The sequence below is a fragment of the Salvelinus fontinalis genome, chromosome 1 (assembly GCF_029448725.1).
Source record: "Salvelinus fontinalis isolate EN_2023a chromosome 1, ASM2944872v1, whole genome shotgun sequence".
Classification (NCBI taxonomy): Eukaryota; Metazoa; Chordata; class Actinopteri; order Salmoniformes; family Salmonidae; genus Salvelinus; species Salvelinus fontinalis.
In genome coordinates this window covers 8,352,916-8,475,415 of record NC_074665.1, presented here as the reverse complement: position 1 = coordinate 8,475,415, position 122,500 = coordinate 8,352,916, and the positions used below count along the sequence as shown (strand labels likewise).

General features: G+C 44.1%; 5 protein-coding genes across 8 annotated transcripts in view; 3 read left to right on the top strand and 2 right to left on the bottom strand.

Annotated features, from left to right (window-relative positions):
• slc29a3 (solute carrier family 29 member 3) overlaps positions 1-14,213 on the top strand; it is a 32,770-nt gene extending 18,557 nt beyond the window's left edge. The window contains exons 7-11 of one of the 2 annotated variants that reach the window (XM_055865248.1): positions 572-734; positions 2,230-2,449; positions 7,504-7,562; positions 12,534-12,678; positions 13,379-14,213. In XM_055865248.1, coding sequence (XP_055721223.1) covers positions 572-734; positions 2,230-2,449; positions 7,504-7,562; positions 12,534-12,678; positions 13,379-13,609 — 818 coding nt within the window. In that variant the 3' untranslated portion in view covers positions 13,610-14,213. Of the gene's footprint in view, positions 1-571; positions 735-2,229; positions 2,450-2,690; positions 7,563-12,533; positions 12,679-13,378 lie in introns of those variants that run through there. The other variant, XR_008753122.1, reaches the window with a different exon arrangement.
• An 8,363-nt stretch (positions 14,214-22,576) lies between these two features.
• Positions 22,577-45,973, bottom strand: psap (prosaposin). Its single transcript, XM_055865125.1, has 14 exons — positions 45,824-45,973; positions 36,650-36,783; positions 36,431-36,505; positions 35,835-35,960; positions 33,260-33,484; positions 32,768-32,911; positions 32,177-32,233; positions 28,443-28,589; positions 28,101-28,193; positions 25,153-25,336; positions 23,599-23,762; positions 23,387-23,467; positions 23,076-23,183; positions 22,577-22,705 (listed from the first exon to the last, which is right to left on the bottom strand). The coding sequence occupies exons 1-14, from the start codon at positions 45,855-45,857 to the stop codon at positions 22,673-22,675; spliced, it is 1,605 nt and encodes a 534-aa protein (XP_055721100.1). The 5' UTR covers positions 45,858-45,973; the 3' UTR covers positions 22,577-22,672.
• A 2,235-nt stretch (positions 45,974-48,208) lies between these two features.
• Positions 48,209-62,322, top strand: LOC129865539 (equilibrative nucleoside transporter 1-like). Its single transcript, XM_055938408.1, has 12 exons — positions 48,209-48,234; positions 49,603-49,714; positions 50,197-50,351; positions 50,589-50,728; positions 51,956-52,090; positions 52,493-52,590; positions 53,271-53,340; positions 56,673-56,752; positions 59,624-59,732; positions 59,878-59,963; positions 61,580-61,779; positions 62,189-62,322. Exons 1-12 carry the CDS (start codon positions 48,209-48,211, stop codon positions 62,298-62,300), a joined length of 1,323 nt encoding a protein of 440 aa, XP_055794383.1. The 3' UTR covers positions 62,301-62,322.
• A 4,850-nt stretch (positions 62,323-67,172) lies between these two features.
• mrps6 (mitochondrial ribosomal protein S6) lies at positions 67,173-68,048 on the bottom strand. The gene has a single exon (XM_055864994.1). It carries the CDS (start codon positions 67,936-67,938, stop codon positions 67,582-67,584), a length of 357 nt encoding a protein of 118 aa, XP_055720969.1. The 5' UTR covers positions 67,939-68,048; the 3' UTR covers positions 67,173-67,581.
• Positions 68,049-68,168: 120 nt separating this feature from the next.
• Positions 68,169-91,745, top strand: LOC129812784 (nucleolar and coiled-body phosphoprotein 1-like). 3 transcript variants are annotated; one of them, XM_055864780.1, is made up of 14 exons: positions 68,169-68,484; positions 69,057-69,115; positions 69,319-69,473; positions 74,093-74,169; positions 75,023-75,131; positions 75,484-75,677; positions 76,321-76,438; positions 76,596-76,691; positions 78,306-78,965; positions 82,143-82,853; positions 83,005-83,406; positions 83,820-83,947; positions 89,020-89,100; positions 90,302-91,745. In XM_055864780.1, exons 1-14 carry the CDS (start codon positions 68,374-68,376, stop codon positions 90,458-90,460), a joined length of 3,060 nt encoding a protein of 1,019 aa, XP_055720755.1. In that variant the 5' UTR covers positions 68,169-68,373; the 3' UTR covers positions 90,461-91,745. The 3 variants fall into 3 exon arrangements, with proteins under 3 accessions (XP_055720755.1, XP_055720669.1, XP_055720840.1); XM_055864694.1 differs by having other exon boundaries at positions 74,090-74,169; XM_055864865.1 differs by having other exon boundaries at positions 74,090-74,169; positions 89,040-89,100; positions 90,302-90,391.
• Positions 91,746-122,500: the final 30,755 nt, after the last annotated feature.

Sequence of the window (122,500 nt, the reverse complement as noted above, 5' to 3'; positions counted from 1 at the left end):
CCCTCTTCCCCCATCCCTCTCTACCGCCATCCCCCTCTCTCTCTCTCTCTCCCTCCCTCTCTCTCCCCCTCCCTCTCTCCCCCTCCCTCTCTCCCCCTCCCTCTCTCCCCATCCCTCTCTCTCCCCCTCCCTCTCTCTCCCCATCCCTCTCTCTCCCTCTTCCCCCATCCCTCTCTACCGCCATCCCCCTCTCTCTCTCTCCCCATCCCTCTCTCTCCCCATCCCTCTCTCTCCCCATCCCTCTCTCTCCCCCTCCCTCTCTCTCCCCCTCCCTCTCTCTCCCCCTCCCTCTCTCTCCCCATCCCTCTCTCTCCCTCTCCCCCATCCCTCTCTACCTCCATTCCCCTCTCTCTCTCCCCATCCCTCCCTCCCTCTCCCCCATCCCTCTCTACCGCCATCCCCCTCTCTCTCTCTCCATCCCCCTCTCCCCATCCCTCTCTTCCCCATCCCTTTCTACCGCCATCCCCCTCTATCTCTCCCCATCCCTCTCTCTCCCCCCATCCCCCTCTCCCCATCCCGCTCTCCCCCTCCCGCTCTCCCCCCCCCCCTCCCCCATCTCTCCCTCTCCCAGGCCAGGCTATGGGTGGTACTATCAGTGCAGTAGCCTCCATAGTGGACTTGGCAGCAGCTAAAGATGTGACTGACAGTGCTCTAGCTTACTTCCTGACGGCTGACGTCTTCATCCTTCTCTGCATCATCATGTACCTGCTGCTGCCCAAACTGGCTTACTCACGGTACAAACACACACACACACAAGCACGCACGCACGCACAGCAATAACACTCTCACTCTCACCATATCAATCAAATGTATTTATAAAGCCCTTTCTACATCAGCCGATGTCACACAAAGCTATACAGAAACCCCAAACAGCAAGCAATGCAGATGTAGAAGCACGGTGGCTAGGAAAAACTCCCTAGAAAGGCCCAAACCTAGGAAGAAACCTAGAGAGGAACCAGGCTCTGATGGGTGGCCAATCCTCTTCTGGTTGGGCAGGGTGGAGATTATAACAGAACATGGCCAAGATGTTCAAATGTTCATAAATGACCAGCAGGGTCAAATAATAATAATCACAGTGGTTGTCGAGGGTGCAACAGGTCAGCACCTCAGGAGTAAATGTCAGTTGGCTTTTCATAGCCGATCATTCAGAGGTCGAGACAACAGGTGCGGTAGAGAGAGAGAATCCAAAACAAGGTTTCCATAGCCACAGGCAGAACAGTTGAAACTGGAGCAGCAGCAGGAGGACTGGGGTCGACTGGGGACAGCGGGTGGACTGGGGACAGCGGGAGGACTGGGGTGGACTGGGGACAGCAGGTGGACTGGGGACAGCGGGTGGACTGGGGACAGCAGGTGGACTAATATAGACTGTACAACAATGTGCATGCACATGTATCAAAGAGGCTGAGTGAGATGTGGGGAGAGATGAGGAACTGTAGCGAGACTGAGTTTTGTCCTGTTGTGGTCAGGCAAACCACAGTTAAATGAAACTAGTCTCCTCTCCCGAAACCAAGGAAACAAGCATTATTGATACTGAGAATAACATAAACGCTTCCCAGTGTCTGTTTCTTAAAAACCTTTTGATATGAGCCTTTGTCAAAAAACCTTCTCACAGACGGCTCCTTTGACTCAAAAGGCATCAATATCAACAACACGTTATCAGTAGAGACAAAGGAGAGGTGCTGTTTGTTCAGGTTATCGGTGTGATAAACCTGGAGGAGCTCTTAGATTACGAGGTGCAATATTACAGAGAACAAACAGCAGTTGATGCTGGACAGTAAACACGGCCAAAAAAGCATTTTTCTGGGGAAAACTATTCCAGAACTAAACCAGGAAGTGTTTTGAACAAAAGCTTGTTGGACATAGTTTACTATTCAGCATTGTAATACATTACAAGTGCTAAAGATCAATGACTTCTAACTAAATGACTTAATTACATAGAGAGACAACATATTATAGACCTTTATAATATTACATTATAAAGGCTTATATGTAGTTATAACAAGTTATAAAGCATATACCTACAGGTGTTACCAATGTTATTGCATAGATGATACATGATTTAAATGTTGCATACCGGGGATGTCGATTTAAGGCAGCCCCCTCCACACCTCTCTGATTCAGAGGGGTTTGGGTTTAAATGCGGAAGACACATTTCAGTTGAATGCATTCAGTTGTACAACTGACTAGGTATCCCCCCTTTCCCCTACTGAAACGGTTTCCCTTCCTCAGGCACTACATGCTGGCAGCAGAGTATAACAGGTCAGAGTCTCTACCAGAGCCCCGTGGTGAGCCGGACGGCCAGGAGGGGGCGCCAGCCAGCACAGTCTCCTCCGTGTCCATCCCTCCTCTAAAACCCATCCTTCAGAAGACATGGCTCCTGGGTCTCTGTGTCTTCTACGTCTTCTTCATCTCTATAATGGTGTTCCCTGCCGTCTCCTCTGGGATCCAGGTAGAAGGACTAAGATGTCTCCTTACTAACAATGACAGTTCTGAGGGGGGTAAACAGAGCTGCTAGTTTACAACGCAAACTGAATTCTAAGACAATAGTCAACTTGGGAACTTAAGTTATCTTATCTTTTATGTTATATTATCTTATTTTGTCTTCTCTTCTCAGTCTGTTAACCAGGACAGCATGTTGTCTTCTCTTCTCAGTCTGTTAACCAGGACGGAATGTTGTCTTCTCTTCTCAGTCTGTTAACCAGAACAGCATGTTGTCTTCTCAGTCTGTTAACCAGGACAACATGTTGTCTTCTCAGTCTGTTAACCAGGACAGCATGTTGTCTTTTCTTCTCAGTCTGTTAACCAGGACAGCATGTTGTCTTCTCTTCTCAGTCTGTTAACCAGGACAACATGTGGTCTTCTCAGTCTGTTAACCAGGACAGCATGTTGTCTTCTCTTCTCAGTCTGTTAACCAGGACAACATGTGGTCTTCTCAGTCTGTTAACCAGGACAACATGTGGTCTTCTCAGTCTGTTAACCAGGACAGCATGTTGTCTTCTCTTCTCAGTCTGTTAACCAGGACGGCATGTTGTCTTCTCAGTCTGTTAACCAGGACAGCATGTTGTCTTCTCAGTCTGTTAACCAGGACGGAATGTTGTCTTCTCTTCTCAGTCTGTTAACCAGGACGGCATGTTGTCTTCTCAGTCTGTTAACCAGGACAACATGTGGTCTTCTCAGTCTGTTAACCAGGACAACATGTGGTCTTCTCAGTCTGTTAACCAGGACAGCATGTTGTCTTCTCTTCTCAGTCTGTTAACCAGGACAGCATGTTGTCTTCTCTTCTCAGTCTGTTAACCAGGACAGCATGTTGTCTTCTCTTCTCAGTCTGTTAACCAGGACGGCATGTTGTCTTCTCAGTCTGTTAACCAGGACAACATGTGGTCTTCTCAGTCTGTTAACCAGGACGGCATGTTGTCTTCTCAGTCTGTTAACCAGGACGGCATGTTGTCTTCTCTTCTCAGTCTGTTAACCAGGACGGCATGTTGTCTTCTCAGTCTGTTAACCAGGACAACATGTGGTCTTCTCAGTCTGTTAACCAGGACAGCATGTTGTCTTCTCAGTCTGTTAACCAGGACAGCATGTTGTCTTGTCTGTCTGTTAACCAGGACAGCATGTTGTCTTCTCAGTCTGTTAACCAGGACAGCATGTTGTCTTCTCAGTCTGTTAACCAGGACAGCATGTTCTCTTCTCAGTCTGTTAACCAGGACAGCATGTTGTCTTCTCTTCAGTCTGTTAACCAGGACAGCATGTTGTCTTCTCTTCTGTCTCTTAACCAGGACAGCATGTTGTCTTCTCTTCAGTCTGTTACCCAGGACGGCATGTTGTCTTTTCTTCAGTCTGTTAACCAGGACGGCATGTTGTCTTCTCTTCTGTCTGTTAACCAGGACGGCATGTTGTCTTCTCTTCTGTCTGTTAACCAGGACGGCATGTTGTCTTCTCAGTCTGTTAACCAGGACGGCATGTTGTCTTCTCTGTCTGTTAACCAGGACAGCATGTTGTCTTCTCTGTCTGTTAACCAGGACAGCATGTTGTCTTCTCTGTCTGTTAACCAGGACGGCATGTTGTCTTCTCTTCTCAGTCTGTTAACCAGGACAGCATGTTGTCTTCTCTTCTCAGTCTGTTAACCAGGACAGCATGTTGTCTTCTCTTCAGTCTGTTAACCAGGACAACATGTTGTCTTCTCTTCAGTCTGTTAACCAGGACAGCATGTTGTCTTCTCAGTCTGTTAACCAGGACGGCATGTTGTCTTCTCAGTCTGTTAACCAGGACGGCATGTTGTCTTCTCAGTCTGTTAACCAGGACGGCATGTTGTCTTCTCAGTCTGTTAACCAGGACAACATGTTGTCTTCTCAGTCTGTTAACCAGGACGGCATGTTGTCTTCTCAGTCTGTTAACCAGGACGGCATGTTGTCTTCTCTTCTCAGTCTGTTAACCAGGACAGCATGTTGTCTTCTCTTCTCAGTCTGTTAACCAGGACAGCATGTTGTCTTCTCTTCTCAGTCTGTTAACCAGGACAGCATGTTGTCTTCTCAGTCTGTTAACCAGGACGGCATGTTGTCTTCTCTTCTCAGTCTGTTAACCAGGACAGCATGTTGTCTTCTCTTCTCAGTCTGTTAACCAGGACAGCATGTTGTCTTCTCAGTCTGTTAACCAGGACAGCATGTTGTCTTCTCAGTCTGTTAACCAGGACAGCATGTTGTCTTCTCTGTCTGTTAACCAGGACAGCATGTTGTCTTCTCAGTCTGTTAACCAGGACGGCATGTTGTCTTCTCTTCTCAGTCTGTTAACCAGGACAGCATGTTGTCTTCTCTTCTCAGTCTGTTAACCAGGACAGCATGTTGTCTTCTCAGTCTGTTAACCAGGACAACATGTTGTCTTCTCTTCTCAGTCTGTTAACCAGGACAACATGTTGTCTTCTCTTCTCAGTCTGTTAACCAGGACAGCATGTTGTCTTCTCCTCAGTCTGTTAACCAGGACAGCATGTTGTCTTCTCTTCAGTCTGTTAACCAGGACAGCATGTTGTCTTCTCCTCAGTCTGTTAACCAGGACAGCATGTTGTCTTCTCCTCAGTCTGTTAACCAGGACAGCATGTTGTCTTCTCAGTCTGTTAACCAGGACAGCATGTTGTCTTCTCTTCTCAGTCTGTTAACCAGGACGGCATGTTGTCTTCTCTTCTCAGTCTGTTAACCAGGACAGCATGTTGTCTTCTCTTCTCAGTCTGTTAACCAGGACAGCATGTTGTCTTCTCTTCTCAGTCTGTTAACCAGGACAGCATGTTGTCTTCTCCTCAGTCTGTTAACCAGGACAGCATGTTGTCTTCTCTTCTCAGTCTGTTAACCAGGACAGCATGTTGTCTTCTCTTCTCAGTCTGTTAACCAGGACAGCATGTTGTCTTCTCAGTCTGTTAACCAGGACAGCATGTTGTCTTCTCAGTCTGTTAACCAGGACAGCATGTTGTCTTCTCTGTCTGTTAACCAGGACAGCATGTTGTCTTCTCAGTCTGTTAACCAGGACGGCATGTTGTCTTCTCTTCTCTGTCTGTTAACCAGGACAGCATGTTGTCTTCTCAGTCTGTTAACCAGGACAGCATGTTGTCTTCTCTGTCTGTTAACCAGGACAGCATGTTGTCTTCTCTGTCTGTTAACCAGGACAACATGTTGTCTTCTCAGTCTGTTAACCAGGACAACATGTTGTCTTCTCTTCTCAGTCTGTTAACCAGGACAGCATGTTGTCTTCTCCTCAGTCTGTTAACCAGGACAGCATGTTGTCTTCTCTTCAGTCTGTTAACCAGGACAGCATGTTGTCTTCTCTTCAGTCTGTTAACCAGGACAGCATGTTGTCTTCTCTTCAGTCTGTTAACCAGGACAGCATGTTGTCTTCTCTTCAGTCTGTTAACCAGGACAGCATGTTGTCTTCTCTTCAGTCTGTTAACCAGGACAGCATGTTGTCTTCTCAGTCTGTTAACCAGGACAGCATGTTGTCTTCTCTTCAGTCTGTTAACCAGGACAGCATGTTGTCTTCTCAGTCTGTTAACCAGGACAGCATGTTGTCTTCTCTTCTCAGTCTGTTAACCAGGACGGCATGTTGTCTTCTCTTCTCAGTCTGTTAACCAGGACAGCATGTTGTCTTCTCTTCAGTCTGTTAACCAGGACAGCATGTTGTCTTCTCTTCTCAGTCTGTTAACCAGGACGGCATGTTTTCTTCTCTTCTCAGTCTGTTAACCAGGACAGCATGTTGTCTTCTCTTCTCAGTCTGTTAACCAGGACGGCATGTTGTCTTCTCTTCTCAGTCTGTTAACCAGGACAGCATGTTGTCTTCTCTTCAGTCTGTTAACCAGGACAGCATGTTGTCTTCTCTTCAGTCTGTTAACCAGGACAGCATGTTGTCTTCTCTTCAGTCTGTTAACCAGGACAGCATGTTGTCTTCTCTTCAGTCTGTTAACCAGGACAGCATGTTGTCTTCTCTTCTCAGTCTGTTAACCAGGACGGCATGTTTTCTTCTCTTCTCAGTCTGTTAACCAGGACAACATGTGGTCTTCTCAGTCTGTTAACCAGGACAGCATGTTGTCTTCTCTTCTCAGTCTGTTAACCAGGACGGCATGTTGTCTTCTCTTCTCAGTCTGTTAACCAGGACGGCATGTTGTCTTCTCTTCTCAGTCTGTTAACCAGGACGGCATGTTGTCTTCTCTTCTCAGTCTGTTAACCAGGACGGCATGTTGTCTTCTCTTTTCAGTCTGTTAACCAGGACAGCATGTTGTCTTCTCTTCTCAGTCTGTTAACCAGGACAGCATGTTGTCTTCTCTGTCTGTTAACCAGGACAGCATGTTGTCTTCTCTGTCTGTTAACCAGGACAGCATGTTGTCTTCTCAGTCTGTTAACCAGGACGGCATGTTGTCTTCTCTTCTCAGTCTGTTAACCAGGACAGCATGTTGTCTTCTCCTCAGTCTGTTAACCAGGACAGCATGTTGTCTTCTCTTCTCAGTCTGTTAACCAGGACAGCATGTTGTCTTCTCTTCTCAGTCTGTTAACCAGGACAGCATGTTGTCTTCTCTTCTCAGTCTGTTAACCAGGACAGCATGTTGTCTTCTCTTCTCAGTCTGTTAACCAGGACAGCATGTTGTCTTCTCTCCTCAGTCTGTTAACCAGGACAGCATGTTGTCTTCTCTTCTCAGTCTGTTAACCAGGACAGCATGTTGTCTTCTCTTCTCAGTCTGTTAACCAGGACGGCATGTTGTCTTCTCAGTCTGTTAACCAGGACGGCATGTTGTCTTCTCAGTCTGTTAACCAGGACAGCATGTTGTCTTCTCTTCTCAGTCTGTTAACCAGGACAGCATGTTGTCTTCTCTTCTCAGTCTGTTAACCAGGACAGCATGTTGTCTTCTCTTCTCAGTCTGTTAACCAGGACAGCATGTTGTCTTCTCTCCTCAGTCTGTTAACCAGGACAGCATGTTGTCTTCTCTTCTCAGTCTGTTAACCAGGACAGCATGTTGTCTTCTCTTCTCAGTCTGTTAACCAGAAGAGTGGCAGCCCCTGGACAACAACATACTTCACCCCCATCACTAGGTGAGAATCGGACTGATTCGGCTCTTTATCTTGTCAGTAGGTGTGTAAATCAAATTGTATTTTGTCACATGCGCTGAATTTTATTTTTTTATTTTATTTTTTTATTTAACCTTTATTTAACCAGGTAGGCAAATTGAGAACACGTTCTCATTTACAATTGCGACCTGGCCAAGATAAAGCAAAGCAGTTCGACACATACAACAACACATAGTTACACATGGAGTAAAAACAAACATATAGTCAATAATACAGTGAAAAAAATAAAAAAAATAAGTCTATATACAATGTGAGCAAGTGAGGTGAGATAAGGGAGGTGAAGGCAAACAGATATATGTATAAATAAATAAAAATATAAAAAGGCCATGGAGGCGAAGTGAGTACAACACAGCAAGTAAAATAAAAACTAAAAAAAACACTGGAATGGTTGGTTTGCATTGGAAGAAAGTGCAAAGTAGAGACAGAAATAATGGGGTGCAAAGGAGCAAAATAAATTAATAAATAAATACAGTAGGTAAAGAGGTAGTTGTTTGGGCTAAATTGTAGATGGGTTATGTACAGGTGCAGTAATCTATGAGCTGCTCTGACAGCTGGTGCTTAAAGCTAGTGAGGGAGATAGGTGTTTCCAGTTTCAGAGATTTTTGTAGTTCGTTCCAGTCATTGGCAGCAGAGAACTGGAAGGAGAGGCGTCCAAAGGAAGAATTGGTTTTGGGGGTGACTAGAGAGATATACCTGCTGGAGCGCGTGCTACGGGTAGGTGCTGCTATGGTGACCAGCGAGCTGAGATAAGGGGGGACTTTACCTAGCAGGGTCTTGTAGATGACCTGGAACCAGTGGGTTTGGCGACGAGTATGAAGCGAGGGCCAGCCAACGAGAGTGTACAGGTCGCAGTGGTGGGTAGTATATGGGGCTTTGGTGACAAAACGGATGGCTCTGTGATAGACTGCATCCAATTTATTGAGTAGGGTTTTGGAGGCTATTTTGTAAATGACATCACCGAAGTCGAGGATTGGTAGGATGGTCAGTTTTACAAGGGTATGTTTGGCAGCATGAGTAAAGGATGCTTTGTTGCGGAATAGGAAGCCAATTCTAGATTTGACTTTGGATTGGAGATGTTTGATGTGGGTCTGGAAGGAGAGTTTACAGTCTAACCAGACACCTAGGTATTTGTAGTTGTCCACATATTCTAAGTCAGAGCCGTCCAAAGTAGTGATGTTGGACAGGCGGGCAGGAGCAGGCAGCGATCGGTTGAAGAGCATGCATTTGGTTTTACTTGTATTTAAGAGCAGTTGGAGGCCACGGAAGGAGAGTTGTATGGCATTGAAGCTCGCCTGGAGGGTTGTTAACACAGTGTCAAAAGAAGGGCCAGAAGTATACAGAATAGTGTCGTCTGCGTAGAGGTGGATCAGAGAATCACCAGCAGCAAGAGCGACATCATTGATGTAAACAGAGAAGAGAGTCGGTCCAAGAATTGAACCCTGTGGCACCCCCATAGAGACTGCCAGAGGCCCGGACAACAGACCCTCCGATTTGACACACTGAACTCTATCAGAGAAGTAGTTGGTGAACCAGGCGAGGCAATCATTAGAGAAACCAAGGCTGTCGAGTCTGCCAATGAGGATGTGGTGATTGATAGAGTCAAAAGCCTTGACCAGGTCAATGAATACGGCTGCACAGTATTGTTTCCTATCGATGGCGGTTACGATATCGTTTATGACCTTGAGCGTGGCTGAGGTGCACCCATGACCAGCTCTGAAACCAGATTGCATAGCGGAGAAGGTGTGGTGTGATTCGAAATGGTCGGTAATCTGTTTGTTGACTTGGCTTTCGAAGACCTTAGAAAGGCAGGGTAGGATAGATATAGGTCTGTAGCAGTTAGGGTCAAGGGTGTCCCCCCCTTTGAAGAGGGGGATAACCGCAGCTGCTTTCCAATCTTTGGGGATCTCAGACGACACGAAAGAGAGGTTGAAGAGGCTAGTAATAGGGGTGGCAACAATTTCAGCAGATAGTTTTAGAAAGAAAGGGTCCAGATTATCTAGCCCGGCTGATTTGTAAGGGTCCAGATTTTGCAGCTCATTAAGAACATCAGCTGACTGTATTTGGGAGAAAGAGAAATGGGGAAGGCTTGGGCGAGTAGCAGAGGGGAGGGCAGTGCTGTTGTCCGGGGTAGGGGTAGCCAGGTGGAAAGCATGGCCAGCCGTAGAAAAATGCTTATTGAAATTCTCAATTATAGTGGATTTGTCGGTGGTGACAGTGTTTCCTATCTTCAGGGCGGTTGGAAGCTGGGAGGAGGTGTTCTTATTCTCCATGGACTTTACGGTGTCCCAGAACTTTTTTGAATTTGTGTTGCAGGAAGCAAATTTCTGCTTGAAAAAGCTAGCCTTGGCTGTTCTAACTGCCTGTGTATATTGGTTTCTGGCTTCCCTGAAAAGTTGCATATCACGGGGGCTGTTCGATGCTAATGCAGAACGCCATAGGATGTTTTTCTGTTGGTTAAGGGCAGTCAGGTCAGGAGAGAACCAAGGGCTATATCTGTTCCTGGTTCTAAATTTCTTGAATGGGGCATGCTTATTCAAGATGGTGAGGAAGGCATTTAAAAAAAATGACCAGGCATCCTCTACTGACGGGATGAGATCAATATCCTTCCAGGATACCCCGGCCAGGTCAATTAGGAAGGCCTGCTCGCTGAAGTGTTTCAGGGAGCGTATGACAGTGATGAGTGGAGGTCGTTTGACCGCTGACCCATTACGGATGCAGGCAATGAGGCAGTGATCGCTGAGATCTTGGTTAAAAACAGCAGAGGTGTATTTGGAGGGCAAGTTTGTTAGGATGATATCTATGAGGGTACCCGTGTTTACGGAATACAACAAGTGTAGACCTTACCGTGTAAAATGCTTACTTACAAGCCCTTAACCAACTATGCAGTTTTAAGCAAAATAAGAGGTTAAGAAAATATTTACTAAATAAACTAAAGTTTTAAAAAAAGAATCTAAAACTATCACAATAACGAGGCTATATACAGGGGGTACTGGTACTGAGTCAATGTGCGGGGGTACAGGTTAGTCAAAGTATTTGAGGTCATTTGTACATGTAGGTAGGGGTAAAGTGACTGCATAGATAATAAACAATGAATAGCAGACGCATTAAAAAAAGGGGGCAGTCAATGTGAATAGTCCGGGTGGCCATTTTATTATCTGTTCAGTAGTCTTATGGCTTGGGGGGTAGAAGCTGTTTAGAAGCCTTTTGGACCAAGACTTGGCGCTCCGGTACTGCTTGCCGTGCGGTAGCAGAGAGAACAGTCTATGACTGGAGCGGCAGGAGTCTTTGACAGTTTTTAGGACCTTCCTCTGACACTGCCTGTGACAGAGATCCTGGGTGGCAGGAAGCTTGGGCCCAGTCATGTACTGGGCCGTACACACTACCCTCTGTATCGCCTTGTGGTCGGATGCCGAGCAGTTGCCATACCAGGCGGTGATGCAACAGGTCAGGATGCTCTCGATGGTGCAGCTGTATAACTTTTTGAGGATCTGAGGACCCATGCCAAATCTTTTCAGTCTCCTGAGGGGGAATAGGTTTTGTCATGCCCTCTTCACAGCTGTCTTGGTGTGCTTGGACCATGATAGTTTGTTGATGATGTGGACACCAAGGAACTTGAAGCTCTCGACCTGCTCCACTACAGCCCCGTCGATGTCCACAATCATCTCCTTTGTCTTGATCACGTTCAGGGAGAGGTTGTTGTCCTTGCACCACCTCCTCCCTATAGGATGTCTCATCGTTGTTGGCGATCAGGCCTACCACTGTGTCTTTGGAAAATTAACGATAGTGTCAGAGTCGTGCTTGATCACGCAGTCGTGGGTGAACAGGGAGTAAAGGAAGGGACTAAGCACGCACCCCTGAGGGGCCCCGGTGTTGGGGATCACGTGGCGGATGTGTTGCTACCTACCCTTACGACCTGGGGGCGGCACGTCAGGAAGTCCAGGATACAGTTGCAGAGGGAGGTGTTTAGTCCCAGGGTCCTTAGCTTAGTGATGAGTTTTGAGGGCACTATGGTGTTGAACGCTGAGCTGTAGTCAATGAATAGTATTCTCACATAGGTGTTCCTTTTGTCCAGGTGGGAAAGGGCATAGAGATTGCATCATCTATGGATCTGTTGGGGCGGTATGCAAATTGGAGTGGGTCTAGGGTTTCTGGGATAATGGTGTTGATGTGAGCCATGACCAGCCTTTCAAAGCACTTCATGGCTACAGATGTGAGCGCTACGGGTCGGTAGTCATTTAGGCAGATTACCTTAGTGTTCTTGGACACAGGGACTATGGTGGTCTGCTTGAAACATGTTGGTATTACAGACTCGGGACAGGGAGAGGTTGAAAATGTCAGTGAAGACACTTGCCAGCTAGTCAGCGCATGCTCTGAGTACACGTCCTGGTAATCCGTCTGGCCCTGCGGCCTTGTGAATGTTGACCTGTTTAAAGGTCTTACTCACATCGGCTGCAGAGAGCGTTTTCACACAGTTGTCATGCATGCTTCAGTGTTGCTTGCCTTGAAGCGCACATAGAAGTAATTTAGCTCGTCTCGTAGGCTCGTATCACTGGGAAGCTCATGACTGGGCTTCCCTTTGTAGTCTGTAATAGTTACAGAGGAGGGCGGCTGATCTAGGATCAGTTTTGGCTTTTAGATCATAATGAAATTGATTACATGGACAGGGAAAACCTGATCCTAGATCAACTACTCTGAGACTCTTTATGACCTGATCCTAGATCAACTACTCTGAGACTCTTTATGACCTGATTCTAGATCACCTACTCTGAGACTCTTTATGACCTGATCCTAGATCAACTACTCTGAGACTCTTTATGACCTGATTCTAGATCACCTACTCTGAGACTCTTTATGACCTGATTCTAGATCACCTACTCTGAGACTCTTTATGAATATGGACCATGGGGATAATGAAGTCATTATCTTCTCTCCCAGCTTCTTCCTCTACAACGTGGCTGACTTCTGTGGTCGTCAGGCCACGGCCTGGCTGCAGGTTCCAGGCCCCACCAGTAGAGTCCTCTCTGCCCTGGTCCTCTCCCGGACAGTCCTGGTGCCTCTCCTCATGTTCTGCAACTACCAGGTAAAGAAAAGGAGAGGACGTCCTCAACTCTCATCCTCTAGTGGAAATAAGGAAACGGGTGCTTGGAGGAGCGTCCATTAGCCAGTCTGTCTGTGTTATCAAGCCAACTCATTGTCACTCGTTGTCACTTGGCTAGACAATGACCAGGCAGTCGATCACATCAAAGATTTTTTTACATTTTATTAAAAGACCAGCACTCAGTTGAATATAAGCTTTGTTAAAAAAAACAATTTAAAATGTGTTTAAAATAAATAAATAAAATGTTTTCTTATTGCAATACGTCTTAATAGTTTTTTCAGTAGCACCTTCTATGTAGTACATGTGTATAATGCTTTATAACATCCTTTATAATGCCTTATAATATACTTATGTGTTATGACATTGACTATTAGCTTATTTTTTCCCCCCTGTAACTACCCAAGAGGGCCAGCACTGTTGCAATTGAAGCTTTGGGTTGAGTCCCAAATGGCACCTTATTCCCTATAAATAGTGCACTACTTTTGACCATGGCCTATAGGGCACTAGTGCACTACTTTTGACCATGGCCTATAGGGCACTAGTGCACTACTTTTGACCATGGCCTATAGGGCACTAGTGCACTACTTTTGACCAGGACCCATAGGGACGCTGCCTTCGCTTTCATTTAGTTTGTCTTATAGCAACTTGTCTTTAATAATAATTTTCTGTGTGTAACCTCTAGCCCAGAGACCACCTTCACACGGTCCTCTTCAACCACGACTTCTTCCCTGTCTTCTTCATCTGTCTCCTGGGCATCACCAACGGGTACCTGGGCACCTTGCCCATGATCTACGGACCCAAGGTGGTGCCACGGGACCTGGCGGAGCCCGCAGGCGTGGTGATGAGCTTCTTCCTGACGTTGGGACTGGCTGTGGGATCGGCCTTCTCTGTGTTGATAGTACACTTCATCTGAGGAGGAGGAGACAGGAGGAGGAGACAGGAGGAGAAAGATGGCAAATCCAGGCGGACTTCTCCAACAAGCTTGGTCTCACTGCAGAATCCGACATTTGTTCATAAACGTCAAATTGCAAAGGTTAAGTTTAGGCATTAACTCTGAATGGTTAAAGTTTGGGATTAGGGTTAAAAAAAAAAATACTGGGATTGAACTCATGACCCTCGGTGCCGAAGCTCACGGCATCCGCCCATCCGCCATCCCAGTCCACAGCGGCCTACTTGTGATTGGTTGTTCCACAACGCCCTACACTCACCGTTGTTCCTACTGGCCCGTTTTGAAGTCATCTCCTGACGTCCTGCTTACCTTGGACGGACGTCGAATTTCACAGTGGATCTTGAGCGACCTGGCTGGACTTCTCTGTCCTCATTAGTCCACTGTATCTGAGGAAGAGTAAGGCCCAGATTCAATCAGATAAAGCGAAAGCTGACACCCACGTAAATCTATGGATTGTTTTTATGATTTGACTAAAGGCATTACACAGTTGGTTCAGTTCTCTACATGTTATATTACAAGTCATCTACATTTCCTGTTTTGATAGTTTCATAATAAATGGTTGCAGTCCTTTTGTCAGTTCTTCTCCCTTCCACCCATCACATTGGTTATCATCACAGAGGTTAAGAATGCACTGCCATGTCATGCTTCATGTGTACCCCAGGAGTTGCTGCTGCTTTAGCCGTGGCTAATGGGGATCCTAATAAATATTAGCCACTATCGGCATCCACCGTCAGTTACACTTACATATTTCCACAGAGTTGGGTATAGCTGCCTTTTCCTGTTACGCTCCTTGCCTATGGAATAGCCTGCAGACTAAACTTTAACTTCAGACTCTTGTCCTCCTGTTGCTTATTTTAAATATTTATTGGAGGATTTTTATTTTTGTATTGCTTGTAACTGTTTCGGGTAATGCAGGTTCTTGTGCTGTTAGGGGAATAACCTGTGTAAATGTAATCTGTTGCTGTATTTTATTATGTTATCTGTGATCGTTTTGTTCGTCTTGTGTAGTTTCTTAATCATTGTACCTGAACTGTGTGTGTAAACATGTATACGCAGGGCCCAGCTGTAAAAGAGACCTCGGTCTCAGTCTGTGTTCCTTGTTGAAATAAGGGTATAATAATACATTTATAACTGTCACTGACTTTGGTTTTGGTATTTAAAAGGATACACATTGTGAAAAAAATCTAAAAATAACACAAGTGCATAAAAGAGAATTACGTTCCAATTATACACTCGTTTAACTCGGTTCAGGAAGTCCCCCCATTATGCACAGTGCATGTATCGTTAACAAACCGGAAACAGACACTACCCGTGACCAGGCAAAATCGGTGAGAGGAGCAACCTTCATCAAACCTAAATAATAATCTGTGCTGACAGATTATATTGTCAACAAAACAACATCGGTCATTGTTCAGATGCACGTGTTTTTTAATAAAACATGTATGTTACATTTTCTAACTAATTTTCCTTGGGAAAGCAGATAAAGCACGTGCATTTTGATTTAGCCCTAACAAAACTTTTACATGTAAAATGTGAAAACTGAATCCCAAATCGTTACTCCACATGTTTGCCGTTAGATGTGTGCCTAGTACTCATACATAACAAGTATTGTAACAGATATGGAGACTTTTATGAATATGATTATGACTATTTTGAGTAATTATCGTGATTGGGAAAAAAATTATCTCTTTCCTGCACGCATCCCTCTCACTCAAATAGTGTCAACGGGTGTTCACACTAAATAACTCAATTGGCTAGTTCTGTTTGGATGTAACGTAAATTCTGCTGTCTGTAAAGGGCTCCCGAGTGGCGGAGCGGTCTAAGGCAAAAAGACCATCAAACATATATTAAATTCGCTTTGTGGATAAAAGTAATTGTATGACGTAGGGATGGTGATAAAATAATTTATATGTTTAAGGATAATGATTAAATAATTCCACTTTGAAACCATATAATTGTATGAAATTTTTTAGAATCATAAAACTCTAATCTGATGATGTGTGTAGTTTTAGTCAGAATTAGAACAAGGACATTTTGTTCCTTGTTAGTATGTAAGCAGGGTGCAAGTGTGAAACAAATTATAAAAGGAGCTATCGACAGACAAGCTGGACCACTGTGTTCCTTACAGGACATTCTGTCTCCACCCGTGGAGGGGAGAAACTGTTAGGTTTGCAGAAGAGTATGAAACATGTTGCAGATTAAACAATGTATCTGTGTAGTGGAAAAACCCCGACTGTCTGAGCAAGGCGTAGTTTAAGATTTTAACTTGTTTCTGTGATATAAAAGACTGGGTTTGTATAATGGACTTCAGAACATTCTCGTGACAATACTGTACTAACCTTTTGCATAAACTGAGTCTTTGCCTAATTATTATTAAACCCAGGGTCTTACAAACCTCGGGGATTGGTCAAAGCTATTGTTAGTTATTATCATTGTGATTGAAAATTCTCGTGACAGATGGGCGCGGTAATGTTGGCTGTTTGTAACTGTCTCAGTTACCGTGGTACCAGGCTATTTGTTGGATCGAATCCCCGAGCTGACAAGGAAAGAAATCTGTCATTCTGCCCCTGAGCAAGGCAGGGAGCCAAAGACGGGGATGTCGATCAAGGCAGCTCCCAGTTGTATCAGACAATCTGCAGTGTTTGAATTTCCAACTTTAATTACTGAAAAAGTAATTACATTATTGCCACCAGCCAGCAGTCATAAAATAGCTGCATCGTGACACCATGTTTACATATCTTGCATTACTCATCTCATATGTATATATTGTATTCTATACTATTCTACTGTATCTTAGTCTGTTCTGCTCTGACATCACTCATTCCTACTTAGTTTTGTGTGTATTGGGTATATGTTGTGTAATTTGTTAGATATTACTTGTTAGATATTACTGCACTGTTGGAGCTAGAAGCACAAGCATTTCGCTACACCCGCAATAACATCTGCTAAACACGTGATTGTGACCAAAAAAATGTGATATGATGTATAGCTTGATGAAACGTTAGGCTTTAACCAGAGAAAATAAAGACCAAATAGACCTACCAATAAACATGGATCCATTTTCTAAAGCACATCTAGGCCCTGGCTGGCAGAAAGCCTTTCATTGACTCGATAGGCAGATGCATAGACATGGTGCAATTTCAGCATCATAGACAGCAATCTGTAATTTTCTTTGTGGGTGGCTGTCTGGCTGACACATTCAATGATTATTATTTTTTTGTAAGGGGAGGGTGCAGAGAAACGGTGTTATGCCAGTGACATGTAGGCTGCAATTGTTTTCAAATATGTTGCCTACTTGACTGATAAACCGTGGTTTATACCCCAGTATATTTTAAACTACATCTTCGGTCTACTTTGCATAGGGAAGATCATAACCATTCCTCTAATTCATTTTCCACACAAGACCCAGGCAATTTATCCGCTCATTTTACCAGCATTGCTTCGCATAGACTTGAGAAAAAAATAGACTTTATTTCTCGTCCACAGTCGCCAGATCTGACTGCCTACCGAATCTGATTGACCTTTGTTCTGATCAGCGTCACAATTTAACGTTGTGGATGCTGATTGGCTGATTTTCTCCCACAACTCCGCCGCATAGTTACTGTTGCTACGACTAAACAGGCTGTTGGGAGCAGTTCCCCGGAAAGACAGATCGGGCGTAGCACGGCGCTGAAACGAAAACTAGCAATATGATGGCTAATATGTACCTAGCTATCTTAGATAGCTTATCTTAGATAGCTGGCTATGGTGAGAGGCAACAGTTTGTTCTGCTGACTGGCTAGCAAGCCGTTTTAAGGTATAATTTAGCTTGATGAAACCCACCAGCTTGCTCTGCCCCTCCAGTACTGTTACACGGTGTACACTTATATTTGCTTGACTCAATACTTTTAAAGTTACACCTTACTTCACACAGGAGAAAAATCCTACATTCAATGCGTATTGAGTTTTCCATTTGCCACCATCAATAGGAAAAGGTTGTGTGAGGTTTAAAGTAAATAAATGAGATCATTAGTTCATTGATTTGTCATGCCCATACCATACCAATTACTCTGAACATTTAACCGTCACAGGTGATACTGTAACCCGGGGACCCGTGAAAGAGACATTGTCTGAAGCTTACACCGTCATTCTTGTTCTAAAAAAAAGAAAATCACTGGTGTTCGAAGAAACTTGTTATTTTTTACACAAGTAACGTGCAACTTGCAAATTTACACAAGTAACGTGCAACTTGTAACGTTGGCATGACGGATCGGGAGAGACGCAGTAACACGTAATAGTTTTTTTTTTAAAGCCCAGATTACAGCGTGCCGTGTAAAGGTATCCGGACGAAGACCAAACAAACACGTAACAAAAACACAGGGTAGAAACCCAAAACAAAAGAGCGAGGAGTACCTTGAATAAAAAACACACGCGCACAATGATTAACACACGGGACGAGACCCGTAATCATCTGCACAATCCACAAGGGCACGACAGCCCAAAACACACAGCACAGGTACTCACACGCACCAACGGACATTGGAACAATAATGGACAGCCCAACGGAAACCAAAGGGCACACGGTGTGCGTAATGAACGTTCCGGAGGGATCCGTGACACAACTAGGTTTCTTTGAATATGGTTTCCAACATAAGATTGACAGAAGTTTACTGAAGCATTACTGTTACTGTAATTATTTTTTACAGAAGACATTATTCACCTATTGACAAGTAGCTGTAAACAAAGTAGCACTGGTAATTATGACTGAACCGTTTTAGCAGTTTAGCACCAAGTTCTGTATAGTTTTTTTTTGTTTCGTCGGTTCAGGGTAGTATTGCCACCATGGCGCATCGGTGAGAATGCAATGAAATCATAAGGAAAGAGTTCCATTATTGGATATTTATTACATAGGTCAAAACAGTAACACAGAGACACATGAGGGCTTTGAATGGAGGCTTAGTAGTTGGGAGTTTCGAGTGCTGTAGGATGATTGTGGTCGGTAGGAAGGGAGATAAAAGCACATATTAGGATAAGAAATATAAAATACACATGAACGATAAAGTAGTGGAAAATATAGTGACTAATATTTAGGGAGAGTGTCAGAACTGAGCAGAACTGTAAAAAAAAAAGAAAAAGTGTCCAAGGTGGGGAACGAAGAGGATCCTTACTAGGGAAGAAAAGCCCTGTCCGGACTATCATAACAACACTGAGCCCAATGTTCAATGAAACGAGCATTGCATTGTATTGTCAGAGTCTGAAGTATTTATTTTCCAGGTTTGATTGGCTGGACTTTAGTAGTGAGAAGGATGAGCTGCTGTGTAAACTCTTATCATTAGAGCACAAGAGGAACGTTGATTTGGTAATAGAGGAAGAACTGGTGCAACTGGTGCAATAAACCAATAAAGGTGCTTCGTACATTTGTTTGTATTTTTTATTTAACCTACATTTTAACAGGGAAGACACTGAGACTTACACCTTGCCCAAACCGCAGCAGAACGTTCTCCACGGCGTCTCCAGACTCTGTCACATGTGCTCAGTGTGAACCTGCTTTCATCTGTGAAGAGCACAGGGCGCCAGTGGCGAATTTGCCAATCTTGGTGTTCTCTGGCAAATGCCAAACGTCCTGCACGGTGTTGGGCTGTAAGCACAACCCCCACCTGTGGACGTCGGGCCCTCATACCACCCTCATGGAGTCTGTTTCTGACCGTTTGAGCAGACACATGCACATTTGTGGCCTGCTGGAGGTCATTTTGCAGGGCTCTGGCAGTGCTCCTCCTGCTCCTCCTTGCACAAAGGCGGAGGTACCGGTCCTGCTGCTGGGTTGTTGCCCTCCTACGGCCTCCTCCACGTCTCCTGATGTACTGGCCTGTCTCCTGGTAGCGCCTCCATGCTCTGGACACTACGCTGACAGACACAGCAAACCTTTTTGCCACATTTTGTTCCAGCAAAACGGTGCATTAAAACTAAAAGTAGATTTACCTCGCTCGGTGGAGACCCTAGGAACTTCAAGAGTTAACCAATCCTGTGAACTGGTTAGGAACTTCAAGAGTTAACCAATCCTGTGAACTGGTTAGGCAACTCAGGTGTCTCCACTTCAACAGCAAAGTCAGATAAGACAGAAGTTTGAAGTAGGGCCTTGTAATTGTACTCATCCGACGGACCAATCTGGGTTTGGTAGATGCCAAGTGAACGCTACCTGCACGAATGCATAGTGCCAACTGTAAAGTTTGGTGGAGAAGGAAGTGGTCTGGCGCTGTTTTTCACAGTTCAGGCTAGACCCCTTAGTTTCAGTGAAGGGAAATCTTAACGCTACAGCCTACAATGACATTCTAGATGATTCTGAGCTTCCAACTTTGTGGCAACAGTTTGGGGAAGGCCCTTTCCTGTTTCAGCATGACAATAAACCTGCGCACAAACATAAATGGTTTGTCGAGATCGGTGTGGAAGAACTTGACTGGCCTGCACAGAGCCCTGACCTCAACCCCATCGAACACTTTTGGGATGAATTGGAATGCAGAGTACGAGTCAGGCCTAATCGCCATGTAGCCATTTACTCTGGGAGCTCATTCCCTGTAAAATCAGAGATAGATCTCCATCGCAGCTGATGAAACATTTTTCTATCATATAATTAAATAGTCTCTGCCTTAATCTTTGGATCGAGTTTTCCACAACAGTATCAAAACTGTCACCTGTAACAACCTTGTTAAACATGATCTAGTCTAAATATGACATGATTCCAACAATTGTAACCTTTTGCATCACTTTAAAGAGGTAATTAGGACCAACCCTGCTTAGCTGTACATACATCGTTCGTGGCCAGTGTGTGCTTGTTTGCAGACTTTTTTGTACAGCTTTGACACTGCTACTGATAGTAGTGGTGGGGCATATATTGCAAGTGCAAATTCAGCACAACATTCTATAATATAATTGTGTTATTCGACGTGTCAAATAATGTTTACACACACAAAGACCCAAACGGCTTCCATACTATGCATACGCATGCGCCTATTAAAGACAATTGATGCTTGTTCTGAAAATGTGCTTTGATTATTCGAAAGGAGGGTGTGACGCAATCGCGGAGCCTCCATGGGCCAAATCCAGCTCTAACGCATCGCCATGTGCTTTTCAAATTGTGCAACAATGTAGAGGGCTCCGTATAGCGCCGAGTAGCAGTTAACGCTGTAAAGCCACTGCAGATATCAGATTGACAATTCAAAACCTTTAAATCGTAGCAACAGTAAAACTATGGGGCGGTGTTGTGGGAGAGGAGCGGCAAAAATCAGCATACAAAACGTTTATTTGTGACGCAGGTCGGCGCGACAGTCAGCCAGAATCGGTGGGCAGTCAGATCTGGCCTCAACACCGGTCCATGAATCCGAATCGGTGTAGGCGAACGTGAGTAGATTACCTTGGAAACATAAAGCCCTTATACCTCAGTGGCGCCGTCTATTGGCGTTCATCCCTAAACACTATGGGCTTTATAAGGCCATATGATTAACATAGATCTTCACACCCGAACTACTGCATCATTGCATTTTAGTGGCTGAAATTACATTGCATACCTAATACGACTTATTTGATTAATTAGTGTCTTGCATCATCAGGAAGTATGCCCAGCCCACAAAGGCTTATAATGTATACAAAGTGGATTTGAGATCGTTTTTATTTCAACTGTAAAAAAAAAAATATAAAAAAAAATCTGACAGAGCCAATAGATCACCTGACAGTAGACTGATTATTGATCACAAAAAGCTCTTAATCTTTAAAGCAACAAAATCAGCAGATTAAACAATTAAAAACTCCCCACCGCTTTCAGAAAAAGCTGGAGGGTTTGACTGACAATCCATGATATTAAAATTGAGTTAACAGTATATCGCCTCAACGTGGTTTTGTTTACATTCCCTTCAGAAAACATTACTTCACAAAAACAGGGTGACGAGAGCATTAGCTGAGAAGGAAACCGCAAGCAGAGGCTATAAAAAGGGGCACAAACATGCCATTAGAAATCTACATCCCAAATGGCACCATGTTCCCTATATAGTGCACTATTTTTCACCAGGGCCCGTGGGTGTTTAGGTCAAAAGTAGTGCACTACGTAGGGAATATGGTCCCATATGGGACGCAGACAAAGGACGCATTCGTTCTCGCTCACACAGGGCGTGGCTCAACATTTAGAGTAGACTATTCTATTGGTCCTACAGTGGAAACTACTTGACCCCCAATGGATCCCTGTTGAAAAGTAGTACACTATATTAGGGAATAGGGTACCATATCACACAGCCAATCTCTTGTCACATCAGCTCATTCATTTAAAAATAAAACTTACAACACAATTCAACTGTTTCCTAATGCAAGTTCATCTCTATTTTGTAGAGGGACTCAATTAAAACAGAAAATATCCCAGGAAGGTATGCTAGATCCACTGTCCAAGAAAGTTCTCCCAGTTGCAGTCACTGCAAGGGAGTACATTTGAAAGGACCCCCTGAGATTCAATAGGTCTCGTACCACTGTTCTTTCACAGACAGTAGTATCCATTTACCCACCTGTCTGCGTCACATACCTAAATGGGCCAGTTTCATGGACAGAGATTAAGCCTAGTCTTGGACTAAGAATCATTATATTTTAGTTCAGGACTAGGTTTAACCCATGTCCGGAAAACTAGGTGTGTCAAGTAAGCGACCGTGTGTGACATGTAAAATCATTCCTCTAAAAGAGATCTGTACACAAACCACACCCATGTACATTCAATAATCAGTACAACTAGGTCTGTTTGGAGCGTTGTCCCAGTAACTAAAAACAGTCTGGTAGATTGACTCTACAACCCCAACACTGCTTCTCCTACCCCCAAATAAAGAAACAAACTTCTGTCAGAAAAAAAAAAAAAGGTTTCCACTCCCAGTCCAAACTGCCTGGTAAATTTATATTGACAATTGCAAAAATCTATTCCACATGTTTAAGAAAACAGGACACATTTATTGATTAAAAAAAAACATCAGTGCAACAGTATTTCTCCTGAAAGGTTTAGATTGGTCTTTATCCGTTCTTCTGTTACCACACGTGACGCCTGCAGTGTGCCACGGCCTGAGAGAGAAGACACAAAACCCACAGTTTACACGACAATAGGCATCCTAGAGGCTACTCTGTCCTTTACAGAAGATATCCTGTCTGTGATATTCAGGAGTACTTTAGGTCGCAGGATTTCAAGAACAGACCCGGATGAGCCGTTCTTCTCGGCCAATCATAATGCATGGCCGGAAATAACAGTTGGATAAAAAAATAAAAACGTTAAAAAAAAATATATATATATATAAATAATCAGGAATTTGTATTGAATTTATTTATTTAAACCAGGGGAGCTGCATTTACAATCCATTTTTCAACCCTGGAATGAAACATGGCTCACTGCTGTAGTGCTACTATGATAGAAACAGTGCCTGTGTTGAGTACTCACGTTGCACAGTTTTGCAGAGTCCATGTTCTTGCACCAGAACGCAGGTCCCCAGCTACACTGGTCCATACCCAGAAGACTTTGCACTGCCTCGGGACACAATCCCACCCTCTGTAACCCAGGACAACCACAGAACCAACTGTCAGACACTGGCAGTCATTGAAACCAGGGAAGTCGGTTAAGTGAAATCCTCTTCATTGATCTGAACACTAGATGTTTTTCCCCCCTTCTATCATCATCATCATCATCATCATCATCCTCATGACACCTTTTCTCTATAGTGAAGTATATTCTCTATGCATTCCAGTGCTCACCATGCAGACAAAGTCAGGGTCCAACATCTGCAGCAGGAGCTGAACCAGCATGGGCTCATACTGCTCAACCAGCTGGTTACACTGGAGGAGAGAGAGAGGGAGTGATTAAGGGTCACACCAACAACGTCTAGTTGACCAGTTACTAGCCAATATTCATTCTTCTTCTGTTGTATTAACACTGTTTTAGGAAACACAGGAACCTCCATCCTCACCTCGCCCCTGACGGCCTCCGGGACAAGGCTGCAGACTTTCCTGACTGCGTCTTCAATCTGAGCCTGTGTGGCGTTCTGTTCCAGGATCCCGTCGATGTAACGCACAGCCATCTTGCAGATGTCACAGGAGCCTCCCGCCGCGACCTGGGACTGGTCCAACACCGCTGAGGGGAAAGGAGAACACAGGGGTAACTTCATCTGGATTGGAGCACCATCAATAAAATGTCCTTTTCTAGTTTAATGATATTGAATAAATAAGCCATCGGCCTCCTAGACCCCCCCCCCCCCCCCCAAAAGAATACACATCAGCCTCCTAGACGACCCCCCCCCCCCCCCAAAAGAATACGTATCGGCCTCCTAGACCCCCCCAAAAGAATACGTATCGGCCTCCTAGACCCCCCCAAAAGAATACGTATCGGCCTCCTAGACCCCCCCCCCCCCCCAAAAGAATACGTATCGGCCTCCTAGACCCCCCCCCCCCCCCAAAAGAATACGTATCGGCCTCCTAGACCCCCCCCCCCCCCCCCCAAAAGAATACGTATCGGCCTCCTAGACCCCCCCCCCCCCCCCCAAAAGAATACGTATCGGCCTCCTAGACCCCCCCCCCCCCCCCCCCCCCAAAAAAGAATACGTATCGGCCTCCTAGACCCCCCCCCCCCAAAAAGAATACGTATCGGCCTCCTAGACCCCCCCCCCCCCAAAAGAATACGTATCGGCCTCCTAGACCCCCCCCCCCCCCCCAAAAGAATACGTATCGGCCTCCTAGACCCCCCCCCCCCCCCAAAAGAATACGTATCGGCCTCCTAGACCCCCCACCCCCCCCCCCAAAAGAATACGTATCGGCCTCCTAGACCCCCCACCCCCCCCCCCAAAAGAATACGTATCGGCCTCCTAGACCCCCCACCCCCCCCCCAAAAGAATACGTATCGGCCTCCTAGACCCCCCACCCCCCCCCCAAAAGAATACGTATCGGCCTCCTAGACCCCCCACCCCCCCCCCAAAAGAATACGTATCGGCCTCCTAGACCCCCCACCCCCCCCCCAAAAGAATACGTATCGGCCTCCTAGACCCCCCCACCCCCCCCCCAAAAGAATACGTATCGGCCTCCTAGACCCCCCACCCCCCCCCCCAAAAGAATACGTATCGGCCTCCTAGACCCCCCACCCCCCCCCCCAAAAGAATACGTATCGGCCTCGTAGACCCTCCCCCCCCCCAAAAGAATACGTATCGGCCTCCTAGACCCCCCCCCCCCCCCAAAAGAATACGTATCGGCCTCCTAGACCCCCCCCCCCCCCCCAAAAGAATACGTATCGGCCTCCTAGACCCCCCCCCCCCCAAAAGAATACGTATCGGCCTCCTAGACCCCCCCCCCCAAAAGAATACGTATCGGCCTCCTAGACCCCCCCAAAAGAATACGTATCGGCCCTGTCGTTCTCTAATCAGTATGCATTAAAACCACCAACAGGGCCTGTCTCAAACACACAGGATAGATCACCCCCCCCCCCCCCCCCCCCCCCTCAAGACTTTCCAAGGACACACACTCCCTCTACTCACGGATGAAGTCACGGCTGGCGTCCTGGCAGAGCCCCACCGCGGTGCAGATAGTCTTGGGGTCGGCCTCCTGTAACAGCAGCTCAATGATGACCTTGCCGTAGGACTCAATCAGATCCTTACACTGGGCTGACAGGGAGGCCGGCAGCACAGAGCACACCTTCTCCAACACACGCACCACATCTTGCTGAGAGAGGGAGGAAGGAGCAGGAGAGCACAGGGGTCAGTTAGGCATGACTTACTCTCCTTCCCAGACACTTCTGCCCAAATGCCAACGTGGCCTTCGTTAGCAAACAAAAGAATCTCCCGGTGCATTGGCTTAATCTACCAACCAATAATCTCCCACAACACCTTCCCACTAACCCTTCTTGTACGCGTCTTCCATACGGGGTCTTGCCTCCGTTGAGCCACGCCTCGCAGTCATGTGATTTGCTCAAATTAAATGATCACCTATACTTTACTTAGTAAGGTCACGCCCATAGAATTAAGAACTCCTCTGGATTGGTTGATGTCCCAGAGTTATATGCACAAAATCCTGGAGACGAGGTCAGGCGTGACAAACACCATTTCACATTCCTTGTATCTCCTAGTCTAGCCATTGCCTATACACCATTTACCTTACTAGGTTTTTGATAGAAAATTCTCATAAGACAACAGCTTGGCTTTAAAAAAAAAAGGTAGCTAGCTATAGCTCCTTCAGCAGTGCGCCGCCGGGCTAAGAGCGCCTTCAGCAGTGAGGATATAAAGATAGCTCCTCGGTCGGCGCGGCAGTTCAACTCTGCAGAAGTCTTATTGTCAGCGTGTTTAGTTTGTAAAGTGTTTGAAGATGATCGCCGTTGTTACCCCTCTAGGGCTGTATATTTTGGGACTGCTCCAGTCATTGACATTTGCGAAGCTTTGACAAACCAACCCGCCCAGCTGTAACCGACAGACAGTCAAGCCTGAAGTCAACAGCTAAGAAGCCTTTCTCCATCTTCCCTCTATTGTTTACACTGTAGCAGACTTCTTTTTCAATGCTCTTCCCTCTATTGTTTACACTGTAGCAGACTTCTTTTTCAATGCTCTTCCCTCTATCGTTTACACTGTAGCAGACTTCTTTTCAATGCTCTTCCCTCTATTGTTTACACTGTAGCAGACTTCTTTTCAATGCTCTTCCCTCTATTGTTTACACTGTAGCAGACTTCTTTTCAATGCTCTTCCCTCTATTGTTTACACTGTAGCAGACTTCTTTTCAATGCTCTTCCCTCTATTGTTTACACTGTAGCAGACTTCTTTTCAATGCTCTTCCCTCTATTGTTTACACTGTAGCAGACTTCTTTTTCAATGCTCTTCCCGTTCATGTTCAGTGTCACTGGACTATTATTGCCCTGCCAGACGCATTTTGGTTGACCTTTTAGTTAAAGGGGAGGTTGCTGCTGGTTTGAAATGTATTGATTTGGTGTGGTACTATTGACATATGGCCGAGAAGATTTTACATTAAAGCCTTTGTTTTGTCAATCAATACACCCCCCCCCCCCCCCCCCCCATTGGGAGGTAATACAGATTGTTGTAAATCCTCTAATGTTGATGACTGGGTTCTTTCTTGTCAATTGTTTCTATGAAGTTGCTGTTAAAATTGCTCTGCCATTATTGGTTGGGTTACCCCTGTGCTGTGACGTGTGCTTTATAGGGTGTGTCTTATCCTCTCTACTGGCCAACCCGGCTACCCTCTAGTCAGTCTGTTCTGCTGTTGTGTGTCCAGTAGTGGTACTCCATCTATCCCACTCTTGTCCTTTCAGCAGAGTTAATACCTGACTGGTGACCCAACCAAATCTTTATCTTCACCCCTCTGACAACACCGCTACAAAGTGAACCTGGGTAAAACAATATCCACTGCTGCTTGCACAGTAATAACCATCACACAGGGTCAGAGTAACGGGTGGCCTGAGGACGCAGAGAGGAAACACATTGTACTAAATTCTTGTTCATCCTTGACACACAGGACAAACAAGCCCACTTGGCCTCCGGGGGGGGGGGGGGGGGGGGGGGGGGGGGGGGGGTGAAGAGATTCTGTTTTTAACAACCCTGAAGACACAGCCAACATGTTACTTTAATAACAATTTCAGTTGAACTCTTTAAAATGAACATTAAATGTTACGTGAAAGCCGCAAATAGCTTCTTTTGTCTGGATTAACTGTGGCTTTTTAGCAGAAATATTCCAACTGAAAATGTGTTGTCCATCCAACATATTCCAGAGGTGGAGAGCAATCACATATAGTGCATTTGTATTTTAGAATAAAAATCACGATTAGTAAAGGGCTGTTTTATAGTTTTTCATGGCGTTAAGAATGTGTCAAAACTGCTCCCCCCCCCCATGATAAAAACATAATTTACTAACTCCCTTACAAACAGCGTTACGTTTCGATCATACCCCATCAGAGAGACAGCGAATCATACCTAGGATAGGATAAAGCAATCCTTCTGACCCCCCCCACCCCTTAAAAGATTTAGATGCACTATTGTAAAGTGGCTGTTCCACTGGATGTCATAAGGTGAATGCACCAATTTGTAAGTCGCTCTGGATAAGAGCATCTGCTAAATGACTTAAATCATACCCCATCAGACAGAGCGCGAATCATACCCCATCAGACAGAGAGCGAATCATACCCCATCAGACAGACAGCGAATCATACCCCATCAGACAGACAGCGAATCATACCCCATCAGACAGAGAGCGAATCATACCCCATCAGACAGACAGCGAATCATACCCCATCAGACAGACAGCGAATCATACCCCATCAGACAGACAGCGAATCATACCCCATCAGACAGACAGCGAATCATACCCCATCAGACAGACAGCGAATCATACCCCATCAGACAGAGAGAACCACCTCCACTCCTGTTTGATCGTGAAACCCTTTACCACATCGTCACAGTGTTTTATAGCAACCCGTCAGGTGACCTACCTCCGTCTTCTCATCCCCCAGCATGCTCTCCACCTCCTTCATAATGAACTCGCATGCGATACATTGAGGGGAGGCGAGGGCGTGCACCATGTTCTGGAGGATAGACAAAGAGTCGGCGTAACTACAAAAGTCTTGGAACAAAATAAGTTGTGGTCCCAAAACGCATCAGTATAACTGGAATAGTAACCATGCCAACGTCATAACTACATTACAAAACACGTCAGTGTGATTATATAACTTTATGTTTATGGAAAAGTCCATGTATTTCATATGGAAGAATGAAAAAGGGAAGGTACAGAAGTACACGGCCACTTGCCAGCGCCTCTGGTACCAGTAGGTTACCTTGGCGGGCTTCGCAGCGTCCAGCTTAGTGGCAGGGACCAGTTTGACAGCAGGGACGGCCTTGGCAGCCACCAGGTTCATCATGGGGACAGAGCTCTTCACCTCTGCAGAGCAGAACTCAGCGCGGGAACAGATGTCTTTAGGTTGCTGAGGGGGGGGAGAATGTCAGAATGTACAGTTAGACACATTCATATCATTCTACACAAAATAGGTTTCATCACATGACATTAAGATGTATGTATGAATCCACTGTTCCTTAGTCTCAGAGACAGAGCCAGGCTAAAATGTTCTCATGCAAATCACTTTCAAACCCACACAATAGGTAGTGTACAGTCTAAGCCAGCAACCCATGTCACAGGTAGATGATTCTCATGCTAGAGGCATGCATAGAGCAACATGCATGCAGATGGTTCCAGACACTAATGAGGCATTAAGAAACTATAGCATTGGTAAAGAATCATTCATTTTAGTGGCATGGACAATATCCAGCTTTTCATATCATCCTACCGTCCTTCTCTCACCCCGGGATTTACGGTATTACCGGCTTGATGGGTTGCCATAAAAAAATTATTTAAAAAAAGTGTTATTGGCAGAATGCTAACAAAATTAGTACAAGTAAGTGAATTTCCATGGAAGCTGCTAGCTAGATATGCTAATACACACACACACACACACATATACATATACACACACTACCAAGTGTCATTTTTGGTGAGTTGACATTTACAAGTGAACGTGAACGAGAGACATTGTGCAAATGAAGAAAGTTAACGCATGCTTGTCTGAAGGAAGAACAGTACTGCCTCTGGAGCAGCATGTCTACCCGCTGTGCGTGTGTGGAGTCGCTAGGGCAACGGGCTGCCTGCTCAGCGAAGATGGGGGCAGAGCAAACAGGACCAGAACAGAGAAGAAGAAATAACAAGGTAATCAAAGCTGCAGTGGCAACTGTACAGAACTCATCCAAAGGGCTTTGACTTCTCAAACACAACAGAAAGCCAACACAATATGATGCCCCGTGACCTTATTCATTCCGCCACTTACTTAGATAACTACCAAGTTAAATGTAAGGGTCATGTTAAAACACAGAAGTGTGTTTTTCCACGCAGGAAAAAAATTACTTAAGAAATATATTTCTGCGTTTTGTAAACACAGATCTAAAATGGTTCTTATTGCAATTTCTGCTCAGCATCAAAACTCATGTTTTGCTTCAGCTACTGTTCTCCATCATTCTATCAGTGCTGACTGACTGATGTGGAGCTACTGTTCTCCATCATTCTATCAGTGCTGACTGACTGATGTGGAGCTACTGTTCTCCATCATTCTATCAGCGCTCTGACTGACTGACGTGGAGCTACTGTTCTCCATCATTCTATCAGCGCTGACTGACTGACGTGGAGCTACTGTTCTCCATCATTCTATCAGCGCTGACTGACTGATGTGGAGCTACTGTTCTCCATCATTCTATCAGCGCTGACTGACTGATGTGGAGCTACTGTTCTCCATCATTCTATCAGCGCTCTGACTGACTGATGTGGAGCTACTGTTCTCCATCATTCTATCAGCGCTGACTGACTGACGTGGAGCTACTGTTCTCCATCATTCTATCAGCGCTCTGACTGACTGATGTGGAGCTACTGTTCTCCATCATTCTATCAGCGCTGACTGACTGACGTGGAGCTACTGTTCTCCATCATTCTATCAGCGCTGACTGACTGATGTGGAGCTACTGTTCTCCATCATTCTATCAGCGCTCTGACTGACTGATGTGGAGCTACTGTTCTCCATCATTCTATCAGCGCTCTGACTGACTGATGTGGAGCTACTGTTCTCCATCATTCTATCAGCGCTGACTGACTGATGTGGAGCTACTGTTCTCCATCATTCTATCAGCGCTCTGACTGACTGATGTGGAGCTACTGTTCTCCATCATTCTATCAGCGCTCTGACTGACTGATGTGGAGCTACTGTTCTCCATCATTCTATCAGCGCTGACTGACTGATGTGGAGCTACTGTTCTCCATCATTCTATCAGCGCTCTGACTGACTGATGTGGAGCTACTGTTCTCCATCATTCTATCAGCGCTCTGACTGATGTGGAGCTACTTTTCCTCAGTATAGCCAGCCTACTTTTTCCTCTGGTAAAATACAAGATTAACTTTAAGCAAAACATTAGAAAATTCAGCTGGCTACATGCGTTCTATTATAGGCCTAAAAACATTACAAATATGGCAGCCATGCATTGTTTTTGCCCAAAAATGGCATTTTCACTGTCATCTGAAGAACACACCAAATGTGTTCCGCTAATGTCTTGAAGGAAAACTATAGTTGGACGTCCCTGATCATGCTATTGAAGCAACAAGAAAAAAAATAACTTGACTTTCAATATAAAAAACGTGACCCCTGTCAATACACAGCTGGTCTGAGCTGCTGCAGCTTTCTCCTGTTGTGCCATTTACAAACACGACTGGCTCAACCGTTCTGGGGAACTATGGGAAGCTTCATAATGTCAAACAGGTGAAATTAACAACACAATCTGCTTTATACATGTCGACTGTATTTACTTAAAATATGATAAATATTTTTTACATTTAAAATAAATTGTTTCAACGGTATTGGTAGAATTGAAAAACCATCCCGTGTCTATTTCCAAATACACATCCCAAACCTAATGGACTAAATGGAAACCGTTGCATGGACCAGTCTACAGTCTAGAATCATGACATGCCCATCAAATATGTTTTCCCCCCCAAAAAAAGCTTGGTTTGCCAAGGACTCAGGTATTAGCATTCAGCACAGAGAAACATCGTGATGCAGTTCAAGAACAGTAAAATGTGAGTACTTGAAGTAAGTAGCACTAGTGGACAGACCGTACAGAAGCTAGGGCTGTGGGCAGACAGAAAATGCCAGATCTTTCTACAATGGTAGTCATCCATTAACAGATGGACAACGGAGATGATTGTCTGTCAAAACGCTCGATACATCAGCCTTTTTGCCGGACAAAAATGGGACAATGCTGAATGCATAATAAGGATTTCATGCAAGTCTCTGTGTGGCCGCAGCCTAAAGGGTGTGAGACTACAGACTGAACACAGAGAAACCTACCTGTTCCTAGAGACCCACAGCAACCCCAGGAGAGAGCAGGAGGGGAGAGAGCAGGAGGGGAGAGAGCAGGAGGGGAGAGAGCAGGAGGGGAGAGAGCAGGAGGGGAGAGAGCAGGAGGGGAGAGAACGAGAGAGCAGGAGGGGAGAGAACGAGAGAGCAGGAGGGGAGAGAACGAGAGAGCAGGAGGGGAGAGAACGAGAGAGCAGGAGGGGAGAGAGCAGGAGGGGAGAGAGCAGGAGGGGAGAGAACGAGAGAGCAGGAGGGGAGAGAGCGAGAGAGCAGGAGGGGAGAGAGCAGGAGGGGAGAGAGCAGGAAGAGGCGCATGAATGGAGGGGAAAATAAAAACAAACGATTAAAGATGTGAATGGAATCAGCAGGCTAGGAGGAGCTGTAGTAAGACTCTGGATATATATATATACACTAAATTATTATGACATACACATATTGGTTCACGTATAAACCTGTTAAGTATTTGTCAGGCAACACTGTGCAGAGTTATCAGCTACAATTACACATCAGCAGAAGAGAAACCTCTCCAGTTTGGGGGGGGGCTGAAAACCAGAAGTGGTGCACTAAATATATGAAACAGGATGACATTTAGGAGACACCCTAGAAGACAATGAGTGACTGACCATGGACATGAGCTGCAGGGCGACGAGAGGAGCGTACTGGCTGATATACTGCTTGCACTGAAACACAGAAGACAAAACAGTCAGAAACAAAGTCAGTCAAAACCAATGATCTTCCAGCTTCATAGATTGGAAGTATTTCTTGATCAATCAAATGTATTTATAAAGCCCTTTTTTTTTTTTTTTTTTTTTACTTCCTAGAATGGTGGGAACCTAGGAAGAAACCTAGAGAGGAACCAGGCTCTGAGGGGTGGCCGGTCCTCTTCTGGCTGTGCCGGGCTAGAGATTATTAAGGCCAGACTGTTCAACATGTTTGAACATTCATGGATAACAAGCAGGGTCAAATAAACCAACTAATGCATTAAACCAGATGGCATCTAGGGCACAAACTGTAAATTCGATTATGGCTAATTCCATTGCTGGATTACTCAAAATAGTCACTCCACCGAACTTGTTTAAAAACTCCGTAGCCAGATCACTAACTCCGTAGCCAGATCACTAACTCCGTAGCCAGATCACTAACTCCGTAGCCAGATCACTAACTCCGTAGCCAGATCACTAACTCCTAGCTAGATAAGTACGTAGTCCTCTCACCATGTCAGAGATTCCAGGCCCCAGCAGGTCACACTGGCTCTGGATCCGTTCGATCAGAGAGTTGACGAAGGTAGTGTTTCTCTTCGCCTCGTCCTGGAAGTCTGTGATGAACTTCACACAGTCCTCACACAAGTCTCCAGCCTCCTACAAGGAGACAGAAGACCCTCACTAGTGAATAAAGGAGTAGCAGTTACACATTAAGAAATCGGTGACAGTTTAAAGTTGGTACTGGGTCATGTTCAGTAGTGAAATAACAGTTTGGAATGGGAAAGTACAGCCAGAATTTGATCAATAAGACAGATTTCAGTTGCAAAAAGATTTGGTACTTTGTGCCCTACTGAACATAACTTATGTGCAGCTATGCTGAGCACCATAGTAAATTATAACTCTAATGATTTTGTAAAGTCCTTTAACAATTATTACACAGACACCCAATCCTAGACACCAAAGACCAGAATTACAACCCCCAAAATTCTACGATGACTGGCGTACCTGTTTAGGAACCTCTTTCTTGGTGTTCTCCTGCGCCTGGGGGTAGAGGAGCCCAGGGATGTTGAGGAGGAAGGGGGCGACCCTCTGGGCCAGGTCTTCCTGAGGAATCTCATTGGACGTGAGCTGTGGGATCTGGTTAGACTGGATCTGAGACTGGAGTCTGGCCAGAGCTGCCTGCTGGGAGTCACACAGACCTATGGCACCACACACCACCTGAGGGTTCATCTGGAATCCAGAAACATCAGACTCTGGTCACTACAGTCTGTACATCTCACTACTGGTACGCACACTACAATAAACTCAGGGTCAATTTCCCACTTCACAGATCCAGATCAGGCCTTGTCCTGGACCAAAACAATATTTCCAATGAAAGTGTGTTTGAGTCCAGGAACCTGGTTAATCTATATGCAGCTGGCATCCTTCTAGATGCCACCGTGTTCCCCAGTCCCCAACAGAACAGCCACCGTGTCCCCCGGTCCCCAACAGAACAGCCACCGTGTTCCCCGGTCCCCAACAGAACAGCCACGTGTTCCCCGGTCCCCAACAGAACAGGCACCGTGTTCCCCAGTCCCCAACAGAACAGCCACTGTGTCCTCAACAGAACAGCCACCGTGTTCCCCAGTCCCCAACAGAATATCTGTGTACTTTCCAATAAATGACCATTACTACACAGAGCTCAACTCTAATGACTAAAAATGGCCCTGTGTCTGTCCCACTACGGGTGTAGCTAGAGCCCCACTACGGGTGTAGCTAGAGCCCCACTACGGGTGTAGCTAGAGCCCCACTACGGGCGTAGCTAGAGCCCCACTACGGGCGTAGCTAGAGCCCCACTACGGGCTAGTGTTACATAATGGCCCATATATCCTCCTAATGTTTACTAGGGTGAACCCAACTCTTAATCTGAGGAGCTCTCAGAATTCAATGTTCAATAGCAATACAACAAACCTGAATCCACAGAAAACACAAACCAATTCACAAATACTGATATAAACTACTATGAGATGGAGTCAAATGTGAGTGACTGTGCCCATCAATAAACACGGTCAGGTGTTTATAACAATCCCACTGCAATGTGTGATGAAGGATTTCTTGCAAGACATCATTGCCACACCGTAGTGTGAAAAATTCAGTGTTCTCCAAGGAAAATAAATCTGCATGTAAAATCTTCTTATCGATGTCCTGGGTTTCGAACGGCTCGCCATCCGTGGTGGAACTGAATCCATACTCATGAAACCTGACCAAATCCTGGCGTCAATCTTTCCCTCAATCCCTTCACAACACCTTTGTATAGATAAGTGAGTGTTAAAATCCAGTTCACCCATTCAGTTTTATACAACTCAAAGATTTGAAATGTAGTTTCTTCCGTGGAATGGCGGTAGCTCTACGCGTTCCGTTCCAATTATCCCCCCCCCCCATCAGCAAGTTGGAGCCAACTGGTGCATGATGGGAGGTTAGGAGAGGGACTAAGAATATTGAGTTAATTGGCTCAAAGTGAACTGCTCGTCATGCAGCTTCTGACAGCTGATTTGTAATAGGAGTCAACTTAAAACATATCAATATAGTATAATATGATTGTTACTGGAATCTCACTAGTAGTCAACGTGCGTTACACCAGTCTCACAGTATCATGCCCAGCACCTTCAGTGTCAACATTTAACTTATAGTATTGTAAAGTGTCACAACTCATCAAGTGATCGTCAATGTTGCTTTAACTTGTTTGTCAAATGTTATATTGGAGGAGCGACAGACTTTCCCAACCTAATATCCATTCAGTCACAACATATTGCAGTCCTTGGATTAGACTGCATGAAAGTCATTTTATAATGATAAGACTGTATGAAACATTACGACCAACAGAAATCCAGTCCATCTTGGCTCATCAGTTCTGCTGTGATTTAAGAGTGTACAAAGCTGTCGTCAAGGCAAAGGGTGGATACTTTGAAGAAACTCAATACGCTTAACACTTTTTTGGTTACTACATAATTCCATATGTGTTATTTCATAGTTTTGATGTCTTCACTATTATTCTACAATGTAGAAAATAGTACAAATAAAGAAACTGTAATGAGTAGGTGTCCAAACTTTTGACTGGTACGAGATATACTCACACACTGAGACTGTTACCTGACAAAAAAATAAGGGGTTAAATACCTGTGTAAATTTCTTTAAATAATAATTCCCCATCTTATCTCTCAAAGATATAGAACAGTACAAACTTAGTTTTGATTTGATTGGGGGGGGGGGGGCTCTATGTAGTGAAACTAATTCAATACATTTAGTATGGGCTAATAGCATTAAGGATACACATTTAGTATGGGCTAATAGCATTAAGGATACACATTTAGTATGGGCTAATAGCATTAAGGATACACATTTAGTATGGGCTAATAGCATTAAGGATACACATCTACCATCAAATGGCTAAATTATCCTTGGAATGACATTGAAACATCGCCATTTAGCTTCGCAGAATGAGGATATTGGATTGATTCTGAATAACAAACCATTTCTCTCTCCCTCTCTGTGTCTGTAGGCTAGCTTACTTTCCTATAAACCACTGTGTGTGTGTGTGTACCAGCTCTCCAGCGATGATACCAATGAGGATAGCGTAGTATTTGTCCACCGTCTCTTTACACTCTGCAGCCAGGCTCTTGTCAGGGATCAGGTGACAGGCCTTCTCCAGGACGTCCAGGATCTCACCCTAGAGGACATGAACATCAGCTTAGAGACCCCCAGCCTCAGACCCCACTATGTGGAGCGACGCCCCCCCCAGCCTCAGACCCCACTATGTGGAGTGACGGGCCCCCCAGCCTCAGACCCCACTATGTGGAGCGACAGGCCCCCCCCCCCCCCCCCCCCCCCCCCCCCCAGCCTCAGACCCCACTATGTGGAGCGACAGGCCCCCCCAGCCTCTCCTCTGGGACCCCCAGCGGTTCCATGTATTGGAACCATTCCAGAAATAGCACCCGATTCAACAAATCATCAAGCCCTTTACTACGTAAATCACGTGAACTAATTCAGGACTACAACATTTTTAAATGTTGGAAAACAGTTTTGGCATATTTGTACCACTTGTGTACACTGGATAGAAGACAGTTTGGCAGAGGATGAATTTGTTTTCAGCAACAACAAAAACAGGGAACTTCCCACAATTCCTCCTCCATGACTCACCTGAGTAGCATTGTTGTTCAGCAGCTGGTCTACCGCAATCAGCAACCCCTTACACAGGTCACATGGCACGGATTTCTGAAACAGGGAGGAGGGAGTAGATTAGGGAAGCAAAACCAAGGCCAGGTTAAACTATGTCCACTGTTCATCCATTTACACAGGGAAAATACCTTTCCCCCCTTCAATAGACAACATGCTAGATAAAGTAGACTAGAGTCTCACCATCTGGGGCTGGTTCCATACGTTCTGCTGGCAGTGGACTACGGCGCCACAGATGGAGGCAGTCTTCACATTTTGGCACCAGTAGGGAGGACCACGGGCACACTGTTCAGTACCCAACAGAGGGGTGGCGACAGCTGGGAGAGAGAGTAGACACTAACGTTAGCCACACTGTTCTGGACCCAACAGACGGGAGGTGACAGCTAGGAGACACTGTTCTGGACCCAACAGAGGGGTGGTGACAGCTAGGAGAGACTGTTCTGGACCCAACAGAGGGGTGGTGACAGCTAGGACCCACACTGTTCTGGACCCAACAGACGGGAGGTGACAGCTAGGAGACACTGTTCTGGACCCAACAGAAGGGTGGTGACAGCTAGGAGAGAGTAGACACACTGCTCTGGACCCAACAGACGGGAGGTGACAGCTAGGAGAGAGTAGCCACACTGTTCTGGACCCAACAGAGGGGTGGTGACAGCTAGGACCCACACTGTTCTGGACCCAACAGAGGGGTGGTGACAGCTAGGAGACACACTGTTCTGGACCCAACAGACGGGAGGTGACAGCTAGGAGAGAGTAGCCACACTGTTCTGGACCCAACAGAGGGGTGGTGACAGCTAGGACACACTGTTCTGGACCCAACAGAGGGGTGGTGACAGCTAGGAGAGACTGTTCTGGACCCAACAGAGGGGTGGTGACAGCTAGGACCCACACTGTTCTGGACCCAACAGACGGGAGGTGACAGCTAGGAGACACTGTTCTGGACCCAACAGACGGGAGGTGACAGCTAGGAGAGAGTAGACACACTGTTCTGGACCCAACAGACGGGTGGTGACAGCTAGGAGAGAGTAGACACACTGTTCTGGACCCAACAGAGGGGTGGTGACAGCTAGGAGACACTGTTCTGGACCCAACAGAGGGGTGGTGACAGCTAGGAGAGAGTAGCCACACTGTTCTGGACCCAACAGAGGGGTGGTGACAGCTAGGAGACACAATGTTCCCATCTATCCCAAACGGTCGGTGTAGCAGAAGTGACACTGCCCTACACATTCTTAGATAAACAGTGTATGTTAAACATTAATTGATTTATAAGTCAACCTATTTGTTTGAAGGGTCTGTTCAAGCCTAGCCGTTATACTGAAGACATTGGCCTACGGTATGTAACATAGTCCTACAGCATGTATGTAACCTAGTTCCAGTCCTACAGTATGCATGTAACCTAGTCCTACAGTATGCAACCTAGTCCTACAGTATGCATGTAACCTAGGTCCAGTCCTACAGTATGCAACCCAGTCCCAGTCCTACAGTGTGCATGTAACCTAGTCCCACAGTATGCATGTAACCTAGTCCCAGTCCTAGAGTATATATATGTAACCTAGTCCCAGTCCTAGAGTATATATATGTAACCTAGTCCCAGTCCTAGAGTATATATATGTAACCTAGTCCCAGTCCTAGAGTATATATATGTAACCTAGTCCCAGTCCTAGAGTATATATATGTAACCTAGTCCCACAGTATATATATGTAACCTAGTCCCACAGTATATATATGTAACCTAGTCCCACAGTATATATATGTAACCTAGTCCCACAGTATATATATGTAACCTAGTCCCACAGTATATATATATGTAACCTAGTCCCACAGTATATATATATGTAACCTAGTCCCACAGTATATATATGTAACCTAGTCCCACAGTATATATATGTAACCTAGTCCCACAGTATTTATATGTAACCTAGTCCCACAGTATATATATGTAACCTAGTCCCACAGTATATATATGTAACCTAGTCCCACAGTATATATATGTAACCTAGTCCCACAGTATATATATGTAACCTAGTCCCACAGTATATATATGTAACCTAGTCCCACAGTATATATATGTAACCTAGTCCCAGTCCTACAGTATATATATGTAACCTAGTCCCAGTCCTACAGTATATATATGTAACCTAGTCCCAGTCCTACAGTATATATATGTAACCTAGTCCCAGTCCTACAGTATATATATGTAACCTAGTCCCAGTCCTACAGTATATATATGTAACCTAGTCCCAGTCCTACAGTATATATATGTAACCTAGTCCCAGTCCTACAGTATATATATGTAACCTAGTCCCAGTCCTACAGTATATATATGTAACCTAGTCCCAGTCCTACAGTATATATATGTAACCTAGTCCCAGTCCTACAGTATATATATGTAACCTAGTCCCAGTCCTACAGTATATATATGTAACCTAGTCCCAGTCCTACAGTATATATATGTAACCTAGTCCCAGTCCTACAGTATATATATGTAACCTAGTCCCAGTCCTACAGTATATATATGTAACCTAGTCCCAGTCCTACAGTATATATATGTAACCTAGTCCCAGTCCTACAGTATGCATGTAACCTAGTCCCAGTCCTACAGTATGCATGTAACCTAGTCCCAGTCCTACAGTATGCATGTAACCTAGTCCCAGTCCTACAGTATGTAACCTAGTCCCAGTCCTTGAGTATGTAACCTAGTCCCAGTCCTTGAGTATGTAACCTAGTCCCAGTCCTTGAGTATGTATGTAACCCGGGTCCAGTTCCTTTTCAAACAGGCGAAAGTAGAGACGTATTACAATTCCCTAAAATAAATCTGAGAACAGGAAGTGAAAGGAGGATCATGTGACTCGTAAGGGAAATACCACGACCAACTAGGTCTACTTCCTCATCTGATCAGAGAATTTTTTTTATAATAAGTTCACTATATTTCAGTTTTGGAAACAGATCCTACCAAGAAACCGCAGTGGAAAGCACCCAACACCAACCATCTGTTAGACAGAGATTATATATATATATATATATATATATATATATATATGTTAGAGAGGTCAACGAGGTCAGCGTCCAATCCTGCTGCTGGGTTGTTGCCCTCCTACGGCCTCCTCCACGTCTCCTGATGTACTGGCTGTCTCCTGGTAGCGCCTCCATGCTCTGGACACTACGCTGACAGACACAGCAAACCTTCTTGCTTCCTAAGTGGACAGTTTGATTTCACAGAAGTGTGATTGACTTGGAGTTACATTGTGTTGTTTAAGTGTTCCCTTTATTTTTTTGAGCAGTGTATATTAAGTCAGCAACAAAAAAAAAGAAACGGCCCTTTCAGGACCTTGTCTTTCAAAGATAATCAGTAAAAATCCAAATAACTTCACAGCTCTTCATTGTAAAGGGTTTAAACACTGTTTCCCATGCTTGTTCAATGAACCACAAACAATTAATGAACATGCACCTGTGGAACAGTCGTTAACACACTAACAGCTTACAGACGGTAGGCAATTAAGGTCACAGTTATGAAAACTTAGGACACTAAAGAGGCCTTTCCACAGACTGTGAAAAACACCAAAAGAAAGATGCCCAGGGTCCCTGCTCATCTACGTGAACGTGCCTTAGGCATGCTGCAAGGAGGCTTGAGGACTGCAGATGAGGCCAGGGCAATACATTGACACATCCGTACTGTGAGACGCCTAAGACAGCGCTACAGGGAGACAGGGCGGACAGCTGATCGTCCTCGCAGTGGCAATCCACGTGTAACACCTGCATAGGATTGGTACATCCAAACATCACACCTGCGGGACAGGATGGCAACAACTGCCCAAGTTACACCAGGAACGCACAATCCCTCCATCAGTGCTCAGACTTTCTGCGAGAGCCTAGACTGAGGGCTTGTAGGCCTGTTGTAAGGCAGGTCCTCACCAGACATCACCGGCAACAACGTCGCCTATGGGCACAAACTCACCGTCGCTGGACCAGACAGGACTGGTAAAAAGTGCTCTTCACTGACGAGTCGTGGTTTTGTCTCACCAGGGGTGATGATCGGATTCGCGTTTATCGTCGAAGGAATGAGCGTTACACCGAGGCCTGTACTCTGGAGCGGGATCGATTTGGAGGTGGAGGGTCCGTCATGGTTCTGGGGGGGGGGGGGGGGTTGTCACAGCATCATCGGACTGAACTTGTTGTCATTGCAGGCAATCTCAACGCTGTGCGTTACAGGGAAGACATCCTCCTCCCTCATGTGGTACCCTTCCTGCAGGCTCATCCTGACATGACCCTCCAGCATGGCAATGCCACCAGCCATACTTGATGGAAATTGTCTCTGGTTCGGGTGTCAGTTAAACTGCAGTACCGACAAATCTATAGGCGCAGTCAAAACCATGCTTCTAGACAGGAACCCTGGCCCCTTGAGCCCTGGGTGGAGCATTGCACCCTGGGAGTTGAAATACACTCTGAATCATAGTGTACATTTACATTTGAGTCATTGAGCAGACGCGCTTATCCAGAACTTACAGGAGGAACTAGGGTTGAGTTCCTTTGCTCAATGGCAGACAGATTTGTCACCCAGTCTGGGATTCCAACTAGCAAGCTTCAGAATTGACCTTAAGTGTTTGTTGCTTTGGCACTAAACTCTTCATTTATTACAGAAATGACTTAACTGTAATAGATTCTAGGTCTAATGAATGTTATAGCTCAGCAAACCCTGATATGTATCAAATATTATTTTTTTGTTTCCTGTAATTGTCAACAAAAAAATAAGTTCAGACATGATTTTGCATAAGGTACATTTCAGATGTTGCGTTACTTAATATTTGCGTTAATTAATATTTGCATTTATTTTTGAAAGAAAGTTGTTCTCCGTTAAACATATTGTTCAGTGTTTAAAAAAAACATTAAGCCCAGTGGTTGTTCTCCGACTTCAGCCAATACACTTCCTGTTTTGTTGTATCAATACAGCGTCGGGTATCGTTTTGGTATGGGTGGCAGGTAGCCTAGTGGTTAAGAGCATTGTGCAAATAACCGAAAGGTCGCTGGTTGGAATACGTGAGCCGACAAGGTGAAAAATCTGTCGGTGTGCCCTTCAGCAAGGCACTTAACCCTAGTTCCTCCTGTAAGTAAGTCTCTCTGGATAAGAGAGTCTATTATTGGGACAACACTAAACCGTTTTATATTTAACCAGGTGCAAAGGAGGGTTTTTGTTGTTGTTAAGGAGCGTGGTTTAGTAAGTCATGTTTCAGAGGATGCATGACTTGACCTTTGCCCCTCCCGAGCCTGTTGGGGGAGTTGCAGCGACGAGATCGCAATTGGTGATCACTAAATTGAAAAAAAAAAAAAAGACACGATTACCTTTTGTGCACAAAACTGTTGAGTTTATTGTTGAAGCATATTTATCCGTCACTAACTGCCGAAGATATTACCATTTTATTTTCAATCAAAGGCTACCATGAGTTGTTTTTTTTTTGTTGCCAAATTTGCAGAGACGCATAAATGCTAATCTTCCGAGTCAGACATAAAAACAAATGTTGCATTGACAGAGGGAAAGAAACTGACGATGCATAGCCTTTGCCAAATAAACCACCAATCTGATAGATAGCTACTCATGTGACAAAAGAAAAATCAAAAGACAAAAACCAACATAACATTGCCTAGTTATCACAAAGCCCCACTCCAAGCTAACAGCCTGAAGAGATAGCAGATAGGACCGTGCCTGTGTTCTGTAAGCACGAAACATTCCCGAAAGGGGGCGGTACTATGTGCACTTGTCCAATTAGAAACGCTCCTTTTGGTTCTGTTGCAAAACCTTGTACGATGTGCCCCAAAACTCACCCCCAGGCGTCTGAGGTCATAGTCAGCAACCCAATGTTAAACAAATCACTCATGTTCATATGCTGATAATACATTCACACTGCAGTGAGTCAACCATTCACTCTCCCATGCTGCCTTGTACTGGGTAAGGTACAGTAGAGATGGAGAAAATGAGTGGGGGGGGGGGGGGGGGGGGGGCTCTTAGGCAGACAAACAACTTGATGCTCTATGAGGTGCTGGGCCTCGTTATCACAAGGACATTTCAGCTCGTCTGACTCCAATGAGCAAAGCCATTATGCTACATTGTCAGTGAGTCAGCTATTCACTTTTTTTTTTTAACCACCTACTTTGAAAACATCACAAAGGGGATAAACATGACAAAAACAGGCTACATTTTAGGAGTCTACGCTGCCATGTTAGCCTACAGTTCTACAGTAAACTTGCCCGGCTTTTTATGCTGCCATGTTAGCCTATAGTTCTACAGTAAACTTGCCCGGCTTTTTTCGTAAAAAATAAATAAAAAAAAAGGACCATTCACGACTAACACAGTTGAGTGATCAATCTCATGTTTGAGTTTGATGAAGCATACTGGAACAGCTCAGAGCTGCTTGTAGCCTACGCCACTCAGCCGTGCGAGGCGGGAGCCACTCAGCTGTGCGAGGCGGGAGTGAATCAAACATCACATGGCGCCACAAAAGAACCTCCCCTTCACCTAAACACCCCCCCGACTGCACCTTCAGCTAACCCCCCCTTAACGACTTCCCCTTCACCTAACCCCCCCACCCACCCCTGCACCTAACCCCCCCCACGACTGCCCCTTCAGCTAACCCCCCCCACCCACGACTGCTCCTTCAGCTAACCCCCCCCACCCACTTCCCATTTGATAGCCGATGCCAACGAGAGGGGGGCAAATCAAAGTTTAGTCACGTACACAGTTTAGCAGATGTTATAGAGAGCACAACCAAATGCTTAAGCAGTACTCCTAATGACGACGTCAACGAACTAGTCTCGTACTGATTGTATCGTCTTCGTAGCAAACTAAGTGCTCTACAAATTACCTCAAAACTAAAAGGGGAACCAGAACAATTGTATTGCAGGAACTGATACCAAGCCTGTAGTTTTGCAAATATGAGAAATCATACGACTGACACTCACTGTGAGTAATCAAACAGTTTCATTTCACACAGGGTGTTGTCAACAGGGAAGTGTCCCGTTATAAATAGGCCTAGCCATTGTCTCTCTCAGAGCAGCAATATGACACCCTCAACACCCTGACCAAACTAGGACACTAAAGCAAAAGGTAACAAGCTTGTGCATGTTTATTACAACAAAGCTTTTTGTAATGATATTAGCCAATTAGGCCTATAGGGAAGACAGCTCTGCGTGATTAAGCATACAGCATGTATAGGGGAATGTGACAGACTGACTGCATGATTGATTTAGGGAGCGTGTTAAATAGTTTGCAGAAAAATTACTCTGGATCTGAATCATGGAAAGACAACATTATACATGTCGATACTAACATCTATTACTTAAAATCAGAAATAAATCCACACGATCAAAAAGGTGAAGCGAAACATAAATGAGGAAATTGAAAACGTCTACATAAAGACCCACTAGCTTTCACTACCCACACTCCCTTGGGGCCTACCTACCCACTCCAAGATTTACTTGTCCTACACACTTTGTCCCCGTTTTGTCTCAATAATAATTTGTTAGGACTTCTGCGTTAGGAACGTAGTTGGGGCGAAAGAACTTTGAGGATATGATTGCATTTGTTTAGATGAGAAAGATAGAGGGGCCCCCATCATGCACCTGGATGGACTACCTCAAGAATACATGCTGTCTTTCAAATGACTTTTAAGTGAACAGGAAAACAGGTTAGAGTAGTAATAGATTGATTTGAGACGACAACAGTACCATACTTTGGTTCCCTAAAAGATGCTCCACGTAAAGGAGAGGGTACAGACTCAATGTACACAGCTGTAATAAAAACAGGTGTAAGAAATACATTGGCCTAGCTAGATACTGCGTTTAACTAAATGCATCACACCAACGGCTGAGCTAAAATGAGCTAGCATGAGGACTGCCACAGCCTGGAGGCGTGTTGGGTCATTGTCCTGTCGAAAAACAAAATGAAAGTCCCACTAAGCGCAAACCAGATGGGATGGCGTATCGCTGCAGAATGCTGTGGTAGCCATGCTGGTTAAGTATGCCTTGAATTTTTTTTTATTTTTAAATCACTGACAGTGTCACTAACAAAGCACCCCCGCACAGCATATCACCTACCCCTCCATGGTGGGAACCACACACGCAGAGATCATCCGTTCACCAACTCTACGTCTCACAAAAGACACGGTGGTTGGAACTAAAAAAAAAATTCAGACTCATCAGACCAAAGGACAGATTTCCACCGAACTAATGTCCATTGCTCGTGTTTCTTGGCCCAAGCAAGTCTCTTCTTATTATTGGTGTCCTTTAGTAGTGGTTTCTTTGCAGCAATTTGACCATGAAGGCTTGATTCAGTCTCCTCTGAACAGTTGATGTTGAGATGTGTGTTACTTGAACACTGTGAAGAATTTATTTGGGCTGCAATCTGAGGTGCAGTTAATTGCCAATATCTGAGGCTGGTAACTCTAATGAACGTATCCTCTGCAGCAGAGGTAACTCTGGGTCTTCCTTTCCTGTGGCGGTCCTCATGAGAGTCAGTTTCATCATAGCGCTTGATGGTTTTTGCGACTTCACTTGAAGAAACTCTCAAAGTTCTTGACATTTCAGACTTGACTGACTTTCATGTCTTAAGGTAATATACTGAAGTTTCTCTTTGCTTATTTGAGCTATTCTTGCCATAATATGGACTGGGTCTTCTACCAAATAGGGCTACCTTCAGTATACCACCCCTACCTTGTCACAACTGATTGGCTCAAATGAATTAAGGAAAGAAGTCCACAAATTAACAAGGCACACCTGTTAATTGAAATGCATTGCAGGTGACTGACTACCTCGTGTAGCTGGTTGAGAAACTGCCAAGCTGTCAAGGCAACGGGTGGCTACTTTGAAGAATCTAAAACATAAACTATTTTGTTTAAAACTTGGGGTTACTACATGATTCCATGTGTTATTTCATAGCTGACGTCTTCGCTATTATTCTACAATGGAGAAAATAGTTCAAAAAAAAAAATAAAGAAAAATCCTTAAACGAGTAGGTGTCCAAACTTTTGACTGATATATAATAGCCATCGTTAGCGCTAATTTACCTGCCTCCTAGGAAGCGTCATAACACAATGATTAGCCAACGTTAGCCAGCTACTACAAAGTCGCTACTGCTTCATCAGCTAGTTAACTACACATCTTGAATGTGCATAAAGTGAAGGAATAGGTTTAAAATGTATCAGTGACATAGCTAAATGACTTGGCTAGCTAGCAATGGCTACTGTGTTGTTGTTTACGAAACGAAAGTAACCTGGATACTTTGTTTCTCTCTACAACTTTAACTAGCCATCTTTGATACAAAGTGACAATTATGTAACTAATCATACATTCTACATTGTATCATATTACCTGCGGAGACGATAAACAGAGCAAGGCACAGCATGGCGGAGCTGTGTGAAGTCCCTCTTGTCGTGTGGAGTATATTTGAATCTCGGGTGTAGTTCTGAGCGCTGCTATGCAGGACGAGTGCTTGCTCTTGGTTTAAATCACACAGCTTCTACTGTCTTTGTTTATAGGACGCCTCGCCGTCAGCTGACCACTGAGCCCGGACATGTGACCGTCTTGTCTTGGCGTCTTTGATTGATCGATGTTTCCACAAATATCCATTTACTGTCATTTTTTTTGTTGTTGTTGCTTTTAAAATAGATAGTATATAATTATTAACATAATTGCAATTATGTGTAGACAAACATTCTCATTGTTCATCCCCACATTGACTAAAAAGGCTATAGGCACTTTATTTCTCATCACAATTGATCTTTACCTAGTAGCCTATGAGGTGAACAATATGGGCACATTTAATTTTTGTATTTAACCTTTATTTAACTAGGCAAGTCAGTTAAGAACAAATTCTTATTTATAATAACGGCTTGCACATGATAAGATCACCGATCACTGTATTCAACTGATCAAATTCAACTTGGTTTGATTTCTACTGAGGGTTGGTACTCAATTTATATCATTTACACACAAATAAATAACCCATCGTTCCCCGGGCGCCGAAGACCGGGATGTCGATAATGGCAGCCTCCGGCACTTCTCTGATTCAGAGGGGTTAAATGGCGGAAGACACATTTCAGTTGAATGCATTCAGTTGTACAACTCACTAGGTATCTCCTCGGGGAATATGTAGACGTACTACTGTAATGTAACGTCATTGCGCCAGATCACATTTATTTGATGTGATTTATTTGAACAGGGTGTATTGTGACAGAGAACAGCCATATTTCCTCAAAATAGTTATATTGCGTTGGGAGCGATATGGTACAACAGCACAAAGCTCTAGTTAATGACACTAAAACGGAACTGATACTTTTCATTCCTGTATTTTACTGTTGTGACTCAATCAGGGATTCAAGATGTTATTTTGTACAGAGGTTGCTTACCGTTATTAGAATTTGATGTGAAGTATTGATGAAGTATTATTTGCCATATGGACATGTATTTGCTTGCATTTTTCTTAAATATAAAAACTAAGCCCAAAGTAAATGATATTCAAATGAGCAACGCAAAACTTTTGAATCACGCACTAAGGTTTTACAGCAAACTCAGTTTAAAGCGTACATTTTTATTTAACTTAGGCAAGTCAGTCATTCTTATTTTCAATGACGGCCCAGGAACAGTGGGTTAACTGCCTTGTTCAGGGGCAGAACGACAGATTTTTACCTTGTCAGCTCGGGGATTCGATCTAGCAACCTTTTGGTTACTAGGCTACCTGCCGTCCTATACACCTGCTACTGCTATTGATATACATGTAAATCGTTCCGTATTAGCCTACATTTACGGTTGGTTTGCTCATTTAGGTTGTATTTCTTTGGGGGTTTATTTCTGACACTAAATATGTCACTTATTTATGTAATAAGTGGGATCCTACAAACGTATTTTTGGGGTATTTCATTTCCGGGTTTTTTTCCACAAGAAGGATCTTTCTCCAAATGTTCCTACATTTTATTAGTATTTATCTTCAGCTGGAGCTCAAGCTTAGTGGTTCTCATTTGAACCCTCGGTCATATTTTGTGAAGAAGTGTAACAGTGTTTTTGTACAATATCTTCATTAAATTGGGTCTAAATACATCTGCTTATCTCTTTACTATTTCCCTACATGGTAGCCTACCCACAATTGTACATTTACACGTGGATCATTTAGGAGACAACCTTGTCCTGACTTACAATCAGGTAAATCCTCAATCACAGATTCTTTCCAAGTTCACTTGTGAAATTATGGGCATTGGATCAGGTCATACCTCTACTGTAACATTACCACAGTTTGGGAAACACATGTGGCTGTGTTTACACAGGCAGCACAATTCTATTCTTTTTTTTGTTTACTTATTGGTCTGTTTACCAATCAGATCATTGGGGAAATGATCAGAATTGGGCTGCCTGTGTAAACTCAGCCATGGTGAAGGACGCTTAGAAATGTATCCTTAACGACCACAAGAGGGCAATAATATTAGATACCCAGATTGAATAGTAACCTACAGATAGATTGCAATGGAAGAATTGTAAATCCTCTATCCAGTGTTATTCCCTAAACCCTTCTAGTCTAGGTCATTGTTTTTGTCTGAAGTTGTTGAATACTGAAATAATTTGAGTTTTGTTTTGTTGTAATTCCTTCGACGTGACTGAAGGACAAAATACATGAGATGTGTTTCAATCCATCCCATTTGTTTTCAGGTTTGCCGCAGAGCTGTGGGGAAAAGGTGATAGACATTAATCACTGGAAAACAAACAATGGATGTCCACGAGCCTGAAGACAAGTGAGTTATCAGCCTAGTTATGTGATCACTTTTTATCCTGACATCTTAACTGTTTAAGAGACAGTATCTAGTCCCTCTTTTTATCCTGACATCTTAACTGTTTAAGATACAGTATCTAGTCCCTCTTTTTATCCTGACATCTTAACTGTTTTAGAGACAGTATCTAGTCCCTCTTTTTATCCTGACATCTTAACTGTTTAAGATACAGTATCTAGTCCCTCTTTTTATCCTGACATATTAACTGTTTTAGATACAGTATCTAGTCCCTCCTTTTTATCCTGACATATTAACTGTTTAAGAGACAGTATCTAGTCCCTCCTTTTTATCCTGACATATTAACTGTTTTAGATACAGTATCTAGTCCCTCCTTTTTATCCTGACATCTTAACTGTTTAAGAGACAATATCTAGTCCCTCCTTTTTATCCTGACATCTTAACTGTTTTAGATACAGTATCTAGTCCCTCCTTTTTATCCTGACATCTTAACTGTTTTAGATACAGTATCTAGTCCCTCCTTTTTATCCTGACATCTTAACTGTTTAAGAGACAGTATCTAGTCCCTCCTTTTTATCCTGACATCTTAACTGTTTTAGATACAGTATCTAGTCCCTCTTTTTATCCTGACATCTTAACTGTTTTAGATACAGTATCTAGTCCCTCTTTTTATCCTGACATCTTAACTGTTTTAGAGACAGTATCTAGTCCCTCCTTTTTATAGTGACATCTTAACTGTTTTAGAGACAGTATCTAGTTCCTCTTTTTATGGTGACATCTTAACTGTTTTAAATACAGTATCTAGTTTCTGTGAAACTCTGGCTAGTCCCTCTTTTTATGGTTACTGGCAAATTATATTGTAACATGCACCAAATGGTAATGTACCCGATAGGTTAGCCTTTGGATTGGAAGTGTGTCACGAGCTCCTCCAAGGGAGATACCTCTTTAGGGACTGTGGCTAGAGTGCTCACCTTGAGCTCAGCCAGGCGTCTGTGATCTAATGCCCCCTAGTGGTCACACATTGTCCTACAGAACATTTTTGAAATTTGCTTAGTTTAATTTAACTAGGCAAGCCAGTTAAAGAACCGATTCTTAATTGCAATGACGGCCTACCCCGGCCAATTGTACACCACCCTATGGGACTCCCACTACAGTCCCTGGATTCAAACCAGGGACTGTAGTGATGCCTCTTGCACTGAAATGCATTGCCTTGGACTGCTGCACCATTCAGGAGCCCACTTTAATCCCACACTTAGTATCATATGTGTCAAGTAATTACCATTTTACCTTGTAATTTCTTTGTGGGCCTACATACTACGTAAATGAATACGGTATTCATTGTCATATTAAACAACACAAATAAACCCGGGTAACAGTTGCTTCCTCTCCTCTGTCATCCAACAGAAACAATGGCGTGTGGCTGATCTTTTTCATGCTGGGTTTAGGAACTCTCCTGCCGTGGAACTTCTTCATGACAGCCACCATGGTAAAGCACGGCATTAGATGTCATCGTCTACTTTCAGACTGAACGATAAATGAATACATACCAGAAATACAATGGCGAAGCGTTCAGTGGGACGTCTGTATTCAGTCTGTATTCTTTTCCAAATATGTCTCAAGTGTTCCTTTCCAGACCATCTTTGATATTAGCTTGTGATAATTCACAGAGATACTGATACCCCCCCGCCGTATCTATTCATTATAATAATTCATTTGAACAAGTATTATTTTCAAGTGCTCAAAGAGCTTTACATAATATTTGATCCATTATTGTACTGCATCCACTACCAATGGATAGCACCTAGCTGGGTGATGCACGACAGCCATGTTGCTGTAGAACTTTTCCGCCACACATTAGCAATGAACTAAAATGAACGGTCCGTCCTCTTGTCTCTCTACAGTATTTTACCAGCCGTCTCAGAGACCAATGAACTAAAATGAACGGTCCGTCCTCTTGTCTCTCTACAGTATTTTACCAGCCGTCTCAGAGACCCCACCCAGATGTCAACCGACAAGCCCTACGACCGTAATCCTATGGAGACCAGTTACAATAACGTATCGACACTTTGTGCCATGGTACCTTTACTGATCTTCACCTGTCTCAACTCAGTCCTGCATCACAGGTTAGTTAGACCCCCACTTCACCCCCACCCGCCCCACAATATCTTGAGTTTCCTAATGCGTTAAAGCACTACTCCAAAAAGTCAAATCTTTATATTTTATGGGACAAGCTAATATCATAGTAATTGTATAGCTTGGCCCAGCTTGGCTCAGTAGTGTTAAAAGTGCACTAACCAGGCAGAGGACCCACTTGTGATCAACGTTAGATTGACCTCAGATTATTTGACTCCAACTCCCAGGATTCCTCTAAAGTTCCGGATCACGGGCAGCCTGGCGGTGATTTTGGTGCTATTTCTTATCACGGCCGTCGGGGTGAAAATAGACATGGCCGCCGTCCCTTTCTTCACATTAACCATGATCAAGATTGTTATCATAAACTGTGAGTTTTCTTTAGCCTATGGCCTCTTTTTTGGCCCCTTCTTCCTTACCAGTCAATTCTTTCCCCTTGAGTTGTCCTGAAAGCACAATTAGACCTCAACCACCCTTCAATGTGGTCTGTCTTTACTTTACATTTTGTTAATTTAGCACAGTGGTTCTCAAACTGTGGGGCACGCACCCTGGTAGGGCACGGGTAAATACCTTATTTACATTCAGACCCTAATTCAGACCCTATTCAGACCCTAAGTGTTCAGACCCTATTCAGACCCTAAGTATTCAGACCCTTTGCTATGAGACTCGATATTGAGCTCAGGTGCATCCTGTTTTCATGGATCATCCTTGAGATATTTCTACAACCTGATTTGGAGTCCACCTGTGGTAAGTTTAATTGATTGGACATGATTTGGAAAGGCACACACCTGTCTATTTAAGGCCCCACAGTTGACAGTGAATGTCAAAGCAAAAACCAAGCCATGAGGTCGAAGGAATTGTCCGTAGAGCTCCGATACAGGATTGTGTTGAGCCACAGATCTGGGGAAGGGTACCAAAAATTGAAGATCCCTAAGAACACAGTGGCCTCCATCATTCTTAAATGGAAGAAGTTTGGAACCACCAAGGCTCTTCCTAGAGCTGGCCGCCAGCCAAACTGAGCAATCAGGGGAGAAGGGCCCGGAAGCCACTCCTCAGTAAAAGGCACATAACAGCCCACTTGGAGTTTGCCAAAAGGCACCTAAAGGACTCTCAGACCATGAGACACAAGATTCTCTGGTCTGATGAAACCAAGATTGAACTCTTTGACCTGAATGCCAAGCGTCACGTCTGGAGGAAACCTGGCATCATCCCTACGGTGAAGCATGGTGGTGGCAGCATCATAATGTGGGAATGTTTTTCAGCGGCAGGGACTGGAAGACTAGTCAGGATCGAGGGAAAGATGAATGGAGCAAAGTACAGCGAGATCCTTGATGAAAACCGACGGGATGTTCCCCAATGCTGTAAGGGGGGCCCTGTGAAGAAGTTTGGGAACCGCTGATTTAGCCGACGCTCTTATTCATTCAGCTGCCAAGAAGACAAATACAGTAATTATCTCTAACCCAAATGTATTTTTAGACTGAGAAGTAAGATTATTGAACACTCAAACTGCATATTAAATGTTAGCTTCATGTTTGTATGACTGGACTCTGTGTTATTGACTGTGTTTAGGATTCTTTTTTTTTTAACCTTTCTTCAGCCTTTGGAGCTATCCTGCAGGGCAGTCTGTTTGGCATGGCAGGCCTTCTGCCCGCCAAATACACCACACCCATAATGAGTGGGCAAGGCCTGGCAGGCACTTTCGCTGCCTTCTCCATGATCTGCGCTATCGCAAGTACGTCTGAGACATGATACACCTTTTTATTTCAGAATTAACACATCTACAGATATATATCATCATAAAAAATACATGTTTTTACATTTTTACTAATAATGCTTTAGAATAAAGTAAAATAATTAAGTCCAACTCCACAAAAGACAGTTGAGGCAAGTGATTAGTAGTATTGAAATTAATTCATAGACTCCTTTGCGATATGTACATGTTACCATGTCTGTAAATGATTCATATACATCTGTAAATGGTGATGTGTGCCTGGAATTAAGATTATATGACTTTTGATATGGCTGTGCAAGTGATGTCTCTCCCTCCCAATCTCTTTCCTCTGTCTCTGTCTCTGTCTCTCTGTCTCTCTCTCTCTGTCTCTCTCTCTCTGTCTCTCTCTCTCACACACCCCAGGTGGCTCAGCACTAAATGATGTTGCATTTGGATACTTCCTCACAGCCTGTGTAGTGATCATATTGGCCATAATGTCCTATGCGATCCTCCCTAAACTGGTAATAAACTCTGGATTTCAAATGTTATTATTACATATATTTGACAGAAAAATGGGGTTAGGATATGCTACTCGACGATAATACAACTAATACTTCATAATACAACTAATACTTCATAATACAACTAATACTTCATAATACAACTAATACTTCGTAATACAACTAATACTTCGTAATGCAACTAATACTTCATAATGCAACTAATACTTCATAATGCAACTAATACGTCATAATACAACTAATACAACTAATACGTCATAATACAACTAATACAACTAATACTTCATAATACAACTAATACTTCATAATGCAACTAATACATCATAATACAACTAATACTTCATAATACAACTAATACTTCATAATGCAACTAATACATCATAATACAACTAATACTTCATAATACAACTAATACTTCATAATGCAACTAATACATCATAATACAACTAATACTTCATAATACAACTAATACTTCATAATACAACGAATACTTCATAATACAACTAATAATTCATAATCAACTAATACTATGTCCCCTTTTCATTCTTCACATATTAATTTACCAGTGTATAAATGTCAAATATGTAATTCTTCCAGTTCATCTCTTCTGTTTCGTTAAAATCCCTAGACTGTGTGAGATAATTGAATGTAATTTTGTGTCGTTCTGAACCTTTCTTTAGGAGATCTACCGATATTACAACAAAAGACAAGGTGGAAACAGGTTTAGTAACGAGATGAACAGGCTGGAAGGTAAACAGGCTTAGTAACGAGGTGAACAGGCTGGAAGGTAAACAGGCTTAGTAACGAGGTGAACAGGCTGGAAGGTAAACAGGCTTATTAACAAGGGGAACAGGCTGGAAGGTAAACAGGCTTAGTAACGAGGTGAACAGGCTTAGTAATGAGGTGAACAGGCTGGAAGGTAAACAGGCTTAGTAACGAGGTAAACAGGCTTAGTAACGAGGTGAACAGGCTGGAAGGTAAACAGGTTTAGTAACGAGGTGAACAGGCTGGAAGGTAAACGGGCTTAGTAACGAGGTGAACAGGCTGGAAGATAAACAGGCTTAGTAACGAGGTAAACAGGCTTAGTAACGAGGTGAACAGGCTGGAAGGTAAACAGGTTTAGTAACGAGGTGAACAGGCTGGAAGGTGAGCAGGCTTAGTAACGAGGTGAACAGGCTTAGTAACGAGGTGAACAGGCTGGAAGGTAAACAGGCTTAGTAACGAGGTAAACAGGCTTAGTAACAAGGTGAACAGGCTGGAAGGTAAACAGGCTTAGTAACGAGGGGAACAGGCTGGAAGGTAAACAGGTTTAGTAACGAGGTGAACAGGCTGGAAGGTAAACAGGCTTAGTAACGAGGTGAACAGGCTGGAAGGTAAACGGGCTTAGTAACGAGGTAAACAGGCTTAGTAACGAGGTGAACAGGCTGGAAGGTGAACGGGCTTAGTAACGAGGTAAACAGGCTTAGTAACGAGGTGAACAGGCTGGAAGGTAAACAGGCTTAGTAACGAGGTAAACAGGCTTAGTAACGAGGTGAACAGGCTGGAAGGTGAACAGGCTTAGTAACGAGGTGAACAGGCTTAGTAACGAGGTGAACAGGCTGGAAGGTAAACAGGCTTAGTAACGAGGTGAAGAGGCTGGAAGGTAAACAGGCTTAGTAACGAGGTGAACAGGCTGGAAGGTAAACAGGCTTAGTAACGAGGTGAACAGGCTGGAAGGTAAACAGGCTTAGTAACGAGGTAAACAGGCTTAGTAACGAGGTGAACAGGCTGGAAGGTAAACAGGCTTAGTAACGAGGTGAACAGGCTGGAAGGTAAACATGCTTAGTAACGAGGTAAACAGGCTTAGTAACGAGGTGAACAGGCTGGAAGGTGAACAGGCTTAGTAACGAGGTGAACAGGCTTAGTAACGAGGTGAACAGGCTGGAAGGTAAACAGGCTTAGTAACGAGGTGAAGAGGCTGGAAGGTAAACAGGCTTAGTAACGAGGTGAACAGGCTGGAAGGTAAACAGGCTTAGTAACGAGGTGAACAGGCTGGAAGGTAAACAGGCTTAGTAACGAGGTAAACAGGCTTAGTAACGAGGTGAACAGGCTGGAAGGTATACAGGCTTAGTAACGAGGTGAACAGGCTGGAAGGTAAACAGGCTTAGTAACGAGGGGAACAGGCTGGAAGGTAAACAGGCTTAGTAACGAGGTGAACAGGCTTAGTAACGAGGTGAACAGGCTGGAAGGTAAACAGGCTTAGTAACGAGGTGAAGAGGCTGGAAGGTAAACAGGCTTAGTAACGAGGTGAACAGGCTGGAAGGTAAACAGGCTTAGTAACGAGGTGAACAGGCTGGAAGGTAAACAGGCTTAGTAACGAGGTAAACAGGCTTAGTAACGAGGTGAACAGGCTGGAAGGTAAACAGGCTTAGTAACGAGGTGAACAGGCTGGAAGGTAAACATGCTTAGTAACGAGGTGAACAGGCTGGAAGGTAAACAGGCTTAGTAACGAGGGGAACAGGCTGGAAGGTAAACAGGTTTAGTAACGAGGTGAACAGGCTGGAAGGTGAACAGGCTTAGTAACGAGGTGAACGGGCTGGAAGGTAAACATGCTTAGTAACGAGGTGAACAGGCTGGAAGGTAAACAGGCTTAGTAACGAGGGGAACAGGCTGGAAGGTAAACAGGTTTAGTAACGAGGTGAACAGGCTGGAAGGTAAACAGGCTTAGTAACGAGGTGAAGAGGCTGGAAGGTAAACAGGCTTAGTAACGAGGTGAACAGGCTGGAAGGTAAACAGGCTTAGTAACGAGGTGAACAGGCTGGAAGGTAAACAGGCTTAGTAACGAGGTGAACAGGCTGGAAGGTAAACATGCTTAGTAACGAGGTGAACAGGCTGGAAGGTAAACAGGTTTAGTAACGAGGTGAACAGGCTGGAAGGTAAACAGGCTTAGTAACGAGGTGAACAGGCTGGAAGGTAAACAGGCTTAGTAACGAGGTGAACAGGCTTAGTAACGAGGCGAACAGGCTTAGTAACGAGGTGAACAGGCTGGAAGTTAAACAGGCTTAGTAACGAGGTGAACAGGCTGGAAGGTAAACAGGTTTAGTAACAAGGTGAACAGGCTTAGTAACGAGGTGAACAGGCTGGAAGGTATACAGGCTTAGTAACGAGGTGAACAGGCTGGAAGGTAAACAGGTTTAGTAACGAGGTGAACAGGCTTAGTAATGAGAGGTGAACAGGCTTAGTAACGAGGTGAACAGGCTGGAAGTTAAACAGGCTTAGTAACGAGGTGAACAGGCTTAGTAACGAGGTGAACAGGCTTAGTAACGAGGTGAACAGGCTGGAAGGTAAACAGGCTTAGTAACGAGGTGAACAGGCTGGAAGGTAAACAGGTTTAGTAACGAGGTGAACAGGCTTAGTAATGAGAGGTGAACAGGCTTAGTAACGAGGTGAACAGGCTGGAAGTTAAACAGGCTTAGTAACGAGGTGAACAGGCTGGAAGGTAAACAGGTTTAGTAACAAGGTGAACAGGCTTAGTAACGAGGTGAACAGGCATAGTAACGAGGTGAACAGGCTTAGTAACGAGGTGAACAGGTTTAGTAACGAGGTGAACAGGCTTAGTAACGAGGTGAACAGGCATAGTAACGAGGTGAACAGGTTTAGTAACGAGGTGAACAGGTTTAGTAACGAGGTGAACAGGCATAGTAACGAGGTGAACAGGCATAGTAACGAGGTGAACAGGTTTAGTAACGAGGTGAACAGGCTTAGTAACGAGGTGAACAGGCATAGTAACGAGGTGAACAGGCATAGTAACGAGGTGAACAGGTTTAGTAACGAGGTGAACAGGTTTTGTAACGAGGTGAACAGGTTTAGTAACGAGGTGAACAGGCTGGAAGGTGAACATGACAGCCATTTATGTTTTGTCAGATATGTAGAAATAAGAGAACGATAGTTGTCATGTTTTATGTATAGATAGGTAAATCCAAGCCATGCATCAACTTGGACTCTTGTTGAATATATTTTTATTCAAACATTTGGATTAGGCTACCAATTTTTAATGATCACGAAAGCAATGTATTGGATAGCCTCGTTCCTTATCCCGTCAGAAAATGCTGCAGCGACTACAACAGTTCTCAAACAAGGAGAAGAGGAACAAACCGTGTCCATGTTGACCATCTTCAAGAAGGTATGCCATAATTATTTTTGGATTGAGGTCGGAATTCAAACCATGGCTCGCTTTAGAGTAGGACACTAGACAGACAGCCCACAATGAGGCTTTTAATTGAAGACATTTTTAGATGGTCACGTAGATCGCACTCATTGTAAACTCTGCACATGTTGGCTCAACTGTAAATTAAAAAGTTTGTTATAGCACGGATTAAATCCCTACCTAAAACAATTCAGGAGATTAATTGAAATTATATTGATGAACTGAAAATCGTTACTGCGCTTTAAAAGCAAATACAAAACACTACATTACATCATTTTTAGAGACACATTTGCAGACACTTATCGCTAATCGATAAAAATGACAAGTTCATTTAGCTGTCTCCAGCATGTCGAGTTTGAGTATTTAAAAAAAATATATATTAATTTCAATTCACTTTCTCAATTGGAAAAACAATGAAAACCAATACACTTTGTAGGTATTTAAAATGGATTATAAACCCACCATAGCAATAAATACTTTTTAAATACTCGTTTTTCCATGACTTAAAAAGTAGATCCCTAAACTAAAGAGTCACCTTCAATCCCACTTTTGATATTCTTCACTATACCCTCCCTCATTCTGCTCTCTATCCTTCTCTTTTTCCTGGTTTGAATAAATCTCTTGTGGACAAACGGACGTAACATACTGTCAACAGACTAGGCAAGCGACAATTTAAAGGGTCTGCATGCTTCTGCGTGCAGATATTATGAAGAAATTGAGAAATACAAGGAACTTTGTTCCGGTGCCCGGATTTTTCATTACTGATTATTTGGACAAATCACGATTTCGCAGGTGGTCGCATATTTATAATTTCGGGAAGTGGAGGGGACATCTGGTTCAAAAACTGGTTAAGAGTTTCTATTTAGAGAGGTGGAGACTTTGCTAGCCTGAAATTGGCTAAATTTCCATTTAGGGGGCTGGATACTTCGCTAGTCATGCCCCCCCCCCCCCCCACTCTGTGGTGGACTCAGTCTAATGTTGAGCCATACAGTTGAAGTCGGAAGTTTACATACACTTAGTTAAAACAAATTTTTCAACCACTCCAAAAATGTATTGTTAACAAACTATAGTTTTGGCAAGTCGGTTAGGACATCTACTTTGTGCATGTCACAAGTAATTTTTCCAATAATTGTTTACAGACAGATTATTTCCCTTATAATTAACTGTATCACAATTCCAGTGGGTCAGAAGTTTACATACACTAAGTTGACTGTGCCTTTAAAAAGTTTGGAAAATTCCATAAAATTGTCATGGCTTTAGAAGCTTCTGATAGGCTAATTGACATCATTTGAGTCAATTGGAGGTGAACCTGTGGATGTATTCCAAGGCCTTCCTTCAAACTCAGTGCTTCTTTGATTGACATCATGGGAAAATCAAAGGAAATCAGCCAAGACCTTAGAAAATAAATTGTAGACCTCCACAAGTCTGATTCATCATTGGGAGCAATTTCCAAACACCTGAAGGTACCACCTTCATCTGTACAAACAATAGTACGCAAGTATAAACACCATGGGACCACGCAGCCGTCATCCCACTCAGGAAGGAGATGCGTTCTGTCTCCTAGAGATGAACGTACTTTGGTGCGAAAAGTGCAAATCATTCCCAGAGCAACAGCAAAGGATCTTGTGAAGATGCTTGAGGAAACAGATAAAAAAGTATAGATATCCACAGTCAAACGAGTTCTATATCGACATAACTTGAAAGTCCGCTCAGCAATTAAGAAGCCACTGCTCCAAAACCGCCATAAAAAAAGCCAGACTGTGGTATGCAACTGCACATGGGGACAAAGGTCGTACTTTTCGGAGAAATGTCCTCTGGTCTGATGATACAAAAATAGAACTGTTTGGCCATAATGACCATTGTTATGTTTGGAGGAAAAAGGGGGAGGCTTGCAAGCCAGAGAACACCATCCCAACCGTGAAGCACGGGGGGGGGGGGGGGGGGGTGGCAGCATCATGTTGTGGGGGTGCTTTGCTGCAGGAGGGACTGGTGCACTTTACAAAATAGATGGCATCATGTGGCAGGGAAATTATGTGGATATATTGAAGCAACATCTCAAGACATCAGTTAGGAAGTTGAAGCTTGGTCGCAAATGGGTCTTCCAAATGGACAATGACCCCAAGCATACTTTGAAAGTTGTGGCAAAATGGCTCAAGGACTACTAAGTCAAGGTATTGGAGTGGCCATCACAAAGCCCTGATCTCAATCCTATAAAAAAACTTGTGAACAGAGCTGAAAAACCATGTGAGAGCAAGGAGGCCTACAAACCTGACTCAGTTACACCAGCTCTGTCAGGAGGAATGGGCCAAAATTCACCCAACTTATTGTGGGAAGCTTGTGGAAGGCTACCCGAAAAGTTTGACCCAAGGCAATGCTACCAAATACTAATTGAATGTATGTAAACTTCTGACCCACTGGGAATGTGATGGAATAAATAAAAGCTGAAATAAATAATTCTCTCTACTATTATTCTGACATTTCACATTATTAAAATAAAGTGGTGATCCTAACTGATCTAAGACAGGGAATTTTTACTAGGATTAAAAGTCAGGATTTTTTTTTAAAACGGAGTTTAAATGTATTTGACTACGGTGTATGTAAACTTCCGACTTCAACTGTATATTTAGAATGCATAATATCGTTCTAATTCAAAACATTCAGTAACATAGCATTGTTGAAATATTCCCCATTTATTTTGAATGTGGCACTAACATGGCTGCCATAGAATGTTGTATTGTAAATGCATCATAATGCAGAAACCTCAATGTCCCAACCATTTGATTTCTAGCGTCCCAACTCTCCAAATAGGTGATCTAAAGTGCTTTCTTCTCGACCCATTGACTGTAGATCTGGGTCCTGGCTCTCTCTGTATGTTTTGCCTTCACCGTCACCATCGGTGTCTACCCTGCTGTCACAGTGGATGTCAAGTCTACCGTCGCTAATGGAGGCGCCTGGGGTGTGTGTGTGTTTGTCTGAATATCTATGACAAGAGCATGGTTTATGTGTTCATTTTACGGTATACTTACACACTTTTGATTTACAAGCCTTTTTACAACAAAAAAATGACTGGTAATATGTGTTATTGTACCCTCTCCTCTCAGAGATGTACTTCGTCCCCGTGTGTTGTTTCCTGCTCTTTAACCTGAGCGACTGGGCTGGGAGAAGCCTTACTGCTGTGTGCATGTGGGTAAGTCAGCAACAAAAGAAATTGGCTCTGATACTTATTTGAATTGTGGATATTGTGAACTAAGGATTCCAGCTCACGCGAACAGAGCAGTAGAGGTTACCCATAAGCCTTTACTGGCATGGTACATTTACCGTCGTTTTTTAAGAGAAAAAAAACTGCAAGTAAACTTTGAACTACTCTGAATTTAAGATAAATCTCTTTTGCATCTTATCTACTTATCTTGTGGTGACGTTGTGAATGTGATGCATGTTTCAATCCAATTTCTATGCATTTTACAACCGGCTTAATTAAAACAAACACAGCAGTAACATTTTATTTAACAATGTTTTTATCGAATGTGAATTTAAGTCATCTTCTATCGAATAAAGCACTATCCCTTAGCCTTAGCACTACGACTTAGCCTTGGCACTATCCCTTAGCCTTAGCACTACGACTTAGCCTTGGCACTATCCCTTAGCCTTAGCACTACGACTTAGCCTTGGCACTATCCCTTAGCCTTAGCCTTATCCCTTAGCCTTGGCACTATCCATTAGCCTTAGCACTATCCCTTAGCCTTAGCACTATCCCTTAGCCTTAGCACTATGACTTAGCCTTGGCACTATCCCTTAGCCTTAGCACTATCACTTAGCCATAGCACTATCCCTTAGCACTACGACTTAGCCTTAGCACTATCCCTTAGCCTTAGCACTATCCCTTAGCCTTAGCACTATCCCTTAGCCTTAGCACTATCCCTTAGCCTTAGCACTATCCCTTAGCCTTAGCACTATGACTTAGCCTTGGCACTATCCCTTAGCCTTGGCACTTCCCTTAGCCTTGGCACTATCCATTAGCCTTAGCACTATCCCTTAGCCTTAGCACTATCCCTTAGCCTTAGCACTATGACTTAGCCTTGGCACTATCCCTTAGCCTTGGCACTTCCCTTAGCCTTGGCACTATCCATTAGCCTTAGCACTATCCCTTAGCCTTAGCACTATCCCTTAGCCTTAGCACTATGACTTAGCCTTGGCACTATCCCTTAGCCTTGGCACTTCCCTTAGCCTTGGCACTATCCATTAGCCTTAGCACTATCCCTTAGCCTTGGCACTTCCCTTAGCCTTAGCACTATCCCTTAGCCATAGCACTATCCCTTAGCCTTAGCACTATCCCTTAGCCATAGCACTATCCCTTAGCCTTAGCACTATCCCTTAGCCTTAGTACTATCCCTTAGCCTTAGCACTATCCCTTAGCCTTAGCACTATCACTTAACCTTAGTACTATCACTTAACCTTAGTACTATCACTTAACCTTAGTACTATCACTTAGCCTTAGTACTATCACTTAGCCTTAGTACTATCCCTTAGCCTTAGTACTATCCCTTAGCCTTAGTACTATCACTTAGCCTTAGTACTATCACTTAACCTTAGTACTATCACTTAACCTTAGTACTATCACTTAGCCTTAGTACTATCCCTTAACCTTAGTACTATCACTTAACCTTAGTACTATCCCTTAGCCTTAGTACTATCACTTAGCCTTAGTACTATCACTTAACCTTAGTACTATCACTTAGCCTTAGTACTATGGCATTTAATTGAATGTGCATGTGCTATGTCTCTTTCTCTGACATCCACTTTCAGCCTGGGAAGGAAAGCAAACTGGTGCCCATTTTTATGGTGGCCCGTGTGATCTTTGTGCCTCTCTTCATGCTGTGCAACGTTCAGCCCCGCTACAACCTGCCTGTCGTCTTTCAACACGATGCCTGGTTCATGGTCTTCATGACCCTCTTCGCCTTCTCCAGTGGATACCTGGCCAGCCTCTGCATGTGCTTCGGGCCCAAGTAAGAGCACTTGGCTCCTTCGCTTGGGCGAAAAACCAGATACATTTGAAACTTTCAAGGTAGCCTACAGCCTGTTTGTAGCCTGGTCCCAGACCTATTTGTAGCCTGGTCCCAGATCCTTTTGAGGCCTGGTCCCAGACCTGTTTGTAACCTGGTCCCAGATCTGTTTGTGCTTTTGCCTACTGCTCCATAGGCGTTGTCAAGCCATGTTCTGCATGACATTTCCATAAGGAGTTGGCCAGACAGCAGAAACACACAGCCACCCAGGCCATACCTGATCCCCCCCCTCTCTCTCTCTTCTCTCCCTCTTTCTCCTTTCTCTCTCTCTTTCTCTGTTCTCTCTCCTTTCTCTTTCTCCTTTCTCTCTCTCTCTCGCTCTTTCTCCTTTCTCTCTCTCTCCTCTCTCCAGATTAGTTGCTCCTAATGAGGCAGAGACGGCTGGTGCCATCATGGCCTTTTTCCTGTCCCTGGGTTTGGCTCTGGGAGCATCCTTCTCATTCCTCTTCAGAGCCATTGTCTAAAATAGCCCCCTGTGAGGAGCATGCATAATAACACAACCCAAACATAACACAACCCAAACATAACACAACCCAAACACAACCCAAACACAACCCAAACACAACCCAAACATAACACAACCCAAACACAACACAACCCAAACATAACACAACCCAAACATAACACAACCCAAACATAACACAACCCAAACATAACACAACCCAAACATAACACAACCCAAACACAACCCAAACACAACCCAAACATAACACAACCCAAACACAACACAACCCAAACATAACACAACCCAAACATAACACAACCCAAACACAACACAACCCAAACATAACATAACCCAAACATAACACAACCCAAACACAACACAACCCAAACATAACACAACCCAAACATAACACAACCCAAACATAACACAACCCAAACATAACACAACCCAAACACAACCCAAACACAACCCAAACATAACACAACCCAAACATAACACAACCCAAACATAACACAACCCAAACATAACACAACCCAAACATAACACAACCCAAACATAACACAACCCAAACATAACACAACCCAAACATAACACAACCCAAACATAACACAACCCAAACATAACACAACCCAAACATAACATAACCCAAACATAACACAACCCAAACATAACACAACCCAAACACAACATAACACAACCCAAACACAACATAACACAACCCAAACACAACATAACACAACCCAAACACAACATAACCCAACCCAAACATAACACAACACAACCCAAACATAACACAACCCAAACACAACATAACACAACCCAAACACAACATAACACAACCCAAACATAACACAACCCAAACATAACACAACCCAAACACAACATAACCCAACCCAAACACAACATAACACAACCCAAACACAACATAACACAACCCAAACACAACATAACACAACCCAAACACAACATAACACAACCCAAACACAACATAACACAACCCAAACACAACATAACACAACCCAAACATAACACAACCCAAACATAACACAACCCAAACACAACATAACCCAACCCAAACATAACACAACACAACCCAAACATAACACAACCCAAACACAACATAACACAACCCAAACACAACATAACACAACCCAAACACAACATAACACAACCCAAACATAACACAACCCAAACACAACATAACACAACCCAAACACAACATAACACAACCCAAACATAACACAACCCAAACATAACATAACCCAAACATAACACAACCCAAACACAACACAACCCAAACACAACACAACCCAAACACAACACAACCCAAACATAACACAACCCAAACATAACACAACCCAAACATAACACAACCCAAACATAACATAACCCAAACATAACACAACCCAAACATAACACAACCCAAACACAACATAACCCAAACATAACACAACCCAAACATAACACAACCCAAACACAACATAACACAACCCAAACACAACATAACCCAAACACAACATAACACAACCCAAACACAACATAACACAACCCAAACATAACACAACCCAAACATAACACAACCCAAACACAACACAACCCAAACATAACACAACCCAAACATAACACAACCCAAACATAACACAACCCAAACATAACATAACCCAAACATAACACAACCCAAACACAACCCAAACACAACCCAAACATAACACAACCCAAACATAACTCTTGCATTGCAACAGATTCTCAACTGTTTGTGTATATTTTTAAACAAGTGATACTGATTCACTTCAAATCTTGTCATCCAAAGAAAGGAACGTGTGGCAAGCAGCTTAAGGCCTGTATTCAATCCGATCACGCTTTGTCGGCTAGGCTATGTGCTATTTAAAGGTAATTTCCGATTGAGCGGACATACTGTGTGCAGCATTTACCGTTGAAGTGGTCTTGCATGAATACCTTTAAAAGGTGCATAGCCAGCAAGGCGCGATCAGATTGAATCCTGGTCTTATTAGTCGTATCAAATCAAATTTTATTTGTCACATACACATGGTTAGCAGATGTTAATGCGAGTGTAGCGAAATACTTGTGCTTCTTCTTCTGACAATGCAGTAATAACCAACGAGTAATCTAACCTAACAATTCCACAATTACTACCTTATACACACAAGTGTAAAGGGATGAAGAATATGTACATAAAGAAATATGAATGAGTGATGGTACAGAACGGCATAGGCAAGATGCAGTAGATGGTATCGAGTACAGTATATACATATGAGATGAGTAATGTAGGGTATGTAAATATTATATTAAGTGGCATTGTTTAAAGTGGCTAGTGATACATTTTTTACGTGTATGGCAGCAGCCACTCAATGTTAGTGGTGGCTGTTTAACAGTCTGATGGCTTTGAGATAGAAGCTGTTTTTCAGTCTCTCTGTCCCTGCTTTGATGCACCTGTACTGACCTCCCCTTCTGGATGATAGCGGGGTGAACAGGCAGTGGCTCGGGTGGTTTTTGTCCTTGATGATCTTTATGGCCTTCCTGTGACATCGGGTGGTGTAGGTGTCCTGGAGGGCAGGAAGTTTACATACACCTTAGCCAAATACATTTAAACTCACCGTTTTTCACAATTCCTGACATTCATTCCCAGTAAAAAATCCCTGTCTTAGGTCAGATGAATGCACTAACTGTGATATGTGGTTGTCTCTCCTAGCTATCTGAAGATGAATGCACTAACTGTGACTGTGATATGTGGTTGTCTCACCTAGCTATCTGAAGAGGAATACACTAACTGTGGTATGTGGTTGTCTCACCTAGTTATCTGAAGATGAATACACTGTGACATGTGGTTGTCTCACCTAGCTATCTAAAGATGAATACATTAACTGTGATATGTGGTTGTCTCTCCTAGCTATCTGAAGATGAACACACTAACTGTGATATGTGGTTGTCTCTCCTAGCTATCTGAAGATGAATGTACTAACTGTGATATGTGGTTGTCTCTCCTAGCTATCTGAAGATGAATACACTAACTGTGACATGTGGTTGTCTCACCTAGCTATCTGAAGATGAATGTACTAACTGTGACTGTGGTATGTGGTTGTCTCTCCTAGCTATCTGAAGATGAATATACTAACTGTGATATGTGGTTGTCTCACCTAGCTATCTGAAGATGAATGTACTAACTGTGACTGTGATATGTGGTTGTCTCAACTAGCTATCTGAAGATGAATGTACTAACTGTCGTATGTGGTTGTCTCTCCTAGCTATCTGATGATGAATGTACTAACTGTGACTGTGATATGTGGTTGTCTCTCCTAGCTATCTGATGATGAATGTACTAACTGTGACTGTGATATGTGGTTGTCTCACCTAGCTATCTGAAGATGAATGCACTAACTGTGACATGTGGTTGTCTCACCTAGCTATGCACTAAATGTAAAGGCATCCGCATACGCAGGTTCGGTTTGCTCATCGCAGAACTCGGGTAGGCATGGCGACCGTCTGTGCTCTCATACTCCCTAAAGACCTATGCTTGAAAAACAAGAAAAAAAAACTGCAATATTACCGTTTGTCCCTCTTGAGCCACCGTAGCAACAACATAGCCAGAAACACTTCCTCAAAATAGTCCAAATGAATCTAACTCAAGAAATCTTGAGATCTGAACATATATACCCAGTTTGGGTATATATGTTCATAATATATACCCAAACTGTGCTGACTGGAAAGCATACGGTAAGTGTAAGTCGCTCTGGATAAGAGCATCTGCTAAATGACAAATGTTGCTTAAAGTAGTGTAATAGTATATGGTCTCAATGTAGTGTCCCAAATACAGTACTGTAATGAAACAGCAGGCAGCAGGTCTCGAACCCTCGACCTTCTAGCCCGAGGTCCGGCGCGCTATCGACTGTGCCGCAAAAGCATGCTCGTGCGGCAGAGTCTATTTCCGCGCTTATAAACCCAGGGTCGTTACAATACTTTCAATTTGAATTATGATGGGATAAACACTAAGCAGCCTTCAAAAAGCCTACTTTACAGAAGTCGCTGAGGAAAACAATTCTATACCTAGTGTGGTATTGTTACGAAACCAATAACTAGACCGCTAAAAATAAAACTACAAAAATTATGCCTAAACTCAAGATTCCAAACTCAAAACAAAAAGGCCATCGAACAAAACTAGCAGCCTCGTCGGCTTTCCAAGCTAGCACTCTGACTGGCAATCACCTTACACAGCAGAGTAATTACCAAGGCTTAGCTCAGCACCTAGACCGCCACCTGGTGATCGAGTGTGGAAGTGTCTCCTGGATAGTGTGTCTATTTCCTAACAGTAACCTTCCCCCCCAGTGTAGAATGTTATTAGTTGTCAATGGAGTGAGTTTGTGTTCATGCAGGACCTCCCGCCCTCACTTACCGTCAACTAATCATGTGAATGCGGAGCTACACGGAGCCCACCGCATTATTACAAAATTATGCACACGGCGATGCGGTACACAGCTCAATTTGGTCTCTGTATGCCTCCGGAGGCCCGAAATTGCGTCACACCCTCCATGACGCCTCCGACCACATTTTCAGATCAACATAAATTGGCTTTAACACTTTAATCTTTTCTTAATAACACTGACTTTGTTGACAGTTGCTTGAGGAAAACGTGTACTTTTAATTATATGACTGTGATATGTGGTTGTCTTAACCTTGCTACGTTAATAAGATTAATGCACAATTGTCTGGGCGTCTGCTAAATGACAATAAGCTTCTGCTAAATGACGGAAAGGGAAGGTAATGCGGCATTACTTTAACGTCACTGAATGCATTTTAGAGTAGGTGGAAATGCCATGTAATTAAACACGTACCAAAACTTGACAATGCACGTCATGAATAAAAAAATGAAACCATGTATTTTTTACAAGTTTGTAATGTATTTAGTCATTTATTCAACTCTTAAAGTAGATGGCAGTGAAATAGTATTACAGTATATCGGATGGTATGAATGACCAAGGAAAAGGTGTTTACATGTTGTATGCCAAAAACGTACTCAAAGATACGTTGTAATTTTCCGATGGTTCTGTGTCCAGGCGGTGCCTCCCTGTGTGTCAATTGTCTTCCGTATGGTGCCTAATGAACATGACGATGTGAGTCTTCACTCCGGATGTGAAAAACCCTGTTTTCTATTTCTAAATTGTTGGCAAGGGAACAGAAATAGACTGGCACCCAGGCTAATGCCTGGCCATCAAATGCGATCCACTTCCCAAATGTGTCACAGAAGCTGGGCAACTAGAAAGAACTCTTATGATGACCGTTCATTTCTATACGGTGTCCTGGAGTTTAGATGCCACCGGGGGTCCGCAGCAGGGTCCATTGGAAGGCTCCGGATCATTCTTCAAGACCGTAGGCCTCACCACGTCAATGTCCCGCTCCAGATGATCCAGCAAGCCCGTGACAATACCGGGAGCAGCGTGGAAGTCAATCAGAAAGTATCCACCGCGCATGTGTCGCTCGTTGTGTTTCGATATCTTGTACGGTAGAAGTTTCTCTCCAAGGTTCTCCAAGCCTCTCACCACAGCGCCTCGTTCCATCAAGGTTTCCACTGTGCGCCGCAAAAGTGCCGCGGTCTCCGGCCTCTGCATGGCCTTTACAATGAGGGCAAGTTCATATCGAGGCATGATTTACAGTTTGTGAAAGACAAGAACAGACAGTAATACCGTTTAAATGTCCAGACTCACAACAATGTCCTTCATTTACAACGTTTCCCGGACGTCAAGTGCCATGTCGTGAGACGATTAGAGATGACGTAAAATATATACACTAGACTGTACCAAAGGTGGAGGGGTGTAGGTATGGCGCTTAAAACGTTTTACATAAAAAAAAATATCTTGATACAATACATAATAAACGCAATTAGGACAATGTTTGGAGTTATGTCCATTAATATTACTAGTTTTGAGTACTAAATGATTATTGGTCTCAAACTAAAGATTTTTGACTTTTACAGATGTGCTTTTCCGTGTTTCTTTTTATTTTGGTGACGTTTTATTACGCGACGGCGTTTCAACGCGCATGCGATTTCGGCGATATTCTTCCACACGAGCCTGGTGAAAATGGCGGAGCAAAGTTCTGTGCCGAGTGATCTTTACAAACATGTCTATTCATTTCTACTGGAGAATAAGTTTACCAAGGCTGCCCAACTGTTCATCAAACAAGCTAAAGTGGTAAGTGACATATTCCGTATCCCGTTTAGTAGCTGTTGACAATGTTGTGTACCGCTCGGCTAGCTTGGTGAGCTAGCCAGCTACGCAGGAGGTACACGCCGTGCCGAGAGAACACGTGTGACTCCAACCCACCAATAATTTGTTTTTTATTAGAATACCCATTTAATATGTTAAGTTACATATTTAACTTTTAGGATGTTTTCTGCTTCAACTGCCGTCACACAATAACTGGACTAAACTAGATAGCTTAGCAAGTTCACGTTGAACGATTGAATAAAATGTCTGTCTGACTAGTCAGCAGGCTATGAAATACCGTGTGTGTACGCTATAACTACCTAACAAGCTAGATTAACATGTCAGGCGTTTATTGGGAAATGGTTATTGCTGTTGGAAAATTGATACATAATCGAAAACTTTACTTGTTCGAATAATACTCTTCAATATGTGTTTCATGCACTTCGTAGGTGAAACATTGTTCGGAAAAAAATTGGTTAAATGTATTACCTCATGATGCCTATAAACCTGCAAAGAGAATAACATGGCCGATGTGAATGATTCTTCCTTTGCAACAGCCACCCCAGGATGAAAAAGAAGCTGCGGGTCTTCTTGACATTTTCAACTTCTGGGTGAAGTAAGTACACTCTTGTCAGTAACTTTACTACCCAACAACGTGGCTGGCGAGAATGACTTGACATGTGTATATTTTCAATCCAACCTCATCTTCCCAGAGCCCCTTTGTCGATGACTGTGAGGCTAAACCATTAAGGGCACATACCAATAGTTTAAATTATTTTTGAATGTCTCTCACTGCTCTGTTTGCCATTCCCTTCTCAGGTCTCCCGAAGCTAAGAAACGCAAGGCGCTGCCCATCGGTCCTAAAACCAGTGGCAGTCCGTCTGCTAAGAAGGCAAAGACTGCAGAGAGCTCCAGTGAGGAGTCAAGCAGTGACGAGGAGGAAGCAGCAGCGCCTGTCAAGGCTGCACCCACAGGTACGCACTCATCTGTCCTTTTAATATATGCCATTTAGCAGAGACTTATCAAAAGCAACAGTAGTGTGTGCATACATTTTTGTATGGGTAGCCCCGGCGGTAGTCAAATCCGTGGTTTTGCAAGCACCATGCTCTATCAACTGAGCCACACTGCTGAAATGAGTTATACTGGCCTGGAACAATGCTGGAAAGGACAATGCAAGATAGAATACCCGAACCTGAACAATATGGTCCCGGTTGACCCTATAGTGTAATACCTGAACCAGAACATTATAGTCCAGGTTGGCCCTATAGTGTAATACCCGAACCAGAACATTATGGTCCCGGTTGGCCCTATAGTGTAATACCTGAACCAGAACATTATGGTCCAGGTTGGCCCTATAGTGTAATACCCGAACCAGAACATTGTGGTCCAGGTTGGCCCTATAGTGTAATACCTGAACCAGAACATTATGGTCCAGGTTGGCCCTATAGTGTAATACCAGAACATTATGGTCCAGGTTGGCCCTAATAGTGTAATACCAGAACATTATGGTCCAGGTTGGCCCTATAGTGTAATACCAGAACATTATGGTCCAGGTTGGCCCTATAGTGTAATACCAGAACATTATGGTCCAGGTTGGCCCTATAGTGTAATACCAGAACATTATGGTCCAGGTTGGCCCTATAGTGTAATACCAGAACCAGAACATTATGGTCCAGGTTGGCCCTATAGTGTAATACCAGAACATTATGGTCCAGGTTGGCCCTATAGTGTAATACCAGAACATTATAGTCCAGGTTGGCCCTATAGTGTAATACCAGAACATTATGGTCCAGGTTGGCCCTATAGTGTAATACCAGAACCAGAACATTATGGTCCAGGTTGGCCCTATAGTGTAATACCAGAACATTATGGTCCAGGTTGGCCCTATAGTGTAATACCAGAACATTATGGTCCAGGTTGGCCCTATAGTGTAATACCAGAACATTATGGTCCAGGTTGGCCCTATAGTGTAATACCAGAACATTATGGTCCAGGTTGGCCCTATAGTGTAATACCAGAACATTATGGTCCAGGTTGGCCCTATAGTGTAATACCAGAACATTATGGTCCAGGTTGGCCCTATAGTGTAATACCAGAACATTATGGTCCAGGTTGGCCCTATAGTGTAATACCAGAACATTATGGTCCAGGTTGGCCCTATAGTGTAATACCAGAACCAGAACATTATGTTCCAGGTTGGCCCTATAGTGTAATACCAGAACATTATGGTCCAGGTTGGCCCTATAGTGTAATACCAGAACATTATGGTCCAGGTTGGCCCTATAGTGTAATACCAGAACATTATGGTCCAGGTTGGCCCTATAGTGTAATACCAGAACCAGAACATTATGGTCCAGGTTGGCCCTATAGTGTAATACCAGAACATTATGGTCCAGGTTGGCCCTATAGTGTAATACCTGAACCCAAACATTATGGTCCAGGTTGGCCCTATAGTGTAATACCAGAACATTATGGTCCAGGTTGGCCCTATAGTGTAATACCAGAACATTATGGTCCAGGTTGGCCCTATAGTGTAATACCTGAACATTATGGTCCAGGTTGGCCCTATAGTGTAATACCAGAACATTATGGTCCAGGTTGGCCCTATAGTGTAATACCAGAACATTGTGGTCCAGGTTGGCCCTATAGTGTAATACCAGAACATTGTGGTCCAGGTTGGCCCTATAGTGTAATACCAGAACATTGTGGTCCAGGTTGGCCCTATAGTGTAATACCTGAACATTATGGTCCAGGTTGGCCCTATAGTGTAATACCAGAACATTATGGTCCAGGTTGGCCCTATAGTGTAATACCAGAACATTATGGTCCAGGTTGGCCCTATAGTGTAATACCAGAACATTATGGTCCAGGTTGGCCCTATAGTGTAATACCTGAACATTATGGTCCAGGTTGGCCCTATAGTGTAATACCTGAACATTATGGTCCAGGTTGGCCCTATAGTGTAATACCAGAACATTATGGTCCAGGTTGGCCCTATAGTGTAATACCAGAACATTATGGTCCAGGTTGGCCCTATAGTGTAATACCAGAACATTGTGGTCCAGGTTGGCCCTATAGTGTAATACCAGAACATTATGGTCCAGGTTGGCCCTATAGTGTAATACCAGAACATTGTGGTCCAGGTTGGCCCTATAGTGTAATACCAGAACATTATGGTCCAGGTTGGCCCTATAGTGTAATACCTGAACCAGAACATTATGGTCCAGGTTGGCCCTATAGTGTAATACCAGAACATTATGGTCCAGGTTGGCCCTATAGTGTAATACCAGAACCAGAACATTGTGGTCCAGGTTGGCCCTATAGTGTAATACCTGGGCCAGAACATTATGGTCCAGGTTGGCCCTATAGTGTAATACCAGAACATTATGGTCCAGGTTGGCCCTATAGTGTAATACCTGAACCAGAACATTATGGTCCAGGTTGGCCCTATAGTGTAATACCTGAACATTATGGTCCAGGTTGGCCCTATAGTGTAATACCTGAACATTATGGTCCAGGTTGGCCCTATAGTGTAATACCAGAACATTATGGTCCAGGTTGGCCCTATAGTGTAATACCAGAACATTATGGTCCAGGTTGTCCCTATAGTGTAATACCAGAACCAGAACATTATGGTCCAGGTTGGCCCTATAGTGTAATACCTGAACATTATGGTCCAGGTTGGCCCTATAGTGTAATACCTGAACATTATGGTCCAGGTTGGCCCTATAGTGTAATACCAGAACATTATGGTCCAGGTTGGCCCTATAGTGTAATACCAGAACATTATGGTCCAGGTTGTCCCTATAGTGTAATACCTGAACCAAAACATTATGGTCCAGGTTGGCCCTATAGTGTAATACCAGAACATTATGGTCCAGGTTGGCCCTATAGTGTAATACCTGAACCAAAACATTATGGTCCAGGTTGGCCCTATAGTGTAATACCCGAGCCAGAACATTTCAGTTGAGTAGAGTCAGTTGTACAACTGACTAGGTATCCCCTTTACTTCTTCTGTGTGGTGTCTTTGCAGCAATTCGACCATGAAGGTCTGATTCACGCCGTCTCCTCTGAACAGTGGCTGTTGAGATGTCTGTTACTTGAACTCTGAAGCATTTATTTGGCCTGCAACTTCTGAGGCTTGTAACTCTAATGAACTTATCGTCTGCAGTAGAGGTAACTCTGGGTCCTCCTTTCCTGTGGTGGTCCTCATGAGAACCAGTTTCATCATAGCGCTTGATGGTTTTTTTGCGACTGCACCTGAACAAAACTTTCAAAGTTCTTGACGTTTTCCGGATTGACTGACCTTCGTGTCTTAAAGTAATGACGGACTGTCGTTTCTCTTTGCTTATTTCAGCTGTTTTTGCCATAATATGGACTTGGTATTTTAGCAAATAGGGCTACCTTCTGTATACATCCCCTACCTTGTCACAACCCAACTGATTGGCTCAAACGCATTAAGAAGGAAAAATTACACAAATTAACTTTTAACAAGGCGCACCTGTTAGTTGAAATGTATTCCAGGTGACTACCCCATGAAGCTGGTTGAGAGAATGCCAAGAGTGTGAAAAGCTGTCAAGGCAAAGGGTGGCTACTTTTAAGAATCTAAAATATATTTTGATATGTTTAACAAACATGGAATCATGTAGTAACCAAAAAGTGTTATTTCATAGTTTTGATGTCTTCACTATTCTACAATGTTGAAAATTGTAAACATAAATACCCCTTGAATGAGTAGGTGTGTCAACTTTTGACTGGACTGTGTGTGTATTTTAAGGATTTTTGAAATTCTCCAACCTTCATACCAGGCGACCCCACATGGGGTTGCGACCCCTAGTTTGGGAACCGCTGCCCCTAAACCAATATCCTGCATTGATGGACAGAGTTGACCTTTCTTATCCAGTTAAAGGTAGACTCTGAGGGGCCTCCAGAGTGGTGCTGCAGTCTTAGGCAGTGCTGGCTGCGTTACTGCAGATCCTGGTTCGATACCAGGCTGTGTCGCGGCCGTGAGACCCCGGAGGTGACGCATCATTGGCCCAAAGTCATCCTGGGTAGGGGGGGGGGTTTGGCCGGCCAGGATGTTCTTGTCCCATCGAGCACCAGCGACTCCTGTGGCGGGCCGGGTGCAATTCACGCTGACAAGGTCGCCAGGTGTACGGTGTTTCCTCTGACACATTGGTGCGGCTTGATTCCGGTTTAAGCGTGCCTTGTGTCAAGAAGCAGTGCGGCTGGGTCGTGTTTCAGAGGACGCACGGCTCTCGACGTTCGACTCCCGAGTCCGTACGGGAGTTGCAGACTGTAACTATCAATTGGCTATCACGAAAACGGGGGTAAAAAAAAAAGGTGCACTCTGAGAAATGTAAACAGCATATTGGGTAGATTTTGGCATACACAAAGAGTTGAAGCGTGAGGCTCAACTTCTCTGCTGTTTTGGTACCCTGGTTACGACGTTGTGAAGTGAACCCATGCACAGATGCTGTTCGAGCAGAGTCTTGCATCTCGCTCTTCTCATTATCTCCGGTGTTGCTCGTGGCAATGTAATTTTGCTGAGTCTACCGTTTTAACGGTTTTCTTGATGTCTTTTTGTTAGCAGCCAAGGCCCCACGCCCGGCTAAATCAGACTCCAGCAGCAGCGATGATTCCAGTGACGAGGAGGAGGCTGTAGCAAAGGTACACAAGCTATGTTTTACAATTCATCTTCTCTTTTATTATGTTAAAATCCCTAACCATACCGCCTGACCCTAACCATACCGCCTGACCCTAACCATACCGCCTGACCCTAACCATACCGCCTGACCCTAACCATACCGCCTGACCCTAACCATACCGCCTGACCCTAACCATACCGCCTGACCCTAACCATACCGCCTGACCCTAACCATACCGCCTGACCCTAACCATACCGCCTGACCCTAACCATACCGCCTGACCCTAACCATACCGCCTGACCCTAACCATACCGCCTGACCCTAACCATACCGCCTGACCCTAACCATACCGCCTGATCTATGGCCAGCTCCAGAACAAATTCAAGGAAACGTATAGTATTATACAGAGCCATGATTGCATGGACCTCCCATCTTATGTAGTGAACAGCAAACCTGGTTTATAAAAACAGATAAAGCAACACCTCACGGCATAACCCCCCCCCCCCCCCCCATGTGACCTACTGGTTGTGTGTATGTACTGACATGTATGTGGAACTGATAGATGCACACACATGCATCTTAAAAACATTAACATGTAGTTTGTGACTGTAAACGTCAAATGTATTTTTTGTTATGTGTAGAACCCCAGTAAGATTAGCTGTCACCGTTTGTTGTCGGCTAATGGGGATCCTCATAAAATATCAATGTTTGCTATAATGGCTGACCATAGGCTATAACATGGTGGGGGGGGTTTAGTGAAGATGATGCGTGTCCTGATGAAAGCATCTCGCTGTTGAGATGTTGGATACGTTATAAAGAAGAAGGTGTAGGTCTGTTCTTGCAGCCTGTTCTTAAATCTGTTCCTCTGCAAACAGAAACCTGCAGCAGCCAAAGCCCCGGTGAAGACGCCCGCGGGGTCAGCAGTCAGGAAAAAGGCCTCCAGCAGTGAGTCGTCTGAAGATGAGGCCAAAGCTCCTGCAGCTAGTAAGTACATGTTAACCTTTTGGAAGGAACAGGAAGGCCCGCGGACACTGAATATGACCCCAATCGCCACCTTTACTTGATAACGCTTTGATCCAGAAGGATCTCCGTCAGATTCTAGTGTCTTTCTTTAGCCCAGCACCCATGTTTTTTTATTAGGATGTGCGTACGACCTCACTTTTGTACATTTTAACCTTTGTTCAACCATGAACTCCCTTGAGACATGGAATCTCTTGAGACGGAGACCTGACCAAGACGATCGCTTTACGACCATGCAGACATGATCCCATATTTGTATACGCTTTGCTTCCCTCATTGTGCGGGTGTCTTGTTGACTGTTCTTCTTGCTCTGTAGAACGAAAGGCTCCTGCCGCGACCCCTAAGGCGGGAAAGGCTGCAGCCGCGACCCCTAAGGCGGGAAAGGCTGCAGCCGCGACCCCTAAGGCGGGAAAGGCTGCAGCGGGGACCCCTAAGACAGCAGCTCAGAAGAAGACTGCGAGCAGCAGCAGTAGTGAAGACAGCTCCAGTGAAGACGAGGCACCCACTAAGGTACTGAAACTGATCCACAACACACAACCTCTCACCAGGGGGGTCTATTCAAAAAGCCTCTCAGTGGAGGAGACCTGATCTAGGATCAGTTTTGCCTTTTAGATCGTAACGACTTAAAGGTCGGTTGACAAGAAGGGGCCTGATCCTAAATCAGCAGTCCCATTCTGAGACTATTTGTAAATATGTGCCCAGGACTCACAAACAGGACAGGCGTCCACGTTTCCATGGGAGCTGTGTTGTCAATGACAGCCTCCCTTCCTAGGCGTGGTACAGTATCTTCTTGATCTAACAAAAGCAGTCTCGCGTGCCTCTGTCATACGACGCAGGAATGGATGAAGGAACATTAGCTATATATTGTGAAGTAAATGTGTTTTTTTGGGGGGGTAGTAGACAAGAAATTAAGACTCAGTCAACCGTAAAACTAAGTCATTACACATCTTCATGAAAAATCTACAATGTACACATTAGAACAAAAATACCAAGGCACTCTTCATATTTTGGTGAGATTTTTAAAAATGTCTTGTTTTAGCATGTCCTCAATGATAATTAAAACCACATGTACAGCTGCTATATCTTCAGACTGTCTACACAATGTAGTTAGTGATACCTGTACCTCCTAGACTGACTCGGTCTCTCCCAACAGACCCCGGTGAAACCCTCTGGCCCTGTCAAGACCCCTCCAGCTAAGGACAGTAGTTCCTCAGACAGCAGCGATGACAGCAGTGATGATGAGGAGGAGGAGAAGAAGAAGAAAGTGGCAGGTAACAAACTACTGTTTGTACTCGGGGCCGGTTTCCCGGACATACATTATTTAGAAGACTAAACTGAAATGAAGTGTTTTGTAGTCCAAGACCAGCTACATCTGTCTGGGAAACTGGCCCTGAGTGCTGCTATCTGCCACCTTGTTATTCTCCTCAGCTAAAGCAGCCCCGGTCAAAACCACCCCGGCCAAGACTGTGACCCCCAAAGCTGCCGCAGCTGCCAGGAAGGCAGAGTCCAGCTCTGAGAGCACAGGTAGGTTTGAGACCCGAGTTCCTAAAGGCTATAGATTATATCTGTTGTTAGACCCTGGTTCTTAAGGTTCTAGACTAGAGCGCTGGTAAACACGACACGTATATCTTCAGCACAGGGGAAAGGGAAAGTTGAAGATAATCAGTTGCTGTTCAACATCCTGATTTTGTTTTCATCCTTCAAACTAAAAGTTCCAATATGATAGATCACTATACATTTTGTATTTCGGTAGAAATGTATATTTTTTATATGAATTTGATCGAAGTCGCGTTGGGGAAAGGGACGTAAAAAAGAGAACCACTACACTAGCAGGAGGAAAGCCGCTGTCCACACAAAACGGCGAAGACCCACGTCATCCTGAGGTCTGTTGTTTTAACAACAACATATTTTGACACTCTGAATAAAACCAACTTATCGTCTGACCATATCCTGTGATTTCTTTGTTCTCTATCAGCTAAAACGTTATTTTGATCACTTACGCAAACACGCAGGCTTTTAACACAGCATCTTTTCCACTGCTGCTGGATTACTTTTACTAGCTAACCCGCTAGCAGCCGTGAAACACATCACGTGCAAGTTCAAATCCCCGAGCTGACAAGGTAAAAATCTGTCGTTCTGCCCCTGAACAAGGCAGTTAACCCACTGTTCCCCTGAACAAGGCAGTTAACCCACTGTTCCTGGGCCGTCATTGTAAATAATAATTTGTTCTTAACTGACTTGTCGAGTTAAATAAAAACATACTACCAGTTTTAGCACATTTCTTTTACTGTGAAAAACAAGATCTACCTTTACCAGCATAGTAGACATTGAACGTCTATAACGGGTTAAAACTCTGTTGTTGCCTGCTGATAGCTATAGCTAGCCACATGCTAACACAAGTGATACGACTAGCAGCAGTAAACCCAGACGATGGTTAACACAACCGTTGGCTACAAAGATATCCTTGCAAGTTACATCGGCTAATAAAGATCAGGAAGTAGAGCAATCATAAAGACGTGCCTTGAATTATGTCCGTTTTCATATCAGCAAAACGGGCCGTATTCTGTTGGAATAAGCTAGCAACAACAAGTCCATCGCCAAACACCATTCTAAATCCGTGAGTGTGTGGGCCAGTTCGTTTTGCTTAGCCAGCTATCTATATTTGTTTATCTACTAGCAACATAACATGAGAAGTTTTTGGGCACTTTAGTACCTACTTGTGCCCGTATGACTGAAACGCCAGGGGTTCCCCTAACCCTAGTCTGTCTGACGCAATAGGACTTTCTTCCCGTCTACTTGCATTTCAACCAAACATGCATGCCGGTACAGTGCACTGCCGCCAGCACCAGGCCGTTACTCCTTGACGTCAAAGCCACAATGTATTGTACGTTTGAGTTATTGATAAATATAATTCACATTTCTAAAATAGAAGTGTCTATTTTTGTTGTGAACTTTTGCATAAAGACTGTTTAGATGGAGTATCATCAATCTACGTTAGATTTGTGGAAATATATTGTGAAACTTGTCCAAAATATTTTTTTAATGACGAGCCACTATTCCAACTGTTTTACCTGAGTTGAGGTGTTATGATTTTAAAGTGGAAGTGAACAGTTTCATTGATTCTCTTGTTCCTCTTAGACTCCAGCTCTGAAGAAGAAGAAGCAGCAAAGAAGCCAGTGGCCAAGTCTACCCCGGCCAAGTCTACCCCGGCCAAGTCTATCCCGGCCAAGGCTACCCCGGCCAAGGCTACCCCGGCCAAGGCTACCCCGGCCAAGGCTACCCCGGCCAAGGCTACCCCGGCCAAGGCTACCCCAGCAGAAGACTCTGACTCCAGCTCTGAGGATGAAGAAGAGGCTAAGAAGCCAGAAGTAATAAGGGTTAAGTCCACAGCTGTCAAAATAACGGTTACCCCTGCCAAGGAAGACTCTTCCTCAGACTCCAGCTCAGAGGAGGAGGAGGAGGGTTCGAAGACTGTGAAAGTAGCGCCAGCTACAGCAGCAGTAACGGTGGCAAAGGTAAAGGAGCAGGGGGCCAAGACTGTGACTGTCGTGGGGGCCAAGGCTACTGTGAAGGTGGTGGAAGACGGCTCCTCTTCCTCGAGCTCCGAGGATGACGACGAGGGGACAGTGAAAGTAGCACCAGCCAAGGCGACCCCTACCGTGACCCGGGGCAAGGCTGCTGAGTCCTCCTCGGACTCTGACTCAAGCTCAGAAGAGGAGGAAGAGGCTAAAAAGCCAGCAGCCAAGGTGACTCCAGCGAAGACTGCCCCAACTAAGAAATCAGACTCTTCCAGCTCTGGTAAGACAGATTTAATACAATAGGCTGTAAGATGGACTGAGTCATTTTAGAATGCGTCCCAGATCTGTTTGTGCAGTCTTGCCAACTCAACTGAATAGATTGGCAAGAGGCCACAAAAAGATCTGTGACTCGGGTTAGAGACTCATTTACTTTTTTACTATTATGCATGGGTTATGTTACAAAACCTTTAAACAATGCAGTAAATTGCGACTCATTCTCGCCGGTTGGACCCCTCTATGGTCTTCTCAGGGCTAATACTTTGCTTGATAGTTCTCATGATGGTGACGTCCATCAGATCTGTATACGGCGCCACAAGAAAACCGGAAAACGTTCAACCAGAGGTGGCGCTCCTAGTGGCCGTGGACTTTAATGCAGGGAAACTCAAATCAGTTTTACCTCATTTATATCAGCGTGTTAAATGTGCAACTAGAGGGGAAAAACACTTAAGATCACCTTTACAGAGACATGTACAAAGCTCTCCCTCGCCCTCCATGTGGCAAATTTGACCATAATTATATCCTCCTGATTACAAGCAACAATTAAAGCAGGAAGCGCACGTGAATGGTTCAATAAGGAAGTGGTCAGATGAAGCAGATGCTAAGCTACAGGAATGTTTTGCTAGCACAGACTGGAATATGTTCCGGGATTCCTCCGGTGGCATTGAGGAGTACACCACATCAGTCGTTGGCTTCATCAATAAGTGCATCGAGGACGTCGTCCCCACAGTGACCGTACGTACATTTTTAAGAATGACGAAGCATCAAACGGGGAAAGCTTCATTACAGGTCTAGGATCGATGCGTACTACACCGGCTCCGACGGTCGTCGGACGTGGCAGGGCTTGCAAACTATTAGACTACAGAGGGAAGCACAGCCGAGAGCTGCCCAGTGACACGAGCCTACCAGACGAGATAAATAACTTCTATGCTCGCTTCGAGGCAAGTAACACTGAAACATGCATGAGAGTACCAGCTGTTCCGGACGACTGTGTGATCACGCTCTCCGTAGCCGATGTAAGACCTTTAAACAGGTCTACATTCACAGCGCCACAGGGCCAGACGGATTACCAGGACGTGTACTCGGAGAATGCACAGACAAACTGGCAAGTGTCTCCACTGACATTTTCAACCACTCCCTGACTGAGTCTGTAATAGAGGTCGACCGATTAATCAGGGCCGATTTCAAGTTTTTATAACAATCGTTAATCTGCATTTTTGGGCACCGATTATGGCCGATTACATTGCACTCCACGAGGAGACTGTGTGGCAGGCTGACTACCTGTTATGCGAGTGCAGCAAGGAGCCAAGGTAAGGTGCTAGCTAGCATTAAACTTATAAAAAAACAATCTTAACATAATCACTAGTTACCTACACATGGTTGATGATATTACTAGTTTATCTAGCTTGTCCTGCGTTGCATATAATCAATGCGGTGCCTATTAATTTCTCATCGAATCACAGCCTACTTCGCCAAACGGGTGATGATTTAACAAGCGCATTTGCGGAAAAAGCACTGTCCGTTGCACCAATGTACCTAACCATAAACATCAACGCCTTTCTTAAAATCAATACACAAGTACATATTTTTAAACCTGCATATTTAGGTAATATTGCCTGCTAACATGAATTTCTTTTAACTAGGGAAATTGTGTCACATTTCTTGCGCTCTGTGCAAGCAGTCAGGGTATATGCAGCAGTTTGGGCCGCCTGGCTCGTTGCGAACTGTGTGAAGTCCATTTCTTCCAAACAAAGACCGTAATTAATTTGCCAGAATTTTACATAATTATGACACAACATTGAAGGTTGTACAATGTAACAGCAATATTTAGACTTATGGATGCCACCCGTTAGATAAAATACGGAACGGTTCCGTATTTCACTGAAAGAATAAACGTTTTGTTTTCGAATGATAGTTTCCGGATTCGACCATTTTAATGACATAAGGCTCGTATTTCTGTGTTTGTATATTATAATTAAGTCTATGATTTGATATTTGCTAGAGCAGTCTGACTGAGCAATGGTAGGCAGCAGCAGGTTCGTAATCATTCATTCAAACAGCACTTTCGTGCTTTTGCAAGCAGCTCTTCACAATGCTTCAAGCATTGAGCTGTTTATGACTTCAAGCCTATCAACACTACAGTGCCTATAAGAACATCCAATAGTCAAAGGTATATGAAATACAAATGGTATAGAGAGAAATAGTCCTATAATAACTACAACCTAAAACTTCTTACCTGGGAATATTGAAGACTCATGTTAAAAGGAACCACCAGCTTTCATATATTCTCATGTTCTGAGCAAGGAACTTAAACGTTAGCTTTCTTACATGGCACATATTGCACTTTTACTTTCTTCTCCAACACTTCTTTTTTTTTGCATTATTTAAACCAAATTAAACATGTTTCATTATTTATTTGAGACTAAATAGATTTTATTGATGTATTATATTAAGTTAAAAGTGTTCATTGTTCAGTCATTAATGTTGTAATTGTCATTATTACAAATATATACAGCGGGGGGAACAAGTATTTAATACACTGCCGATTTTGCAAGCGGTAAGCGGTACCGGAGCGCTAAGTCGAGGGCGAAAAGGCTTCTAAACAGCTTCTACTCCAAAGCCATAAGACTCCGGAACAGATAATCAAAGGGCTTTCCAGACACCTCTTTTACACTGCTGCTACTCTCTGTTTTATAATCTATGCATAGTCACTAACTTTACCTACATGTACATATTACCTCGACTAACCGGTGTTAGCAGTTGATGTTATTATTCAATAACAAAGACTCCAAAGCAAATCAGGGGGGAGAAAAAATAGATTTATTTGAAAAGGACAAATCATAGATATGCCTGGAGGTTATAGATGTTCAATCTTCCCTGTCCTCAGTATTCTGTTCTCTGTTCTCACTCTGCACCAGTTGAAAACATTTCAGTCTGACACCGGATAAAGCTGTCTGAACTTGTTAAGAAATATTTTTCTCTTTGTTGGGCGCTGAATAATTTTTTGGAAATATTTCCCCCCCGTGTCCACAGAAAAACACAGTAAAGTGTTACATAGCACTAGGTAGTGGGGGATTATAATTTAGGTCTTGGCTTAGACGAATGTCAAACAAACTCGCATTATTTAACTGAATCTACCTTTTTTTAAATGTTGTATTGTTCACATATGTCTGTCCTGTAGACTCTGACAGCAGTTCTGAGGACGAGACACCGGCTAAACCTGCTGCAGCTGCCCCAGCCAAGGCCCCAGCCAAGGCCCCAGCCAAGGCCCCAGCCAAGGCCCCAGCCAAGGCCCCAGCCAAGGCCCCAGCCAAGGCCCCAGCCAAGGCCCCAGCCAAGGCCCCAGCCAAGGCCCCAGCCAAGGCCGCTACAGCAAACAGCTCGGACTCCGACTCTTCTTCTGAAGATGATGAACCCCCAGCTAAGAAGGCTACCCCAGCCTCTGTTGCTAAACCAGGCTCCAAACTAGCCACCCCGGTTACTAAACCAGGCTCCAAACCAGCCACCCCGGTTACTAAACCAGGCTCCAAACCAGCCACCCCGGTTACTAAACCAGCCTCCAAACCAGCCACACCAGTGGTGACTAAATCAGCCCCAGCCAAGGCAGCAGCCGAGAGCAGCTCCGATTCAGACAGCTCGGACTCGGAGGACCAGGCTGCTGCCGCCAAGAAGACCCCCACCAAACGTGCAGCCAAGAGTCCTGCCGTCAAGACACCGGCTAAAGCTGCAGAGTCGTCATCGTCCGAGGAGAGTAGCTCTGAGGAAGAAGAGGCCAGTAAAAAGGCTGTAAAACCCACCACCACCCCCAAGACCACCCCTAAGACCACCGCAGCAGCCAGACCTAAAGCCAAGGAGGACAGCAGCTCTTCAAGTGACTCCAGCGATGAAGAGGGTAAGAAGATTCACAGATTCTCTCTCATACTTATGTGTAGGCTTATTTTTTGTTGTTGTATCTTTTTCATATTTCGAGGTCGCTTGTGAATAAGCATTCCATTGTATTTTTTTATACATATGACAACTAAATTGAACTTTGAACCTTGCAGCAGCAGCGCCCAAACCAGCAGCAGTGAAGGCTACAACCCCAGCCTCTGCTAAAAAGGCAGCCGAAAGCAGCTCGGACTCTTCCGACAGTTCCGACTCGGAGGTGGAGACAGAGGCCGCCAAGACAACGCCCGCTAAGCCTGCTCTGACCAATGGAAAGCCAGCTACACCCAAAGCAACCACCTCTGCAGTCAAGGCAACGAAACCGACCAAGGCTGCCGAGTCTTCCTCTTCCGAGGAGACTAGCTCTGAGGAAGAGGCCAGTAAAAAGACTGCCACCCCCAAGACCACCCCAGCAGCCAGACCTAAAACCAAGGAGGCCAGCAGCTCATCAGACGACTCTTCTTCTGAAGAAGAGGCGGCGGTGAAAGCACCGGCAGCAGTCACCACTCCCATCGCTAACGGTGAGTGTTGAACGCCACTAAAAAGGTACAGTCTGGAACCTGGGGAAACTGTTCAATGGGCATTTTAAATTCATGATATTTACCCATTTTGATTCTTGACAATTTATAGCTTTTAAATGCCTCCATAAGCCCCAGTACAACTGAGGCTATCTGTTGAGTGCTATCTTAATGGCCTACACATTGGAGCCATTTACCAAAAGAAGGAAAAATGGCCCATGTTTTGCAGCAAGGCTAATTATCACGCTACAATTAAATTAGTCATCCTTGTTTGAATTGTTTTATAGTTGTATTGCCCTTTTTTAAATGGGTTATTGGGTTCGTTTAAATTCTTATAACCAGGATTGTTTTTATATAACTGGATAGATTGACAAGAAGGCTATTTTTCTCATTATCCCTCTCCTCTCCCTCCACAGGCACTGTAAACGGTAAGAGAAAAAGGGACGGAGAAGCCTCGTCAGAGGATGAGGAAGAATTAACGACGCCTAAAAATAAGAAGGCAACAACAACTAAACCACAGACGTTCCCTAAAGTCTCTAAGAAGGTGAGAACAGAGACTGGCTGGCGCTGGGCTTGTATAACTATTTTAATACTTATTTGTTGGTTTGATTCAGAGTATTTGTTGTATATGGTAGATAAACTTTAACATGGTGTCAGACTATTAGTATACAGAAATAGATGTTTCATTTCTGTACCACAGAGATACTTTTCTGGCACGTAAAGTGCTTTCGGAAAGTATTCAGACCCCTTGACTTTTTCCTCATTTTGTTTCGTTACAGCCTTATTCTAAAATTAATTTAAATTGTTTTTTTCCCCTCGTCAATCTACCTTTATTACGATAAAGCAAAAACAGGTTTGGGCATATTTGCAAATTTATAAAGAAATTTAAAAACAAATTCTACACAAGTATTTTTCTCTGCAAATCCTATCAAGCTCTGTCGGGTTGGATGGGAGCGTTGCTGCACAGCTATTTTCAGGTTTATCCAGAGATGCGCTTGACATTTCAAGACCGCTCCTGCGTTGTCTTGGCTGTGTGCTGACAGTTGGCGCTGAAGGAGATGGCTGCCATTTTACAGGCTCCTAACCAACTATCCTATTGTGTTTTCGCGTTATTTGTAACTTATTTTGTACGTAATGTTTCTGCCATCGTCTCTTAAGACCTGAAAGGAGCTTCTAGATCTCAGGACAGCGATTACTCACCTCGTACTGGACCAAGATTATTATTTTTCTTAAACGAGTCAGATGCGAAGGATTTGCTTCAGACACCCGACGAGGCCCAAATCCCTGTCCTTCTCATTAAGAAGAGACTGAGATATCGGGAATCTAGGTCAGGGTGCCTTGTAAGCATCCGACGGCGAGTGAGTAATCCCCCTCTACCAACAGTTCTATTAGCTAACGCACAATTGGATAACAAAATGGATGAGCTCCGCTCAAGACTACTGTTAGCAGTGGATGTTATGATTCAGTAACACAGACCCCGAGGTAAATACGTTTATTCAAAGAGAACAAATCATGTGGGGAGGTAGATGTTCGTGCTCGCCTGTCCTCAGTGATTCTCTCCACAGAACAAAGGAACGGGAATTGATTTATAATCCAGCCCTAGCTTGTGGTTGACCAATAAGAATTCCTTGCAATAAAACTGGGCCACTGGCCAAATAACAAGTATCCTATTTCAGGCTCGGTGCCTAGACAAATTCCTGCCATGTATCTGACCCAGTGATCAATAATTTCCTATTACAGAAAAACCACCATTTCCATTGATCATTAAATCTAGTCTTTTCGTCCTCTGCGTTGTGTATTTATCTTCAAAATATTCTTACACTATCCTACCAACGGGATATTAACTGTAATATCTTATGTTTCACCGAGTCGTGGCTGAACAACGACATGGATAACATACAGCTGGCTGGGTTTACAGCTGCATCGGCAAGATGGAACAGCTGCCGCCGCTAAGACAAGGGGTCTGTGTGTCTTTGTCAATAACAGCTGGTGCACGAAAGCTAATATTAAGGGAGTCTCGAGGTTTTGCTCGACTGAGGTAGAGTTTCTCATGATAAGCTGTAGACCATACTATTTACCAAGAGTTTTCATCTATATTTTTCACCACAAACCGATGCTCGCTCTAAGACCTCACTCAACGAGCTATAAACAAACAAGAAAATGCTCATCCAGATGCAGCGCTCCTAGTGGCCGGGGACTTTAATGCAGGGGAACTTATCCTTTTTAACCTCATTTCTACCAGCATGTTACGTGCAATCGGGGGGGGGGGGGGCTCTAGACCACTTTTACTCCACACAGAGCTGCTTACAAAACTCTCCCTCGCCCTTCATTTGGCAAATCTGACCATAATTCTACCCTCCTGATTCCTGTGAAATTTAAAGCAGGAAGTACCTGTGACTCGCTCAATATGGAAGTGGTCAGATGACGCAGATGCTAAGCTACAGAACTGTTTTGCTACCACAGACTGGAATATGTTCTGGGATTCATCCGATGGCATTGAGGAGTACACCACATCAGTCACTGGCTTTATCAATAAGTGCATCAACGACGTTGTCCCCACAGTGACCGTACGTACATACCCCAACCAACATCTGCACTGAGCTAAAGGCTAGAGCTGCCGCTTTCAAGGAACGGGACTCAAACCCGGAAGCTTATAAGAAATCCCGCTATGCCCTCCGAACAATCAAACAGGTAAAGCGCCAATACAGGACTAAGATTGAATCGTACTACACCGGCTCCGACGCTTGTCGGATGTGGCAAGGCTTGCAAACCATTACAGGCTACAAAGGGAAACACAACCGAGAGCTGACCAGTGACACGAGCCTACCAGACGAGCTAAATTACTTCTATGCTCGATTCGAGTCAAGCATGAGAGCATCAGACGACACAACAGTAGTAGGCTTGATCACCAACAACGACGAGACAGCCTATAGGAAGGAGGTGAGGGCACATCGGGGTGCCTCACTCGAACGTCAACAAAGCAAAGAGGATTGTGGACTTCAAGAAACAGCAGAGGGAGCACTCCCCTTATCCACAGAGGGGACAGTAGTGGAGAAGGTGGAAAGCTTTAAGTTCCTCGACGTACACATCACGGACAATAGTCGCAGTGGTGAAGAATGTGCAATAGCGCCTCAACCTCAGGAGGCTTAAGAAATTTGGCTTGTCACCTAGAACCCTCAATTTTTACAGATGCACAATTGAGAGCTTCCTGTCGGGCTGTATCACTGCCTGGTACGGCAACTGCACCGCCCACAACCGCAGGGCTCTCCAGAGGGTGGTGCGGTCTGCCCAACACATCACCGGGGGCAAACCACCTGCCCTCCATGACCCCTACAGCAACCGATGTCACAGGAAGGCCAAAAAGATCATCAAGGACAACCACCCGAGCCACTGCCTGTTCACCCCGCTATCATCCAGAAGGCGAGGTCAGCACAGGTGCATCAAAGCAGGGACAGAGAGACTGAAAAACAGCTTCTAACTCAAGGCCATCAGACTCTTCAACAGCCGTCACTAACACAGAGGCTGCGGTCAACATACAGACTTGAAATCATTGGCCACTAATAAATTATCACTCGTCACTTTAATAATGTTTACATATCTTGCATTACTCATCCCATATGTATATACTGTATTTTATACCATCTATTGCATCTTGCCTATGCCACTTGTTCATTGCTCATCCATATATTTATATGTATATATTCTTATTACATCTCTTAGATAGTTGTTGGGAATTGTTAGATATTGATGCACTGTCAACTAGAAGCACAAGCATTTCACTACACTCGACAATAACATCTGCTAACCATGTGTATGTGACCAATAACATTTTATTTGAGAGATTACCTCAACTAACCTGTGCCCCTCACATTGACTTTGTACCTTAACACCCTGTATATAGCCTCCACATTGACTCTGTACCGTAACACCCTGTATATAGCCTCCACATTGACTCTGTACTGGTACTCCCTGTATATAGCCTCCACATTGACTCTGTACTGGTACTCCCTGTATATAGCCTCCACATTGACTCTGTACTGGTACTCCCTGTATATAGCCTCCACATTGACTCTGTACCGGTACCCCCTGTATATAGCCTCCACATTGACTCTGTACCGTAATACCCTGTATATAGCCTCCACATTGACTCTGTACCGTAACACCCTGTATATAGCCTCCACATTGACTCTGTACCGGTACCCCCTGTATATAGCCTCCACATTGACTCTGTACCGGTACCCCCTGTATATAGCCTCCACATTGACTCTGTACCGGTACCCCCTGTATATAGCCTCCACATTGACTCTGTACCGGTACCCCCTGTATCTAGCCTCCACATTGATTCTGTACCGTAACACCCTGTATATAGCCTCCACATTGACTCTGTACCGTAACACCCTGTATATTGACTCTGTACCGTAACACCCTGTATATTGACTCTGTACCGTAACACCCTGTATATTGACTCTGTACCGTAACACCCTGTATATTGACTCTGTTCCGTAACACCCTGTATATTGACTCTGTACCGTAACACCCTGTATATTGACTCTGTACCGTAACACCCTGTATATTGACTCTTTACCGTAACACCCTGTATATTGACTCTGTACCGTAACACCCTGTATATTGACTCTGTACCGTAACACCCTGTATATTGACTCTGTTCCGTAACACCCTGTATATTGACTCTGTACCGTACCACCCTGTATATTGACTCTGTACCGTAACACCCTGTATATTGACTCTGTACCGTAACAACCTGTATATTGACTCTGTACCGTAACACCCTGTATATTGACTCTGTTCCGTAACACCCTGTATATTGACTCTGTACCGTAACACCCTGTATATTGACTCTGTACCGTAACACCCTGTATATTGACTCTGTACCGTAACACCCTGTATATTGACTCTGTACCGTAACACCCTGTATATTGACTCTGTACCGTAACACCCTGTATATTGACTCTGTTCCGTAACACCCTGTATATTGACTCTGTACCGTAACACCCTGTATATTGACTCTGTACCGTAACACCCTGTATATTGACTCTGTACCGTAACACCCTGTATATTGACTCTGTACCGTAACACCCTGTATATTGACTCTGTACCGTAACACCCTGTATATTGACTCTGTTCCGTAACACCCTGTATATTGACTCTGTACCGTAACACCCTGTATATTGACTCTGTACCGTAACACCCTGTATATTGACTCTGTACCGTAACACCCTGTATATTGACTCTGTACCGTAACACCCTGTATATTGACTCTGTACCGTAACACCCTGTATATTGACTCTGTTCCGTAACACCCTGTATATTGACTCTGTACCGTAACACCCTGTATATTGACTCTTTACCGTAACACCCTGTATATTGACTCTGTACCGGTACCCATTTTAGAATAAGGCTGTAACGTAACAAAAAGTCAAGGTCTGAATAATTTCCAGAGGCACTGTATACATTTCAGATATGTTTGTTTGGGTCTATACAGAACTGAGGTCCATTGTGGAACTAACTGGTCTGTGTCATTGTGGCGCATTGTGTCAAATATGGACGTAACTTGCCTCCTAAATTCCCTGTTTGACCCGTCTGTCCCTCCTAAAGATCAATGTGCCTTTCCGTAGAATAAGAGAGGAGGACATTGATGTGGATAACCGACTGGCCGATAACTCCTTCGACGCCAAGGTGAGAACGCCACCCCCCCCCCCCCCCCCTCTCTGTGTACTAATGGGGCCAGATCAAACCTGATTCAGTTGCAATTTGTATAATTATTTCCTTTATAACACATCTGACTATGATCACACATTATTGTTCTGTGTACTAAGCCCTTCATTTATAAACACCATTACAGTTCTGTGTACTAAGCCCTTCATTTATAAACACCATTACAGTTCTGTGTACTAAGCCCTTCATTTATAAACACCATTACAGTTCTGTGTACTAAGGCCTTCATTTATAAACACCATTACAGTTCTGTGTACTAAGGCCTTCATTTAAAACACCATTACAGTTCTGTGTACTAAGGCCTTCATTTAAAACACCATTACAGTTCTGTGTACTAAGCCCTTCATTTATAAACACCATTACAGTTCTGTGTACTAAGGCCTTCATTTAAAACACCATTACAGTTCTGTGTACTAAGGCCTTCATTTATAAACACCATTACAGTTCTGTGTACTAAGGCCTTCATTTATAAACACCATTACAGTTCTGTGTACTAAGGCCTTCATTTAAAACACCATTACAGTTCTGTGTACTAAGGCCTTCATTTATAAACACCATTACAGTTCTGTGTACTAAGGCCTTCATTTATAAACACCATTACAGTTCTGTGTACTAAGGCCTTCATTTATAAACACCATTACAGTTCTGTGTAAATATTATTGGTGATATTTATTCACCTCTAACAAGTCATTTCTGGGTAATGATTTAAATACCTTACTGTGATTGGTCAAAAAGAAACAAGCAGCTTCTTAGCAAAGAGCGATTTCCCCCCCAATCACCAATTTAGCTGGGAGGGGAGAACAAGTTATTGGCCGAGAGCTTTGGAACTCTTTCTTATTGGTCTATTAACTAATGTACTGCCTTGTGATGTCACTAGACAGACAAACTCCATCCTACCAAAACAGGCTGACATTTCAGGCCATCTTTTCAAACACTAAAAGGGCATTATCATTTCGCAGTATTACTCCAACCTCTTTATGTAAATGTCATTCACCATTCACACTCTGAATGGACAACAGCACGTTCACACATTAGCTTGCACTAATTTACCGTGCTTGATCATTAAACTCTACAGTAGTTATGACTTGACAGTTCCCTTCAACCAGGGATGTGATCATTGGCTAGACTGATTTTGACTGTCTCTCTGCTTTCTCCTCCTCAGCGCGGGTCGGATGGAGACTGGGGCCAGAGGGCCAATGACGTGCTCCGCTTCACCAAGGGAAAGTCCTTCCGCCACGAGAAGACCAAGAAGAAGAGGGGTAGCTACTGTGGAGGAGCCATCTCCCAGTCCGTCAACTCCATCAAGTTCGACAGCGACTGAGAACCTAGTCATCGTTTGTCGCTACCCCTCTTCCTCCTCTCGACCGAGGACCAGGACAGTCTGCCCCCCGACCTCCTCAGCAGCAACCTGACTGAGCTGAAGATCATGAACTACATCTGAGACTGCTGCACTCATATAACTGGCTGGTGATTTTTAGTTTGTGCGTCTGTGTTAAACCAGTCCTTTAAAATGCACATTTCTGTAATGGTGGAATGACGGGTGTAGAAGTGGAGACTAGCTTTCCTTGAAATGGCGCCCTATTGCTATGTAGTGCGCTGCTTTTGACCTTATTGAAAGTAGTGCACTATACGTAGGAAATAGGGTGCCATTTAGCACATAGGTAAGGCAGCAGGGGAGGTCTTGACTGTCTCCCCTGTGCTTTCAGGACGGATCACAAAGGATTCATGTACAACATATAGCCACCAGGTGGCGGTAGTACGTCACATTTCAATTTAAACTGTTCAGATTTCTTGTTTCCTTCTTCTCTCAGCCCCTTAATCTGTTGCTTGCTGTGATATTGTTGGCCTGGATCTCACACCTTCTGTCCAGTGATTTAAAAAATAATGATAATTCAGTGGTAAATTTAAATTCTGTTTCTTGTGTATTGCAGTTTGCATTGTCATGTAATGGTGGAGAGAAGGGTTATTTGTTTGATTTTTTATATGGAACATGCAGACCTGTGGTTTGAGAGTTGAATGAAATGTTCTTTAGTTTCTCTTTGGTATGATTATTATGGTGTGAATCTTTCGCAGTGGGTGCGTTCCAGGCTGACTACATTGCAGTGGCCTACCAGATCTCACGCCTGGATAAGGATTCAACCGCTGCAATGTAGTCTGTTTGGAACGTACCCGTTTTCTTCTCCTGCAGACTCATGTACGGTCGTCACGGTTTAGATTTTGTAGGTTTTATGTCACTATTTAAGTTTTTCAGCCTGGGATCATCCAACTGTCATTACAAGCTGCAGTCTAAAAAAAAATATTAAAAAATCCTGGGTCGTGTTCAGAAGGGTATACTGAAACGGTAAACTCAGTATGTTGTGCCTACTGAACAGGATCTGGTTGCATCTGAAATGGCACCCTGTTCACTCCTGGTCGTAAGTAGTGTACCGTAGGGAATACGCTGCCATTTCAGATGTGATGTTGTTTCCTGCTGAGGTGAAACTGCCAGCCCCAAGTTATTTTAATTTTGTGAATTTTCAATTTCCTGTTTCTATTCCTATAAACACCCTTAGTCTTATCGAGTATTAGTATTATTATTACTTGAATAAAATCCTTGGTTGTCCCAATCTCTCCTTCCTCCCTCCACATTCAAAAGCTCTCTTTTCCTTTGACTTGTGAACTTAGAGGAGTTTCAGCAACTCCTGGAGGACAGGAATTAAATAAAAAAATGTTAAATAGAACCAACATGTAAATAACCCAGAAGGCCCCCCCCCCCCCCAAAAAAAATGTTTTTTACCATTTGATTTACTTAACGTTGTCCTCTAAGTTACTGAATCTCTTTTCTACTGTAGTTTGCTACTCAATTCGTGCACTTTGGTTGAAGAGGAACGAGGTAGTGATCCATTTGCATACTTTTGACTAGGGACCAGGGAAGCAAAAATTACTTCCCTTTTTTAGCATACCTTTAACATTTTAGGCAAGTCCTTATTTACAATGACGGCCTAGGAAACAGTGGGTTAACTACCTTGTTCAGGGGCATCACGACAGATCTTTGCCTTGTCAGCTCGGGGATTCGATCTAGCAACCTCGGCCCTACGCTCTAACCGCTAGGCTACCTGCCGCCCAAAGTGTATTGGATACACAGTTTAGCTGGATGTTATAACCGGTGCAGCCAAAAAGCGTGTGTTCCTAGCTCCCGACTGAATGTTAAACAGTCGAGAATACAAAATCAAATATTAGAACATTTACAATCGTATAACCCTGAGTCAATAGTGCAAATAGCAGTCTGCGTATGAATATATTAGGAATGACGTGCAGCAAAATGCAGTATACCGTGTGGGCAGTATATAGAAAGATATTTACAGCAGTAGATAGAGGAATGGCATAAATGCGCTGTATTAGCAGTATGTCTCTATAATACAGCGCGTTCGGAAATTATTCAGACCCCTTAACCTGTTCCACATTATTACATTACAGACTTATTCTAAAATGGATTCAATTGTTTTTTTTGCCCTTCAGTCTACTACCCCAGAATGACAAAGCTAAAACATTTTTTATTTTTTATTTTTATTTTATTTTGCAAATATATAAATAAATAAACTAATATTAGGACCCTTTACTCAGTACTTTGTTGATGCACTTTTGGCAGCGATTACAGCCTTGAATCTTCTTGGGTATGACGCTACAAGCTTGGCACACCTGTATTTGGGGAGTTTCTCCTATGCTCTGCAGATCCTCTCAAGCTTTGTTAGGTTTGATGGGGAGCGTCGCTGCACAGCTGTTTTCAGGTCTCCAGAGATGTTAGATCGGGTTAAAGTCCAGGCTCTGGCTGGGCCACTCAAGGACATTCAGAGACTTGTCCCGAAGCCACTCCTGCGTTGTCTTGGCTGTGTGCTTAGGGTTGTTGTCCTGTTGGAAAGTGAACCTTCACCCTAGTCTGATGTCCTGAGTGCTCTGGAGCAGGTTTTCACCATTGATCTCTGTACTTTGCTCCGTTCATCTTTCCCTCGATCCTGACTAGTCTCCCTGTCCCTGCTGCTGAAAAACATCCCCACAGCATGATGCTGCCACCACCATGCTTCACCATAGGGATGATGCCAGGTGCCCTCCAGACGTCACGCTCGGCATTCAGGCCAAAGAGTTCAATCTTGGTTTCATCACACCAGAGAATCTTGTTTCTAATCTTCTGAGAGTCCTGTACGTGCCTTTTGGCAAACTCCAAGCGGGCTGTCATGTGCCTTTTACTGAGGTCTGGCCATTCTACCATAAATGTCTGATTTTGTGTGCTGTAGAGATGGTTGTCCTTTTTGGAAGCTTCTCCCAGAAAGGAACTCTGGAGCTCTGTCAGAGTGACCATCGGGTTCTTGGTCACCTCCCTGACCAAGGCCCTTCTCCCCCGATTGCTGAGTTTGCCGGGCGACCAGCTCTAGGAAGAGTCTTGGTGGTTCCAAACTTCTTCCATTTTAAGAATGATGGAGGCCACTGTGTTCTTGGGGACCTTCAATGCTGCAGAAATGTTTTGGTCCCCTTCCCCAGATCTGTGCCTCGACACAATCCTGTCTCGGAGCTCTACGGACATTTCCTTCGACCTCATGGCTTTTTTTTTTTTGCTCTGACATGCACGTTTTTCTTCTATGGTATATTGTCGATCACACAATTTAATGTACATCCCGCCACCGACTATGTGGGATTGAAACAACAGGATCCCCCCCCCCAAAAAACTACAAAAAATAAGAAATCAAAGCACTTATGTTAAAAATTAAACCGATCTGATCCCTACCTGGGAGGGCGGGGGTCTTCCGGCGTCAGTTCCTCTTGCAAGTCTAAAGATGTAAAATCCTTGAGTCCCAAAAACTTTTATGCCGCAGCCACAATTAATATCCAGTTTCTTACACTTCTTTTAAGACTTGTGTTCAGTTTATAACTGTGGCAATGAACGCAACAATCCACCTTAACACACAACTGGCAACAAACATTAACAGGCTGTGGCGTATCCACCACTATCACTAGCGTCACTTGTTTTTATTTTAAGGAGATTCGATTGACCGATCTAACTTTTTGCCACCTCAATTTCCTTCGCCCTTACAGGGCACTCCAGAAACTCAGGATCATGGTCCTCGCCACAATTGCAACACCGTCGTCCTCCTACACACTGTTCGTCTACACACACTTGAAACACGGCCAAATCCTTTACAATTCTTAGACTGCAGTGGTTTGAGGACAAAAGCTCTTACATGCTATTTTAGGTATTTGCTCTTATCAAAAACCAGGACCGACAGACCTTTTCCTCCATTTACCCAGCGGGTCAGACGCCGGGGCACCAACCACACCAGGTATTCAACATGAACATCCGTCGTTATCCCCGAGATGACTCATTTGACGGGTGCTCTACTCCGAAGTTTAAAAGAAACACAACTTCTGTTGTCTGGATTCTTTTGACGTCCACTGCAATCTTCCTCTGCTCTTCAGGAATACACTTTAATCAAAATAAGACTGAAGGGCTTACGTAGCCAACTTCACTTGTTTGGACCAAGGGGATTCTTCCAAGGGTCCTGGAGCGCCAAGTCTAGGTCCAAAACGCTACATTTCTTACTTTAGAGTTAAGAAAATATTTACTAAATAAATTATTTCTTGACCTGCATTGTTGGTTAAGGGCTTGTAAGTGAGCATTTCACGGTAAGGTTCGGCAGATAACAATTTGAGGGTGTGCCTTACTAAGTACATGTGTTTGATACTTAGCCTTTATGTTTCAGTTTATTTAAAAAATAAACACCGGTCCCTCATTTTAGTCAGCCCTGTTACATGAACTGAACTCTCGTTTTAATGAAGTTATGGTATTTTTACCATCTGGAAATCTGCATATTTCCATCCGGAGGCACCTGTGTCTTAGTGTCTAATTAATTACAGATCTACAGTACCAGTTAAGTTTGGACACAGCTACTCGTTCAAGGGTTTTTCGATATTTTTACTATTTTCTACATTGTAGAATAATAGTGAATACATCAAAACTATGAAATAACACATATGGAATCCTGTAGTAACCCCCCAAAAAGTGTTAAACATGTTATGAGATTCTTCAAAGTAGCCGCCCTTTGCCTTGATGACAGCTTAGCATTCTCTCAACCAGCTTCATGGGGTAGTCACCTGGAATGCATTTCCATTAACAGATGTGCCTTTTTAAAAGTTAACTTATTTGTGGAATTTCTTTCCTTAATGCGTTTGAGCCAATCAGTTGTGTTGTGACAAGGTAGGGTTGGTATACAGAAGATAGCCCTGTTTGGTAAAAGACCAAGTCCATATTATGGAAAGAACAGCTGAAATAAGCAAACAGTCCATCATTACTTTAAGACATGAAGGGCAGTCAATCCTGAAAATTTCAACAACTTTGAAAGTTTCTTCAAGTGCAATCGCAAAAACCATCAAGCTCTTTGATGAAACTGGCTCTCATGAGGACCGCCACAGGAAAGGAAGACCCAGAGTTACCTCTGCTGCAGAGGATAAGTTCATTAGTTACCAGCCTCAGAAATTGAAGCCCAAATAATTGCTTCAGAGTTCAAGACACATTTCAACATCGACTGTCATTCAGGCCTTCATGGTCGAATTGCTGAAGAGAAACCACTACTAAAGGACACCAATAAGAACAGACCTGCTTGGGCCAAGAAACATGAGCCATGGACATTAGACTGGTGCGAATCTGTCCAAATTTTGATTTTTTGTACCAGCCGTCATGTCTTCATGAGACACAGAGTAGGTGAAGGGATGGTTTCCAGCGTGAAGCATGGAGGTGTGATGGTGTGGGAGTGGTTTGCTGGTGACACTGATTTTTATTTAGAATTCAAGGCACACTTGACCAGCATGGCTACCACAGCATTCTGCAGCCATACGCCATTCCATCTGGTTTGGGCTTAGTGGGACTATCATTTGTTTTTCAACAGGACAATGACCCAACACACCTCCAGGCTGTGTAAGGGCTACTTGACCAGGAAGGAGAGTGATGGAGTGCTGCATCAGATGATAATCACCCAACCTCAACCAAATTGAGATGGTTTGGGATGAGTTGGACTGCACAGTGAAGGAAAAGCAGCCAACAAGTGCTCAGCATATGTGGGAACTCCTTCAAGACTGTTGGAAAAGCATTCCTCATGAAGCTGGTTGAGAGAATGCCAAGAGTGTGCACAGCTGTAATCAAGGCAAAGAGTGGCTACTTTGAAGAATCTCAACTTTAAAATATATTTAGATTTAACACTTTTTTGGTTACTGCATGATTCCATATGTGTTCATAGTGTTGTCTTCACTATTCTACAATGTAGAAACTGGTACAAATAAAGAGAAACCCTTGAATGTGCAGGTGAGTCCAAACATTTGACTGGTACTGTATGTGTTCTAATTATTACAATTTCAATTGATTTATTTAATTTATTCCTCCAATATGATGAGGCAGTGTCAATCAAACAATCTGTGGTATCTAATACACAATCGGTTGATCAATGTCATGGAGCGTTGCTCGATTGGGTTTGGATCACCTGTGTGAAGCTGGCCGAAACAATATTGGAATTTGCGGTGTACCTTCAAAATAATAGTCCCGCATTGAAACAGATACAAACAGGTATAAATAGTAGAATCATACCATATTTCAAATCAAATGTTATTTGTCACATGCACTAAATACAAGAGGTGTAGACCTTACAGTGAAATGCTTACTTGCAAGCCCTTAACTAACAATGCAGTTTTACTCAGTAGAAGTACTGTTACATTTGACTCAGAAGTAAAATGACTGACTGAAAAGTACAAGTACTTGGAAAAGCTACTCAGTTACAGTAACGAGAGTATGTGTACTGAACGCCTACGAGCCAGGACATTAGGGCCGGCCGACTTAGGTATTCTGAGAAATAGACTCCAAAACAAAGTGCTATTTCTGTCTCTCGTGTTTCAGAAGTGACTAGACTCGGTTATTATTAATTTGAGAAGATAAGTTCGCTTCGGTCATACGAATCTAACTCTCCATCTCTCACGTTTCAGTAGCTCGATTAAACCACAGCGGGTATTTTATTTTCCGTGTGTTCCGGTGAAACATTGCTAGCGAAGGAAACAACGAAAGGGTGAACGTGAGACATCATAAGTAAACCTGTCCCCTTGTTAAAGGGGACCGTGCTGTGCTTGGAAGTGAGATTCCTGTACAAGTAGGGCTAGCGTTGCGCTAGATGCTAAGCCAACAAAGGGAGAGCAGGCATATGTCCTTTGTGCATGGCGCAGGAGTTTGCCGTGAAGGAATCCCGTTGATTTCAGCTTTCAGGGATAAGTGAACCTTGGTGGTGAAGGACCGGCGGTGAAGGACCAGTATTTAAAAATATATATATATACACTACCATTCAAAAGTTTGGGGTCACTTAGAAATGTCCTTGTTTTTGAAAAAAAAGCAAATTTTTTGTCCATTAAAATAACATAAAATTGATCAGAAATACAGTAGACATTGTTAATGTTGTAAATGACTATTGTAGCTGGAAACAGCAGGTTTTTTATGGAATATCTACATAGGCGTACAGAGGCCCATTATCCGAAACCATCACTCCTGTGTTCCAATGGCACGTTGTGTTAGCTAATCCAAGTTTATCATTTTAAAAGGCTAATCGATCATTAGAAAACCCTTTTTCAATTTTGTAAGCACGGCTGAAAACTGTTGTCCTGATTTAAAGAAGCAAAAAACATGTCCTTTAGACTAGTTGAGTATCTGGAGAATCAGCATTTTTGGGTTTCAATTACAGGCTCAAATGGCCAGAAACAAAGACTTTCTTCTGAAACTCGTCAGTCTATTCTTGTTCTGAGAAATGAAGACTTTTCCATGCGAGAAATTGCCAAGAAACTGAAGATCTCGTACAACGCTGTGTACTACTCCCTTCACAGAACAGCGCACACTGGCTCTAATCAGAATAGAAAGAGTGGGAGGCCCTGGTGCACAACTGAGCAAGAGAACAAGTACATTAGACTGTCTAGTTTGAGAAACAGACGCCTCACAAGTCCTCAACTGGCAGCTTCATTAAATAGTACCGACTCCGGGATGCTGGCCTTCTAGGCAGAGTTGCAAAGAAAACGCCATATCTCAGACTGGCCAATAAAAAGAAAAGATTAAGATGGGCAAAAGAACAGACACTGGACAGAGGAACTCCCAAGTGGACTCTGCGATGCAGCAGAATACCACCTTTAGGTACCATCTGGAGGAATTCCAGAACAGTCACGCGCTACAGCATGACTACTCGGAACCAGAGCTCAGGGAACGAAGGAACAAAGATGACAAGAGGTTTCATACTTCACCTGTCTTAGGGGTCCCTCAGTCTTTTCCTCTTGGCTGAATGGCGCCTCCTCGGCAACAAAGGCAAAAGCTTGGCTTTTCCTTTCGGTACAAAAAAAATTATGCATTTGGCGCTAAACGCCTTGAAAAAATCGTTACACTTCCCCACCTTTGGCCCCGTTCCAAGTAAGCTGAACGACACAGACGTTCTTAGCAGACATAGACACCTTGGATGGCTATCCTAATGCTACGAATACTGACAGGCTTTATCTGTTGAAGCGAATGTCCAGACACGTGGACAAGGTTAATCCGTCTACAACAGCAACACGTGCAAAACAACTATGCTAAACTTGCCACAGCTTTGAAAATAGAATTCAGTGTTTTCTGCGACTCGCAAACATGACAAACAAGCTCGAAATGAATACCCACAAGCCTACTATCATAGGCTTCGTTCAGCTTACTTTGGCCTACTCACTGAAACAGGAATGGAAGAGCTATTACCATTCAAACAAATGTTTGTCAAACATGTATCCCAACTTCATTAACTACTTGGGCCCTATTGACCACGTTGGTTTGCCAATCTCGGCACTCCAAGAGCTTGCGAGCACAGCTTTTGAAGCATCGAAATCGAGCCGGGCTAAGAGCCCTGACAATTCGGTTTTCAAGCTTGGGGGGGAGCAATCACTCCAGTTGGAAGGTGCGGCATCAGGTACAGGAGTGGCAATTGTCACTTGTCAATGACACCAGTTGCGGGAATTGTTTAACAAACACAGAGATCTGGTCGACAGCCTCGCTGGACTGCGGTGTTATGGGTATTTGTGTGTTGCTTATTCTTACCACTCAGAGCAGCTCCTATGTTTGTGAGACAATCCAAAATTCCGCTTGCAGCGTACTCGGCGGTACAAGAGATTATCGACTCCCTATTAGCTAAACAGATAATTAGGGAATGTAACAGTACGTACAGCAACCCCATGTGGCCTGTTTTGAAACCAATGGGTAAATGGCGTCTTACCATTGACTATAGATAACTCAACAAGCTGGTTCTGTTGTCTCGTTGGCCAATAACATAACTCGACCAAGAATTGCCAAAAGGTGGCAAACGCCGAGTACTTCTCCACTGTCAATGTGGCAAATAGTTTCTGGACCATGACTGTCGACCCTCGTGACCAACACAAGTTGGCTTTGTCTTTCTCGAACAAGCTCGTTCAATCGTTGCCCGTTTGGGTATGCAGAGTATAACATCTTCCTAAAACCGGTACAAAAGTATCTATATCCACAGTAAAACGAGTCCTATATCGACAACCTGAAAAGCCGCTCAGCAATGAAGAAGGCACTGCTCCAAAACCGCCATAAAAAAGCCAGACTACGGTTTGCAACTGCACGTGGGTGGCAGCATCATGTTGTGGGGGTGCTTTGCTGCAGGAGGGTCTGGTGCGCATCACAAAATAGATGACATCATGAGGCAGGAAAATTATGTGGATATATTGAAGCAACATCTCAAGACATCAGTCAGGAAGTTAAACCTCTAACGAGTCACAAACCCGGATCCGGGATCCCCTCCATCAAAAAAGCTGACTAGCATAGCCTAGCCAAATGCCACAGGGATATCATATAATAAAATGTTCATGAAATCACAAGTCCAAGACACCAAATGAAAGATACACATCTTGTGAATCCAGCCATCATTTCTGATTTTTAAAATGTTTTACAGGGAAGACACAATATGTATTTCTATTAGCTAACCACCATAGCAAAAAAAAAGAACTTTTTTCCCCCACCATTTCTTTCCTGCATAGGTAGCTATCACAAATTTGACCAAATAAAGATATAAATAGTCACTAACCAAGAAACAACTTCATCAGATGACAGTCTGATAACATATTTATTGTATAGCATATGTTTTGTTCGAAAAATGTGCATATTTCAGGTATAAATCATAGTTTTACATTGCAGCCACCATCACAACTCTCACCAAAGCAACTAGAATAACTACAGAGAGCAATGTGAATTACCTAAATACTCATCATAAAACATGTATGAAAAATACACAGCGTACAGCAAATGAAAGACAAAGATCTTGTGAATCCAGCCAATATTTCAGATTCTTTAAGTGTTTTACAGCGAAAACACGATTTAGCATTATATTAGCTTACTACAATAGCCAACCACACAGCAGCATTGATTCATGCTCGTTAGCGATAACGAATAAACCAGCAAAAGATATTACATTTTTCACTAACCTTCTCAACTTCATCAGATTGCAGTCTTATAACATCATATTACACAATACATATATTGTTTGTTCGAAAATGTGCATATTTAGCGGCACAAATCGTGGTTATACAATGAGAATAGTAGCCAAGCTGCAAAGAAAATGTCAGTAGAAATCTTGGGAGAGGCACCTAATCTAATCAATAACTAATCATTAACTTGACTAAAAAATACAGGTTGGACAGCAAATGAAAGATACATTAGTTCTTAATGCAACCGCTGTGTTAGATTTTTAAAATTAACTTTACTACGACATACAGCGTGCGTTAAAGCAAGACCGTACCAAAATTAATGGCGGAATAGTAGTTTTACATTTTTCAACAGAACAACGAATTAACATCATAAATAGTTCTTACTTTTTGATGAGCTTCCATCAGAATCTTGGGCAAGTTGTCCTTTGTCCAGAATAATCGTTGCTCCGGCTGTAGAATGTAGTCTTCAGCTTAGGAATTAGCAGCAAACATTAGCTATGTGGCCCAGACGTGTCCAACTCTTCAATACGCAGCACAAAGAAAAATTCTGAAAATCGCAATATACTGATATAAAATGATATAACTCGGTTTAAAATAACTACATTATGACGTTTTTAACACCTATATCGAATAAAATCAGAGCCGGATATATCTAAGGCCTATAACGAGAGCTTTCCAGAATGCCATCCTGAGGTCTGTCTCGCGTCATGGGGAACGTTGAAAAGACTGCACCCCACGTTCCCAGACCCTTTATATGGCCTCAGATCTGCCTAGCAACTCCATTCCAATTCTCACTGCTTGCTGACATGTAGGGGAAGGCTTATGCAGTGCATGTCGACCAATAGAATACAGTGATCCCTCGCCACTTCGCGGTTCACTTATCGCGGATTCGCTATTTCGCGGATTTTCATAATGCATTTTTTTTTTTTTTTTTGGTGCATTGTGCTCTGCATTCTGATTCGCTAAAAACTCACTCCCGCTTCTTGTATCAAAACATGCTACGAATTGTGCTATCATTTTGTCGTCTCGTGCAGTTATGTGTAGGTAGATAAAACAGCTTGCATTAAGTTGGCCAAATTATCTTGTAATTTCGAACATCTCCTAAACCCATAATGTCGACGAAACGGCCTGGACCGACAAAAGCACCTGCGGATGGGCCCAAACGGCGGAAGATGCTACCAATCTCAGATAAAGTTAAGTGCGAATGGCCACTGAACTTAAGCGAGTAGCTGAGGAATGGGACCCTTTGATGAGCCGTTCATTACAGTTCTCCAACGTAATCGATGGTGGCATGTCGGTGTACAAGGATCTTTTTGCAAAGAAGAAAAAAGAGCGACAACAGCTGCCTATCACTATGTTCTTCTCCCGAACAAACACACCTGCACCGCGGGCTTCAGAAGAAGAGAACACTGCAGAGCGCAGTCAGGATGCAGCGGCCCAGTCCGAAGAGCAGTGAAACGGCCTACACGTGAGTCACTGTATTTGTATACATGTAATAGTTGCTAATTGTAAAAAAAAAAAAAGTTTTTTATTTCGCGGATTTCACTTATCGCGGGTCATTTTCGGAACGTAACCCCCGCGATAAACGAGGGATTACTGTACATGCAAATTAATAAACTGACCCTAGAACAGTGTCCGATTTCAGATTTCTCAATTCCTGGCAGGAAGTTTGCTCCAACTTGAGTTCTGTTTTACTCACAGATATTATTCAAATGGTTTTAGAAACTAGAGAGCATTTTCTATCCAATAGTAATAATAATATGCATATTGTACGAGCAAGAATTGAGTATGAGGCAGTTTAATTTGGGAACTAATTTTTACAAAGTGAAAACAGCGCCCCCATATTGACAACAAGTATTTTAAAGCTTGGTCGCAAATGGGTCTTCCAAATGGACAATGACTCCAAGCATACTTCCAAAGTTGTGGCAAAATGGCTTAAGGACAACAAAGCCAAGGTATTGGAGTGGCCATCACAAAGCCCTGACCTCAATCCTAGAAACCCATAGAAAATGTGTGGGCAGAACTTAAAAAGTGTGTGCGAGCAAGGAGGCCTACAAACCTGACTCAGTTACACCAGCTCTGTCAGAAGGAATGGGCCAAAATTCACCCAACTTATTGTGGAAAGCTTGTGGAAGGCTACCAGAAACGTTTGACCCAAGTTAAACCATTTAAAAGCAATGCTACCCAATACTAATTGAGTGTATGAAAACTTCTGACCCACTGGGAATGTGATGAAAGAGATAAAAGCTGAAATAAATCCTTCTCTCTACTATTATTCTGACATTTCACATCCTTAAAATAAAGTGGTGATCCTAACTGACCTAAGACAGGGAAATTTTACTAGGATTAAATGTCAGGAATTGTGGAAAACTGAGTTTAAATGTATTTCGCTGAGGTGTATGTAAATTTCCGACTTCAACTGTGTATGTATATATACAGTATATTCTGTATTTTGCATCTTGCCAATGCCGCTCGCTCATCCATATATTTATATGTACAGTGGGGAGAACAGGTATTTGATACACTGCCGATTTTGCAGGTTTTCCTACTTACAAAGCATGTAGAGGTCTAATTTTTATCATAGGTACACTTCAACAGTGAGAGACGGAATCTAAAACAAAAATCCAGAAAATCACATTGTATGATTAAGTAATTAATTTGCATTTTATGTGTCTATAGGGACTGATGTCCTTTTACCCCTATGAGGGTGTGTCTATAGGGACTGGTGTCCTTTTACCCTTATCAGGGGAGTATATAGGGAGTAGTGTCCTTTTACCCCCATCAGGGGAGTATATAGGGAGTAGTGTCCTTTTACCCCTATCAGGGGAGTAGTTTCTTTTACCCCTATCAGGGGAGTATATAGGGAGTAGTGTCCTTTTACCCCTATCAGGGGAGTATATAGGGAGTAGTGTCCTTTTACCCCTATCAGGGGAGTATATAGGGAGTAGTGTCCTTTTACCCCTATCAGTGGAGTATATATGGAGTAGTGTCCTTTTACCCCTATCAGGGGAGTAGTGTCCTTTTACCCCTATCAGGGGAGTATATAGGGAGTAGTGTGCTTTTACCCCTATCAGGGGAGTATATAAGGAGTAGTGTCCTTTTACCCCTATCAGGGGAGTAGTGTCCTTTTACCCCTATCAGTGGGGTATATAGGGAGTAGTGTCCTTTTACCCCTATCAGGGGAGTATATAGGAATAGTGTCCTTTTACCCCTATCAGGGGAGTATATAGGGAGTAGTGTGCTTTTACCCCTATCAGGGGAGTATATAGGGAGTAGTGTCCTTTTACCCCTATCAGGGGAGTAGTGTCCTTTTACCCCTATCAGGGGAGTATATAGGAATAGTGTCCTTTTACCCCTATCAGGGAGTATATAGGGAGTAGTGTGCTTTTACCCCTATCAGGGGAGTATATAGGGAGTAGTGTCCTTTTACCCCTATCAGGGGAGTAGTGTCCTTTTACCCCTATCAGTTGAGTATATAGGGAGTAGTGTCCTTTTACCCTTATCAGGGGAGTAGTGTGCTTTTACCCCTATCAGGGGAGTATATAGGGAGCTGTGTCCTTTTACCCCTATCAGTGGAGTAGTGTCCTTTTACCCCTATCAGGGGAGTAGTGTCCTTTTACCCCTATCAGGGGAGTAGTGTCCTTTTACCCCTATCAGGGGAGTAGTGTCCTTTTACCCCTATCAGGGGAGTATATAGGGAGTAGTGTGCTTTTACCCCTATCAGGGGAGTATATAGGGAGTAGTGTCCTTTTACCCCTATCAGAGTATATAGGAATAGTGTCCTTTTACCCCTATCAGGGGAGTGAGGGTGTGTATATAGGAACAGTGTCCTTTTACCCCTATCAGGGGAGTATATAGGGAGTAGTGTCCTTTTACCCCTATCAGGGGAGTAGTGTCCTTTTACCCCTATCAGGGGAGTATATAGGGAGTAGTGTCCTTTTACCCCTATCAGGGGAGTAGTGTGCTTTTACCCCTATCAGGGGAGTATATAGGGAGTAGTGTCCTTTTACCCCTATCAGGGCAGTATATAGGGAGTAGTGTCCTTTTACCCCTATCAGGGGAGTATATAGGGAGTAGTGTGCTTTTACCCTAATCAGGGTAGTATATAGGGAGTAGTGTCCTTTTACTTCTATTTTAATGCATGTCTTGCCTTTAGAGAGGTTTTGTGTTTGTCATTGTGCATATGTAAATTTTACTCCAGGAGCTGTTTTGAAAATGTGAGCGCTGACAAACAAAGACCGTTGTGTCCTGCAGGCCCAGGCATGGATCAAAGCTGGCGAGACGTTCAATAACGCCATCTTCACAGATGACATTAACCGGGGCCCTTGAGCAATTTGCTGAAAATTGCTACAGAAAAAAAAGAATCAAGAAGATTAACGATGTTGATGAAGAAATGCTGTTTTGAGTTATAAATATAAACACTTTAGAATCGAATACATTGCAAATTGAGGGATTTTCACATTTGCCCGGCTATTAAAAGTCTATTGTTCTGCTAATAGGAATCAGTTGCATGATGGGCTACATTCTTTATTGTAACCACAATGTATCTTTCCAATTACTTTTAGAGTTTGGGAATTACAAATGTGCGCTTTCTTTTTAGTTACATTGTTTAAGTTCAAACTTGCAGATTTTTTTTTCTTTAAATGATTGTTTTATTCAGAATGCTTCATTTTTGACCAGTTGCAATTGTAAGTAGGCCTAATAAAAAAATATCCAACTTCTATTAAGCTGTTAGCCTACCTCAGTCAGTTAAGTTATTTTATATAGGTCGAGGCTCCGAAGAAATACTCAAATTAAGCCGTCTTGTTTGTCAAGTCAAATTCAAAAGGCACTCGCAGGTGTATGGCAACCGCCGGATAAGATGAGGCGAAAGGAGAAGGAACCCGTACACTGCTCTTGATCTCATCACTGATCTTTAATAAGCTTTACGTTTTCCTAAATTAACTTTACGACAAAAAAAATATGCACAATCGTTTGTCTCTACATTAACTAACATGTTACTCTCAATTGTACATTTTTTGCTTGGCTCGTTATGACGTTATAACTACAAACATTTGCTTCCACCGTAATGTTTTGTCAGCCATCTTTGCGGAAGTCACAAGGGACGGGTGGCCCACGTCAAATTTGTCATTGGAACCACTCGATATGATTGGTCATATAAAAACCTTGGGACCCAAATGCATAATGAGTGCTCTAACTCCCCCTTCTGGTGGTCTGGAGTAATGTAGCCATGACGCTGGGTACCTCTAACTCCCATGATGCAAGCTCGCAACTTTTAAGGGAGGAACCACTGTAGCTGGTTAGACTATACTTGCCCCTAGCCTAGTTGGTTAGACTATACTTGCCCCTAGCTTAGCTGGTTAGACTATACTTGCCCCTAGCCTAGCTGGTTAGACTTGCCCCTAGCCTAGTTGGTTAGACTATACTTGCCCCTAGCTTAGCTGGTTAGACTATACTTGCCCCTAGCGTAGCTGGTTAGACTATACTTGCCCCTAGCCTAGCTGGTTAGACTTGCCCCTAGCCTAGCTGGTTAGACTATACTTGCCCCTAGCCTAGCTGGTTAGACTATACTTGCCCCTAGCCTATCTGGTTAGACTATACTTGCCCCTAGCTGGTTAGACTTGCCCCTAGCCTAGCTGGTTAGACTATACTTGCCCCTAGCCTAGCTGGTTAGACTTGCCCCTAGCCTAGCTAGTTAGACTATACTTGCCCCTAGCCTAGCTGGTTAGACTTGCCCCTAGCCTAGCTAGTTAGACTATACTTGTCCCTAGCCTAGCTGGTTAGACTATACTTGCCCCTAGCCTAGCTAGTTAGACTATACTTGCCCCTAGCCTAGCTGGTTAGACTATACTTGCCCCTAGCCTAGCTGGTTAGACTATACTTGCCCCTAGCTGGTTAGACTTGCCCCTAGCCTAGCTGGTTAGACTATACTTGCCCCTAGCCTAGCTGGTTAGACTTGCCCCTAGCCTAGCTAGTTAGACTATACTTGCCCCTAGCCTAGCTGGTTAGACTATACTTGCCCCTAGCTGGTTAGACTTGCCCCTAGCCTAGCTGGTTAGACTATACTTGCCCCTAGCCTAGCTGGTTAGACTATACTTGCCCCTAGCCTAGCTGGTTAGACTATACTTGCCCCTAGCCTAGCTGGTTAGACTATACTTGCCCCTAGCTGGTTAGACTTGCCCCTAGCCTAGCTGGTTAGACTATACTTGCCCCTAGCCTAGCTGGTTAGACTATACTTGCCCCTAGCCTAGCTGGTTAGACTATACTTGCCCCTAGCCTAGCTGGTTAGACTATACTTGCCCCTAGCTGGTTAGACTTGCCCCTAGCCTAGCTGGTTAGACTATACTTGCCCCTAGCTGGTTAGACTATACTTGCCCCTAGCCTAGCTGGTTAGACTATACTTGCCCCTAGCTGGTTAGACTTGCCCCTAGCCTAGCTGGTTAGACTATACTTGCCCCTAGCTGGTTAGACTATACTTGCCCCTAGCCTAGCTGGTTAGACTATACTTGCCCCTAGCCTAGCTGGTTAGACTATACTTGCCCCTAGCCTAGCTGGTTAGACTAGACTTGCCCCTAGCCTAGCTGGTTAGACTATACTTGCCCCTAGCCTAGCTGGTTAGACTATACTTGCCCCTAGCCTAGCTGGTTAAACTATACTTGCCCCTAGCTTAGCTGGTTAAACTATACTTGCCCCTAGCCTAGCTGGTTAGACTATACTTGCCCCTAGCCTAGCTGGTTAGACTATACTTGCCCCTAGCCTAGCTGGTTAGACTATACTTGCCCCTAGCTTAGCTGGTTAGACTATACTTGCCCCTAGCCTAGCTGGTTAGACTATACTTGCCCCTAGCTTAGCTGGTTAGACTATACTTGCTCCTAGCCTAGCTGGTTAGACTATACTTGCCCCTAGCTTAGCTGGTTAGACTATACTTGCCCCTAGCTGGTTAGACTTGCCCCTAGCCTAGCTGGTTAGACTATACTTGCCCCTAGCTGGTTAGACTTGCCCCTAGCCTAGCTGGTTAGACTATACTTGCCCCTAGCCTAGCTGGTTAGACTATACTTGCCCCTAGCTGGTTAGACTTGTCCCTAGCCTAGCTGGTTAGACTATACTTGCCCCTAGCTGGTTAGACTATACTTGCCCCTAGCTTAGCTGGTTAGACTATACTTGCCCCTAGCCTAGCTGGTTAGACTATACTTGCCCCTAGCTTAGCTGGTTAGACTATACTTGCCCCTAGCCTAGCTGGTTAGACTATACTTGTCCCTAGCCTAGCTGGTTAGACTATACTTGCCCCTAGCCTAGCTGGTTAGACTATACTTGCCCCTAGCCTAGCTGGTTAGACTATACTTACCCCTAGCCTAGCTGGTTAGGCTATACTTGCCCCTAGCTGGTTAGACTTGCCCCTAGCCTAGCTGGTTAGACTATACTTGCCCCTAGCTGGTTAGACTTGCCCCTAGCCTAGCTGGTTAGACTATACTTTCCCCTAGCCTAGCTGGTTAGACTATACTTGCCCCTAGCCTAGCTGGTTAGACTTGCCCCTAGCCTAGTTGGTTAGACTATACTTGCCCCTAGCCTAGCTGGTTAGACTATACTTGCCCCTAGCTTAGCTGTTACACTATTGTATTTATGTTCATTAGTGCCTTGGTGGCAACAATTTAGTTATGTTTTAGCCAATGTTTACTGGCTCCTGTTGAATTTAACTGGTGTAGTCATTTTCTAAATTCCTCAAATACTCTACACTTTGTCACTCTCAATCCAGAGTGCTCTGTTAGTGTCGAGTGTAAACTTGTCCCCCAGTCTATTGCAATCAGCATTTATAACCCTGGGACATCAATCATTTAACTTTGGCCGTAGTGGGAGTGACCATATAATTCTATGGGTGTGACCTTCCTGAGTAAAGTATTTGTCATCATTTAATTTTAGCGAAACACACGACTGCGAGGCGTGGCTCACGAATGGAACAGTGCAGGGGAAGGTTAGGAGGAAGATGCTGTGGGAGATGATTGGTTGGTAGTTTCAGCCAATGCCTACGCGTTGGGAGATTCTCCTGTCCTTTCTGTTTGATGCATCGGTCCACCAGACTCTTGTATCTGGGAACGAGATTAGGGCAGAGTACAATTTGATTTATGCCCCCTTTGGGTTCAAATACAGGTTCTATGGAATGCCTGGTGAAGTCAACAATGTGATACAGGTTCTATGGAATGCCTGGTGAAGTCAACAATGTGATACAGGTTCTATGGAATGCCTGGTGAAGTCAACAATGTGATACAGGTTCTATGGAATGCCTGGTGAAGTCAACAATGTGATACAGGTTCTATGGAATGCCTGGTGAAGTCAACAATGTGATACAGGTTCTATGGAATGCCTGGTGAAGTCAACAATGTGATACAGGTTCTATGGAATGCCTGGTGAAGTCAACAATGTGATACAGGTTCTATGGAATGCCTGGTGAAGTCAACAATGTGATACAGGTTCTATGGAATGCCTGGTGAAGTCAAGAATGCGATACAGGTTCTATGGAATGCCTGGTGAAGTCAACAATGTGATACAGGTTCTATGGAATGCCTGGTGAAGTCAACAATGTGATACAGGTTCTATGGAATGCCTGGTGAAGTCAACAATGTGATACAGGTTCTATGGAATGCCTGGTGAAGTCAACAATGCTTGTGATGCCAGTATGAAAACTTGGGACGGTCTGTTCCAGAATGTTTCGTATTTTGCGAAACATCACTTCAGAAGATCTGTGTTTGATTTAGAATTATTAGCAGAGTGCTTTCCAACTATTTTTTTGTCTCGAGGTAAGAAAACAATTAAGATTATGGTAACATTTTGGAAAACTACCCCTTAACTTCCAGCAATCTATAATTGATTTACTTCATGTCATATTTTTTGTCCTTAGTTGTGATGTTAAACAAACAAATTCCACTAATATCAATGAATGTTATGGATTATATTTTTATGTAAAAATGACTGATAATGAATAAAAACACTTGTCAATGAAGTTTTGCCTTAAGATGAAATTGTTGAGTATGTTATTAAAGGGTAACAGGATCGGAGGGGTAACATATTGGTACACCAGCCCTGGCTTGGTTTAAATAAAAAGTTAGGGTTATATTAGTTTCCCTTAGAATGTTGTCCATCCTTAAGCATTCTAATCATGAAAACTTTTTCCAGGTGCCGTGTGTTGAATTCCTGGTGTCTTTGGGGACTGCGGTTCTCACCATCGTCACCATGCCATTCTTTGGGGACTGCGGTTCTCAACCATCGTCACCATGCCATTCTTTGGGGACTGCGGTTCTCAACCATCATCACCATGCCATTCTTTGGGGACTGCGGTTCTCAACCATCGTCACCATGCCATTCTTTGGGGACTGCGGTTCTCAACCATCATCACCATGCCATTCTTTGGGGACTGCGGTTCTCACCATCGTCACCATGCCATTCTTTGGCACTGTGACGCACGTGATGATGCTGAACGCAAATCAGCATCCTGTCCTCTATTTTCCAGGTGGGTGCTCTGTGCGTTGCGATGGAGAGGAAGCGATTCATGCTGGTAAATTAGCACAACCTAGTTGACGACATGCAGGTAAATTAGCATAACCTGGTTGACGACGACATGCAGGTAAATTAGCATAACCAAGTCGACGACGACATGCAGGTAAATTAGCATAACCTGGTTGACGACGACATGCTGGTAAATTAGCATAACCTGGTTGATGACGACATGCTGGTTAATTAGCATAACCTAGTTGACGACATGCAGGTAAATTAGCATAACCTGGTTGACGACGACATGCAGGTAAATTAGCATAACCTAGTTGACGACGACATGCAGGTAAATTAGCATAACCTAGTTGACGACGACATGCGGGTAAATTAGCATAACCTGGTTGACGACGACATGCAGGTAAATTAGCATAACCTAGTTGACGACATAATGGTAAATTAGCATAACCTGGTTGACGACATGCAGGTAACTTAGCATAACCTAGTTGACGACGACATGCTGGTACATTAGCATAACCTGGTTGACGACGACATGCAGGTAAATTAGCATAACCTAGTTGACGACATGCAGGTAAATTAGCATAACCTAGTTGACGACAACATGCTGGTAAATTAGCATAACCTAGTTGCCGACGACATGATGGTAAATTAGCATAACCTGGTTGATGACGATATGCTGGTAAATTAGCATAACCTAGTTGACGACATGCTGGTAAATTAGCATAACCTAGTTGACGACGACATGCAGGTAATTTAGCATAACCTAGTTGACGACATGCAGGTAACTTAGCATAACCTAGTTGACGACATGCAGGTAAATTAGCATAACCTAGTTGATGCCGACATGCTGGTAAATTAGCATAACCTAGTTGACGACGACATGCAGGTAAATTAGCATAACCTGGTTGACGACGACATGCAGGTAAATTAGCATAACCTAGTTGACGACATAATGGTAAATTAGCATAGCCTAGTTGACGACGACATGCAGGTACATTAGCATAACCTGGTTGACGACGACATGCAGGTAAATTAGCATAACCTAGTTGACGACATGCAGGTAAATTAGCATAACCTAGTTGACGACGACATGCTGGTGAATTAGCATAACCTAGTTGCCGACGACATGATGGTAAATTAGCATAACCTGGTTGATGACGATATGCTGGTAAATTAGCATAACCTAGTTGACGACGACATGCAGGTAACTTAGCATAACCTAGTTGACGACGACATGCAGGTAACTTAGCATAACCTAGTTGACGACATGCAGGTAACTTAGCATAACCTAGTTGACGACATGCAGGTAAATTAGCATAACCTAGTTGACAACGACATGCAGTTAACTTAGCATAACCTAGTTGACGACATGCAGGTAAATTAGCATAACCTAGTTGATGCCGACATGCTGGTAAATTAGCATAACCTAGTTGATGCCGACATGCTGGTAAATTAGCATAACCTAGTTGACGACATGCTGGTAAATTAGCATAACCTAGTTGACGACATGCTGGTAAATTAGCATAACCTGGTTGACGACATGCTGGTAAATTAGCATAACCTTGTTGACGACATGCTGGTAACTTAGCATAACCTAGTTGACGACGACATGCAGGTAAATTAGCATAACCTGGTTGACGACGACATGCAGGTAAATTAGCATAACCTGGTTGACGACAACATGTAGGTAAATTAGCATAACCTGGTTGACGACGACATGCAGGTAAATTAGCATACCCTGGTTGACGACGACATGCAGGTAAATTAGCATAACCTTGTTGACGACATGCTGGTAACTTAGCATAACCTAGTTGACGACGACATGCAGGTAAATTAGCATAACCTGGTTGACGACGACATGCAGGTAAATTAGCATAACCTGGTTGACGACAACATGTAGGTAAATTAGCATAACCTGGTTGACGACGACATGCAGGTAAATTAGCATACCCTGGTTGACGGCGACATGCAGGTAAATTAGCATACCCTGGTTGACGGCGACATGCAGGTAAATTAGCATAACCTAGTTGACGACATGCTGGTAAATTAGCATAACCTGGTTGACGACGACATGCTGGTAAATTAGCATAACCTGGTTGACGACGGCATGCTGGTAAATTAGCATAACCTAGTTGACGACGGCATGCTGGTAAATTAGCATAACCTAGTTGACGACATGCAGGTAAATTAGCATAACCTGGTTGACGACATGCTGGTAAATTAGCATAACCTGGTTGACGACATAATGGTAAATTAGCATAGCCTAGTTGACGACGACATGCAGGTACATTAGCATAACCTGGTTGACGACGACATGCAGGTAATTGACATACAATTAAACATTTCTAAGTGACCCCAAACTTTTGAACGGTAATGTAGTTTTATATGTAAGATGGTTAAATAAAGAGCAAAATTATTGATTATTATATTATTATTTGTGTCCTGGTCCTATAAGAGCTCTGTCACTTCCCACGAGCCGGGTTGTGACAAACTCACAATCATTCTTGTGTTTAATAAATGTATCGTATAGTGTGTGTGTGGCAGGGTTACAATGATGGCAAAAAACAACATTTGAGAGTGCGCTGACCCTGATGCTAGAGGGGGTACGCCTGGAGCTTGAATGTTTGAAGGGGTACTGGACTATAAAACGTTTGGGAACCACTACAATAGAGGGTGATTTGGTCATTAGACTGCAGGAAAGGTGTACATTGGGCATGTCTATAAGTTGGGCAATTGACAGCAGTGGTGGAAAAAGTACCCAATTGTCATACTTGAGTAAAAGTATACCTTAAAAGAAAATTACTCAAGTAAAAAAGTGAAAGTCACCCAGTAAAATACAAATTGAGTGAAAGTCTAAAAGTATTTGGTTTTCTAGGGACTCGAAGTGAGGCGACCATCTGGCTCCAACAGAGATAGTCGCCTCGCTTCCTTAGGAAACTATGCAGTATGTTGTTTGTTTATGTATTATTTCTTACACTGTTACCCCAGGAAATCATAAGTGTTATTACTATTGGATATAAGAGCAGCGTCAATTTACCAACATTACAACCAGGAATACGGCTTCCCGAAGCGGATCCTCCGTTTGGCCCACCACCACCCAGGACAATGGATCCCAGAAACCGACAAAACAATGACGCCGTAGAATGGGCAGATGGAGCGGCCTCCTGGTCAGGCTCCGTAGATGTGCACGTCACCCACCGCTCCCGAGTACACTACTCGCCAACGTACAGTCTCTTGACAACAAGGTAGACGAAATTCAAGCAAGGGTTGCCTTCCAGAGAGACAAAGATTGTAACATTCTCTGGGAAGAGGAAGGGCTGGGGTGTACGCTTCATGATTAACGACTCATGGTGTAATCATAACAACATACATGAACTCAAGTCCTTCTGCTCACCCGACCTAGAATTCCTTACAATCAAATGCCGGCCATATTACCTCCCAAGAGAATTCTCGTCAGTTATCGTCACAGCTGTGTACATTCCCCCTCAAGCAGACACCAAGACGGCCCTCGAGGAACTTCACTGGACTATGTAAACTGGAAACCATATATCCTGAGGCTGCATTTATTTATAACCCAAGAAGGCATAGATAACTGAACTAAATGACTATTGCCCCGTAGCACTCACTTCTGTCATCATGAAGTGCTTTGAGAGACTAGTCAAGGATTATATCACCTCCACCTTACCAGCCCCCTTAGACCCACTTCAGTTTGCATACCGCCCCAACAGGTCCACAGACGATGCAATCGCCATCACACTGCCCTATCCCATCTGGACAAGAGGATTACCTATGTAAGAATTATATTCATTGACTACAGCTCAGCATTCAACACCATAGTTCCCTCCAAGCTCATCATCAAGCTGGAGGCCCTGGGTCTCAACCCCGCCCTGTGCAATTGGGTCCTGGACTTCCTGACGGGCCGCCCCCAGGTGGTGAAGGTAGGAAAGAACATCTCCACCCCGCTGATCCTCAACACTGGGGCCCCACAAGGGTGAGTGTTCAGCCCCCGCCTGTACACCCTGTTCACCCACGACTGCGTGGCCACGCACGCCTCCAACTCAATCATCAAATTTGCAGACAACACAACAGTAGTGGGCTTGATTACCAACTACGACGAGACAGCCTACAGGGAGGAGGTGAGGGCCCTCGGAGTGTGGTGTCAGGAAAATAACCTCACACTCAACGTCAACAAAGCAAAGGAGATGATTGTGGACTTCAGGAAACAGCAGAGGGAGCACCCCCCTATCCACATCGACCGGACAGTAGTGGAGAAGGTGGAAAGTTAAGTTCCTTGGCGTCACATCACAGACAAACTGAATTGGTCCACCCACACAGACAGCGTGGTGAAGAAGGTGCAACAGCGCCTCTTCAACCTCAGGAGGCTGAAGAAATTTTCCTTGTCACCCAAAACCCTGACAAACTTTTACAGATGCACAATCGAGAGCATTCTGTCGGGCTGTATTACAGCCTGGGACGGCAACTGCTCCGCCCTCAACCGCAAGGCTCTCCAGAGGGTAGTGGGGTCTGCACAACGCATCACTGGGGGCAAACTACCTGCCCTCCAGGACACCTACACCACCCGATGTCACAGGAAGGCCAAAAAGATCAAGGACAACAACCACCCGAGCCACTGCCTGTTCACCCCGCTACCATCCAGAAGGTGAGGACAGTACAGGTGCATCAAAGCAGGAACCGAGAGACTGAAAAACAGCTTCTATCTCAAGGCCATCAAACTGCTAAACAGCAATCACTAACTCAGAGAGGCTGCTGCCTACACTGAGACTCAATCAACAATAATAGATCACTAGTCACTTTAAACAATGCCACTAAATAATGTTTACATATCTTACATTACTCATCTCATATAGGGGCGGCAGCGTAGCCTAGTGGTTAAAGCATTGGATTAGTAACCGAAAGGTTTCAAGTTCAAATCCCCGAGCTGACAAGGTACAAATCTGTCATTCTGAACAAGGCAGTTAACCCACTGTTCCCCGGTAGGCCATTATTGAAAATAAGAATTTGTTCTTAACTTAGTTGCCTTGTAAAATATGTATTTTATAGCACCTTGCCTATGCCGCTCGGCCATCGCTCTTCCATATTTATATGTACATATTCTCATTCACCCCTTTAGATGTGTGTGGGGAACTGTTAGATATTACTGCATAGTCAGAACTAGAAGCACAAGCATTTCGCTACACTCGCATTAACATCTGCTAACCATGTGTATGTGACCAATAACATTTGATTTGAATGCATCAAAAGTAAAAAAGTAGAAATCATTTTTTATTCCTTACATTAAGCAAACCAGACGACATGATTCTTGTAGTTTTATTTATGGATAGCCAGTTGCACTCAAGACATAATTTACAACAAAAAAACATGTGTATTTAGTGAGTCTGCCAGATCAGAGGCAGTAGGGTTGAACAGGATGTCCTCTGTTTAGTGTGTGAATTAGACCATTTTCCTGTCCTGCTAAGCATTCAAAATGTACCGAGTACTTTTGGGTGTCAGGAAAAATGTACGGTGTAAAAAGTACATTATTTTCAATAGGAATGTAGTGAGGTAAAAATAAAATTGTAAAAAATATAAATAGTGAAGTACAGATACCCCCCCCCCAAAAAACTACTTAAGTAGTACTTTAAAGTATTTTTACTGAAGTACTTTATAGCATCTTGGGACTATGCGTTTGGTGATTGATTGATGACAGACCTTTCAAATGATCGTTAAGGGACTTGATGCCTAAAGCGATTTACAGTTGTTGAACTGAACTAGAGAGACAAAGCGTTTTTTAATATAAAACGGTTATCAAAATTCTACATTCAACAACCATTTTCATGATTCGGGACAACATGCTTATCGACATTCTTCAGGATTATGAATGACAACATATTAGAGGCAAGAATTAAGAGAAGGCAAAGTGATCGTGTCAGGCGAAAATATAAAGCGTTTCACCAACATTTTAAGGTCCCATTCACTGTGGATGTCTGAAGAGTTCATTCTCCCTGAACCAGTTGAGTCGACCCTGTGGCAGTAAGACCGGACAAGGAAATTAATCAAGCCACTGAAAAACTAATCTCATCCCCAGAAATCACCCCCGAGTAGCCTACAGTCTGTGTGTGTGCGTGTGTGAGGGTACTACAGTCTGTGTGTGTGAGGGTACTACAGTCTGTGTGTGTGAGGGTACTAGTCTGTGTGTGTGTGTGTGTGTTTAAGGGTACTGCAGTGTGTGTGTGTGAGGGTACTAGTCTGTGTGTGTGTGTTTAAGGGTACTACAGTCTGTGTGTGTGAGGGTACTAGTCTGTGTGTGTGTGTGTGTTTAAGGGTGTGCGGTGTGTGTGTTTAAGGGTACTGCAGTGTGTGTGATTTAGAACAATCTTTTAATGAGCACCAGTAGAGGCAGAGGACTTACCCATCCTGTCCATGTCAATGAGAACAAAATGCTGACTACTACACACACACACACACACACACACACACACACCTTTGTCTTATCACATGCTTGATCACCCATTATTTTGCTCACACACACAGACAAAAATCATCTCACTGAATTAATATTACATTAACAAAACACCTCAGATTAGCCTAATGCAATCCTTCTAGAAATTACTCAGTCAATTAAAACACGACCACCATTAGTCAAGTAGAACAAGAAACAAGATGACGAGGGGGGGGGGGTAAGAGAGAGAAGGAGAGAGAGGGGGTAAAGAGAGAGAAGGAGGGGGGTAAAGAGAGAGAAGGAGGGGGGTAAAGAGAGAAGATGGGGGGGGGTAAAGAGAGAAGGAGGGGGGTAAAGAGAGAAGGAGGGGGGTAGAGAGAGAAGGAGGGGGGTAGAGAGAGAAGGAGGGGGGGTAAAGAGAGAAGGGGGGGGTAAAGAGAGAAGGGGGGGTAAAGAGAGAGAAGGAGGGGGGTAAAGAGAGAGAAGGAGGGGGGGTAAAGAGAGAAGGAGGGGGGTAAAGAGAGAAGGAGGGGGGGTAAAGAGAGAGAAGGAGGGGGGGGGTAAAGAGAGAAGGAGGGGGGGTAAAGAGAGAAGGAGGGGGGGTGGTAAAGAGAGAAGGAGGGGGGTAAAGAGAGAAGGAGGGGGGGTAAAGAGAGAAGGAGGGGGGGTAAAGAGAGAAGGAGGGGGGGGTAAAGAGAGAAGGAGGGGGGTAGAGAGAGAGAAGGAGGGGGGTAGAGAGAGAAGATGGGGGGGGGGTAAAGAGAGAAGATGGGGGGGGGGTAAAGAGAGAAGATGGGGGGGGTGTATAAGAGAGAAGGTGGGGGGGGGGTAAAGAGAGAAGGAGGGGGGGTAAAGAGAGAAGGAGGGGGGGTAAAGAGAGAAGGAGGGGGGTAGAGACGAGAAGGAGGGGGGGTAGAGAGAGAAGGAGGGGGGTAGAGAGAGAAGGAGGGGGGTTAGAGAGAGAAGGAGGGGGGGGTAAGAGAGAAGGGGGGGTAAAGAGAGAAGGGGGGTAAAAGAGAGAGAAGGAGGGGGGGTAAAGAGAGAAGGAGGGGGGGTAAAGAGAGAAGGAGGGGGGGTAAAGAGAGAAGGAGGGGGGGGTAAAGAGAGAAGGAAGGAGGGGGGGGGTAAAGGAAGAGAAGGAGGGGGGGGTAAAGACAGAAGGAGGGGGGTAAAGAGAGAATGAGGGGGGGTAAAGAGAGAAGGAGGGGGGTAAAGAGAGAATGAGGGGGGGTAAAGAGAGAAGGAGGGGGGGTAAAGAGAGAAGGAGGGGGGTAAAGAGAGAAGGAGGGGGGGGGTAAAGAGAGAAGGAGGGGGGGGTAAAGAGAGAAGGAGGGGGGTAAAGAGAGAAGGGGGGGTAAAGAGAGAAGGGGGGGGTAAAGAGAGAAGGGGGGGGTAAGGTAAGAGAGAAGGAGGGGGGGGTAAGAGAGAAGGGAGGGGGGGGTAAAGAGAGAAGGAGGGGGGGTAAAGAGAGAAGGAGGGGGGGGTAAAAGAGAGAAGGAGGGGGGGGGTAAAGAGAGAAGGAGGGGGGGGTAAAGAGAGAAGGAGGGGGGTAAAGAGAGAGGGAGGGGGGTAAAGAGAGAAGGAGGGGGGGGTAAAGAGAGAAGGAGGGGGGGTAAAGAGAGAAGGAGGGGGGGTAAAGAGAGAAGGAGGGGGGTAAAGAGAGAAGGGGGGGTAAAGAGAGAGAAGGAGGGGGGGTAAAGAGAGAAGGAGGGGGGGTAAAGAGAGAAGGAGGGGGGGTAAAGAGAGAAGGAGGGGGGGTAAAGAGAGAAGGAGGGGGGGTAAAGAGAGAAGGAGGGGGGGTAAAGAGAGAAGGAGGGGGGGTAAAGAGAGAAGGAGGGGGGGTAAAGAGAGAAGGAGGGGGGGGTAAAGAGAGAGAGGGAGGGGGGTTAAAGAGAGAAGGAGGGGGTAAGAGAGAAGGAGGGGGGTAAAGAGAGAAGGAGGGGGGTAAAGAGAGAAGGAGGGGGGTAAAGAGAGAAGGGGGGGTAAAGAGAGAAGGGGGGGTAAAGAGAGAAGGGGGGGTAAAGAGAGAAGGAGGGGGGGGTAAAGAGAGAAGGAGGGGGGGGGGTAAAGAGAGAAGGAGGGGGGGGGTAAAGAGAGAAGGAGGGGGGGTAAAGAGAGAAGGAGGGGGGGGTAAAGGAAGAGAAGGAGGGGGGGGTAAAGAGAGAAGGAGGGGGGGTAAAGAGAGAGGGAGGGGGGTAAAGAGAGAGGGAGGGGGGGTAAAGAGAGAAGGAGGGGGGGTAAAGAGAGAAGGAGGGGGGGGTAAAGAGAGAAGGAGGGGGGGGTAAAGAGAGAAGGGGGGTAAAGAGAGAGAAGGAGGGGGGTAAAGAGAGAAGGAGGGGGGTAAAGAGAGAAGGAGGGGGGTAAAGAGAGAAGGGGGGGTAAAGAGAGAAGGCGGGGGTAAAGAGAGAAGGAGGGGGGGGTAAAGAGAGAAGGAGGGGGGGGTAAAGAGAGAAGGAGGGGGGGGTAAAGAGAAAAGGAGGGGGGGGGTAAAGAGAGAAGGAGGGGGGGTAAAGAGAGAAGGAGGGGGGGGTAGAAGAGAGAAGGAGGGGGGTAGTAAAGAGAGAGGGAGGGGGGGTAAAGAGAGAAGGAGGCGGGGGTAAAGAGAGAAGGAGGGGGTGGGTAAGAGAAGAGAAGAGGGGGGGTTAAAGAGAGGAAGGGGGGGTAAAGAGAGAAGGGGGGTAAAGAGAGAGAAGGAGGGGGGGTAAAGAGAGAAGGAGGGGGGGGTAAAGAGAGAAGGAGGGGGGGGTAAAGAGAGAAGGAGGGGGGGTATAAAGAGAGAAGGAGGGGGGGTAATGGTAAAGAGAGAAGGAGGGGGGGTAGTAATAAGAGAAGAGGGGGTGGTAAAGAGAGAAGGAGGGGGGGGTAAAGAGAAGATAGGAGGGGTAAAGAGAGAAGGAGGGGGGGTAAAGAGAGAAGGAGGGGGGTAAAGAGAGAAGGAGGGGGTGGTAAGAGAGAAGGAGGGGGGTAAAAGAGAGAAGGAGGGGGGGGGTAGTATAAGAGAGAAGGAGGGGGGGGTAAAGAGAGAGGAGGGGGGAGTAGAGAGAGAAGGAGGGGGGGTAAGAGTAAAGAGAGAAGGAGGGGGGTAAAGAGAGAAGGATGGGGGGGTAAAGAGAGAAGGAGGGAGGGGTAAAGAGAGAAGGAGGGGGGGTAAAGAGAGAAGGAGGGGGGGTTAAAGAGAGAAGGAGGGGGGGTATGTAAAGACAGAATGAGGGGGGGTAAAGAGAGAAGGAGGGGGGTAAATAAGTAGAAAGGAGACGGGGGGGTAAAAGAGAGAAGGAGGGGGGTAAAGAGAGAAGGAGGGGGGGTAAAGAGAGAAGGAGGGGGGGTAAAGAGAGAAGGAGGGGGGTAAAGAGAGGAGGGGGGTAAAGAGAGAAGGGGGGGTAAAGAGAGAAGGAGGGGGGGGTACAGAGAGAAGGAGGGGGGGGTAAAGAGAGAAGAAGGAGGGGGGGTTAAAGAGAGAAGGAGGGGGGGTATAAGAGAGAAGGAGGGGGGGTAAAGAGAGAAGGAGGGGGGGTATAAGAGAGAAGGAGGGGGGGTAAAGAGAGAATGAGGGGGGGTAAAGAGAGAAGGAGGGGGGTTAAAGAGAGAAGGAGGGGGGATAAAGAGAGAAGGAGGGGGGATAAAGAGAGAAGGAGGGGGGGTTAAAGAGAGAAGGAGGGGGGGGAGGGGGGGTAAAGAGAGAAGGAGGGGTGGGGGTTAAAGAGAGAAGGAGAGAGAATAAAAGGCCATGTCGGTCTTGCCTGATTCTCCAGCTGAGGTGTCCGGCCTATTGTCGGTTAACAGTTGATCTGATTGAATCCAGGCTTTAAATTCTTTGTTCGTGGGCCCTCCCGAGTGGCGCAGTGGTCTAAGACACTGCATCGCAGCGCTAGCTGTGCCACTAGAGATCCTGGTTCGAGTCCAGGCTCTGTCGCAGCCGGCCACGGCGCACAATTGGATTAGGGGAGGGTTTGCCGGCAGGGATGTTCTTGTCCCTCTAGCGATTCCTGTGGCGAGCGAATGCACACTGGTGCACGGTGTTTCCTCTGACACATTGGTGCGGCTGGCTTCCGGGTTAAGCGGGCATTGTGTCAGGAAGCAGTGCGGCTTGTTGGGTTGTGTTTCGGAGGACGCACGGCTCTCGATCTTCGCCTCTTCCCCGAGTCCGTACGGGAAGTAGCAGCGACGAGACAAGACTAACTACCAATTGGATACCACGAAATTGGGGTGACAAAGGGGGGGGGGGGAAGCACAAAAATCATTTTTTTGTGCTTTTAGTCTGAATCATTTTGGTGGAAACAAAGTCATCAGCGATTGGACCACCTCTAACCGCCCTCTAACCAAAAGTACCAACTGCGGAAGAAAAACAACAACATGGGCGTAGAGAATCGTATGACCAGAGCAAGGAGTCCGTCTAGCCAGGTCAAAGGTCAAAGAAGACAATAAGTCTATTCAGAAAAACAAACAGCTTTAATAACAGAGACTCTGGTTTAAACCATCAGTAATAATAGAGACTCTGGTTAAACATCAGTAATAATAGAGACTCTGGTTAAACATCAGTAATAATAGAGACTCTGGTTAAACATCAGTAATAATAGAGACTCTGGTTAAACATCAGTAATAACAGAGACTCAGGTTAAACATCAGTAATAACAGAGACTCAGGTTAAACATCAGTCATAATAGAGACTCTGGTTTAAACATCAGTCATAATAGAGACTCTGGTTAAACATCAGTAATAATAGAGACTCTGGTTAAACATCAGTCATAATAGAGACTCTGGTTAAACATCAGTAATAATAGAGACTCTGGTTAAACATCAGTCATAATAGAGACTCTGGTTAAACATCAGTCATAATAGAGACTCTGGTTAAACATCAGTCAATATAGAGACTCTGGTTAAACATCAGTAATAATAGAGACTCTGGTTAAACATCAGTCTATAACAGAGACTCTGGTTAAACATCAGTCATAACAGAGACTCTGGTTAAACATCAAGTCATAATAGAGACTCTGGTTAAACATCAGTCATAAACAGAGACTCTGGTTAAACATCAGTCATAATAGAGACTCTGGTTAAACATCAGTCATAATAGAGACTCTGGTTAAACATCAGTCATTAATAGAGACTCTGGTTAAACATCAGTAATAATAGAGACTCTGGTTAAACATCAGTCATAATAGAGACTCTGGTTAAACATCAGTCATAATAGAGACTCTGGTTACACATCAGTCATAACAGAGACTCTGGTTAAACATCAGTCATAACAGAGACTCTGGTTAAACATCAGTCATAACAGAGACTCTGGTTAAACATCAGTCATAACAGAGACTCTGGTTAAACATCAGTCATAACAGAGACTCTGGTTAAACATCAGTCATAACAGAGACTCTGGTTAAACATCAGTCATAACAGAAGACTTCTGGTTAAACATCAGTCATAATAGAGACTCTGGTTAAACATCAGTCATAACAGAGACTCTGGTTAAACATCAGTAATAATAGAGACTCTGGTAAACATCAGTCATAACAGAGACTCTGGTTAAACATCAGTCATAACAGAGACTCTGGTTAAACATCAGTCATAACAGAGACTCTGGTTAAACATCAGTCATAACAGAGACTCTGGTTAAACATCAGTCATAACAGAGACTCTGGTTAAACATCAGTAATAATAGAGACTCTGGTTTAACATCAGTCATAACAGAGACTCTGGTTATAACGATCAGTCATAACAGAGACTCTGGTTAAACATGACAGTAACAGCTAATTATAACAGCTCCAACTGTCCCTTAAAAAGGTAACGCAAACGTATACAGTCTGAACAGTTGTAGAATATCTCAGAGACACATTATAGAGATGGAACAGCGTTATATTACAGAGACATTCCACATGATTTAAACGAATCCTTTACCTTTGAATTGAGGGAGTAACA

Bases quoted from the DNA above. Each gene is read 5' to 3' on its own strand.
- psap (XM_055865125.1), bottom strand. From the start codon at position 45,857: ATGCTGTGCCTTGCTCTGTTTATCGTCTCCGCAG. The intron at 35,961-36,430 runs GTGAGTCATGGA...CATGTCCTCTAG, and splicing joins TGAACAACAATGCTACTCAG to GGTGAGATCCTGGACGTCCT. The intron at 33,485-35,834 runs GTACACACACAC...TCTGGATTCCAG, and splicing joins GTATCATCGCTGGAGAGCTG to ATGAACCCTCAGGTGGTGTG.
- LOC129865539 (XM_055938408.1), top strand. From the start codon at position 48,209: ATGGATGTCCACGAGCCTGAAGACAA. The intron at 50,729-51,955 runs GTGAGTTTTCTT...ACCTTTCTTCAG, and splicing joins CAAGATTGTTATCATAAACT to CCTTTGGAGCTATCCTGCAG. The intron at 52,091-52,492 runs GTACGTCTGAGA...CACACACCCCAG, and splicing joins CATGATCTGCGCTATCGCAA to GTGGCTCAGCACTAAATGAT.
- LOC129812784 (XM_055864694.1), top strand. From the start codon at position 68,374: ATGGCGGAGCAAAGTTCTGTGCCGAGTGATCTTTACAAACATGTCTAT. The intron at 75,132-75,483 runs GTAAGTACATGT...CTTGCTCTGTAG, and splicing joins GGCCAAAGCTCCTGCAGCTA to AACGAAAGGCTCCTGCCGCG. The intron at 82,854-83,004 runs GTAAGAAGATTC...TGAACCTTGCAG, and splicing joins TGACTCCAGCGATGAAGAGG to CAGCAGCGCCCAAACCAGCA.
- mrps6 (XM_055864994.1), bottom strand. From the start codon at position 67,938: ATGCCTCGATATGAACTTGCCCTCATTGTAAAGGCCATGCAGAGGCCG.